General features: G+C 40.8%; 1 protein-coding gene across 1 annotated transcript; it reads left to right on the plus strand.

Moving 5' to 3' along the window:
* The first annotated feature begins 57,896 nt into the window (after positions 1 to 57,896).
* On the plus strand, positions 57,897 to 121,272 carry hs6st1a (heparan sulfate 6-O-sulfotransferase 1a). The gene is made up of 4 exons (XM_004082491.5): positions 57,897 to 58,766; positions 111,602 to 111,824; positions 113,786 to 114,034; positions 117,747 to 121,272. The coding sequence occupies exons 1-4, from the start codon at positions 58,267 to 58,269 to the stop codon at positions 118,065 to 118,067; spliced, it is 1,293 nt and encodes a 430-aa protein (XP_004082539.1). The 5' UTR covers positions 57,897 to 58,266; the 3' UTR covers positions 118,068 to 121,272.
* The last annotated feature ends 624 nt before the right edge of the window (positions 121,273 to 121,896 follow it).

A 121,896-nucleotide genomic window follows, 5' to 3' on the forward strand; every position in this document is an offset into this window, starting at 1 on the left:
ACTGGTTAATATTTATTTCTTTTGTAAGTGACCATGGTAAAACATTATGTTAAAGACCTTCGAAGTGTGCATTATCACTTTTTAACGTGTGTGCAGTATCACTTTTTAACCTGAACCATCCGACGTGACGGCGTGATAATGCACAGTTCTTCAGCCATTAACCCTTCCATATATCATAATAGAGCTAAGAACGAAAAAGCCTGGAGGAAGATTCGCAGGTTTGCACCACTTTGACATTTCGCAGCAAGCCTTTTCCAACTGTACAAACATGCGCTAGAATTGGGTAGTGACAGTTAAGGGTGGCAACATGTTAAAAGTGTGTTCAAGATGGACATGCTTAGTCATTTTGACTAAGATCTACATCTGACACTAATAAAAATAATAAACCCCCAGCGACTTGTTGCTTTGTATTTAAAGCCCCTCCTACTTCTTAATCATCCTCCAACTTCTTCAGCCTCTTTTTTCCTCCTTTCTTTTGCACTTCAGTACTCTTTTCTAGCATCTTCTCTCTTCTCTTCTTGTTTCTGTCCTGTTCTATAAGAAATGTTTACAAAAACTAATGATATGAATAAGGTTTAGTCTCAAATACAAAAGGGGTTTACACAAAAATACACCTCGTGTGTCAGAAGATTCATAACCCCCTATTGTAACAGTAAAATCTGTCCAACGCCAGAGGCCTTCAGCTCTTATTTGTTAGCTTAGCAGCTGTACAGGACAAGAACATTCAGCGTGTTCTTGAACTCACATCACATGCCGGGTGTGTGCGTAGCATCAGAGCCTCCATGAGCATGTCCACAAATTCCAGCACATGCCCAATCCCAGCTTGTGCTTTGTGTGGATGAGACATGATCTGCAGGAGCCGTGTGTACATTGCTAATGTAATTTCAATTCGCCAGATGGCATGTATTTTTTTAACTTTCCTTTTTACCCTTTTCCTCTACTTTATCCTTCTTTTCACATGCTTCTGTCCACCTTTGCATTTATACACTCCTCCTTTCTCTTTTTCTCATTTTGATCAGAAACTCATTATCATCAATCAATGGCTAAAGTTCTTACACAGCAGCTCCACTCCAACACACCGCATTGCTGATCTGTTAAGTCACACAGTCAGAAACACAAGCGGAGGTCCTGACTCGGTGTTGTCATCTCTCCAGCTGTTTGATAACTCTTAAGGAGTATGTATCACATTTGGATTTCTCTTAAATATTGGGAGCTTTATTCCAGAGAAATGAGTTTAAAAAAACACTCCCGTCTGATTGAACTGATGCTTAAAGCTGAGAGATGGCTTGTCTTATTAAAATGGATTGTCACATGTGTGTGTCACACATGTGTTGGCAGCACGTTGGGATACCCTCCCTGCTCCCCTTTACTCAATGCCTTTGTGCAAGCAGCCGCGCCAGAACTCATCATTGGAAAAACAGGAGATTTAACTGCTCTGCTTTATTTCTCTTCTTTCTGGGCTTGCCATCAAAAAGGGCCATTAGGGTTGCTGTTTGAAGGGTACAGTAAAGGAGTTTTTTTTACTTTGTACCTCAGCCAGGCAGCAGAGTATTGAGGGAATCCGGGGATTTGGATTGTTTTCAATTAGAAAGCACAGCAAGGCAGGTAATAAACCCTGAGTTTCTTGTTTTTCTGTCTTTTCTCATTTTCTCTGCATGAACATTATGGTTCAAAATGTGTTTTTGTGTCATTAAATTAAAAAGAACAATTGTAAAAAAATAAAAAATAGATTCAAGTTTTACAGCTCAAACAAAGGCAAGGCTTGAACAAAAATACATTTATACAGCTCTTTTCCTCAACGATTTCCTCACTTGACAATAAAAAACAATGATACTCCTGCTAGGGGTTAGTTGTAATCATTCCAAAAGATAAAAGTTAGAGAAGAAATTCAGTCCTGTTTTTTTCAGAGGCTTTTGTCTTGTTTTTATAAAAAACTACAAGCATTTTTTTCAAAAAAAATTTGGATTAGGAGCTTCAACCTTTTGAACATTTTTTAGTTTTCAGAGCTTTCACAATTATTTATTAATCTAAATTAATGAGATGTTAATTTTAAAAAATGACATCCGTACATAAACTATATATAGTAATGTCACCAAATTGTTTAATTTTGGCCATTTGAAGCAAGTATTTTGTCATAATGTTAATATTATGATTTTGCTTCATTTTGGTAGGACATGACATCATCAAAATTGGCATATCTAAACAAAACCCCATCCTCATTTAAATAAAAGTTGGGTCTTAAATGTATCATTTAGATTTCACAGCCAATCACAGAAAGACTTCCATCCATCTGCTTCTGCTTAACCATGGCTTGGTCAAAGAGGCAGCAGAGGTGCACAGACTTTTTTTTATTTGCACCGAAACTTCTTCCAGCTCTGCTGGGGGGGATCCAAGGCACTTCCGGGCCAGCTGAGGGACTTAGCCCCTCCAGTCCATCCTGGGTTTTCCCTGAGGCCTCTTCCTGGAGGGACATGCTCAAAATTGTCCTCAGGAAGATGTTTGGGAGGCATCCAAAACAGATGTTTGAGCTACCCAAACTGGCCTCTCAAGATGTAGAGGAGCAGCTTTGAGAGCTCCATTTTCACAACTTATTGATAAAACAATCACATTTCTGCAGCTGTGTTCCCTATTCACCTGTCAATCTTCCCTCATGAACAAGACCCAGATATACTTGAACTCTTGTACTCTCTACTCTCGACGCTCTCAGCCTACCATGGCCTCCAATGTGAAGGAGCTAATTTTCATTTCAGCCATTTCACACTTGGGTGTGAATCACCTTAGTTTACTCTAAAAATCTTGCTTCGATGAAGCTACCGGAATGTCATCCACAAAAAGCACAGACACAATCCTGCTCATGATGAATTATGAGCAAATGAACAGAAGTCCAAATGCACAGAGAAAATGTTTGACTTACCACTGGGAATACAAACCAGTGTATGCTTTTGTTGTAAAAAGACCAGATGGCCCTTGGTAGGGGCCTTGGAACTGACATTTCCACTGTACCTCCCAGAGAACAATGCAAGGAACAAGATCTCATACCCCATCCAGAGACTTTAAGAAGGTCAGGTACTCTGTGCTGCTAACACATGTCAACCATTCATGAAGAATGATCATTCTGGCGTACATGTTTTTTTCTCTCTAATTCTTCTTCCATTTACAATCTCTACTGGACCTCAAGATTTTAGCAATCACATGTGCTTTTCACTCAGCCCTAAAGCTACACACAAAACTTTAACATTCCAAACTGCTTGAACACCAATATTTCTGCACTTTACAGTCGTAAATCACATTAGATCACATATGTCATAGAAACTTTGTATATAAATGTTAACCTCAAGTCCCAGAAAATGCTTTGAATTGTAATAAATATGGACAAAATGTGACATAAGAGATGTTTAAATGTAGTACAAATGTAACATTTTTTATGAGTTAATTTTTGTATTTAGAACCGCGTACATTCAACATTAATATAGACAAGTGTCCAGTGAGAGCTGAACTCCACCAGAATTGTTTTTGTCACAGATTCATCTACAACTTTTATGTGCAGAATTTCTCAGTACGATCATGTGGCAAAGGGGTTTTGGCCTCAAGAGCCTCCAAATCCCGTCTGTGTTTTTGGCCAATGACATGGTTCTTTCTGCTTCCTCAGGTTCGGGCTGCAGCTCTCACCGTAGCAGTTGGACTTGTGATAACATATAAGTAATCTTTATTCATTACTCTAAAAAATAAACTGTGGAAAAACCATGGCAATCAAAAACTATGTTTAGTGCTCTCTCTGCGGGGGGGGGTTCACATTACACCTGAGCCGGGGGTGTCCGTGTCCCTGGGGGGTGGGTTCGGGTCCTTGCCCCTGGGTGCTGGGCCCCGCCAAGTCTCCAACTGTGGCCGAGCCTGGTCGGGCCAAGTTAACAACACCCCTGGTGGGCCCCCTTTCTCCCCGGGGCGCTCCCCTCCTGGGGCGGCTGGCCCCTGCTCCTCCCTGGACCAACCGTGGGCCGGGTGGGTGGCTGCCTGGAGTGTGGGGCGGGTCTCACTTGGGGGGTCCTGGCTCGTACCTGGGGTTGGGGCGGGGGGATGCCCGGAACTCCTGGGAGGTGGTGGGCTGCTCGTCTGGGGCTGTGGGCGCCCTTCTCGGGTGGGGCCCTGCGTTGGGCTCTCCCGACGCGGCGGGGGGCTGCCCTCCTGGCTGGGCTGGGGTGGCGCTCCCTTTCCCTCTGTGCCTCCCTGCTCTCTGGCTCTGGGGGCCTCGCGGCGGTCCTGCTTGCCCTGGCCTGGGTGGCGGGCTGGGTCCCCCGGGGGGCGGTTGTTCCCTGCCTGCTGCCGTGTGGCGTTGGGGGTTCCGGCTGCCGCTGCTGATGCGGCGGGGGTCTTGGTGTGGGGATGGCTGGGCACTCTCCCTCCTTCTTTTCACATTCCACCGTCCATTTTAGAAAAAATAAACACTCACCTGAGCACAGGTGTTAGCTCACCTTTGCACTAACAGTTTGCATGATTGAATGACTGAAATATTTCACACTAGTTGGTTTAAAGGCATAGGTATGCGTGTGTGAACACTATCTGTTTTGTGTACATGTTGACATGTGGACGTTTTTTTTTTCTTTCAGCCAGCAGGTGTGTTGATAACATTTGAGTGTGTGTGTGTGGACAGGCCCCGCCCTTTTTGTACTACATTTGAACCTTACCATAATGATAAACAACCAGTAAACTTGTTGTTTTATACTGTTTCATGGTCTTATCCCCCCCCCCTCCTCCTATTATCACCCTCTTACCCCCCCTCTCTCTCTCTAACATCCCTCCCTTTTCTTCCCTTCTTTCCTTTTCTGTCCGGTCCAACACTAAAGATTTTCAAACCTGATTGAAATTAATAAAGTTTGGCCTCAATTACAAAAGGGGTTTATTCAGACATACCTTCGGTTTGTTTGAAGATTAATAACCCCTCTTGTTAAGGTAAAATATGTCCAACACAAGAAGTCGTCAGCTCTCATCTGCCTGCCCAGCTGTTGGACAGGACAAGTTAAAAAAGAAAAAAAAACTATGTTTAGTTATGTGTAGCTTTAATTAACAAGAAAAAAACAAAAGTTGGTCTTTAGGGGAATCAAAGGCATTTATAAAACCAACTGTTGCTAACAGTAATGTTTTTCAAACTTAAGAGAAAGTGATAGTTAACATATTTATTAATATGATTTCTTATTTTATATTTGAACTAAAAAAGCTTGTCAACGAAGTTTGCCGATTAAACTGTTAATTCAATTTTTTGTAACCCATTTATTTTTATTCATTTTCTACCGTTTTATCTCTTTCGGGGTTGCCGGAGCCCATCCCGGCCACTTGCGGGCGAAGGCAGGGAACACCCTGGACTGTTTGCCAGTCTGTCGCAGGGCCACAATCACACACCCATTTACTCTCACACTCACACCTAAGCACAATTTAGAGTTGCCAGTTGACCTATAAAGCATGTCTTTGGATGGTGGGAGGAAGCTGGGGACCCCTGAGAGAACCCACGCATGCACGGGAGAACATGCAAGCTCCACACAGAAACGTCCCCCATTGATGTTCTGTTTCAGGTCCCCCCGGGACTTGAACCAGGGGCTTTCTTGCTGTGGGGCGAGGGCGGTAACTACTGCCCCACCGTGCAGCCCCCATTTATTTTCAATTACTGAAATCTCAATACAGAAGTAATAATTTAAAATAAATTGTGATTTTTTTCCCCCCTATTAAATTTTCTTCTGACATTAATACTGTGTCTCTCTCCTAATGTGAAATCAGGAGACACAGGACCTCTTACTTGTATTACTATCAGTTTCTTCATATCTCTAGTGGAAAAATCAAATCATTACTGGTATATAAAATGTGCTGAAGATATGAAGCAGAAAATCCCAAGAAATGTATGGTTTAGTTTCAGAAATAATTGTAAAATAGCGTTTTGACCTGAATGGAAATGTGCCCTCCAAGTGATTTCATATTTAAGAACTGTACTACTCACATCAAACCACTTTATGCCATAGTTTCAGCTTCTGAGTCCAGAATGGTCTGCACTGCACCCTCGTCATACTGAGAAGAGATCTGCTATTTTACTACTACGGTGGCCCAGAAGGGTCACAACACAACACATTAACTTTACACACAACACATTAACTTTACACACAACACATTAACTTTACACACAACACATTAACTTTACACACAACACATTAACTCACAACACAACACATTAACTCACAACACAACACATTAACTCACAACACAACACAATAACTCACAACACAACGCATTAACTCCCAACACAACACATTAACTCACAACACAACACAATAAGTCACAACACAACACAATAACTCACAACACAACACATTAACTCACAACACAACACATCAACTCATAACGGAAGTAAAGGAGCAATGAAAGTGCTTTTATTCTGAAATTTCCACTGGGCTTAGTGGCTAACTGCCTAACAGAAAGTAACGTCACAGTGAGCTGTGGAGGGGAGCATGTTTCTTCTACAAGAGAAGCTACACAATGTTAACGCACACTCCTCCTGGCTGCACTCACACCCCTCTCTGTCGCTGCACGTGCTCCGCTCCTCTCCATTCTTCAGCCCCCTCCTCTCAAACTCACTCGGTCCCCAACACCCCCCACCCACCCACACACCCTCCCAGTCCCTGCACGCGCTCCTATCCTTTCTTCCCCTCCCTCTTCCTCTCACACACGCACGCGGTCCCCAACACTTGACACAACAAATGTGGAGAGATCGCACTTTAATGAACACAATTTCTAAGAGGCGGGGCGTTGCACTCCCCCAACAACAGGTTAGATGACGGAGCCCGGTCCATTAAGCTCTGCCGTTCACGGAGCTTCAGTAGAACTCCAAAAGCCACACGGCCTAACGTAGGCCGCTATTATATATTCATGAGTGGGAAAAAACCCGCTGAACCGACCTTAAAACCGCCCAAATTATGCATTTTTGACCGCAAATTTACACCCAAAACCGCCCAATCTGGCAACGCTGCTGCTAGCTTCTCTTGTAGAAAATTATTATTATTTTTTTTTTTGCTCAATTTTTATTTGTTCTTCATGTTTTATCAAAACAAACAACCAAAAAGAAAATGTCGATGTAATAGTTTTTTTTTTTTTTTTTTAATTGAACAATTGCAACATACAAAACAGCTCACTGTGACGTTACTTTCTTTTAGGCAGTTAGCCACTCAGCCCAGTGGAAATTTCAGAATAAAAGCACTTCCATTGCAGCTTTACTTCCGTTGTGAGTTGATGTGTTGTGTTGTGAGTTAATGTGTTGTGAGTTAATGTGTTGTGTTGTGAGTCATTGTGTTGTGTTGTGAGTTAATGTGTTGTGTTGTGAGTTAATGTGTTGTGTTGTGAGTTAATGTGTTGTGTTGTGAGTTAATGTGTTGTGTTGTGAGTTAATGTGTTGTGTTGTGAGTTATTGTGTTGTGTTGTGAGTTAATGTGTTGTGTTGTGAGTTAATGTGTTGTGTGTAAAGTTAATGTGTTGTGTGTAAAGTTAATGTGTTGTGTGTAAAGTTAATGTGTTGTGTTGTGACCCTTCTGGGCCACCGTATTACGGATTATCATTGTTCTGGTGCATTCTGACCGTGTTCTGGCACACACATCACAGCTTTGAAGAATCTGTCCCAGCATGTTTAGCAATTGATCCCAGATTTGTTCTTTGTGATGGTCTATCAAACAGTTTGACCTTAAGATCAAAACAGAGTGGAGATCTGGAAACTGGAGTGTTGAAGTCCATTTTGATTAAATGCAGAAATAGCTTGACAATGTTTTTTTTTCTCCAAGTATTCTGCAATAAAATTTAAAGAAATCAACAAGTCACCAGAAGAAGTGGCTTCCTTAAAAATTTTTATTGGACTGTCAAAATGAAATGTATCAGGCTCGTCTTTCTTAGTTTAGTATTTCAGGTTTTATTTTGTTGAAGCAGCTTGAAGACTTATATAAAATAAACAAAATAATAATCATACAGGTAGTTCCTTTTGATATATGCAAAAAAAAACAATTATTTTAAAGAACCGGTACCTATCTTTTCCGGTTTCCACTTTTGTTTAATTGTTATACATTTCATTTTGATTTTACTTTTGTTTTTAGTTTCTGAACTTTTGTTTTGATTTTTTTAATTGTGGTGGTCTTTAATATGTTTTTGCATCGAGTTATTTCTTTGGTGTGATTTGCACTTCAAGGCCTCTATAGTTTTTTGTTTTCTTTTTAAAATTCAGGATCTTGTCATGAAATGTTGTTGACTAAAGACAATTTTTGTGTTAAATAGATGTATTCAAGATTGGTTAAGAGGTTTAAATTACTTTTCTAATAATGCAAAAATATTTAAAATAATTCTCCTATAATTAATAGATTAAAGTCATCAACTGCAGAAAAAATAAGTCTCAGACAGTTCTGCATATCCAGTAGCTTATGTTATTTACTCTTTTAGGAGACAGCAGTTCTGTCACCCAAAACATGTAAAGCAGCACACATCAAAGTCAGATTTACACTACATATGCATCACCTGTGAGCGTGTGCGCACCTGTGCATGCAGAGAGACGGAGCGGAGTCTGTCACAGCTGACAGTAACACAGAGAGCAAGTCACAGCTCTCCTTGAGGCTAGATAAAAATATATGAGATGCACACTGAGTTTGAAAACCTGAAGCCCCCCTTTCTCACTGTCACTCAGCATGACTCATGGCATCTCTCTTTCCTCTCAGAAACACCTTCATATGAAAAACATATTGTCGCACACACAAAAACACACAAAACCCCGCTCATGGCAACTCAACTCATTTCATTCTATTTTGTTCATAAATATTTAATATTTAACTGTTTCTATACATATTGTACTTTTTTTTTTTAGAGATGTGACTTACAGTATTTTTTATTTTATTTTATTCATCTTCACCACTCCAAGGCTGCTGCAATTTCATTGTATCAGTATGTACAATGACAATAAAAGGATGCTGATTCTGTGTTGGGATTTCTAAGCGGACGAAAAGAAATCCACTTTATTTCCTAATGCAGTGGATTTCTCTTTGTCCACTTAGAAATCTTCTAATTGGAGAATCTCTTTTTTTCAAGATTTTTTATCGCATTTTCTACATTTTCCAGAGAAAAAGTCCCACTGGAATATATGCCACACGTGCAAAAACAATACGTACTAAAGAAAAAATAAAGAAACATATATATAAGTCGCTCCAAAAGTCACACTTTTGGGATAAAAATGCTACGCTTCTGAACAAATCCACTAAACCTCACTTAATGCGGCGCTCACACCAAACGCCATTCTCGTGTCAAATTTGCATCTGCTGCCTTTTTTGACACGCGTCAAAGTCGATGCTCAGTGCTTGTCTAAAAATGTGTTCATAAACTAGACGCCCCCGTCGCATTTAGGAGAATATCCCGTCAAGATTTTAGCCTTATCCCTGCACGCAAGCATTGACTGTATATTTCGTTTTACAATGCACGGAAATAACGGATGATGTTGAGAGATCAGGTTTATTAATTTTAAAGAGCTTTACTAAAGTATTTGTCTAACACGCTCTACCACTAGCTTACAGCCCCTCACAATTCGAAGCTAACATTAGCGGTGCAACAAAAATGGCGACCAATATCAGAGCTATCCAACCGTAAAGTTTTGAGACAGATACTAGTTTAGACGAGGAAGACAAAGACATACATGGATTTTTTTGTCTGCAAGTGGATGCATCAGAATGGAGCAGAGCAGGGAGCTTGTGACCCGCCGATAGTAGTTTGTACCTCACAGTTACAAGCTTTTACAAATGTTTTTTTTTTTTTTGGTCTGCTCCTGATTCACCACTATTCGAATAAAGAAGTACTTAGAAATGCAATTTTAATATTAATGTTCTTCATATATGTCCATTGTGAAAAAAATGCTGCAGGAACATGTTAAAAACACAATTGTCATTGCAGTGGGTCTTTAAAAAGTGTAAGTCGAACCCCTGGCCAAACTTTTTGAAAAAAACTGCAACTTATGTTCCAAAAAGATTTGGTATACACTTCCCTTTCTTTCCATCTCCTCTCTCCCACAGCCTCTCTTCATCGGCTTTATTTCATCTAATATAATGGGATAATTGTGTCAGTGACCCTGACTGCACAAAGCCCTGGAGTGGTAATGAAGATGAAACATGGTGGTTAACATAATTCTGTTGACGTGTCAACTTGTGCGTGAGAAAGTGTTCGTGTGTGGCATACACATGCTCCTATTTGCTTTTAAACAGCTTGTAATATGTGACCTGGTGTCAAGGTTTCATCAACATGCCCCTGTTTAAGCCAACATACCTGAAAAGAACAACAATAAACAAGCAGGTTTGCTGAACGTGCACACAAATTTCTGCTCCGTTTTCCATCTGTGGGACTTTTTTCTTCATAGTGTGGGAAAATTAGCAAGCCTCTTTTTTTTTTTCAAGGCAGTATAGTTTCAGGTTATTATAGAAGCAATGTGACCCAAGGGACGGAGGCATTATGAGTGTTAGAACAGCTAAGAGGCAAAAAAACAGATGAGTTTTCTCCTAGCTGTGTCTCTATCCGTGGTACAGACGGGTCCTGTGGGCATTCAGCGTCCATAAATATACATGCTGCGTAAGGATATGCTGAGATTTACTCTCCCCAACCCCTTCACTCACCCCCGCACCGCCAAGATAAATGCAGTTCATTAATTCAGCTGCTGGCTCGTACATGTGCCTGTTTTAAAACACTTTTGACTGAGATTAGCATTGTTTTTATAATTTTATCAGCTTGTTTTTCCTTAACTCAATTTGGGAGGTCTAATGGTTTTAGTCTGAGAGGCTTGTCTTGAGGTAAAACACCAGGAGAGGCAGTAAATGGATTTCTTTTTTTAGCTTGTGCCGCTACTTAAACATGTAACTTATTTTAGCTGAAAGGTGATCAAACAAGTACTTTTATCTCAGCATTTTACCAAACATTTGTACTTTAAACCTTGTGTTAACAGTCTGAGATGCATTTTTTTTTACTTTTAACTTGTCCAACAGCTGAGCAAACAGATGAGAGCTGAAGGCCTCTTGTGTTTAGACATATTTTACTTTTACAACATGGGGTTGTGACATTTTTTTCTGACGATGAAGGACATTCATTAAGAATATTAAGCTCAAAAAAGCATTTTTAAGTTTATTTTATTAAAAATGTTGTAAATCAAGAGCAGACAAATAAATGCTATTTGAAAAAAAAAGTGTATTTGAGAATCTGTCTAAACATTATGGGAAACCTCCTGAATGTCAATTTGTAGACAAGTCTCAGTCCAATGGGGTGAACTCATTATTGTCAATAATTGTGCAACACCTACTGGTAATTTGTAACAAAAAATCACAAAAAAAAAGGAACGGTAAAGTGTATTATATTTAAAAACGAAATACTGCTCGAGGTAAGTAACCTCATGTTGCAATAGTGAGTGTTTTTTAAGACTAGAGTGGCTTTATTTCAAGGTTTAATTCACATGTTAATTACAAGGACACATTTAACTGTCACATCAATTCACAGAGTAGTTTGCCCCACAGTTTACCACCCTCAGCTGAACATATCATGCAGGGGTAACCACGTAATGCATGAACACCCTCTTGCTTTACCATATTTTGTCACATTTCATTTGGTGGTTCTTCACACCAAATACAAATGACAGCAGCTGTAAACAACTGGCTCTCCTTCTCCTTCCACCTACTCCCCATCCTTACCTCTTCCCATCCAGTTTCTGCAGGCTATGAACTGGAGAGGCTGTAATTTTTCACGAACATGACAAATTACCTTTGGTGGCATTGAGAACTGGATTGGCCAGCCCTGTGTACTTGTGGATGTAAGCATGTTTGAGAAAAACAGGAAAGAGGTTTGAGGAGAGGACAGAGCGTGTAAAGTGGTCAAGAGCAAGTCAAATGATAAAATGTGCTCTGGTTTTTAGACAGCCTTCTAGCACACTCTGCTTTTACACATATTATACATACCAAGGAATTGTTGTTTTTTATTACATTATTAAACATTCCTCTATAAAGCTACAGATATGCTCTGGACATGTGACACACATTCAAGAACACACTAACCACAGGTTCTTTAATGTGCATCTAGCCGATGGTGTTCACACTGAACAAGTAGGCAGGGGCGTCTTCTTCTTTTTCATTTTCTTGCCTCTTCCACCCACAGTTGGAGGAGGCTTGAGTAAAATGTCGAAGTGGTGCAAACCTCATGAATCTTGCACCAGGCTTTTCCTTTCACTATTCTGACTATTCTGACATATGAAAAGCTTGGTGTCATTTAATTTCAGATGGGCACCAACAGCAATTATAAATTTCTCCTGAGTCCCTGATTGGTCAAAGTTTGACCTGGCTTAACTTTTACCGCATTCAATGGACATGCATTTTGCACATAGAGCATGAAAACTGTCATAAAACATAAATAGCTACAAATTAATGTGAGAGTTTTGAATGAAGAAGCCTTAAACGTGCACTTATGCATGTTTACATATACCTGTCATTGGAAGGGGTCACTTCAACGCCCATTGCAGAGGGCGGTGTGAACATAGCTTAAGGTTGCAAAAAATACTGGAAGGTTTGATTCATTGAGCAACTATGAAAGCTAACCCGAATTTACAGATCCATCCATCCATCTTCAGAGCCCATCATATCCCTTTCAGGGTCCAGAGGGCACTGGAGCCAACTCAGCTATGCCGAAAGCAGGGAGTGGGTGACATCAGTGCTGTCAATTACAAGTACAAAGCCGAAAATAAAATGAAATAAAACCCTCTGCATGAATTTGAAAAAGCAAAACATTAAAAAAAAATTAAAAAATATATCTGTTAACCAGGATTTCTTTTGTGCTTCTTTCAATTTCCTTGTCAGAGCTTGTTCACCACCAAGTGAGCTGCTGTTGGAACAAACCTAATGAAAGTGTGATGATTATTTGCATTTTCTGCCCATTCACATTAAATCTACATGATAATCTTAGTGTAAAAGTGTGTCTGACTAAAACTTTAATCTACATAAATCTGCATGTTAAATCAAAGATATCTAAGGGTGCTTTTGCATTGAGCTGTGCAGTTAGGTTTCTTGGACAGTCTTTTTTGTTTAACAGGTTTAAAAGATCCCATGGAGTCTGGCTTGCAGCAAAAAGGTGCACTGGGAAATAGGAGCCTTGGTTTAATTATAATAAAGTCTGGTGTGGTTTACAATACTGTGACTACTGGCTAAAAACAATAAAGTTCAAGTGATGTGAACATTATTTATTTAAGGTGGACATTTTTTTTAAAGCAGTCCATCGAGCGCTCAGGCTAATTTTTAGTTTATATCATCATCTAAGAACTAGAATTACTAACTGAGGTTACTTCCACTTCCTTTTTTTTCTTCCTGGTTAAAACATCCATTTAAGCAAATGAGAAGTTGTAGCCTTTTCACATTTCCAAGTAGTTTAAAAGCTAGTGTGGGAGCAAATCAAACTGAATAAAGGTGTGAAATCTGTATTTGAAACCACTGAAACTGTGTCCTCCATATTTAACTGTCAAGGCACTCAAAATTATGAAGCAAGTCTGTCAAACAAACCAAACAAACCATGCAGCACTTCTGAACTGCAATTGGTTAGTGATGCTCTTAAACTGCATGTTTTCATTGTAAACTGCATGTTTACATATTAAACTGCATATGTTTTTGTCATAAATGCATGTTTTGTTTGGATCCTACTGTGAAGGCTCTAAAAATTATGAAGTAAGTGGATGTTTTGTTCGTAAACCGCATATTGTAGTCATAACTGCATGTTTTCCAGTAACCTACATGTTTTGTTCCTGTACTGCATGCTTTGTTTGTAAACTGTGTTTTTTGTTTGGGAACTGTATGTCTTGGTCATAAATGCATGCTTTGTTCAGATCTTACTGTGAAGGCTCTAAAACTTATAAAGTAACTGCATGTTTTGTTCCAAGACTATGTTTTCTTCATAAACTGTTAAAAATGAGTCTTTTTAAGTTTTACATTTTGTGACAAATGAGTATTACTAACTTCTTCTCCAAGTCCTTTTGCATTCATAAGTAAATGTTTTTTTGTTTAGGTTTTTATAATAACATTAATACTACTAAACAATTAGTTCCAGATAGTTTCAAATACTTTTTTTTTCCATTTTTGGTTTATTTCTTTAGAATTATTTGTGCATGTGTTGTGTTTTAAAATCTATTTGTTGTGGTATATACAAGATTTGTGTGCGGGTGTGTGGGTTGTGGTGGGAGGGGATCCTCTGCAAGATCTTATTTTTTCTCATCAGTTGTGTGCTGAAATATGCTTACCGCACTCGTTCTTTTGTTTTGCAAACATTTCCTATCATACAGGAGGATTCATTTCAAGGACAACCATCAGTCACTAAGAGACAGAGCCTCTCAAGTCCCAAAGTAAGCAGATCAGATCAGCTGCAGCGTGATCATCACTTGTGAAGTCAACAGAAGTGCTTGTTTGCAAAAGCAGGGTCAATGCTTCCCGTCTGCCAGTCACGCTTCAAGTGGACGTAACGAGCCACGTTTTATTCTTTCAGAAAAAAATCCACCAATCAATACTAAATACTAACTTCAGTGATGTTGTTTCAAATGTCGAATAAGAGCTGTGAGACTCAAATATGGACAGAAGACATAAACTGGACCTATTGAAATATTACTGAGCAATTATTAGTGTTGCTAGTTTTAATACATTCTTATTTTAAATTTGTAAAAAATATGGTGTCGTATAAATAGTATTTGTAAAATATTGCATGTATCAAATTGTGAAATTTAGCCGGATAAATCATCATTAAGGATTATTTAATCATGTCTGTAAAGATTCTCATTCCGCCAGCTTGTTATCACAGGATTCTGTTCTTCAGGGCGTCTGGAGTTTAAGGTTAAACCATTAAAGTCCAATTGTTCTCTGATAATATTTCAATAATTGTGTCTCCCACGATGAAGAGACGGTTTTTAAGGCGCTCTAATGTGGTCACTTTGGATGACAGATAAGAGACCATTTATCATGACAAATTCACAGGTGCTGCAGTAATGGAAGTGCTCAGCGCCTCAGCAAATGTAGGCAGAAGCTCTTTTCAGTGTTTTATGATCGGGGTGAAATATCTGTCATCAACACTGTGTGAAAGTGGCACATTCTTCGTATCAAAATAAAACTCCTATTTTTTATGCTACTTTCACCTGTTATGTCTTTTTAAAAGCAGGGAATAATTGGCTACGTTCACACTGCAGGGCTTAATGCTCAATTCGGATTTTTTGAAAAAATCCGAATTGTTTGCTAGACCGTTCACATTTCCAAGTAAATCCGAACTTTTGTGATCTCCAGTGTGACCGTGACACGACCCAAACGAGACCCGCATGCGCAGAAGCCAGAAGAATACTCAACGGTGAACGACGTCACTTGTTTGCAGATGTCAACAACAGTGTTGTCAAAAGCGGAGCTCTTTTTGTAATATTAAATTTATTTTCACGAAGGAGCAGCACAATTACAATCTTCTCATTTTAAGAAGGCAATGGAGTCGGGATCGTCTGGACCAACTGTAGTGGAATGGAAATGTGTATGTGTTGGGCCCGCGCGCCCCGTGTGTGTGTGCAAGCGCGTGCCGCGATAGAGAATAGGGGGGGGGGGGGGGGGGCAGTGTGGGCGCGCATTCATGTTGTGTGTTACGGAGGACGGTAAGAAAAGAAGGTTTCCCCCAAAATAAATGCTATGGACTCTTTATTAACCCATTCCGGAGAATCTAAGGATCAGAACAGGGAGGAGGAGGAGGATCCGCCTGGGTCCCCCGCGCTTCTGAGCACGGTGACGGTCGGAAGGGGAGAAAGAAAAAAGAGTTATAGCTGTAAAGGTTCAACACCACGCTCTGCCATTTATCTGGAAAATTTTTCAAAAACCGCCCAGTTGCAATAAGAGCCCTGGAGTTTGGTCTGAAAAGAGCGATCACCCCAAAATATGAATCCAATCCGTGACCTCCCTTCTCTTCCACTGACTGATCTCAGCAGCATCGTCCACCATGGTTGATGTTTACGTTCTCGTTCCCGCCTACTTTAACGCAAAATGATGACGTTTGTTGCGTGTCGATGACGTACAGTTCGGAATCAAGTCGCCTGGCCGGTCAGACGGCGGTCGCAATTGAAAAGATCGGCTACAATTCGGAATCAGGCCGGCAAACCCACGGGGCCTGGGTCGCAATTGAAAAGATCGGATCTGTGTCATTCAGACTGTCATGAAAAGATCGGAATTGGGCCGCTTAGGTGCAAAAAATTCGGAATTGGGTCGTTTCAGCCTGCAGTGTGAACGTAGCCATTGTTTTGCAAGGCAAAAGCAGAGATGTCTGAATGTGTGCAGTCAAGCTGTGATGCAAATGCACTGAAAGGAACATGCAGAGTGGTAACAAGCAAAAGCTGGAGCCCAGTGATGCTTCAGCAGGTAAAAACCTTGGACAAAAATGAGATAAACTTAGAAGACCAGAAAAAGAAAATAATAATCGTTTTAAAAAGTAACACGATCAGCTAGCATTAGAAAAAAAATTGAATGTCCGCAGGAAGTAGCTTTCTACGGATTTAGTGATTTGAACATTTTTATAAAATGTGAACTGTTTAATAAATGTGGTAGAAAAATGCAATTGTAACAGTAATATTAAAGAATGTGGGGAATCTTGAGGCAAACCCCAAACATGAACATTCTTTCACCACAACAAAAGCCCCCCTACTTCAATATAGCCATTCACAAGCATAAAAAAAGGTGTAAAAAACCATCTGTGGAGCCATAACCCATGAGCAGCAGTCACTTTATCACACAGGCAGGGGTAAAAAAAAAAAAAAGAGAGTCAGAGTGGAGGAGGATCAATATTCCAATACTGTCTGCTTCACTGGCCTCCAACGTTATCCCACATCATTGCAGTGGACACAGAGAAGACAAATGACTCCCATGTAGGAAACATGGGACTGGTAGACAGGGGGGGCAGTGAGAGCCGGAGTTCTGAAAAGGTAGGCGTGGGCTGATGGGACACAAGATGTACTGCACCTCCCTAACATCTATGCTGACAGAGACAAAGTCTTTGCAGACTTGACAGCACAAGAGTGCCACAAAAATCAAAGTGACAGACGACAGCATGGGCCTGCTGGAATAATAAGGAAGAAGATTGCCTGGGAGCTGCACCTACAGTAAATGCAAGCAAGTCAAAAAAAAGAAATATGGACAAACAGAATATGCTGCTTACTGCAGAGGTTTTGGTTTTTAGGATCATCTTCTGTCAAACCAGCTCCCTTATTTTAGATGACATTTTCGACTAACCACCTTGAACTAAAGTGAGATTAATTTGAATCTGAGTGAGCAGCTTTTTCTATTTGTTTGTTTAGACTTACATTTGTTTTTATATAATTTTTTTTTAAGTATTGATTTTGTAAAGTTTGTTACGTTAGTTAGAAGGTTGGCGTTACTTTGAAATGAACTGAAATTCAGTAAATGGAAAAGTGAAACTCGATGATGTTGCACAACAAACATTTATTTGGACCACATATGTTCAATCAGTGAAGAAAATGCAGGACCAATGTAAGTCTCTAGAAATATCACAAATAAATCAGCAAGAAAGCCAGTGCAAACTAGGAACTAGGAAGACCCAGTAGGATGGGCAGTATGCTCCGCCCATGTTAGGACAATCTGAAAAAAGATGACAGAGTGCTTCAAGGTAAAAGCTTTTTCAAGTGCCTCAACCTGTTCATCCAAAAGACACGAACCCATAAAATAAAACTACCTTTTGTTCAAATAAAATCAAGATGATTAAAAAGAAAATTCTGCCTTTGGTTTTTACTTAGCTGCAACTACAGCAGATTTCAGTTTCAAATTGAAGACCCACTCCAATGAAAATCCTGTTTTAGGGTGTTTTTAACATGTTCCTCTGGCATTTTTCTCACAATGGAGGACATATACAATGAAAATTAAGCTTAAAACTGCATTTCTGAGTGTTCCTTTATTAAAATTATTGGGAATAGGGACCAGGCGAAAAAAATGCATTTAAAAAAGATCGCATTTGTCACATAAAGTATGATTGACGGGCCACAAGCTCCCTGCTTCATTCTGATGAATCCACTTGTAGACAACTAGATCCACGTACATCTTTATTTTGCTTGTCTAAGCTGGCATCTGCCTCAAAACTCTATGGGTGGATAGCTCCAATATTGCTTGTCATTTTTGTTTAAGTTAGGTTTGGGTATTGAGGGGCTGTGGAGCGAGCAAACAGAGTCTCCTAGTTATGGGTGATGGGAAGTGGGGGCAGAGTTGTTCCATGTCAACAATCCAGTCCACAAATCAGAGGCAAATTTCTAATCAACTACTGCCACGCTGCATAAACTATGTCCTAAAAATCAATTTTCTTTTTTTTTTGCCTAAAAAAGACATTATCATAATAAAAAGAAATTGTTTAAAAGACGATTGTAATGGGACTTTGATCGTTCTTTGTTGAAGTCCGTGGTTATCAAGCTCTTTGATTTACTACCTTTTTGCATCCCTTAATTCAAGTAAATTTTTTATATCTATTTTTGAATATTTCGAGTAACTGCTACTTCTCTCTTTGGCATTTGGGTCTTTTTGAGCCATAGTTCTTGAAAGTGGGGGATGGAAGGCTTTTAAAATTAGTTGTATATTTTACTAGAATTATGCATAAATCAACACAAACTGGTGCTCTGTCACGATTTTCTACTATTTTGTTTTTACTGGATCACATAATTAATTTAGATTCTTTAGGATCTTTTACACAAGTACTATAAAACTATTTTGTGTAAAAATATGTTATTAGCTGTTATTTTTCTTCTTCCTTTCTTTCAATTTACATTAGAGAGTTTGTTACTGAGGGTAGGCGTGGCAGCTGGGGGCCTGTTAACTGTGCGACAGCTCAGAATGACAGGTAGATTGCCCTGAAAAGGTGCAGAAATGAGCTGGGATGGATAAAGGGAGAGTGCTGCCTTTGTACCACAAAGAGTCTTCTGTTGTTTTTGATCTGCTTCAGCTTCAAAGTGCAAAAGTCTGTTTTTATTCCCGCCAGTGCCCCCTCTGTAGCCTTATCGCACATCTCATTTGTGGGGCTCCAAACAGACAGCGGCATGAGGTTGAGGGCCCCGCTATACTGAGGTTTGACATATTAGATTTTGCAGTGATTGATGCTAAATCAACAGCTGCAGCAAAGTGGGAAAACACAAGCGCAGAGCTGAAGCAGAAAAAGAAGCTGGAGAGAGAAAGAAAATGGGGCATAAATTAGAGAAACAAAGTCTGAAAGCAAACAAAAGAAATGGATCAAGAAAGTGTTTCACAGCGTCAGAGTACTCTGCTCCCTTCCAGACAATCCAGTCAGGCATAATGGCGCCCATATCCATTGACATTGTCAGATTGTTGTTGTAATTTGTGGGCCAGGACTCAGGGCTGTAATAAGCGGAGCTTGCAATTAGATTTACTAAGTTTTGTGAGCTTGTGAGTCTGCACATGCGTGTGTGTAATTAGAAGTTATTGAAATGTGGGATTCCTGACGCCCAACTATCAGAGCTGAATCAATATCAATCAAAAACCCAACTGAAGGAGTGATGCATAAAAATTTGAACAAATTAAAGGAATTAAAGGGCAAAGTGGAGAAACAGATTGTGATTAAGAAAAATGGCAAACGGCATCAATTAGTCGAGACAGAAAATGCAGCACAGATTTGGAAAAAGGACTAAAGCAAGAAGAAAGTTTTGTTTTCACACAACTACTACTGGTTCCATTTTTTTTCTCTCATTTGATCCTTTCAGTGAGTTTTATTATGAATTTGATGTATAATTTGCCTGTTTTAGCTCATTAACATTCATAAAAGAGGGCACATGCAGAGCAAGGAAAGCAAAGCGGCCTTTAATTCCATTAACACAGCATGCACTCAAACACTCTTTGCTTCTTTTAATAAGATACAAAAAAAAAATCCTTGAACAACATAATTTGTGTTTCTTTTTTAATTAAGTGAATACACTGTTTGTGCTGTATCTTAACATTGACTTGAAATAGCTCTGGAAAAGGTTAGTGCACATTTCTAGAAGTATATTATCCCTTGTGATTGTCTGTGCAAGTGATTATTTGTCTATAAAATAATTTCCTCCATACTTGCCAACACCGAGCCATGTAAACTCAAATGCATATTGGATTTGAGTATTTTTTTAGCAAGGGAGGGCGTGGCCCGAGGAGGTCAACATCCTGTAGAGGGGCTGCAATTATGTCATCAGTAATCGCCCACCCACCATTTTGGAGGGTGTCGCTACCTGATCTGTAACAACTACTCTCGATCTGTAGCGGCTACCCAATTAGTCCCTGCATGCCTGAAAATGCATCTACTTCAGCAAAAGTGTATTACTGTCAGAGTATGTCTTTGGGTGTTGTTGATACCAAATTTCTTAACTGTCACAATCTTGGCCACAAAGAGGAGTGACGTAATGTTCAAGCATGCAGGGACAAATCGGGTAGCTGCTACAGATCGGGTAACGACAGAGGTCAATGCTGGAGGACAATGGTGGAACTAAGAGCAAATGAACGTGAAATTGGGGAATATCAAAGGTATTTAACACCCCAAAATCTCGTCATCTATCAGCAAAAATTGCGACATTGACAGGAAAGATCCTTACTGTTTAAATAAAAGACAATTTTACGGTGGAACTGGTTGCTTTGCCAGAAATAACGTATCTTGACTTAGAGGTGAATTATTTGAAAGGAACGCACACATGTGGAGGCACAAAATTATTTCACATCAGGATGGGTTTGTGATGTTATTGCCGCGTTTCCCAAACCGGATATTGCAGTAATCACAGCCCAGGTGAGTTGTCTTCACATATTTGTACACACAAGTGATACAAAAAATGTGCACTGCTGTTCAGCTTACAGTTGCTCATATAACAGAAAAATTAAAATGAACCTGCTTTATAAATTGAGTTACTTTACTAAATAATATCCCAGTTCAGGAGTTATCTCAATAAAGAACCGACTGCAATCAAATTCATCCAGATCCAGTGTTGCTTTGGTTGTGCATGTTTGCATTGTATAGATGGTGAAGTGAATTTAGCACTGTGTGTAGGCATCGCTATCGACTGCATTTCACCTGCAGCTTTTTAAGTGCATAAAGCTAGTGTTTATTTAGATAACATATGCAAATTGTGACTCACCTTTGACAAAATGATTTGAGGAAAGATTGGCTGGAGTGATATCAAATCTAAGTCCTCTATATCAAGGTGTGCAGAATTAGATTATTCTCCTCTGGGAAAATTGGTCAAAAATAAAAGAGTTTAGTGACTCTGAAAAATCAAAAATTGTACAAAGTCTTTATCTTTATCCCTTTATCCCTCTAAAAGTCTGAAAGGGGTGCGATCACAGAGCCATCAAACGTTTTGTTGCAAATTGTCAACAAGGTTGCAAGAAACGCGCCAAGATACAAATTAGCAAATTAACTGTCAAAGACTTGAGAAGAAGCAAACTTGAAGCTACTAAGAACCTACTGTCCTCCGGGGCTGCCATATTCCACAACTGCAACCTACCTGGAGGGTCAAGAAGCACGAGGTCTTCAGTTTTCAGAGACACGGCCGAAGTCAAATTAAAACTCAACCACCTCTTAGCAAGATACATAAGTTAAGACCGACTCTAGATAGACCAGATTAATGGGCCTGTGGTTGGATCAGTAAGAGCTCCACTTCGACTGATACGCTTGCAAGGTGGAGGTGGGATGCTGGTATGGGCAGGTATTATTAAAGATGAGCTAGTTGATAGAACTGTGGGGGGAAAAAAAAGTCTGGAGGAAGATTCGGCAGATTTGCACTGCTTCAACATTTCACATCAAGCCTCTTTCAGTAGGTGCTGGGCATGCGCTTGTATTCCAGAGTGGACTTGTAGCGCGTTCTTGAAAGTGCGTCACATGCCTGGTGCGAACGTAGCTTCACAGTCTACCTCCATGTGCTCAGATTAAAGGTAAAACAGGTATGTGTGTCCAACACCAAAGTAAAAATGATGGAATTAATAACGGAAAGGAAGCAACGATTCCATCTGTTTACAGAAAACATGCCCAAACCAATTTTCCCTTCCCAGAAATTCTTGGCTTTTGTACTTCCGAAAACAGGTTTAAAGTCAAAGTCACTGTGAGACCAAAGCTTAACTTGCTCCAGGTGGATTTGCCTTCAACAGTTACATACAGTTTTCCCATTTTTGATCTGTTTTCACCCAGTGTTCAGTACGTGCAAAGTGGAGAGGTTCAGTGTTCAAAAGCACACGCATTTCCAGTCTACTGATGTTTGACAAATAATGACAGAAAACTTCTGGTCAAAATGTTTTAAGAAAAAAAAATATCTTCTCTTTTGTGGCATTTCACTTCACCCATTTTTAAATATTAATTGTAAACACACACTGCTAATCAGGGAGACTATTTTTCTTGATCTAAACTATGTTTGTTTTAGTTTATTTTTGCTTCTAGAAGCCGTTTCTTTTCTTATTTTTTTATTTTTTTCAAGTGGCTTGATTTTGGTATTTTGTGCATTTCTTCTTCCATCTAACCTCCTTTCCCACGTTTTCCTACCTCTTCCATTTTCTTACACACACTTGGAACGTTTCCTCAGTGTGTGTGAGGGTGCGTGCATGTGTACAACTTGCTTTATGGGGCTGCAAGCACAGTCTCTTGGCCAAGGTCGGGCTGACAAAATGCATTATGGGTAAGTAATTCATGAGTTTACAATAGAGTGCATTTACAAACTCACTGAATGGAGGCTGGTTTCACATCACACCTAGGATTTTCTTCGAATCTGAGAATGCCTGCTCTGTGTGTTTGTGTGTGTGTGTGTGTGTGTGTGTGTGTGTCGATGTGGATGAATAATTATCTCATAAACCTTCCCACATTCTGACGGGTGTTTGCTGTTTCTTTGAAATTAGGCAGGTGAGAAAGAAAGGCAAAAAAAAAAAGAGAAATGGTGAATGAGGGAGGGTGCAGACAGGGATGCAGATGAATGTGATCAAAAGCATGACATTGAAATTAAACACCAAGTGTACAAGCATGTGCATGTGTGTGATGAAAAACACCCTGCACACACGCACCTTGTTTGGAGCAATTATCCCTCTGCCATTACCCTGTTTCCTGAGTATGATCATGTGCAAACAGACCTTGTTTAATGAGAGAGACAAACACACAAACACACAAGCAAGTTATCAGTGTCTTCAGGGGTCTACAGCTCTCTTCTTGTGTTTAACAATGAAAAAAGACAAGAAAACACAAAAAAGCAACTCCAAGGTTAATCATTCCTATTGTAAATACAAAGATTTTTTTTTTTACTGAACAATTCAAGGGAAAAATAAAAATTATGGAAAGCAGCAGTTTTTTGTGGATTTTATCAGTGTTCAATTTATTATTCTTGTCGTTTAAATTTTGCCTTTTCAAGTCAATTCCTTGAAAGCAATATTGCACTGCATGAACTACACACTTTTTTGTTTTAATACCAGTTTTAATGATATAATTGTATTTTTGATGTACCATTGACAAACAAAACATGTATTTGATATAGTTTCAAAGCAAAAAAATAATTTTAGGATGTATTATAGTTTTATTCAGGTATAAAAGTTGAATCAAAAATGTGACGTTCCGGATCGAAGTTTCGTTGCATGCGCTGAGTAGAGGAGGAGGCGTTTCCTGGATGTGCGTATCGTGACTTACTTCCTATAGGGAAAGAGTTGAAAGTGCTGACATCTGAAGCCTTGCTGGCCAAGTCTACAACCTGACTGATTTGGGAAGTGGTTCAGATTCTGCAGCGAATTTTGACAGTTGATGTGAATTCCTCAGGCTCCATTCATAATGTTGGTGTTTGGTGGAGAGATTGGAAACAGAGATCATTTAGAGAGACTTTTGATATTTAGGGGAAACTTTTTACACACATATATATATATATATACATATACATATAAATATATATATATATATATATATATATATATATATATACATATACATATATATATATATATATATATATATATACATATACATATATATATATATATATATATATATACATATACATATATATACATATATATATACATATATATATACATATACACATATATATATATATATATATACACATACATATATACACATATATATATACACATATATATATACACATATATATACACATATATATACACATATACATACACATATATATACACATATACATATATATATATATATATATATATATATATATATATATATATATATATATATATATATATATATATATATATATATATATATATATATATATATATATATATATATATATATATATAGCCGCCATTGACCATAGCACAACCAACCTCACCTTACTGTAAATGATCATTTTTTTCCCACTTATTGGTCTCCATACTGCCAGTAACATGCACAGAATACTAGAATAAACATGTTTGCATATTTGTTTTTTTTACATACACAATTGTTTATAGGCTTTCTGCATAATGCCATCCACCCATTTTCCTGACCCACTATATCCCTTTCAGTGTCACAAGGTTGCCGGAGTCTCTCCCGGTTCTTCTTTCTCTTTCGGCTTTTCCCATCAGGGGTCGCCACAGCGAATCATCCTTTTCCACCTCACTCTATCATGAACATCTTCTACCCTAACATTAGCCAACTTCATGTCCTCTGTTAAGACATCCATGTATCTCCTCTTTGGCCGTCCTCTTGCCCTCCTGCCAGGCAGCTCCATCTCCAACATCCTTCTACCAATATATCCTTTATCCCTCCTCTGAACATGTCCAAACCATCTCAGTCTGGCTTCTCTGACTTTGTCGCTAACACAGGCAACATGAGCCGTCCCTCTGATGTACTCGTTCCTTATCCTGTCTAACCTGGTCACTCCCAAGGAGAACCTCAACATCTTCATCTCCGCTACCTCCATCTCAGCCTCTTGTCTCTGTCTGACTGCTACCGTCTCTAACCCATAGAGCAGAGCTGGTCTCACCACTGTCTTGTACACCTTTCCTTTGAGTCTTGCTGACACTCTTCTGTCACACAACACTCCTGACACTTTCCTCCACCCGCTCCAACCTGCCTGCACTCGCCTCTTCACCTCTTTTCCACACTCCCCATCACACTGAACTGTTGACCCCAAGTACTTAAACTCCTGCACCTTCTTCACCTCAGCCCCCTGTAACCTAACGCTTCTACCTTGATCCCTCTCGTTCAGACACATGTATTCTGTCTTACTACGACTGACCTTCATGCCTCTTCTTTCCAGAGCAAACCTCCACCTCTCTAGCTGTTCCTCCACCTGCTCTCTACTCTCACTGCAAATTACAATGTCATCCGCAAACATCATTGTCCAGGGAGATTCCTGTCTTACCTCGTCTGTCAGCCTGTCCATCAGCATAGCAAACAAAAAAGGACTCAAAGCTGATCCTTGGTGTAGTCCCACCTCCACCTTGAACTCCTCTGTCTGACCTACAGCACATCTCACCACCGTCATACTTCTCTCATACATGTCCTGAACTACTCTGACATACTTCTCTGCCACTCCAGACGACCTCATACAGTACCACAGCTCCTCCCTCGGCACCCTGTCATACGCCTTCTCTAAATCTACGAACACACAATGCAGCTCCTTCTGACCTTCTCTGTACTTTTCCATCAACATTCTCAAAGCAAAAATGGCATCAGTGGTGCTCTTACGGGGCATGAAACCATACTGCTGCTCACAGATCTCCACCTTCTTCCTAAGCCTGGCTTCCACTACTCTTTCCCACAGCTTCATTGTGTGGCTCATCAACTTTATTCCTCTATAGTTGCTGCAGTTCTGCGTGTCACCCTTGTTCTTAAAGATCGGAACCAGAACGCTTCTCCTCCATTCCTCAGGCATCTTCTCACTCTCTAGAATCCTATTGAACAACCTCGTTAGAAATTCCACTGCTGTCTCTCCTAAGCACTTCCATACCTCCACAGGTACGTCATCAGGACCAACGGCCTTTCCGCTCTTCATCCTTTTCAGAGCCTTCCTAACCTCCTCCTTTCCAATCTCTGCTACTTCCTGCTCCACAACAACCACATCTTCCTCCCTTCTTTCCCTGTCATTTTCCACGTTCATCAGCTCCTCAAAATACTCCTTCCATCTTTTCTGTACACTCTCCTGGGTTGTTAGCACCTTTCCATCTCTGTCCTTAATCACCCTTATCTGTTGCACGTCCTTCCCATCTCTGTCTCTCTGTCTGGCTAGCCTGAACAAGTCCTTTTCTCCTTCCTTTGTGTCTAACCTGTCATATAGCTCATCGTAAGCTTTCTGTTTGGCCTTTGCCACCTCTCTCTTCACTCTACGCTGCGCTTCCTTGTACTCCTGTCTACCTTCCTCAGTCCTTTCTACATCCCACTTCATTTTAGCCAACCTCTTCCTCTGGACGCATTCCTGTACTTCCTCATTCCACCACCAAGTGTCTTTACCGTCTTTCCTCTTTCCAGATGACACACCTAGCACCTTTCTACCTGTTTCCCTGATAATCTCTGCTGTAGTTTCCCAGTCAGCTGGAAGCTCATCCTGACCACTCAGAACCTGTCTCAACTTCTGCCTAAATTCCTCACAAGTTTCTTCATTCTGTAGCTTCCACCACTTGGTCTTCTTTTCTGTTTTCCCTCTCTTCTTCTTCCTGACCTCCAGAGTCATCTTACACACCACCATGCGGTGCTGTCTGGCTACACTCTCTCCTACCACCACTTTGCAGTCATTAACCTCTCTCAAATAACCTCGTCTACATAGGATGTAGTCCACCTGAGTACTCCTACCTCCACTTCTGTATGTCACTCTATGTTCCTCTCTCTTCTGGAAGTAAGTGTTGACTACAGCCATTTCCATCCTCTTCGCAAAGTCCACCACCATCTGTCCCTCCAGATTCCTTTCCTTCACACCAAACCTGCCCATCACCTCCTCATCACCTCTATTGCCCTCACCAACATGGCCGTTAAAGTCTGCTCCAATAACAACTCTCTCTCCTCTGGGAAAACTCTCTATGACCTCATCCAACTCACTCCAGAATCTCTCCTTCACTTCTAACTCACAGCCAACCTGTGGCGCATACCCACTGACTACATTCACCATCACCCCTTCAATTTCTAACTTTAGGCTCATCATCCTGTCTGAGACTCTTTTCACCTCTAGAACACTGTTTACAAACTCCCCCTTCAGAATCACACCTACCCCGTTTCTCTTCCTATCAACACCATGATAGAACAGTTTGTATCCTCCTCCAATACTACGTGCCTTGCTGCCCTTCCACCTTGTCTCCTGCACACACAGTACATCTACCTTCCTTCTCTCCATCATGTCTGCCAGTTCTCTGCCTTTCCCTGTCATTGTGCCAACGTTAAGAGTCCCTATTCTCAAACCTATGTTCCTGCCTTTTCCCTTCTCTCTCTGGCCACGGACCCTTCTGCCTCCCCTCTTCCTTCGACCAACAGTAGTCAAATTTCCACCGACACCCTGTAGGTTAACAGCATCGGTGGCGGTCGTTGTTAACCCGGGCCTCGACCGATCCGGTATGTCTAAAGTGTTGTGGATGATTCGCATGGTTATTTTGGCAATTTTTACGCCGAATGCCCTTCCTGACGCAACCCTCTCTATTTATCCGGGCTTGGGACCGGCACAGAGGCAACTGGCTTGCAACCCCTGTGGCTAGATTACCGGAGTCTCTCCCGGTTACTGTTGAGCAAAGGCGGGGTACACCCGCCTGACAGCAGGGCTGCAGAATGCCACACACTTCATATTCGTACCAACTGATATTTCTTGTCTCCATAGATGTCCTATGAGAGCAAATGAAGCTCTAAGATTCTTTGAGCTGGAGTAAACCAACTGGATGAAAGGCTTCGATGCTTCATAAAGCTTCATGTGACCATCAAAACCTTAACCATGTCTTTTGTTTTGTTAAGAGTGTGGGCAGGTGTCTTTTAGGCAGATAACCAGTTCAAACAGGTGACAATATTACAGGTAATGAGCAGAGAATATAACTTAAAAAGGAAGAAGTAACAGGTCTGTGAGGGATAGAATTCTTGTGTTTGCACGAACTAAATATGTATTTCCTTTACCGTTATACTTCTCAATTCTTTGATATACTGAGCGTTATAAACCTCTTTAAACATTTTAATTGGTAAAACTTGCAGAATCTGTGAATACTAAATACTATTTGGTCCCATTGTACAAGGTTTTTGTGTGAGGAATGGACCAAAGTGTGGAATGATGACATTTTTGAGTTACTTTGATTTTCTTGCAATTGAAAACATTTAACCGAATAACAAAATAGCAAAGTGACATAGCATTGCTGCTGCATCCAGTGCTGCTTCCAACTGAACTTTACTTTTATAGTGTCATAAAGCGATATTTTTTAAAATTGTCACCCATCTTGTAGAATGTAGAAAATAATAAAATAATAATAAAATCGTACAATGTTAGATTTCTGCATGCAACTCTTTGAAACCCTCCATATTATAACTTTAGATTGTCAAAGGTCAGCATCACAGATGTAAAAATGAGCAAATTCACAAACCGTATGCATTCTGGAATGGGATCTTGGACAGATGGCCTCAAACTTTTTTTTGACTGGGCTTGTTCTACAGCGAGGCTCACTTCAGACCATTTTAGTGGAAGTGTGAAAAATTACCAACAGACAGACATCACACCATCTGTGAAAGCTGAGAAAAAGGAATGGATGGCTTTTACGACAGCATAGCAGTCTTGAACATGTCTCAAAATGTCTAAGTTAAAGCTGTATCCGTGCTCCGCTGTGCCTCACTTAAATATCAGAAACTTTTAATGAACCTCCAATTCTGAGGCTCAAGAAGAAAACAAATTTCCTTTAACTTGAATGTTAAAACAACACATTTAAACTCTACATGCTCTTGTGGCATTTATCTGATAATGGAGGACATATTTAAAGAAAGTTGAGCTTAAATTGCGTTTCTGAGGACTTCTTTATTTGAGTAGTAGTGAATCAGGAGGAGACAAACAAATCCAGGTGGGAAAAAAAGTCATTTGTGAGGTAGAAAATATAGTGGGCGGGTGACAAGCTTCTTGCTCCGCTCCATTCTGATGAATCCACTTGTAGATAAATAAATCCATGTACGTCTTTGTTTTCCCCTTTAGAGCTGTCATCTGGCTAAAAACTGTACAGCAGGATATAGCTCCGATATTGTTCGCCATTTTTGTTGCACTGTTAATGTTAGACTGGGATTGTGAAAGGCTGTTGGCTGGCAGGACAGAGTGTAAACAGATAAATAAAAAGGAAATGGGGGCAGGTTTACACCGCGCCAACAGTTCCGCCCACAACTCAGAAGTGAATTTCTTTTTTTTTTAACTTGCTCTGTCCAACAACTACGCAAACAGCTGAGACCCGAAGGATTTTTCCCATTAGTGCATTTCTAATGAACTACTGCTGCTCTGCAGAAACTACGTCCTAGAAAATGACAGTTTTTTTTATTTCAGCTAAAAAAAAGCATGATCATTATTGAAAGACCACTGGGAACATTTTAAAATAGATAGAAAGAATGGGGACTGTCAACAAAAACTAAAATCTTTCAGTCTGGTTTCAAGAACCTTTTTGACATTTTTGCTTTCTCTCCTCTTTATGAGAACTGTGTGTGTGTGTGAGAGTGGATGGGGGGGTTAAATAAATTGTTTTGATTTTATAAGAGCTCTGGTTGGTTTCTCCCACTTCAGGCTTTGTTTTAAATGTGCAGAATCCATTGGATGATGTCAGAGATTACCAATCTAAATTTGCTTGTTTGTGAAAAAAAGTCCATTTAATTTAAAGTCAGATTTTGTCAAATCCGCCTTTTTTATTGAGTTTTTCTCATAAAGTTATCCTTAGTAAATAAGAGGGAACAAACAAAACTTTCGCAGCAGAATATCTGTTTGTGTCCACTGCTGCCTGCGACTTCGGGGTTGCTGGAGCCTATCCAGCTACTGTTGGGCAAAGGTGAGGTTCACCCCGGACAGTCCACCATTCCAGGAGCACACAGTGACAAACAACTACCGGTATACTCACTTTCACACTGAAGGGACAATTCAGAAACACCTGTTAACCCATGACGCATGTTTTTAGACTGTAGGAAGAAGCCGGCGTACCAGAGGGAAACCCATTCATGCAAACGAGGAACATGCAAACTCCACACAGAAAAGACCCAACCGCCATTTAAACTACGCCCTTTTCACAGTGCAGTCCAGTTTAAATGGCTTTTGTGGAAGAATAATAACCCTTGTAAATACACTTCTTGAGCATCCTCGTGAATCCTGAAAGCTGTGTTTTGTTGTGTTGAGCAGATCACCAGAAACTATCATCTTTTAAACCTTTTACACTGGGGCTAACTTCCATAAGTTACTATAGCTCTTCACCCATTTATGCATTTAACGCAAGTCCAGTGGATTCTGAAGCGGAGGAAAGCAGCCTTGATATGCATCATTTTACATCAATAGAGTACTGCATATCGGTGCAAAGCTGCTTAACTCCACATCAAAATCAGTGATGATCGCATAAATTTACAAAAAGTTACTGTCTCTCAAAGGGCATGTGTCATTTTGGTGTCGCCGGTGACATTAAGGTTAAAATGAAAAAACAATTAACTCAGCTGTGTGCTTTACTGCCCCCTGTGGCCTAATTGGTCATAACATTTCTGAATTGACCATGTCTTTTGGTTCTTATGGATTATATTAGATTATAGAGCACATAAAAAAAAAAATCAAAACCTTGTAATTCCACTGACTACAGAAGCAGTAATGCTTTAGTAGTGTATCAAGCGGTGCAGTTTCATAGCTTAGCAATGTTCTACACAAACATTTTGACAGATCTTCAAGCACAGTGTTTCGCAGAAAATCAGTTCAAGGTCAGTTAGCAAAAATATATGATTATGAGATGCACTGTCAACTAAAAAAAATAAACAACGAATTCTCTGTGCGCCTTATAGTCAGAAAAACGATACTCTAAGAGAAAAGTGCCAAATTGAAACAAATTCATTTAATTAGAAAGATGCAAACTCAACATATTTCAAAAAGAATTATGCTTAAAAGCAAAAATAATGATAGGTCTCTTCAGCTTTTACATTGGAAGACATATTGGTTTTCCTGATATTTTAAAATTAAAGTTCAATACTGCATGACTAAATCTCTAAGCTGTGAGATTTAATTTTTTTCTGCATGTCTGACACCAATAAGAGTCACTGCCAACCATCAATGATTTTTTACTAACATATCTGTCGTAATGATGAAAAATCATCATTTTGGAAGAGAATCAGTTGGGTGACGCATTTTTCACCTGTTTAGAATGCAGCGTTATTGACTGGAAACCACCCACCTCCATGCAGCTTCCTCCTCCTTTTCCTCTCAGCTCTTCGCTCTATCTTTAGACAAGACTGCTGCTTCAAGCTCTCTCCTCAGTGACAATTCCAACCCCCCCCCCCATCTTTTTCTCTTTTGCTTTCCAGACACTTTGATACTTTCCCAATAAACTCTTTCAAAAGATTTCAGCTGTTTTTGTCTTTCATTTTTATTTATTTTTTTGGTCCACCAAATAATCATGACATGAAAGTTTAGTTTTAGTTCTGCATAGGTATTTCATTTCCACTGAGGATGGCTGCATGCATTTGTGTGTGGGGGTTGATGGAGAGGGATGAATTTAGTGTTGACAGCCAGAACACAACGCCTCCATTACAGTAGCACCCGGATAATTAATGCATTTGTAACATCCGAACATTAATGTTTTTACACCTTCAGCAGGCATTTGTCAGATTTTCTCCTAAGTGTCCAAACAGGTGCAGATATTGGTGAGTGCCGATGATTTGGTGTGCACAGCTGTGTGGACGCGTTTGTGTGGAGCAGCAGCAGCGTGTAACAGTATTGGCTCAGACTGAGCTTCCAGGCACAGAAACTCATTTAGACTGAAGCGTCGATGCAGAGGGGGCCTGAGGCAGCGGTTCGTCCAGGCCGACGCCGTGGAAGGCTCACAAATTTTACCCCGTTATCAGAGCTCCTCTCTGGGCTGAGCCTAGCGGGAGGCCTAGCTGCCTGTTCGTTCCTCCAGGCAAGACAGATAGGAACCAATCACTGGCACCAAAGCCACTTCCCCACGGCGCTCTCTGCAGACTCACATTTGCATGTAAAGGTGCACGCGTTTGTGTGCGTGCTTGTGTGTGCTCATCAAAATCCAGCGGAGCTGTTTAGTGTGCAGAGTGTGTGGGCTTAATTCCTGGTCAAACTGCAGGGTTTGATCACATTCTGTTTACTTCTGCACCCTCCTATCATCTTAAAACTACAAACATCCTGTCACACACACACACTGGCAAAGCTTAATCACAGTTGCCATGTCTGAACTGTATTCACTGGAGCTTCCCTTCTATCTCATAACACATGATTTATGTGAAAATTATTTGCTGCTGCAAACACCCACACACTGCCACACACCCACAAACACATACAGTCCGTCATCATATTTATGACAGCAAGATTGCCGCGCCAAGAGGATATTGGACTTTCTCTTCAGTTATCAATGTTTCGGTTTTGATTGATGACCTTTGTTGTAATTATTTATTGAAAAGCAGGAACGGGATAATTAGAAAAGGTCTGTAGGGGAGGAAAGTGCTGATCCAGTGGGAATTCTGAGGAGGAAACCGGAACGTTGAAGGTGATAAAGTTCACGGATGTCCTCAGAATTCCGTGTCAGCGCGGGGGCGAGGAGGGAGATGTGCGGGAGGAATCAATGATCAGAGCTAATGGCATACTAATGATGTAACTACTCACCCATACAAAGCCGATGGAGGGAGGTGGAAGGACGGAATGAAAGAGAGAAAAAGTGTTATTGCAAACATCAGTGACAAAAAGTTCATTAAGACATCATAAAAACAGAGAAATCTATGAAAAAAACAAGGATGTAAAAGGGACATTGTGGAACATGCCATTTTCCCCGTTTTTCCAATTTGCTGAAATAAAGTTATCAAGTAGACATTTTGAAAGTAATGTGCCAGTTATTTACCTGCGTTATTTATTGGTAAAAAATGTATCATTTCATGTTGAGAATTCAGATGTCATTACATTATTGTTAGATGTTGTGTTTTCCTTCATTACCGCCTAACATGATTAGAAATTGTGGAAAGAGAAAAACAATTTAGTAGTTTTTGTCGACACAACTGCTCTGACAACGTCTTTTGTTTTAGACAATCCGATGGGTAGGGCTGCACGGTGGTGCAGTGGCTAGCGCTCTTGTTTTGCAGCAAAAATTCCCTGGTTTGAATCCTGGCTTGGTCAGGCACTACAGTTCCTCTCACAGTCCAAAATCATGCTTCATGGGTTAATTTGGGTCTCCAAATTGCTTAATGTGAGTCTGAGTGTGTGGCACTAAAAACAAAACTGGCGACCTGTTCAGGGTGTACTCTGCTTTGCCCAACAGTAGCTGGGTTGGCCCCAGCAGCCAGTGAACCCGACTGAAAGGGATTCAGCGGGTTCTGAAGATGTATGGATGGATGGACAAGCAAGCACTTCTCGATAAAAATATAAAACTCAATTAAATTATTATTAATCTTGACTGTTTTGTGAAGAAATCACAAAATTATAGATGTGTATCAAAATTTTGGCACAAGAGAAACAAGATTAGCTGAATTTATTTCTAAGAGCAAAATAAAATACACAAATAGGAAATTTCTTCACAAAAAATTGGTTTTAGCTACAGTATTTACCAGAAAAAAAGAAAAAAAATAACCTTGTGAAAAAAATGACTTGAATTATTACATTTGAGTGTATAGATTCTGAGGGATTTTGTGATGTTGGGAGTTGTCAACACTTAAAATACAACACCAGAAACCTGAATGGACATACACAACAAATTCATACTATCACTTTGAATTTAGCAATCAATCTAACTGTCGGAATATAAACAAATTCAAATTAAAAATAGGTTTGTTCATAGAGTGATGATAATCCAGTGTTGATCAACGAGCTTCCAGTCTGGTTGTTCTGTAGCAACAAGCTGAACTAACAGCATTTACACACACACAGCCAATAAATAAAACTTTAAAGGAACAACACAACAATAGGGTTATGGTAGTGAAAAAATATTTCTCAAGTAAGTAAAATATGTGTTGATGTGAAGTTATCCTTCATTGTTAATCATCAACGGAGCATGCGTTGCATTTTGGGTCTTAATGCGATGGGCTCCAATTTAATGTCAATTTGCTTCAAGGATGCTCCTTAATCCTTTCTTTTTCTTTTGTATAGCTCTCTGTATGATGCTAACTTGTTAAAACTTGTTTTCACACAAGTCTTTTAATTGCAAATGTGTCATTGAAATGCCTGTTTTGCATCAAAATGTATTCTTATTTACAGTTTTAGCACCAATGCAGGACCATCTAGCATACAGGATCCATGTAAGATTCCAAGCTGCACCAACAACTCAAGACAATGATGATGATTAGTACTTTCGGCTTTTCACAGTCCGAAATACATCAATTCAAATTCCAGCTGAGACTCAACAAAATGTTGAAATTAGTGTTATAAACTGTTGAGTGTCTGTGTTAGTTAATTTCTCAGCCGAGCAGTTGGCTTTATTGAACCCATCTGCACAGCAAACATTTTACAGAGCATCCTCTAACCGACTCCGGAGAATCCGTTCTAATTCATTGATCTCTTTCATTCTAGAAAAAAAGGATGGGTGTGATGGTGGTGGTGGCGGTGGGGTGGGGTGGTGTCGATAAGTGGCTCCAAAATTGCAGTAAGGTTATGGTTTTATGCAGGATTTTAAGTGGTGAGCAATGGGCTCATGGATCCAGAATATCACCGGTGCGCGTATTGAAACCAAAAGTCCACATGTGTGAGGGAGATAAAGGATGGAGTTTAATTTAAAACCAGGAACCAGAACAACATCCACAGGATGCCAGGTGGAGCAGTCTAGCCCAGGGCAGGGCCACAGACAGTTCCCAAACAGCTGAAATGGATGACTGGACTGGATCTTGTGTATTCTAGTAAAGCCGCTTCTGCAATGCTCAAAGCAAAAACTGTGACTCATCCTACTCTTTCTACAATGACTATTCTCTGGGATTTAAAGTTCTTTCATATCCGTGTGTGCCATGGCTTGTTTTAACCCAAAACCAATTCAGCTTAGTGAGTCTTACCAACACAAATACCTTGTTTCCCTTTTGGCTTTTCCCATCAGGGGTCGCCACAGCGAACGAGTCGCATGGTAAACTTGGCAATGTTTTACGCCGGATGCCCTTCCTGACGCAACCCTCTCAAGGCAACCGGGCTTGGGACCGGCACGGAGGTAGAGAGGGGAACAGGGAGCAGCCCGGATTTGAACCTGGGTTTCACGGACGGAAGGCGCCGCAAACCAGCATGAGCTAAACCGGCTCCTGCACAACACAAATACCTTATTAGTTGATTTTTTTTTTAAATTGCAGGTTATTTGACATTTACAGGACTCTACATATTTTCTCTGCAACAGCAGTAAAAGAATCTCAATGGCATTTTAATGAGTTTTACTCCATGTCTATGAACACTTCATTATTTTGTCTGCAGGCTATCAGCAGCTGTAATGATTTCTTTAACGCTTTTAGGAGGAAAAGTGTAGGTTGCTGTTTTATTATTAGGCAAAAGATGTTACTGCTTAGGAACGTGAGGATTGCATGCATCTGAATCATAAAATTCTGAAAAACATCCGCTTTGTATAGGAAACCCATGTTGCACAAATGTTCATTAGTTTAGTCTCATAGTGGAAGTTAGGATTTTATACCCATAATATAAACAGAACATTTTTCAAAAATGTACTTTATCCATTTCTAGGGAAATATTGCAATACACATCACAATAAATGGTTTACAAATCAATACAAAAAAAATTAAACTAACTTTGTTGGCAGTTTCCATAGCTGTCTTGATATGTGTTACCGGTAATTATCCTCAGTGACTGGTTCCTCAGTTTTTCATTGTTGAGTCATCTGCTTTGTCATCTTTTCTTTCTGCATGGGTTTAGTCCTGTTCAATTATTTTATGAGGCGTTAATGTTTCTGCAACCCAGCCTGTTCTCCTGCATATTAAGTCCTACACTTCCAGTTCCTGGTACTCTGGCTAATTATGGGATATTCAAACAAGTGTTGATTGGTTTGCATTGTCCTAAATATTGAACCTGCCCCTTTCTACCTTCCTCCGTTAAGTTAACTGTTTATCTAAACAACTGCCAAGGCCATTTACATTCATAATTTAAGAGGATGTGAAGATGACATTTTCATAGACAACTATAAAAATGTTGGCAATGATTGTTTACTTACTCTATTTAGAATGCATTCATCCATTCATTCATTCATTCATCCATCCATCCAGCCATCTGTCCATCCATTTTCTTTACCAGCTAAATCACTTTCAGGCTCACAGGGTTGCCAAAGCCTTTTACTGTACCTACTGTAGCTCAACAAAAATGTCACATTACAAATATTATATAAATAAATATTAAAACATTTTTGCTTTGAGCTGGAAAAATGTTGTCAGTCTTTGAATTAGCCATTTTGAAAAAACACAAATACATAATATAATTGGTATTTAACTATATTTTTTGGCAAGTTTTCATTTTTGTGACTGTGTATGTTTTTTGCCACAGTTTTGGCACAGTTTATTGACCAAAAATATTATTCAGTTACAATGATATTAATTGAAATAGGTCTTAACTGTGTACCTGCTTTTTTTGTGTGGGTTTTAATTTTTTCTCAGTTTTTTTCCCCTTTTCATTTTTAGAAAAATAAATCTTGTGGTTCCATTTTGGTCTTCCACTCTTATTCCAAGAGGCTTTGACCAACACGGCAAATAAACGAGAAAGTAGTCGCGTCTAAAGTCCCTTGTGATGGTAAAGCGTTCATCTCTGACTTGTCAATGTTTACAAATATTTTGTCTTTCTTTTTTTTTCTTTTATAAAACTTAACTTTTTTGGCTGGCTGTTAAAGAACAGAGGATTTCTCAGTAATGCGACATTTTGACAAATTCTCCCGACGCATCCACCAGTGGGACTCTGCTGCCACTGTGAATAAATGCGTGTAAAATGCAGCGTGCATGGCTCTGTGAGAGTCAGGGTTGGGGTTTTTTTTGCTAATATATGCATACGCTCGTGTTTAAAATTGGGTTGACAATCTGCCTGACAGTGAAAGGTGCAGGCTCAGCTGCAGGTACATACACACGCCGTTTTGGCATTTGGCTGACAAGCTTCAACCCCTCTGATGTTGGTGTTCTTTGTGGTTGCTCCGAAAGGGAATGTAGCTCTTTAAAAAAAAAAAAAAAAAAAAAAAATACAGGATCCAACTGTGTTTGTGCATCTTTATACCTCTGCTACAATATGAGCATTGTGTTTCTGGCTTTGCATCTGTGTGTCATGGTCATGCTTTATTTTCTTTTTTAGTGGGATGTTAAAAGAATGTGCAGTGCATGTTAATGCCGCTCTGTTTTTCTTTGTTTGCAAAATTACTACAGAAATAGCACACAGCGAAATTAAATCAAGGAAGGAGAAAGGAAAGATGATGGATGAAAATTGGGATTGAAAGACGACTAAAGGGGAAACCTTAAGACAGAGTGGGAGTGAAAGAAACTTGAGGGAAAATTGCAAGAGAGGAGAGTGTGAGCTTGTGTGTGAGAAGCAACCAAATGTGCAAAATCACAGAGCTTGCCCCTCAATCAGTGAGAGTTCACGAGGAGGGTGACAGAGAGAGGAGCAGAGGGGATGATAAAGGAAGGAGTTGCTGTTTTCTTCTTTCAAAGGAGGAGAGAAATTAAATGAATCAATGGCGGCTTCTCTCAGGTTATTTTTCATCTTTTGGGGTCAATTTTATTCCATTACTTGTGGGCTGTTTTGTCTTGAATCCTACAGTGTTTTGAATCATGTCAAACCACAGGGGCTGGGGAAACAACTCCTGGGGGTGAATTTAATTTCTCAATCTCCAAATTGATTTAGTGGAACCTACCAGGGGCTACAAACTGACCTCTAAATATAGCTTATTGTGCTCCTGCTGTGTGCCGTCAAACAGATGGGATTTCAGATCAGTGCAGAGTTATGACCGGACCACGCTAAGATGATAAGATGATTAAATATCTAATTCACTTTAGATCATTAACTTTAATCTGCTTATACTTAGGAGGCAGAGGGGGAGGCGGCAGTGGAGAAGGATATAGGAGGGGGCGGGAGGGGGTGAAGCTCATCTCTTTCATATTTTAAAATCCATCATGGGCTTAGTTTTATCTTTCTTGTTCATCTGATTAAAGACATTTGCAATTTCACTTAAAATATATGTATCACAGGTAAAATGAATGTTGTTTGGATTTTTAGAAATACTGTCAGTCACAGGTCAAACAACAACAAGTCTTAAATAATGTTCAGATTTATGACAATAGTAGTCTAATTGGCAATTTCACCTATGAGATAACACCATGTACAGCTATTACTGTCTGGAAATATTGCAAACATGCACATGGACTGCTCAGTCCATAGAGTCAGCTGTTTAAGCAGATTGTGTATCTGGAAAAAGGAAGAAAACTCGTATTGCAAACAAGCTGGTGATGGATGAAATAAATCATGAAAGGTTCAGAGGCAATGCTTTGTGGATATTTATGTGGTGCATGGAGAAGGTTAACAGTGTGTCATCTGTCAAACTTTTGTCATTTATGCCCATGATAAAAAAAAAAATCTATTCATTTATAAAAGAGAAACAAATATTTACCAGAGCAAGGAATTTTTCCCCACAAATTTCTGCTCGTCTTTCTTTACCGGATTACTGTTAGTATTTTTATTTTTTACCAATTAGCCAAACAAATCAAGCAGATGCTTTTCCATGAGGGTGGGGGAGTGGGGGCTTATGAACACAAAGTTTTCACAAAGGACGTGTTGCAGCGATGTTCAGCTTGCAGATTTTGTGTTGTTTCTTTTTTTTTTTGTGTTACTTATAAAAAAAAGTAAGATTCTGTCGTTTTTGGGGGTTAAAAGTGAAACCCACAAAAGAGCTTAACATTTATTTTGAAGGGTTCTATAAAAGCGCCAGTAACCATCTCTCCTTGTCTTTTTACAGCAATCTTTACCTTCTATTGCAGGAGACAAGTCTAAATAATGACACTTTCAAAACAATCAAATAAAACAATCCTTTCGTTTGATTGTTTAGGATGGCGCTTCTTCCGTGTTGCTTAAAGTTGTAAATGAGGATACACATACAGTGCCTTTTAGCAGTTGTTAGCATGCTAAAAGGCAACTTGTTCATATCACCACCCAAACAAAAGAAAAAAAAGGCAACTGATTGTTAGTGGAAAAATAACAAGCATATGAACCTATTTGTGCTTTACAAAATCACATAAGTTACACATCTGGTCAGAGATTTAAAAAAAATGCAACTTACATGCCAAATAATTACGTTATTTCTATATTCAAATAATTTTAAATCAGCGGCAGACAAAAAAATGTGACGTGTTTTTTTTTATTTTGACTAAAAACACCATAATCCTAATTCAAAGAGCACAGGGAGTACTGTTACAATAGATCAAAAGATCATTGGAGTAGGATCGGAACAGCAAGTTGTAGTAATTAATGAGAAAAATAGGTCTTCAATTTGACAGAAGCATTATGACAAAAATCTGAAAGGCAGTTCAGAACAGAGAGAGGCAGGTTCAGAGGCAGAAGCAAGGTCGAAAACCGGAAACTTGGTTTGGATGTGGTCACAGGCAGAAACAAAGTCATGAACAAAAAAAAAAGAAGTATAGGTAAAGATTTAAGGGACCTGCAACAAACTGGCAGGGGTGTAAACAATGATTTGTGAGGTGTTGAGGAGCATGAGCTTAATTGTAGTGAATGAATGGAAGTAAATGCAAGATGACCCGAAGGCATAGAATCTGATAGAGAATGAAGGAGGAAAATATTTTGATGGTTCTGCATTTCCTTTAATGCTGCCATTTCGTTTACAATTTTTTATGATAATCAAGCATTTTTAATTTAAAAATGTGCATTGGCCTCCAGACTACACTCCATACTCAAGACAATTAGGTTAAAGAAGATAAATAGACAAAAAGCCACAATAAAAGAAATATACTCGATACTTTCCAGCCCCTTTATCAAGCACACCTGTCCAACTGCTCCTTAACGCAATTTTTAAATAAGCCAATCACATGGCAGCAACTCAATGGATTTAGGCATGACATGGTCAAGATAATCTGCTGTAGTTCAAACCGAGCATCAAAATAGAGAAGAAAGGTGAAGTAAGTGACTTTGATGGTTGTTTGTGCCAGACGGGCTGGTCTGAGTAGTACAGAAATTGCTGATCTACTGATATTTTTACCCACAACCATCTCTGGGGTTTACAGAGAACGGTCCAAAAGAGTGAAAGTATCCATTGAGTAGCAGTTCTGTAGGTAGAAATGCCTTTTTGATGCCAGAGGTCAGAGGAGAATGGCCAGAGTGGTTCTAGCTGATAGTAGGGCAACAGTAACTCAAATAACGACTGGTTACAACCGAAGTCTTCAGTAGAGCATCTCTGAGCGTACAACACGTACAACCTCAAGGCCGATGGACTACAGCAGCAGAAGACCACACCAGGCACCACCCCTGTCAGCTAAGAACAGGAAACTGAGGCTAAAATTCACACAGACTCACCAGAACTGGACAATAGAAGATTAGAAAAGCGCTGTCTGGTCTGATGAGTCTCTATTTATGCTGCAACATTCAGATGGTAGGGTTTAGAATTTGGCGTGAACAACATGAAATCATAGATCCATTCTGCGTTGTATCAACAGTTCAGGCTGGTGGTGTAAAGGTGTGGGGAATATTTTCTTGGCGTACTTTGGGCTCCTAAGTACCAACTGAGAATGGTTACAATGCTACGGCCTACCTGAGTATTGTTGCTGACCATGTCCGTCCCTTTCTGACCACAGTGTACCATCTTCTGATGGCTACTTCCAGCAGGATAAGGTGCCATGTCATAAAGCTGGAATCATCTCAGACTGGTTTCTTGAACATGACAATGAGTTCACTGGACTCAAATGCCCTCCACAGTCACCAGATCTCAACCCAATAGAGCACTTTAGGGATGTAGTGGAACAGAAGATTGGGATCATGAATGTGCAGCCGACAAATCTCCAATAACTGCATGATGTTATCATGTCAATATGGATCAAACTCTCTGAGGAAAATTTACAGTACCTTGCTGAATCTAATCCATAAGGGATTAAAGCAGTTCTGAAGGGAAAAGGGGGTCCAACCCGGTACTGGCAAAGTGTACCTGTTAGTGGCCAGTGTGTGTAATTTCTGATGATGACCTGACATCTTGAAAAACACAAACATTTCATTTGAATAATTCTCTGTTAACCTCTTCTACTAAAAGTAATATCTACCACTATTAGGATGAAATTTGAAGAAAAAAAATTGTTGCTCTTGTCCAGACTTTTTTCTGGAGCAAAAAAATGGTATCTTGTCAGCCATCACTAATGAACCTTCATGTCCCAAGATGATTTCTTGGAGTGGTTATTTCATGATCCGACTGAGCTTCAGTCACCGTCTACAACCTGCTTTAGCCACAGAGACAACACCCTGAGGCCAAACCTAGGCAGCTATCTTTGGAACTATCTCCCTTATGCCAGTCAGCCTCGCCAATCATTTTTCTAACGGTCACAGACCGGATGTTGAGTCACAGGGAAGGAGAGAATGTGAAACTCAGATTAACCACGCCAGAGGAGTAAACTTGGGAGAAGAGAAATCCTCAAACAGCACAGCAATTATTGCCCAGCTAAGCATTTCAAACGAGATAAGGGATGGGACCTGGGTAGGGGAGGGTCTCAGTGCTGGTGCCAGGTGGTTTGCAGAGACAGGAGGGATGGGCGTGGTCAGGGTCAGATAAACGGTGAGAAAACAGAGGGGGAAAAAAAGAGAAATATGCATAGGAGAGTAAGGACAAAGCCGAGTGAGAGCGGGTAAGGTTACGTGGCCACCATTAGTTGTTAGGAGTCTTCCAAGAACTGGAACTGCAGCTGGATCAGATTCCCGTCCACTCAAACAAAAAGCTTTGGTTATTTGAGTCTCCCACCATTACACCGGCTACATTTCTCGAAGCAAATGTTGACGGAGATAATTGATATTGACTGCAATGTTATTCCTCACCGATCACCAGACATTTCCATCAAAAAAGAACATTTTTGTAAAAACTGGCTAAGTATTAAAAGTAATGTTGCACAAAACTCAATTCCTAGCTAAATACAACCCGTAAAAGTGTTAACGGTTGCTGATAACTATTAATTTATTTTAAAAGGACAAAGCATTAAGTAATAAAATGTGCACATAAGCTATTTACACCATGGCAAATAAAGACTCATTCCGATCATCTTTTGATTATTTTAAAAGCGTTCTCAGTGATCTTTTGATCATAATTAGGCCGTTTTAGCCAAAATAAAAAAAAAATCTGCAGAGCAGCAGTACTTAATCAGAAATTATCCTCTGAGTTGTGGGCGTGGTGTATTGGCATGGAGCAACCCCACCCCCCTTTCCCGTTGCTGAGGGCTCTCTGGTTACGTGCTCTCCCACTAGCTTATAGACATCATCCTCCAAACAATGTTACATTCCCACCGGGCATATGACGCGTGTTCAGGATCGTGCTTTTAGTACATGGTCTTAACATTGGACTGTCGTTACCCTGTACAAGCGCATCTCCACCACCTACAGTTAGAAGAGTGTCGTTGCAAAATGTCAAAGTGGCGCAAACTTCACAAATGTCGCTCCAGGCTTTCACAGCTCTACTCCGATATGAAAGACTCTGTGTCATAAAATTCTGTCTGAACACACAAACTGCAATTATTGATTTATCATTCCTGATCAATTTTTAAACAATTGGCATTTCCATGAACTGAAATTCACTCCATCAAAATGTCACTACCAAGTCTAAGTCCCTGACTGGTCAAAGTTCAACCTGGTTTAATTTTTCCCTGAATGTTCAGTGGATGCGTGTTTTGCATGGAGCCCAAAAACGGTCTTAAGGAACGCAATCATTTTTTGAATGTGGAAGCTGAAACACACATTTACCTCGTCTACATAGCCTTTTCATTGAAAGTGGTAACTTCAGCGCACATTGCCATGGGCAGTGTGATTGTAGCTTGGCATTAGTGATGCAACAAAAATGTGTGCAATATTGGAGCTGGACACAGATTCCAGCTGAGACAAGGAAAATGAAGACGTTCATGAGGCACAGAGCTTGTGGCCCCCCAAGTGTATTTTCTACGTCAAAAATACACTCTTTTTCAAACATTTTTTTTTTAGCTGCTCCTGATTCACAATGATTTGAATGAAGAAATACTCAAAAATGCAATTTTGAGCTCAATTGTCTATACCCATGTCCTCCATCATCAGAAAAGTGCTACAAGAACATGTTAAAAACACCAGAAACACAATTGGGTCTTTAATGATTGGCAACTATCTCCCAGCAGAATGAGGATTTTCAGCCCCCTTCCACCCCCACCCCTCTTCAGTCTGTGGATTTTGATCTTTTGTGTTGGCAAGAGTGTTCAGTTTGCTGTAATCTTGGAAAACATATATCCCCCAGCAGAATTCAGGGGTCAACATGTCAAGGGAAAATAACAGCCCTGCCGAGAGAAAAGTACAGCACACTTGCAGGCTTTCAAAAATGCAGACACCGAGGAATGTTTGTACCCAAGCTGACATAAGGGTTAACTGAAATAAAAAGTCGTTTTGTGTTTTTCTGATTTTTTTTACTACAGTTTTATTCTTGCATTTTAAAATTTTTTGAGCAAACAACAATTTGGCAATTAAATATTTACTCATCGAAGACCGATCACGATCAAAAAGATTTTTCTAATGAAGTCTATGAATGTTTTTTATCTGCTTAAGTTACCATGTTACCACCTGCTTTCTTTGGTTTATTAGGGTCCTTACACACTAAAATGTCAGCAAACTAAGCTTGAACAAATTGAGAAAGCACATAAATTTAACACCTATGATAGGTTTTGTTGGCCAAGAATGAACCCAACTCCCTGGAAACATCCCAGTTACAACAGCTGCTCGTTTGTGAGCCATATTGCGTCACGTGAAAACTGACCAGCAAGCCAAAAACAACCCTATCAACAAGTCCTTTCATTCAAGTAAATTCATTTATCAGTTTTGTTTTTAGTTTCTAACTACACAACATTTAATAAAACGATATTTTTCAAGCCTTTATGATTTCTGCAGCTTTAAATGTACAGTGAAGGCTGATTTTCTTTCTGCATACTCCAAGTACTTTTTGCTACTCTGAATTGTTAGTCTGCATTTCTAGTGTTGCTGAATCCTACTAAAGTTCACTTCCAAGCCACACGATACTCGCATGTTCAGGCAAACCAAGGTACTTCTCTGAGCTCAGATGAGCTTCACCCCTGCTGTTTATCAGGAAACAAACTGAAGTGTTGAAACATTCTTAAATGATTCTGTAACGGTGGAAAGAGTGTGTTCATGCTTTAACTGCCCTCAGTCCTTTGAGCAATCTTCCTTAGGGATTACATCTACCGACTTGTGAAACTCAAAAATTCCTCACACGTGTGTCTAAAACTTGCCTTTGCCTTAACGTGCATCATTCTGGAGCTAAATTTCAATCAAATGTTTGAAAGAAAACAGCTGGGTGATAGTTTTTACATTTAAAAATGAGAGGTTTTATGCGCACAGTAAGGGAATCTGCATTTGTGGTTCAGGATGAAGGATCACACATTATACACCATGTACCAATGTGAACACTTGAGGACAAGACAGAAACAAGATAAATAAATCAGTTTGGGAATTAGTGAAACCGTTTTTGTACAGTATGTGGTGCTTATTTCAAATAAAGTTTGATAGGCTGATGTGACAGAGTTTAATGATTTATGAAGGATTGTATGTAAACTATTTGATGTTTGCATAGATTTAAAACTTCGTTTTTAAACATTCAAGATATTTTACCAGATTTTACGTTTTTTTTAACTTCTCTTTGCTCAACACTTTTCCAAACTTTTCTCAAAAGTCGAGAATTGTTTGTCTCATTAAGAGTTAGGATTTAGAAATGGTAAAAATGGTAAAATGGCGTATACTTATATAGCGCTTTCTACCTTCTTACGAAGGCCCAAAGCGCTTTACAGTCACAGTCCCATTCACCCATGCACACACACATTCACACACTGATGGCGGCTCCGCTGCCAAACACTGGTGCCAACCTCCCACCAGAGGCAAGGTGGGGTTCAGTGTCTTGCCCAAGGACACTTCGGCAAGGCGGGAATTGAACCTGCAATCTTACGATCATGGGTCGACCGCCCTACCGCTGCACCACGGCAATAAGGAATAAGGAAATTATTATTAAATAGTCATTTTGCTCCATACTCTTGACAATAGGAAAAGTTGATTTATGACTCAAAAAACAATTGTATGCTATAAAAACTACAAAAATGCAAACTCTTTGTTTTAACTAAAAGTTAGCTTTTTAAGATTATTTTTCCCTTTGTGGGAACTCCTAATTTCTAGATTTTGATATTTTATAGGATTTCTTGTTTATGTAAAAATTACAAAACAATTACTTTCGAGTGATTTTCTTTTCAAGATTAGCCTTCTATTCCTATTTTTGGGCTACCTCTTTTTGCAGTGTAGTATTTCAATATTAAATCAACTCTAAAGGAGTTATTGGTGGGATTATATACAATACTGTTTGAAGTGTTGATATAATTTAAATGTTTAAAAAAATACCCTACATCTTTTAAACTCAATAGTGTTAAAAAAAAGACACTGTTAGAATTCAATTACAAAAAAAAGTGTTGTTCCAGCTCTGGCCTGGTGTAAAAAGTTTAATACTTTTAAGCATACTTTTTAAAAGTCTTGTTTAAATTCAATCTAGGGTGGATCTGTTGAGGTGTAGAGTTTAACTCCATGGGAAATGAATTGACTCTTCTGATTTTGTGATGTACTTTACCAGAAGAGTTTGAGAAGTTTGATATGTTTCTTTACAACTTTTTTAACCCCTGAAATTTTAGATCTTTTATTTAATTATTGAAAATATCAACTTAATTCTTAATAATTACTATGATGTCAAAGGTTTGTGATTAAGAAAAAGATTATAAGCATAAAATTTCAATGAACATAGCTATTTAATTCCACTCTGTCATTCAATCAAAGCTTTAATTCACAATCAAGGTTGTGTCAAAGCTATGCACAAAGAATTCTAAGAAATACATGAATATTTGCACCAATATAATAAATTTCTCCTATGGATCAGCATTAGAAATGACCATTACACTGAGGTGCTGAAAAACTGAAAAAGAGGTTGTCAGAAAACCTTAAAGGTTTGTGGACAACGTTTACAGATGAACAAAGAAACTCGTAAAAGAAAAGTCACACAAGCCTTGAAACAGAAAAACATGCCGCACATGTCCTCATCCATCATTTTACTTGCATTACTGACAGAAGATAAAGGTAGGCAATCTTCCCGGGGCAGAGCCACACACACATTCAAAAGCACAGCTGAGTAAAAATGTAATTTCTGAGTCTCTTTGTTGCCACCTTGAGCATACGATCTCCCTGGACACAAAACAAATATTAATATTAATGTGTGTAAGATGAAAGCTTTTCATCCCACCTAACCTAGAGAAATTACTGATCAGGCTTTACTACTCACTGGAAAGTTAGATAAACAACCCAGAGAATAAAAAGAAAGATTAAATCCACACAATTTTACTTGAAATCAAAAAAAAATTCACGATTGGTGCAACACCAAAATACAAAAATAAGAGTGATGTCAGCAAACAACAGAATAAAAGTAAAGTAAGGAAAGTAAAACAAAATGATAAAGTTTCAAAAGAAAGCACAGAATTGAGAAAGGAGCTTTCAACCACAGACATCGATATAGTAAAATGTATCAGAGGAAACTTTCTCCCATTCTTTCTGAGAACACATATGCATGAGGGTTTCAGCTGTCTGACAACCTAAAATCTATTGGTCATATCTCAGAAGCTGGCTTTTTTGCATTTGTGTTTTGTATATTCTTTCCAGTGGCATCATGTGAAGGCTGCAGACCCACATCAGACCTTCTCCTTTGAAAGACATTTATTTACAACGACCTAATAAGAAAAAAGCTTAGCTTTCCTGTGAAAGTGAGTTAAATTTGCTTTTCTGCATTTGTGGAACCACAGATATTACACTCATGGAGCACAGAACATCTTGTTCTTTCGTTAAGATATGATGTAGCTGACCTGGTTGCAGGTTTACACATTAGGTGTTCAATCCCAGAAGCCTCAGGGCTAAGAGAATCAAGGTTAATTCTTAGAATCCAAAGGGAACTTTCGCTTCTCATAAATTCATGTGAATAATGCTTTTGTAGCACAACATTGTGGCAGTATTTTGTTACGTTGACAACATGTTTGTGAAGCAACAAATGACTGTTTTCAGTGTTAGTGTTACAAAGGTCTCTACAGCAGAGAGGCAGATCATGGGGCTTCACTTGGGGCATCAGATGTCAACCTTCCTTCACTGACTATTTGATGACAGGCTAGAGGGAGCACTGGCAACAGCTGGCTTTTAAAATCTAACCCCCTCTACCCTTACTTCCTCTGCTGCTTAGAGGCCCATGTAGGTCTGAATCGGAGAAAGCTCTAATGGCTTGGTAGCTGTAGGACTTAACCTTGAATGCCCAAGTCTTTCAGCTGCCTGGTGGTCAACCAACAAAACCCCTGCAGCCGACCTTGAATGGGTGGACTTTGACTTTCCAGTTTTTTGTTCTGGATCAGCTCCTCACTCAGTGTACCTGAAGCTCTTTTGTTAGTGGGCCGCCTCCATAGAGTTCTTCAAGGGTGCAGTTCACTCATACATATGAATATTGAACAAAGAGAGGAGGAGAAATGTATTAGATTGGATCTAAAGCTTAGACTTCGACTCGCCTTAGACTTCGACTCACCTGCAATCCTGGTTTAAAACCTGATTTAGAACAAAAGTAGCAAAATAAATGGCCACTATGGCAGGAGTCTGCAAGGTTTGACACTAAAAGATCCATTTGGTTCAGTTTCTTACTGACCAAAACCCAGGAAGAGCCACAAAGTCCAACTTACCTTTCAGAAAAATACTTATGTTTGTGTGGCCATTAACCATTCATTTATAAAATATAGCTTTAAATATTACAATACTTGAAATATAACAGTTTATATTGTGTTTAAATTACAGGAAACGTCTTTTACTTTTGACAGGGGCACACAAGTTCCTCTCAAAACATAAGGCACCCTGTGTCAATTAAGATTTTTTTGCTGAAGCAGATTACTTGCAATTAAAATCCTATTGCGATTATTACCTACTATCTGGGCATTGTCCATGGATGAAATTTCAGTCTTCCATGATACAAGCGTAATCTAAACTGTTTATAAGTGTTGCTTGTGTTCGTCTTTGTGTGCGCAGTGATTCTCAACCGACCAAACATTTTGAACAGCTCAAAACCGAATTCATGTATGGACACATCAGCGAGACCCTTGACGGACATCTGCACACATCAACAAATGATGAACACAAGAAACTAGGAATTAGGAATTACGCATATAATGTGTGTATAACGAAAGACCGAAATTGTACACGTGGAAAGGAAGATTGTGGGTAGTGACAGTGTGACACGGCCTAGACTTAAACCTGGCGCTGACCACGGGAATCCAACTGTTTAATTAAATAAAACAAAGCATTGCTAGGGCCCGCACCGGGCGCTGACCATGGTGCTAATGCGATATGATTTCTGTCCAGTGCTCTGAATGTCAAAATAAAGAAATGCAATAGTTTGCATGTTTTAACTTCCAAGGTTTTAATGTGGATCATTAGTGATACATCTGTCAAAATTTCAAGTGAATAACTTTTCTCACTTTTCTATGCATATTCTCGTGTGACCAGTTTTCATCCGTGTACAATGCGCAAATTGTATGTAGCAACAGGGTGACACGGTCTTTAAGAATTTTGCCTCTGAACAACCTCTATATGCTGTTCAGAGAAAAAATCATCTGCTTTATGCTGATTCTAATAATGAATCACTCTGAGCTCACTTATCCGACATGTACTGTGCATTTTGGAGGAAAGGTAAAGCACACAAGGCATCTTGGTTAAAAAAAAAAGTTTATTTTATTATCATAAGATTACCTCAGTTTGAAAATATAAACAGATAACTAAACTTAACAATTAAGCTTGTTTCTTTAACCCTTGTGCTATCCTAGGCACTTTTACTGGGAGTTGGGTCATCTAGACCCCACTAGACAGTGCGCTATATCTTTTTTCTTCAATGATTTGTTTCCATGAATTTCATGAAATCCTCTCCACCTTTATCCACCTTTGTCATGGTAGGGATAACATCAATGTAAGGATCGGGTCATCTGGACCCCATAGGATAGCACAAGGGTTAAGTCGTTAGTATTTTCCTACAAAAATCTAAAAAGTGGAGGAATAAAAGAGCCCTGTGTAGCTCCAAAGTCTCAGGTTGCACTAGGGGCTTGTTAAAATAGCAACTTTAACCCAAATTCACTGTAAAATAGTTCAAAAAAAAAAATAGTTCACTTTTAACGCACAAATAAATATGTTTGCAACCTTTCATCTAAAACGTTTTATTTCTGTGGATTAATTTAATATTTTTTATATTTTTGTGCAACTTTAGATAAGAGTTATCATTTTACCTTGAAATTATCCCGAAAATTGAGCTCTCCATTGATTGACAGTTGACTATCGAATATCTCAGCTGTTTAGATTAAATTGTGGGTTCAGTTACAGCCTATTCGACACAAATTGAAACAGTGAGCTTAAAAACTAACTCCACATCAGCAAAGTACCAAACTATGAGTCATGTAACCACATCTGCAATTCAGCTTTTCTGCAGTGATTCCTCAGGCGCTACCTAAAATACCAAATTTGACCCAAAAAAGAAGGGAGGAATAGCCAGAATAGCTTTACTATAAATGTCAGATATTATTGTTACCATTGTGAAATGACACTTGTGCAATGTAGACACAAACATTATGTAGAGTTTTTGATACTTTGCATATTTTCCGTTTACTGGTGACCGTGAAGATATTTCTTACCTTCAGATCCCATATTGTTAGGAGCAACACAATTGTGTTTGAGCATCAGCCTCTGTGATAATTGACTAACAAAACTCATCAAGATTTATAAGAAAAGCTAAAAAAGGTCATAAATGGTCAGCAACTTTACCAGCGGTTTTCTTGTGCTTTTATCTTGTTTGAGTGCACACACTCAGACGCAGGAATGCAGCTAATACACAACTCCCTTTTTTTGTTTTCTTTCTGCAGCATCCGCTTCCCCACAGCAAATCCAAGAAAAATATTTGTGTCTGCAACACGCTGAAGAAGCAGAGAAAAACTCGTTTCAGGGCTCCACAATCCTAACTCGTTTGACTTAATGTTTCTAGCTTCTGAACTAAAAACAAAAGCGTTGTAAATGCTTCTGTGTGTGCACGAAAAAGTGTTTTAATACCTCCCTGCTCTTGTTCGTGCATCTTTGGCTCTCAGTGGCATTTGGCCGTGGCTTTCTGAAAAATATGGCATGAACGAGCAGGGCATGTTTGAACGCCGTCTGCATGTGAGCGGGCCAACATTAGTGCCTCCAAGCAAATTCCCTTAAGTCATGACAACGTCAGGATAAACACTTTAGCACACAGCTCAGGCTGTCAACACAAGACCTGCAATCAACCAATCAGCTTGATAAACTTTTTCTTTTTTTTTTTTAATTGGAAGCATTGATTTCTCACACCCAAAATTCTGTCTGAGTGTGTCACTGTGATTATTGTGTTACTATTAGCATGTGTAACTCTTATTTCATTATCATAAGCTCATTGCCAGTGAAATAGAGATGGAATGTAAGCATGAAAAACACTGAAGCAAGACATAAAACATGACTCAGAGCCTCTGGAAAGACTGGGGAAATATCCATCTAAACGGGATTATTATGCAAAAGGAAACAATAAACTGGTTCCAATGATAAACAGACTGTCACATCTCTATACTCCAGCCAGAGGGCAGCTCACTGTGTGACATCCATCTTCTTAAAGTAACACTTCTCTGAATGGAAGCATGCACGGTGCGAGTAAAACACACAAGAAAGCATCCAATCATAACCATCCACAACTTAACGTTTGCCAGCAGATATTATTTTCTTTCTGCCACACACATCCCAAAAATTCTCCCCACATCTCGTACAGCTGAGAGGCGCCGGGGGCAAAGCACAAGTCATAAACACGACTGCGCTTGGCAGCGGAGTGACAGGTGGATGCAGCTTCAGTGAAGACAAAGCTGGAGTGTGGAGAGTAATAATTGTAGGCTGGCGCACATGTGGTGACTGCCCGCATGCTGAGATAATCGCAGCAAAAATAAAAGTGTTTTCCATCAAGGTGCAAACACAACAAATCATCCAGGAGTGTTATTTTCCGACAAATCTAGTTACCATATTAAAAGGTGAGATGTTTATTTGTCTTAGATGTGCTGCACATAATAATTCAGAGAAAATAGCATCTTAGCAAGTGTGTGAGAACTCTCTGTAAAAGCCATTTCATTGTGAATCTCACTGAAAGCACACAACAAATAAATCATTTGTTCCAAACTTGCATAATGTCCCACATTTTAATATCTATTTCTCAAACCTCCTCTCTGCAGGAAAGAGTACAGTTTCTTTCACATGAGAATGGTCCCATAGACTCAGTTCAAACAGGCAGAGAATGCTAACACTTTTTGGCAGTTTTTATTTGCCCATTGTAATATGAAGTGCTTTAGTTATCTAATCTTCTTTCCTTCACTTTGGTTGACCCTCGAGTGAACAGAGACCTCGTTCTTAAATGGATCAAGCTCCATTTGGGTCATACCAGAGTTCTAGTGAGCTTTTACAATTCACCCCAAAAAAAGCAGAAAATCCAAACCAATTGACCAACGCTGAGGATCAAACTGTCCAACTACATGTGCATCAAAAAAAACTTCCTGTTCTGAATTTTTTTAATACATTTTTTAAATACCTAATCTAATTGCTTGCAAATATATTTTCAAATTTATCCCAAAAAATTTTAAAAAAACTATTTTGATGTAGAAAATAATAATTGCTGAGTTTTTGAAAAAGGATTATAGACATAAGACATGTTAAATTTGATCATGGTAAACAAGTTGAACTTTGACCAATCAGGGACTCAGTTTTGGTTGTGATGTATGGATGGCGTCCCTTTTAATTCTTGGAAGTGTCATCTGTCTATAAACTGATCATGGAGGAGAAATTAATTATCGCAGTTTGTGCCCAGCTGGAATCATGACACCAAGTCTTTCATATATCGGAATAGAGCTGTGAAAGAAAAAGCAAGATTCACGAGATATGCACCGTTTGGACATTTCCCATCAAGCTTCTTCCAACTGTAGGTACATGTGCTAGTATCAGGTAGTGACAGTCCAGTATGAACACCCCATGCTAAACGCACATTCAGTATCTAGCCCAAGGACACTTCGACACATGGTTAGGCTGGGCGGGAACCGAATCCTACAGCATTATGATCAGAGGTCTACCACATTGTATCTACACACATTAAAAATAAATTTGGGCCTTTGCCCAAATCTAAGATTCTAATGAAAAGAGGATTTTTTTTTTCATTCTTACAAGAAAAACAAGAAAAAGGTGATTTCTCAACACATCTCAGGAAGATCTTTTTTATGATAGGAATTTATGAGGCTGTTAAAATAAAAGCTTCCTTTAGTAGAAGTCTATAAATATATGAGTGTAAAGTTACAGTCCTGTAAGGGCTATTCTTCTAAAATTGTATCGTCGAGTTATTTTTTTTCTCATTTTCCATGCCTGCCTAACTCGCCCAGGCTCAGGAGACAACGGACAACGCTGGACAACTCCACTCATTTAACTTCATTTATTTTTCCACCAAGAACAGATGAGCGCTTGATCGCCTTTAGGGCTGCACGATATGAGGAAAACTTGCGATATGCGATATTAGTGATCAATATTGCGATAAATTTGCGGTAAATAAACAAATAGAAAAATAAACAAAAACATCATTCCCATTTCATTGCAACAGTTTAAAAATTATACTCCAAATGACCCTCATCGACATGGGGGACAAACGTCAGGGTGGCTAACCCTGGTCCTCAAGAGCCTCAACCCTGTCTGTTTTCCAATTCTCCCTAGACTGCTCGATAATGATAACCAAATCAGGTGTGTTCAGTCAATCAGGATGTGAAATCACTTGAGTCAGCCAATCAACAGCAAGCTGGTTAAGGAGAGCTGGAAAACAGGCAGGGTTGAGGCTCTTCAGGACCAGGGTTAACATAATAGGCCTCCATCTGATTGGTCAACAATGGGAAGGCGTCCATCTGATTGGTCAAAGCATAAAGGGATTTATTTGATTCGTTAAATGCTTCAAGCTGCTAGAAGATTGTTTTAACACATTTTGGGTTTGCGATTTATTGCGATATTCGCCGTCTTTTGCGATATGCATATTGCAGAGCTGGATATTGCGATAATGATAAATTTGCGGTATATTGTGCAGGCCTAATCGCCTTAAAATAATCAGAAATGTATGGTAAGAGAATACTGTTATTTTAAACGTTTGCAAATATGGTGCCATTGAACTATTTTACTTGTTGAATGCTGTTCCCACAAATATCAGAACATAAAAATATGAAATTGAACTGAACATACCAATGGCATCACCGAGGTCATCCAAGCATTGAAATGTTTGTTTCTCAGGAGCTCACCATGACTGCCAGACAAAACTCTCACCTGCACACCGTCACCTAATTTAATACTTCTTCCTACCTCCACCTGCCTGGTAGGGTAGGACTAACGTTCTCTTAACGTTAATCACTGCCCCCTGCAGCTGCAGAGTTGATCCTACCTTGGAACACACGTGCAACTCAATGTCAGGAGCAAAATGAAGAAAATAAAAAAAAGAGATTAGATAAATCTTAACATGTAGAATTGATTAGACACCCCATAATCATCTCCCGTGATGGGGTATCCTGCAAAGATGACAGGAAAATGTCTTGTGTATGATTTTCAATTTGATAAGTGAAAATCGTTGGCACAACAAAAGTTTATTTTCATGGATTCAAATCTCACAGGTAAATTTAGTCAGAAAGATCTGAGAAAGAAACAGATGTGCATATTTGACATTTTGACATCCCAACAAACCATACATTTTAGTTTGTCTTGTCTTTTAAAAACTCGTCTTTTTTTATATTTATTAATTGCAGAAAAGGCAAAGTTACCGTTGTGAATTTATCAACAAGAACTCTGCAGTGAGAACCGAAATCCAAGTCTTTGTGCAAACTGCAAATATGAGGACTTAACCTTTCACTGCTGGTTGCAAACATTTAGGTCAATCTTAGCATTAATGAAGAGGACAAAGGTCTAAACAGAATTTTAAAAACCAAGAGATACATTTGCTTTAGAAGTAGTTAGAAAAGAGCATCCAAAATACCTTTTTAAGAGTTTTTTGTAAGGTTAAGAGTTTTCAACAACCAGAAAGCCTAAAAAATGTTTGGTATTGGTGCATATAAACCGTGTCCAAAATCATTCACCTTCAATAACTATAATATTTACAGCCTTTTAAAGAGAGCTGAATTTAATGGGGAAGAAAAGCATGCAGCCAATTACAGCCTGAATAAAAACACATCCCTTCAAAGACACACAAAGACTCACAAAGTGAGACTACAGTAAACCTTGATACTTGATCTGCAATCAACTGCATTCAAATGCTGTTTTCTCCTCAGAAGCTGCTGAATTAGCCGATCTGCTGATTTGAGTTGCTAGGAAAAGGTCTGACGCCTGAGAAATGTTTCAGTTTGTTTTCAGGGGGAGAAAATGTGCATTGAGACATATCTGAGAAAATGCAGTTAAACCTCAGAGGCACCGATGGAACCCAGAATGACATAAAAACGCCTCATCTGAGCCGCACCCAGCAGTTTAAACATGGTGTTTCTCTCCTTGGCTTACAGGATGTGATCAGTTCAAACTTGTTCACAAGTGGTCGCCCCTGGGATTCATGTTAATATGCGCGCTGGCTGGAGAGAAGGAGGAGAGGAGAGGAGCAGCTGTGCTCTTTGCTGACCACCAGCGGGAGCAAGGCGAGCGACAGGCAGTGGTTGATCTCATGGTGGTGAGGTGTTTGTAACTTTTTGTGAAATGGGCCTGTCAAGACAAAAATGCCTGTTTATTTTCTTGTTGATGTGTGAGAAAAGTGAAGACTTGAGGGGATATTTTCTCTGTAATTGTCATTTGTGGATGTGGGTTGGTTTCTTTTACAAATTCACAACAACCAACGTCTATGAACTTCCCTTTTCTTTTTACTTTAGGTATATGTGGGTTTATGTTTTTTATTTTTATTTTTTAAATCAAATTGTAGGCTATTATTTATATTTGGGTTCTGTAAAAACTGATAAGTTTAAGCATCCAAAGCTTCATTTGTCTTTTTTTGTCTTAGACAAACCTTTATATATTTACCAACTAAATGTGAGTTGTAATTATTTTGTTTTAATAATTTCCTCGCTAAAAAAAATAATCTGCCAAGTCCAAAGTGGGAAAAGTGATGTGACCCTTTAAACAAACTTGCTTTTCTTCTTAGTTGCAGTCAGTTTTATGCATGAGTCTTAACACATTTGTCATCTACTTTAATTTGAAATCTACATTTAATTTGTTATATTTCATAGTTTGAGAGCAACAACGTCTTGTTTAGTGTCATTTCATCTCATTTAGATTGGTCTGAAATTTTAATGGTGCTTCCCAAACATTAAAAAAACAAGTGTATGTGGTGGGAAGTTTTAGATCTTAATCCTTTAACATAAATTAAGATGTGCTTGATCACATGGCACAAAACTTAGTCTATTAATTGTGGTGTGTCACTTAAGTGTGTCTACCACCGCCATCATGTTTAAAAGTTTTTTCTCTGTCTTGTCAGTTCACACAATATTTTCTTTTAGATGTTGTACATTCTTGACACAAAATTTCTCATTGTTAAATCTTGAACTCTGATCTACAATAAGTGAATTGAGCCTTGTAGTTCTTTAGATGCTGTTCTGATTCCTTAATGAGCTCCAGAATGAATTTTTGTTGAGCTTTTATTAATGTTTTCAATCCTGGAAAAGTTTATCATAACTGTTCCAGGTTTTCTTACTTTAAGGAAAATATACATTTTAGCCTTTAAACTGTCAAAATAAAAACATGTTTCAGCTCAATAGCCAACTTAACCAACATGAGATGGTAAGACAAAGATGTGAACTTCAACTGCTATAAGATATTTATTGTGCTTTTCTATGGAGCCCTGGACATGACAAGAATTGTTTCCCACAAATGAATAAATTGTAGCCATGGATTTGTATTTTGTGTGCACAAATTAGCATTTGGTGGCCACAATATAGTGTTTTTTGTGCACAAATTATTTTTTGTGAACACAAATTAGCTCTTTTAAGGCAACATTTTAGCTTTTTGTGTGCCAAAATTAAATTTTTTTGGGCACGAATTACTAATTTATGTGCACACATTACAAAATACTAATTTGAAAACTCGAAATGTTGATTTGTGCCCACAAAAAAACTAATTTGTGCCATCCAAATGTTAATAAAAATACCAATTTGTGCCTACAAATACTAATTTGTTTGGACAAAATGCAATAAAATGTCATTTTTTTTACACAAAATACTAATTTTTGTGCAGAAAATGCAAATATAATACTAATTTGAGGCCAATAAATACTAAATTGTGCCCTCAAAATACATATAAGATACTAATTTGTGCTCACAGAATGGCTATAAGATGCTAATTTGTGCCCTCAAATACTAATTTGTGTTCACAAAATGCTAATTTGTGCATACAAAATATTCGTTTGTGCCCACAAACTACTAATTTGTGTGCACATAATGCTTACAAAAGATTTGTGTGCCTAAAAAATACTAATTTGTGCCCACAAAATGTTAATACAATGCTAATTTTGTGGCTGCAAAATACTAATGTGTGCCCAAAATGCAATTAAACTTCTAATTCAAGCTATGAAATACAAAATAGTGGCCACAAACTCGCTAATTTGGGCACACAAAATCCGTAAGGGGTTATGGCAGACGAAGTGTGCATTATCAGAAATTAATGCCTCTGCAAAGTGCTTTAATTTTTTGATAATGAACGTTTTGAAGGCCAGTATGCAAGTTAAACCATGGTCACCTACAAAATAAAATATTCAATGAGTTTTCAGTAATTTAATCTTGTTATTTTTTCGGTTAAGATTGCCTATTTCCCAAAAAGTGGAGTATTTGTCACGGGGTGCAGCGTGTTGTCATGTTTCCGTTACAACAGGCCGTTTAGCCATCTGACCTCGACTGCAGCTGCAAAGGGAAGTGATATATGCTGATTGTCACGATAGGTTAAATAAAGCATCAGTTCAGAGATAAAGTTCACCTCTGCCTGCTTGTTTTTTTCCCAGATGATGTGATGTAGAACATTTAAACTATGTGACCGGAACTTCTTTTTTAGGTGTGCATTATCACTTTGGATTATAACTTTTTAATGCACAGCCAGAAATTAAACCGAATCAAGTATTCACCCGGACCATGGCATATAAACTATTAAATTGATTGAAACAAGTCTTTTTTTAATTCATCTCCAGGGCTCCGTATTTTTCAGTCCAACCTAAATTTGGCAAATAGAATTTTTTTTCATAAACATGAAAAAACTGTTGTGATACGTAAGAGTTTAAAAAGTATGAGGGGAAAAGTGATTTGAAACGGTACATTACAAGCTTCTCATTATCTGAGGTTCATCTACGCCTTCCCCTGATTGGCTGGAAGCAAATGACGCGTCGCTGCGCGTTAACCAATAAATTAAAGCGACTTTTCGCCGGTTTTCGATGGGGAGCGAGAGAGGTTGAAAAGGTGGGTTTCGCGCTGCATCCTGGGTACATAGCTGCGCTGTGATGCAGTGAGTCTGTTGTTGTGTTGACTGGAAACCAAAGTAGACGGGGGAGGGTCCGCTGCGCTCCGGGGAGGCGTCCAGCGAGTTACAATGCGTCTTTCAGGGTGTTGAGCGCTCCGCCACAGCCATGGTGCAACTTCGCCGGTCGTCCCGAAGCGAAATGAGTCTCTGCTGAGCGCCGAAACCGAGTCCCTCTTGACGGGGGGAGAGCGAACATGAAGAAGTCGAGCGCCGTGCTCTCCGTTGTCGGCTTGACTGGGAAATGGTAGCGAGCTGTGGGAACCGCACTGGGAAGGACCATGGTCGAGAGGAGCAGCAAATTCTTGTTGATCGTCGTCGGATCTGTGTGCTTTATGCTGATTCTCTATCAGTACGTGGCTCCCGGGGTGATCAATTTCGGCTCCCCGCATGGTTATTTCACGGAGGAGGACGAGGTGGACATCTTCCCCACTCCGGACCCCCACTACGTTAAGAAATACTACTTCCCCGTCAGGGACCTGGAGAGGACGATCGATTTCCAAATCAAAGGGGAGGACGTGATCGTGTTTCTGCACATCCAGAAGACCGGCGGGACTACCTTCGGCCGGCACCTGGTGCAGAATGTGCGCTTGGAGGTGCCGTGCGACTGCAGACCGGGGCAGAAGAAGTGTACCTGCTACCGGCCGAACCGCAAGGAGACCTGGCTCTTCTCCCGCTTCTCCACCGGCTGGAGCTGCGGCTTGCACGCCGACTGGACCGAGCTCACCAACTGTGTTCCGGGGGTCCTCAACAAGAAGGAAAGCAAGCAGAAAAGTCTGAGGTGAAGCACCTAAACTTCCAGATAACTTATTATAGCCTTACACTTTCACTTTAGAAAAAGGGTTTCTGATCATTTTTTGAGCTCTTTTAGGTCTTTAATCTCAAGGATTTATGTTTCTCTTGGATAAAATTGTTTTAACCCTTATATTGGGTTTGGATCAAAATTGACCCGTCAATTTTGACCCAAACCCAATTTAAGGGTTAATTTAGTTTCCTTTTCACCTTTGTAAGCTCTTGATCAACTTTTAATAGTTTAAAATCAGAGTTTTCACTCCCTCCCACCTGAGCAAACTTGAATAAAAGTACATTTCCCATCATTTCTGAGGAAAGATTAGAATAGAAAACTCTTTTGATCGTGTTCTTTTTATTGGGGGGGTGAGCCTGCATGTGTGTTATCATAAGACAAAGGTCTTTACACAGGGCTTCTAGATAAAGGAAGAACGGCAAAAAGATTGTGTGCACCCCTCCTGGAAGAGTGGGCTGATAATGGATGCAGAGAGAACTGTTGATTGACGTGTCGGCGCCGCACCATCACGAATGCCACCACGGCTCAACGGTGCCTCTGACATTTGTTGATGAGTGTCAGTGGCAGTATAGGTTCCCCTCCCACTGAATCACAGCTCCCCAGAATTTGGCTGCATTTCCAGCCGGAGAGGGTAATGCCGGCCGTGCAAACGTTCCCACTCTGTTCTAATCCTTTGTTTTGACTGCAAACTACCCCCCCCAGACATGATGCAGACTCTTATTAAGGTGTAAGCCCCCCCCTTTCCCCATTGTTGTAGCCCACATATTGCGTCCCTCACACAGAAATATTGACGGCTGTGTCAACTTCCATTTCGCTGCCCCTTTTGCGGTTAAAAGGCTACCTTTGTTGGATGGTATGTGTGTCTTTGTGTTGCCTTGTCTTGGTCGATGCTTTATTTTTTGCCATGCAGGATCAATAATGCGATGATGGCAGGGGGGGAGGGGGGGCGCGTGGAAGTTTGTCTGTCTGGCAGCCAGGCTCAGTGGGGATAACACGACGGCTGCTCTGCTTCCCATGGCAGCTGAGGCTGGGGATCGGGGCTGCAGGCCGGCATGGGCAGGGCAGAGGTTATGGGGAGAAGGGGGGGCTGGAGGGGGGGTGGATCCTGCAGGGGTTTGGCTCCACTCTAATCCGGGTGATTATTACCACTGGGACACACACACACACACACATCCACACTGCCTTTGGTATTTGCTGCTGGCGTCAGTCCTGACTCCTGTGGTTTTTCCCGGTCAGAGGTGATAACGTGCTCGGCCGTTTCTGCTTGGCGAGCTGAGATATCGCAGCGGATGCAGGATAAATAGCCTTTCATCACTTTGCGAGCGCAGTGTCAAAGCGTAAACTTGTTTGGGTGTGCACTTGTGCGCCTTGTTTAGATTGTGTGCACCTGAAGAGGCCCTGGCAACACAAAGAGACAGGGAAGGGAGTTTGTGTGTCTGTGGGTGAGGCACAATTTCTTGCCTCAGGTTTAATCAAGCATCTGATTGGTCCTGACAGCAGAAACAAGGACCTATAAGCTTAATAACACCCTGAAGAAAAACCGTGGCACTGCAGATTACATGGAACCACAGAAACTTGAAGCACTTTTTCTCTTGTTTTCCTCTTCGCTGTCACATCTGCGTTTTGTTTCTTTCGCCACTCAGTGCCTCTTTATTGTTCGGTGTTGTAATGTCTTTGTGTTTCAGCGAGCGACTTTTGTTTGGGAAGTGTGTAGAAGCAGGCAGCAGAAGTTCAAAAACAAAAGGTTAGGAGTTTCCAGATCCACATTGCAGTGGGGCCGTTTTATGTCGGAAGCCCTCGAATCAGCTCAACAGTTCGTGGGAAAACAGTGTTGGACATGCAGACTTTTAGTTTTTTATTTTTCTAAAGGAAGTGATTTGAAGTCATATATGACAACAAAACCAGAAAGCACTCATCTAGAAGTGTTGGAGCATGTCTGCAGTGGCGGGAGTAGCAGAAGTCCTTGTGGTAAAATCCATCTTCTCTCTTCGCAGCTGCATTCTCATCCAGCTGTCAAGGGAATTTTACACAAACCGCTCAAATGTGGCAAAAAAAAAAAGAAGTGTGAATTAGAATGATTTCCATCATATGAACCAGGAGGTATAAATACGCCTCCTGTCTGTCCAAAATAAAACATGAACATTCATCTACAAAAAGAAGAAAACCTGCCAAGAATATCAAATTATTGATCATGTGTAGACAGGCTGTTCTGACATTACCAGTAATTTATCTTCAGTTAGGTACTGAAGCAAGAGAGTAAACCAGTCCTTAGGCTGTAATATTGATTTAGCTCGGGTGAAATGCCAAAAATCTGAGGTTTAAAGCAGAAAATGTCACCAGTGTTTACAGATTTGTGGCATGCTCTGTTTAAACATTGGTACAGAAAAATACAAAAAATGGTCACCTATGGTCATTTTGAGAGCAAACTTTTATAAATTGTGTTATTAATGGGGCTGGGTGTAACAATTAATCAACTTTATTGATTTATATTCCAACAATCCAACCGGTTTAATCTGTCTGATGCAAGTTGTCGATCAAATCGATTATACCATTAAAAAAAAATCATTCCAAAATCAAATAAATGGATTATATCAATATTGGTGGAGGTTTATTTAGTAAAAAAAAGACTAAGTTCCATCACAACTGAGACATAATGGCAGCAAAAAATGATCAAGCCATCATTTCAGTCCAATGTGTGGTAGAATGTTCTAAAAATGTTCCCTTTGCATTTTTTATGTGGAAAGACAACAGCGGGCTGAACTTTGACTATAATGTGAAGGGTTTTGCCATTAATTCTTGTTTACACATCCTAAGCTTACATTTGATTATCTTGCAAGAAATACAAGGAATCTGGAAAACTTATCAGCAACTACAAATTCTGATATGAATGGAGTCGTGGTTAAAATAAATTGTTACTCCCCGAATTGATACATTAATTGTGTGTAGGTGATTATACTTTCTATTATTGTTTAGATTAAATTGTTACATAATTGTTTGAGAAACTGGACTTGATTAGAACAGAAATCAACTTTGATCCAAAACTGTGATGTTCAACCCTATTTATTGTAAAATACATACATTTTTCTGTGGATTTATATTTGCTACCCCAAAGTTTCCGTCACAGGTTGCTCTTTAAATTGACCACAGCATCTTCTGAGTGGAATCTTTTTTTTTTTTTTTTTTTTTATGCTGGTGCATCTTAAACTCTGAGATAAATGCGGCGTCGCATTAGGCACGGGAGATGGTGATAAATGTGCCGCTTCAGGAGAAAGGTGCATTAGAAGGGAGCGAGCAGCGGCGAGATGAATGGTGCCCTAATAGGAGAGACAGGTCTGTCTTTGATCTGTGATTAGATGAGATTTCAGATGAACGCTGGCGTCACGGGAGAAGTGGGAGCAGCACACTCAGCAGAATGCCACTCTGAGTGGATTTTCAGTGTCTTGCATCAGTTTGAATGTTGATTGCTGATCCCGTGGGACGTGTTAATTCTTACAGACATGCACTAATGAGAGCATGATGCAAACAGACCCTAATGCAAGCTCTGAGATATTTAACTTATAATTGCTTAAGGAGGTTCCTATCACGTTACTCAAATTGGAGCCACACTTTCGGATGAGGGTTGCCATCTGTCCTGTGTGAGTGTGCGTGCACCCCCCCTCCTTTGTGTGTGTGTGTGTGTGTGCTCCTGCTTTTAATCCTAGTGTGTCATACAGCGCCTTAGTAAGCAAAGTGATGGGGCTAATTTTATAGCCTCTATCTCTGTCCTCCTCTCGTCTCCCTTCATCTCTCTCCCGCCTCCTCTTCATCCCCTCTGCTTGCCTCCAAAATCGAAAACTCTCTCCCTCCATCCTTCCCACCATCCGTCCGTCCACGATGGTGTCACTCTATAATCAAACAGCAGGCTTGCTTTCCGCTTGGTGGCTTTATGGCCAGAGGGTTGTCTCTCTCTCTGTGTCTCGCTGCTTCACTTTTCTTTCCCCCCACTCTTCTCTTTTTCTCCCACTCTCCCTCCATCTCTGCCCCCTCCTGCCTTTCTTTCCCCTCCTTTCCCATCCTTCTCTTCCTCTGAGCGTGACTGCAGCATTAGAGGAAATGTCTTTTCATGGAAGATTTGCTGCAATTTCCAAAATGGCTGCTTTGCCTAATGGACAACTGCCTTGGTTCTAATGAATGATTACATGTATGAGTATGGCGTGGGGGGGGCGAGCAGGGGGAGGGACTGAGTGGGAGATGGAGGCGATGAAGAGGAAGGGAATGGGATGAGTGTGGGACAGGAGGGGAGCTGTCAGGGACTGATGGAAAAACTAAAAGATGCAGGGATGCAAACATTTAGCTTCATTGCTGGGGAGTGGGTGAGTCAATTAGCACGGTTGTCAAGCACTGGGCTTTCCTTTTCTTTCAGCTGGTCTGTTTCAGATTCACAGCACAAATCAGTGCGCTCTGAGATGCCTCTGTGAGTAAGTGCATGGGGTGAAGGGGGCTTTGGGAGCGGATGCATGCAGATAGCCAGCAGGATGCCATCAGCCAGCCAGCACAACCTGGAATCCAGATGAACCTTCAGGAAGCTGCAGAGGCTGCCCCGGCTAGGTGGCACGGATTGCACATGTAAGCGCGCGAGCATGCTCGTGCCTGTGTCAGTGCACGTCCGTAGACATCCGCATGCTTTCGGGCAGGTCGCTGTTAATCCAATCAGATTAGCCGGGTTTAAGCTGTGGCGACCATGCACTCCAAAGCCGGTTATGTCCGCTCATCCTGCATTCCAGCATTCCCAACAAACGCTCCCGTCCTTCCAGCCTGTGATTCCATTCATGTTTGCTGAGCTCCAGGCTCCCTCTGTTTGGAGACCACTCTTAAGGGAAACCAGAATAATTGGGTCTAATATGGGTTTAACATTGTGTCTTAATACTAGTAGCTGACTTAATTAACCTCCTTTTTGTGAGCCTTCAAGCTATAGTTTACTATTTGAAATGTATTGTGTCCTGCTAGCTACATAGCCAGATTATTGCATTTCTTAAAATTAACAAAAATAAGGAGAGTTCTTCTGATCTATAAAGTTTTGTAGTACAGCGGTCCGTCACTATATTGCAGTTCACCTTTTGCAGATTTGCCGATTTGTCTTTTTTTGTGCAATTATGTTTTTTTTGTTTTGTTTTGTTTTTTACTTCACACTGTTCTCCATCTTGATTAGCTGTTGACCTTGTCAATTAATTTTCTCTGTGCCATGTCTCCTAAAATGCATTCAGTTAGTGTCACTTTCATTAACCTTTGATTGTGAGCAGATCTATGTTTTCATTCTATAATACTGAACTTAGTTTTCTATGAAAGTTTGAACTTTGAGACTTTAAACAAGAAAGAAAATCGTGAAAATGTCAAATTCTGTTTGAGAAAAGTGTATAAAAAGTTTAGTGAGGGGGTTTACAGCCTTAAAATCCTACTCCAGTCATTGTTTGATTTACTGTAAAAGCATTCTTTGTGGTCAAAAAACCTGTCATTTTCTTGGGAATATTTTCTGGAGAGCGGCAGGAGTTCATTAGAAATTTCTTTCTGAGTTTTGAGTGGAACTGTTGGTATGGAGTAAGCCCGCCCCCATTTCCCATCAACCATTGGAGTGGGTCTCTAAAACACCTTGAATTCTATTTAGCAGATTCTTCCTATTGCAGGTTATTTTGAGAAAGTAACTCCCGCCAGAAATGAATAAACACTGTACTGATACTCTAAAAGAGCTAAAAACGCTTGATATCTGTTTCCTAATTTACCAAGTTTTTCTGTCTTTTACAAGTTATTGATGTGCGCAACTTGTCCAATTCTTCAAATACAAGATTTGATGAGCTGGTAACCAGCACGGAGCAAGTGGCTCTTCGGGCTTTATGCCCTGCCCTTGACAATACCGTGAAAGGATAGTTGACTCACCCACAATCTAGCACATAAAAGGGTGAGATATAGCCCCTATGTGTTTTCTTCTTCAGTCGGTCGAGGTGAGTGTTGACGGGTCTTTTTCAGCCACACCACTGCTGCCTCGTAGCCACAAGAGTTCATCTTAAGTTCATCTTTGGGTCTGAGTAACATATATCCCAACCTCTATTCAAAGTCTGGACCTGAACTCCAGAGATTAGACGGGTTCATGTGTTGGGCCCCCCGGTTTCCCTTCAAAGCCCCCATTGGACTTTGCAGCAGTTTTTCAGTTTGATTGTGTTTGATGTGGGATGCTGAATTAACCGATTAGGTTAAACGTTTTGTTTTATAAATGCAAAACTAATTATGTCGAATCAACAGTAAGTTGAGATTGTCAACGGGTGGGGTCCAGTCTAGCGGGAGATGCTGACATTGATTTGTCTCAGCTGTTTCACCTCAGTGAATCTTAAAGAGAGATTAAGGAGGGGGATCGGTCTCTAAAGGGTTATTGCCACCCCCTCTGCAAGCCTTTAATATTGATTAGCTGCTATGGGTCAAGGAGTTTTTTTTATCAGCAGTTGATAAAATTTGAACGACACAAATTTAGAGGAGAGCCCCACTTGACGGATTTGGATGTTTCCTTAACGCTGAATCAAGCCGGAGTGATGTGTCTTGATGGCTGAGCGGCCTCTGTGTCACTCTTTTCGTTCAACTCTCTGCAGCTGACTGTTGAATGTCAACCCGCCGCCACCACTGAGTCGACTCAGCGGCCCCGTGGACAAATAGGCATGCTGTGAATGATTAGCCCACATTGCTGTGGCTGGTAATTAGGGCCGCTACGCTGCAGCAGCTCCGCCAACAGGATTACAGCCTATCGATTATCCTAGCCTAGCTTTAGCTTCGCTAGCTAAAAGCAACTAAGTGATTAGTGGGCATCTCTACAGTGGTTAATGAGTGGTGCTGTGAAATGCTTTAGTATGCCGTCCATGACAATGGGATTAGTCTATTATCAGACAAAAGGCCTCACTGAAGGAATCATTTGGTTTTAAGGCAGAGCGGCTTGTACGGGATCTCTAAATTTTGCTCGGCTGGGCGTCTGTTGCGTGGTCTTGTTGCTGCACTCTGACCCAGTGTGTCTGTCTTTCCTCAAACACAGTCATCAGACCTTCCTTCACCCGCTTCATTCCTTTTTTTTAGAGAAAGTAAAGGACAGAGAGGGACATCCACAGGGGCTGCTCTCCAGATCCATTAAGGCCACTGTCTTTTCTTGTTCCTGGCTCTGACAAGTCCAGACAGGATGTGACCCAGGAGCTCCTCTGTGTCTTTCCATCTGAACTCCTCTTGTCAAAAGCATCAGTGTTTTCTATAATGTCTATTTTTGAAGAAACCTCCATGCAGCTGATCCACGTGAGTGAGGGATGGTCAAAGGGAGATTGTCAGCGGCTGACAAGCGTTTTAATTGACCTGTGGGAAAAATGCAAATCTGGGACCGCCTTTTTTGAAAGGAAGAGTCTCAACTCTTTAGGATGGTCGCCTTTTTGGACAAATACAAACTTAAACAGAGGACTTTCATTCAGAAACCCTACAGAGAAAATGAACAACAGTATTGTCGCCATATGAGCAGAACTCTGTCTTTTTCTCACCATTTCCATACGTGTAGTTTATCCTTTTGTCCATGTGCATGTGTGTGCTCTTACATCTGGATTTAGTTGCTGTTCTTGGAAAGCCTGAATGTTGGTAGAGAAGGAGCACTTCCTCGTTCAGGAAAGAACGAGGAAGGAAAAAATTTGGTAGTTTTGCTCAAGGGCAAAACTGTAGTGCACCAGAGTTTTTCCTCATTCTAGAGTGTCCTTCATTTGTGCATTCAGACTCAGCCTCCATGTGTGGGTTTGTCCTGTGAATGTTTGGTCTGTGGGATCTGTGTTTACAGAAATGGCCTTTTTGGATTTGTGACACTTGCACGCAGGCCATTCGACAGTTGTGTAGGGCGGATTCTTGGGATGAAGTGATAAATGTTTAGCATTGTCTTTCACAATAACCCATTCAGTCTGTGTACTGTTGGAAATTCGGCCCACCCCTCTCTTTCAACGCGGTTTCCTAATCCTTGCAAGGAGCATGTAGTGTGGAGCAAAACAACAATTCTAATGAGAACAAAAAGGGTGATGATGTAGCTTAACTGTGTAAAAGAATTTCAATCTGCAAGTTGTTCCAGCGACATGTTCAGACCACAAAGCCAGTTTTTTTAGTAGTCGGTTCTCTCTTTGAGTCACTAATACCTATAAAGGTGCAATCTCTACTGCAAACATTTAGAAGATGTGCTTACTTCATTGCAAACATTGAGAGACCCGAGACCACTTGCTTTGTCCTATAAAGCCTATTTGTCTGCAGGCTGAGAATAGGCAAATCTGTACGGGGTGTGCAGGTGGCCCGCACAAAATAGCAAGATCGTTGACCGCTCGGTGGGCTGCTGTGCGTGATGGGTCATATCGCGAACACTGATATAAGTATGACATATGTCTTAAGTGCATGCAACTTCAATTAGCCTTACAAGGACTTCATGATACCATATGTAGGACAATGGTACGTTCCATTTTCATGAAGTCTCTAGACGTGGCTGTGTAAGTCTTGAGGTAACTGCAAGACACACTGGTGATCTCCTTACAATGCAGCCACTCCTCTATGACCCTCCATGGCTTCGGACAACCCAGAAGCCCACAGCACCTATACGGGTTAACTCCCATACGTGTTCTTGTCAATAAGGCTTTAGCAGATGCCCCCCTGTTACATTTCAGTCTAGGCTTTTCCCTTCCTAGTTTGAAAATTTGAATTCTGCAAAGGGAAAACATCAGTTTCCCTTTGAATTTGATCACATGTCCTGTTATTTTATTCTTCAACTATCCATCCATTTTCTTATCTCACTGAATTCCTTTCGGGATCATTGGCTTGCCGAAGTCTGTCCTGCCTACTGTTGGGCGAATACGGGGTAGACCCTGGACAAGTTGCCTGTTTGTCGTAGGGCCACACAATCTCTCAGTCACACCTGGGGCAATTTAGAGTAATCAATAAATGTAGAACATTAAAATTCTTATTCTTTAAAAACTCACTAAGTGGAGTTTTTTCTTATCTTTTTCTTGCCATTTTCCCAAATAATTGTTGTATGGTTTTTGCTTTAGTAGAGGGGCATTGCTGAGCGGAGAAGTGAATTTCAAAGTAAGGTAGACTTGTAAAGGCAATAAAGAACAAATGAGACTGAGCGAGTGAGTGCCACCCTCCTGAATAATAAAGGTCAGTGTTGAAGCTAATCCAGTTTTACTATTCTTTCTGACTCTTCACCTCCATGTTTCTAGCCGACCTGCCCCCACCCCTCCCCAAATCTGGAGATTAGAAACGGAGATGCAGAGGTGTCACCTTTCTCGCTGTCAATATTTTTTCTCTCCTCATTGATGTTTACCCTTCTTCCCTTTCTCTCGGTTTGCTCTTATCTTCTGCTCTGTCAAAAACTTTACTTCTTCATCGCCCCTGCCTGCACACTGTCACTTCAGGTCCCCGGCGCGTGTCAGTTTCCTCCAGAGGGAGGAAGTGATGTGTCAGGATGTGCCTTTATCTGCCAGTGATCTGATCTGATGTGGAGTTGCGATAAACACGGGAGGGGTGTAGTCTTCTTGCTCAGGGGACTTTGATGAAGGAGAAACAAACTGGTAGCTTTATTTCTTCTTGCCATGAGTACATAGACAGAAACATTTGGTGGTCTTGGGGTTGATTACTGAACAACAAAGTTTAATCTAGGGTGTCTCGAACCTTTTCAGCCAGTCAATCCCATACAAAAGATCTGCTTTGATACCTTGTTTGAGAAATTTACAGAGTAGTCTTGTAAGGTTGAAATCATCCCCTTTGATCCCTCAAGCTGTGTGAGATGTCTGCTGGCAGCCTTGTGCTGTCTGTCAAGAGTGTCTTTAAAAAGGAAACGAAGCTGTTCTTGCTGAGTTTTATGTCTTTTTGCTCTACTGTTGAATGTTCGAGGGAAGAAAAAAACCTTTTAATGGAGCTCATGTTTGTGCAAAGCTGTGACTTTTGTAAGACTTTATATGGAAAGAAAAAAACAAGTATATCAATATTTCAGATTTAGCCCGGGGTTGTTTTAATAAGCACATCGATTGGCTGTTTAGACTTTAATAGAAACGGAAAACCCAAGCCCGCTGAGGCTAGATAATTTTCACAAGTCGTTGTAGAGTCTTTAATTTATAAATCCTCCTGTGTTTTGTAGCAGATAAACACAGAGAAGCAAGTTAATCCAAATGTTTTAACTGGTCATAATTCAAAAGCAGATCGTTTTTGATGGCATGTTTTTTATATTTATTCTAACATTTTATGAACGTGATGAAAAAGAACAAGCAACAAATCCTCTGGAGCAATCTAGTTTGTAATCTGAGCTCTGGAAATGGACTGTTTGGTTGGCTGAACCCGATTTTTGCATCCCTCTAATGCTCACTGTAAGGTTAAATAGACAAACTAAGATTTTAACCAAAATCGTAATAATGATGCTACATTAAAACAAAAAAGGATGTTTGTATGGAAATTTTGTACCATTTTAAAATCTATTCAAATTCTCCCTTTTGTTCATTGACTTCTCTATCAAGCCCATAGCGAGACTTCAGGTGGAACTGGCCTCTTTGAATGGCCCGACCAAAGGAGCCACTGGACCAGTTTTTCAGCTATTTTCTGCACTGTAAAAATGTTTAAAGCATCTTAGTAAAGTTTACCAGCAATGTTAACCCAGAAGAAGACAAAATAAAAAATACAAACCACTAAAGCAAATATTTAAAAGGCAAGGTTTTGGATTTTAATGTTGGCCATCACAGCAAGGTTAAAGCTTTGACAAATTGCAAGTCCAATCGTTCCACATTCCTCAGGGAAACAAATGCAAAAAGAACATTTTTAACATTTAGGCTGATTTACACTTCAGCTTTACCTCCTATTAGTCCTTGAGGAGAAAGGCTAAAGGGCAGGGCTGGAAAAGTAATAAATGGGACAGCATCTGCAGAACAAACAGGCTGAGTTATACCGTACACATATCTAAAGCAAAAGATCAGTACAACTATAAATTTGCAACAAATGAACAACTAAAAAAAAAAATATGTTAACATTTCTTTGTGTGCATATTCATAGACTTTATCCAACACTAAAATGTCTATTGTTAAATGATTTAAGTCTTTCTAAATGCTGAAACAGTAATATTTTCAAGCTAATGGACTGAACACCATTCAGATTTAGGTTCTGGGTCAAAGGGTGCAATGGGAACTCACCCACTCTTGTTTAAAGACCCACTCTGATCATGTTTTGATCTATTACATAATGATCATTATGCAGTTTTTGGCTAAAATGTTGGACATAATTTCTGCAGAGCGGCAGTAGTTAATTGGAATTCGTCTCTGAGTTATGGGCAGGACTGTTTGCTGCTTAGACATCTGTCAAACTCCCACTGCAGGAAAGCCCCCGTCGAATTTCAATCAGTCAACTGATGCAGAAACGCCAGCAACAGGGCTGCTTGTAGAAGCAAACGAAAGAAACCAATATTATATTTCTTCTAACCTTCCTATTCTGTGATCTATGTTCTTCTATATATAGCCATGATATATGCACCAGGTTGTGTTTAACCTACTTTAGTTTTGTCAGACAGGAGTGGCGCACTTGAAACCAACAACAGGTTAACCCGTGTTTGCTTATAATGGAATGTGTTGTTAGTCACTTTGGTTTCATCTCAGCAAACAAGCTTTGCCTGTAAAAGGAGGAAAGATGCATATAGTCGCATTTCTGTGTGACGCGACAGTCACAACCGCTTTGGCTTTGGCTTTTAGGCGACTATCCATAGCGATGCAGGAAAGCGGAGGACCGGTGTTTGATTCTCACACAAACCCAGAAAGCCTCCAGAGAGATGTCACTCCATCCCGTGTTTGCTTTTATCTCGCTTTTGTTTTGAGGAAACATAATGCTCAGATTCACTCATGCAAAAATGCAGATCACTGCTCTCACCCAAACTTTGTGTTTACGCCTCACACAGCCCTCTCCTGTTCTCCACAGTCTTTATGGATGTTCACAGTTTGACATTTTCTCTTATTGAAAGCACCCCCCGCTGCATGTTTTCCCCCCTTTCTCCTTTCCTTCCTTTCCTGCCTTCGCTCTCGGCCGTCTTTTGTCCACCATCTCTTTACGCTTGACCAGCCTTGCTGTGACTCTTGACTTCAAAGAGCTACTACATTCATCAGTCACTCATCGGGGAGGGAGGGGGGGCGTTCGCTGTTGTGCTAAAAGAGGAGGGAATGGAGAGCGAGTGTATAAAAAAGAGGGGGAACGACTCTATGAAAAGAGAGAAAGAAGATCCGCTCTTGACCGCGGGGGACCCAGAAGTCACAAAAGCAAAGAGGGGCCACGCTCACACATCCACACACTTGTACCACAAAGTTGAGATTCTATCCCACACTCTTTTTTTTTTTTTTTTTTTTTTTTTTTTTTTTTTTTTAGGGAGTTTTTTTCCCCCGTTGGGCTGGTGCTGATGCCTCTTATTGTACTTTCATCTCTTTTTTTGGGTGTGCTTTTTCTTTCCCTAGTTCATTCTTCTCCCCCTAAGCGGGCAGCATTGGGCCTGTTCCTTCTTGCAGCACCTCACTGCACCTGGTATTTGTATATATGAGTGCGTGTGTGTATAGATACATAGATCATTGCTTCTTTCCATTATTTCTAACTCTCACCTTCTGTACTTTCTCCTCTCTTGTGTTCAGTGACATTCTCAGTCTTTTTTTTTCTTTTTTCTTTTTCCTCCTGCGTATTTTGAGGTGACTGGCTCGCTGGTTTTCAGGTCAGTGGGAATTGCTACCGCCTCAGCTCTCAGCTGGAGTCTGGCTCACACTCAACTGCACACAAACACGCAGACATGCACACTTATTGTTCATCCCGCAGGGTTTATATGCATGTTTAGCTGTGCATACGCAACTGCCGAACTTGTAAAGAGACTTTCCTTGCAGGTGTGCTGCATTTATTGTCTTTTAGTCCTAGTCCGTCTTTTTAACTCATAGTCAAACTTCCGTCGTGTTTAGTCACTTGACTTATTGTTCAGTTTTGCCTTGAAAGGGATGTGATTTTGATGACTCGGCTGCTTTGTGCGCGGACACATGATGCGCGTGTAACCATCTGAGAGTTTCCCTCTAAAGCATTGTTGGAAAATCTGCTTTAATGTAGTTAAACTTCTTACAGGGAGTCAAATACTTGCATCTGAGGCAATAGAGTCTGTTTACATTTTGAATTAGGTGGACACACCAGCATATGAGGACTTGCAAAAAAGAAGACGTTTGCATTTCAAAAGTCATTCATGCTCGAAATGCATTACATTTGGACAGGTTGATCTTTTTAATCTGGGGGAAAATAGATTTACTGGTTAGATTTAAATAACCAGGGTTTACTCTTTGCTGAGAAATTATTGTTTAAACAAAGTTTACCAGGAAGAACATTCATAAAGTTACCACATTACTGATTATTCTGCAGCACTTTTGCATTTTGGAAAACTTGGCTTCGGCTCTTTTGTTAGCCACCAGTTTGGCATTTGACTGAATATAATTTAGCAGTTTGGGGTGACTCAAAGCTTTTAAATCGGAAGGAAATGAAAACTGAAAACAAAAATTAAGGCCTCCGTCGACTTTGGTTACAAGAGCTGACATTTTTATAAACCACAGTGTTTGCATATCGGGACTGAAATAATATCTCCAAGTGCTCGGTCTTAATTGGGTGAAACTGTCATTGCATAGCAGCAGCCTGTAAAAGCTCCGAGCGCAGGTGTGGGAACGCGTGAGTCACGGGTCTTAATAAAGCAGAGGAGGTGTGGAATGGTTAATGGAACACCTAGTCACTTTTCCTTTTGTATTACTCAAGAAAACATCTGCACATGTTTATGCAGCTCCAAATGTCAATAAATAAATGAGTTTGCTCTGCGTTTATCATAATACACCCTAGTGTTGGGAAGCTAATGCTTTTCAGCCTTGAGAATGCTCTAACAATCCTGCCTGCTCTTCCCAGAACATGGTAAATGGATGTGAAGGTGGAGAGACGGCGAACGAGTGTAATGAAAGGGCTGCAGTGGATGAAACTGGGTGGAGACCATAACTGCTTTTAAGCTGACCAGCAGAAACAAAGAGAGGGGGGAAAAAAAGACAGAAAGTGATGGCGTGAAAGAAAGAGAGGAGGGAAACTACAATGGACAAGGTGAGCGAAAGTATCTCCGTGTCTCTCCCTCCTCCACTAATGGAATGTTAATTGGCGTGGAGGGGTCAGCTCTTTTGGCGTCTCAGAGAGTGTGTCTGTGTGACGGGGTGAAAAGGTCGGACATGGCGTTTGCGGCCTCCACTGAAGGGGAAAGAAAAACTGCACACAAAGAGAGATCTGTAGGCATTCCTTAATGTGCTCCACACCACAACATATGATGAATGTTTCTTCAAGCTGTCACGTTCTCGTAATCTTCCGTGAATTAGCCAACTCTATAGAGAGTGTGTGTCTTAAACAACTCCCAACTGTTTTCCTCCACTCAACTATAAAAGTTCTTATAAAAAAAAGTTTTTACTTTTGGCAAGTTGACACTTTTATTTTGAAAATCAAAGTCCTGAAGGAACCTTACATAAAGCAGATACTACATTTTATACTTTTAATTTAAATATCACTTTCTAGACGATAAATTGTCTCTGTAATATTAATGAGATTCTGAAACTAAAAAAGGAGCTTAAAAAACTATGAAAATTAAAAATATAAAAGCAGCAAAATATTATTCTTTTGTTGTTTTCTCCATTAATTAACAGAAAAAATGTGTTATTCCTCCAAAATAGGATCAATACAGAAAGTTTGCAAAGAGAAAAATTGAATTGGGAATTTGCTATGGTAACTGTTAGTGCTACATTTTTACCTTACTGAAGTCCCACCGCCCACTCCCACTCTCCTGCTAGCTTGCAGTCCCTCAAACCCCCAACCTAACATTAACGATGCAACAGAAATGGGGAGCAATATTGGAGCTATCCAGTCGTACAGTTTTGATCCAGATGTCAGCTCAGACGAGGCAATCAAAGATATTCACGGATCTATTTGTCGACAAGCGAATGCATCAGAATGGAGCTTGTGGCCGATCCGCCATATTTTCTACATCACAAATAAACTCCTTTTCAAGCAGCATTTTATGGTCCACTCCTGATTTACAATGATTTAATTAAAAAAATGATTCACAAAACACAATTTCGACCTTAATTGTCTTTATAAATGTCCTTCAGCATGACAAAAAAAGCCACAAAAAACATGTTAAAAACACAATTTTTATTGGAGTGAGTTTTTAAGGCCTAAATGAAACAAACAGCTGTAAAGAATACATGTATTTATTGTTGCCTGTCCATTTAAGTTATAATTACAAAAAAAGGAAAACCTTGTTAACTTTTTTCCCTTCATTTAACTCTGTACTCTTTTTACTCAGCCTATTTAGTCTGTATTGCTGTGAGGTTTTATCAGTTGTGCAGCAACATCTTTCTTCTCCCTGAAGCGGGTTATCCAGTGTGAAGCCCTGGTCTCAGCGCTTCCTCTCTTCTGGGCTGCCTTTATAGTATAATCAGCTGGAGCAGCTTTTTCAGACTAAAAGTGTTTTTCAGCTTATTGGGCCGCGTTTAAAAAAAAAAAAAAAAAAAAGGCAAAAAAACGGGGTGTGTAATTTCACTCGGGACCAAAACAACTGTAGTTGGACCTTGTGGAGGAAGGAATGGAGTGAGAAGCATTTGAACCAAGACTCAGATCTTATTTCTATCTGCCTCTGAGGCTTATGGGTGAAGCTGAAGACTTTCTTTTATCAGTGATGTTTCAATTGGTGTTTGAACCATTTTTTTTATTATAAAAAAAAAAATGGTGAACAAGTTTGTCTCCTTGGATTTTTTTGGTGCATATAGTTTATGCCAGGCTGGGTTTTGATGTTTACAGCTTTCCAATGTAATGATAAAAGAAATTCAAAAATCTATATCTTAAATAATCGATACCAGAAATTGTAAAGCTGCATAAAAAGAGTGCTTTTAAGGTTTGTACTGGCAACGGAAAATTCTTGGTAACTTTTAAGTAATTGCAAATAATCCACTGTTTATAGGTTCACAAAATTAGTCATGCGTCTTTGTGGAAATTCTAGTTTTATAGTGTAAAACCTTTTTTTTTTTTCAATCTGTCATTTCCTTCTTAAATCGCTCATCAGAGGTTATTGATCGCTCTTTTTCCTGTCAATAAAAAAAGAGATGAACAGCAAATTTGGTTCCATTTCGTCTGGATCGTCAGGTAAACCAGTTTTCATGTTTGAGGCTTTGATTTTTGTCAATCTGAGAATCAAAACTTGGTTTTTCTCAGTGCTGCGTCATCAAAACGGAATAATACGCTTGAAACTATGAGCTTCTGTTGAGGAAAGAGAAACGTTTTTTTTCCCCAGACTCTCATTCATCGATCATTGTGTATGATTCTGTTAGCACAATCGTAACCGTAGCATCTTAATGTCTTAATGCGTATGTATGAGCGTACACGTTAGGCGTCGACTCCGCCACATCCTGTTTTGACTAATTTCACCTTGAAGGTTGAAGTGACTGCTGCTGTTGTAAGCGGGCTCTCTGCTGTGTGGTTTCTGGCGGCGCCGACTCCTGTGGGAGGTGGTAGCCGTGGTGCAAGTGCCGCCATCTCTGCAACCTCTTCTGTGTCTGTCCTTCTGTCGCCCCGTTGCTCAGCATCTCGTATCAACTCCCCTTTCCTTACCTGTTCTCACTCTGTCATCTCGGCATCTCTTTCCCTGCTCTTCCATCAGATGGATGCTGACAGCTGCCAGCAGGTTTATTTCAGGCGCTGGCACACACACATGTGCCCGGTTCCACCAGCTCACTCTTCCCATTTCACACTTTTCCTCTCTTTGTCACCATCTATCATAGTTTTTCCATCCGTCTGTTTGACTCTCTCTAAACGTAGCTGCCTGGCGGTGGGTGGCCATCCGTGTTGGATCTCCTTCTTAGAGCTTTGGTTCCCCTCCCGCAGAAGGCCTGGAGGAGAACCAAAACACACCGAGATTCATTGCTGTGCATTTTCTTCCTTCTACCTGTCCATCTGCTTTGGGGAGGGGATTTCTTACTGCGCTTGTGTCTTTCCCCTGGGCGTCCATCTCTTTGAATGTGCATCGCTCATTCATTCATAATGAGGTGTCAGGCCTTCCTGTCCCCCTGGCTGCACAAATTCCCTGCTTTTGGCACGCTGTTTCTGTCACTTCCAACAAGACCTCGTGTCTGCCTGTCCATCTTTTTATTGTCTCCCCAGTTTATACGTCTTTCAGCATGTCTGCTTGCTGTCCTGCCTGCCAGTCTTTCAAATAGATAGACCATCCACCTCTCCCTTTTATTCTGTCCATCTTTGCAGATGATCTTGCCTCCCTTGTTAATCACATTAAAGCACCACAAAAATGACACAAAAAAAGTAAAATTTTAAACCGCTGATCTCAGATTATACAAATACTTTGGTCTGAGTCATAACTGCCCCCATGGGTGGATACAGGCTGTCTGCGGGGGGAAAATAGGCAAAGTTGTACGGGGCATGCAGGTGGCCCACAGGAAATGTCAAGGTCATGGAACAGTTGTTGAGCCCACAGAGAAAAAAATGTTCATACACTTTTTTCTACGGACATGCTGCAAACGACAGGTCGTAGTGAACGATTTAACAACACGTAAGGATAAGTAAGGGGGAAGTAGAGGAGACGAAGGCACGGCTTTTTTTTAACTCTTCCTGTTGGTGCTGTTCACATAAGTGTGAAGTCCTTCCATGCCTCTTTGGCCCTCCTTGCTTGAAGCCTGACTCCTAAAAATCAGAAAGGTAGACGGCGTTGAATGTGTGGGCATCCAACCGGTACTTGCGTATCGTGGTCACTAAGGAGCCAGTATGCTACCTTACTAACACCTAAAGTGCGGCTTAGGGGCACCATACGACAGCATAACTTGTACGTCAAATGTTTATGAAACTTGCATTACCCTAACAAACACTTTGCTGTATGTTTACCACACGGACGACAATGGTACGTTCCATTTTCATGATGTCGCTTAAGGTTTGCAATGAGAGCCTCAAGGGGACGACACGCCTGCACTCCCCTAAAGATGCGGCCACTTCTCTCTACAGGCGCGGACAACCCAAAAACCTACAAGTCAACCCCTCGTATGGGTGCATTTAGGGATATGATGTTGGTGAGAATTGTTAATAACTGTCTTTATTCCTTTTTTTTTTCTCTTTTTCATGGGGAAAACCTTCATCTCTTGCCAATGTGGCCTCTCGTGGTGCAGGTAAGCCTTTTTTTGTGTTCACACGAATAGTTCAGTTGGCAGAAATGTTTCTGTGGATTTGGTAATCAAACGACTTTGCCGCTCTTTTGTGGCATTCCACACACAGGGACGGTCTTGTTTGTTCAGCATGCACTCGCAATCCAACTCTCTGCTTGTTTAGATTCACTCAGCGAAGTTATTGTTAACGGAACAAAGTTCCAAAGGTCTTCAGGTTTTTACCGCCGTTTGTTTGCATAGCAATCAAATGTGTGAGTTTCAGCAAACCCACACAGGACCAGCCTGTTCCGTCCTCCCACTCCAGCAGTGTTTGGGAGCAGCTCATATTCATGTGGTTTCTTTATAAGTGTGAACACTGCTCGGTCTGAGTGTCTCATCACCTGCAGGATGTTTTCTTATTTTTTTTTTTTTCAGAGTTATCTCTTGTGGGCGCTCTGCTTCTAAGCCACTTCTCTCATTTCCCATCATTCTGCATTCTTTGCATGCCTTCTTGTTCTGCATTTTTGGACCATTCTCTCCCTGCAGTCTCTTATCTCTTCTCTCCAGCAGGGCCAAGCCAAGAAACAGCACCTTTTTTCACATCTGCTCTTATGTTTGTGTGAGTTTTTTTTCTTTCTTTTCTGCGGAAGACGAGAAAAGTGTCTCTCCACGATCCAATGCATACTCATCTCAGCCTTTCCTTTTTCTTCCAATACTCCTCCGTGTTACAGTCTGTTAAAATCTGTCTCCAGCTTTGTATCCCCCCCAACACATTTGAATGGGTGTGTATTTCTCTGTGAGGATGCTGCGTAGATGTGCATCTGTCATTTAGCCAATGGGACATTAGGGACAACTCCACCGTTTTTTATGGTCGGTCTATTTATGTTAACTTGAATTTTAGATGATTTTTACCATTTTAGTTGCACCATAGCATCAAAACTGAGCACTGAGAGCATAATTCTATGCTGCCTCACACCTTATGTTAAACATTAACTGTTCACAGACGACTGTGGGGGTTTGAATCTCCGTTTCAGAATTGCTGCATCTCAACTGTTCACCACAATGATTATAACAGTTTGGATTGCTCTTTTTTTTTTTTTTTTTTTTTTTTTTTTTTTCTTTTTTAACTTGTCCTGTCCAACAGCTAGGCAGACAGATGAGAGCTGAGGGCCTCTTGGGTTGGACATATTTTACTTTAACAAGAGGGGTTATTAATCTTCAGACAAACCAAAGGTATGTCTGAATAAACCCCTTTTGTAATTGAGGCCAAACTTTATTAATTTCAAACATGTCTGAAAATCTTTGGTGTTGGACCGGACGGAAAAGGAAAGAGGGGAAGAAGAGAGAGGGACGTTAGAGAGAGGGGGGGTAGGGGGTGATAATAGGAGGGGAAGGGGGATAAGACCATGAAGCAGCATAAAGCAGCAAGTTTACTGGTTGTTAATCATTATGGTAAGGTTCAAATGAAAAAAAAAAAAACGAAAAAAAAAGGGCGGAGCCTGTCCACACACACACTCAAATGTTATAAACACACCTGTTAGTTGCAAAAATGTCCACCTGTCGACATGTACACAAAACAGATAGTGTTCACACGCATACTTATGCCTTAAAACCAACTAGTGTGAAATATTTCAGTCATTCAGTCTGTTGAGCTAACACCTGTGCTCAGGTGAGTGTTTATGTTCTTCTAAAATGGATGGTGGAACGTGAAAAGAAGGAGGGAGAGTGCCCAGCCATCCCCACCCCAAGACCCCCACCGCACCAGCAGCGGCAGCCGGAATCCCCCCAACGCCACACGGGAACCGGCAGGGAACAACCGCCGCCCGGGCGACCAAGCCCGCCACCCAGGCCAGGGCCAGCAGGGCCGCCGCAAGGCCCCCAGAGCCAGAGAGCAGGGAGGCACGGAGGGAAAGAGGGCGCCGCCCCAGCCCAACCAGGAGAGCAGCCCCCCCGCCGCGCCGGGAGAACCCAACGCAGGGCCCCACCGGAGAAGGACGCCCACAGCCCCAGACGAGCACCCCACCACCACCCAGGAGTTCCGGGCATCCCCCCGCCCCAACCCCAGGTACGAGCCAGGACCCCCCAAGGGAGACCCACTCCGCACTCCAGGCAGCCATCCGCCCGGCCCACGGTTGGTCCAGGGAGGAGCGAGGCAGGGGCCCGCCGCCCCCGCCCAGAAGGGGGGAACCCCGGGGAAAAAAGAGGGCCCACAAGGGGTGTTGTAAATATGGCCCGACCAGGCTCGGCCACAGTTGGAAATTTGGCGGGGCCCAGCACTCAGGAGCAAGGACCAGAACCCACCCCCCAGGGACACGAACACCCCCGGCTCAGATGTAATGTGAACCCCCCCACCGCGCGGAGAGAGCACCGCCGGGCCCAGGAAGCCGGCACCCCGGGGACACAGCCGCCGTTGCAAAGGGGCCCGTACCCCCCACCAGGGAAGAGGCAGGGGACAGATGGTCCTAGGTCCCACCTTCCTTGCAAAATGTGTGTGCGTGTATGTGTGTTTGAGAGAGTGTATGTGTGCATGTGTGTGTGTTTATGTTGGGATGTATATATTGAGGGGGGAGGGGTGTGTGTACTAAGGGGGGTGCTCTTTATGCCCCCCCCCCCCCCCCCCAAGCATTTGAACACTACAATCTATGTGAACGTAATGCTGATAAGATTAAAAAGCAGATTATAGTCTAATTTGGTCACTCCTACTTTTACATTTTTTGTATTAAATACTTTTATTTCCCCCTGCATGACGTGCTGTTCAAGGATTTACCCCAGTAATTCATTTTTTAAGTTACCGTGACAACCATTACATCGGTTTCTTTCGGGGGGGTTTTGTGTCAAGGTCTGCTTTTTTTCTTGACAAAAATCACAAGACGCATCACCACCAAGTATGCAAGAAAAAAAAAATGTTGTTGGTAAAACCTTTGTACCGGTGACTACCAGTTACACATTTTAAGCCTTAGTCATCAGTGTGGTAAAAAACTATTTAATGATCCTTTTGAAAGGGTTAAAGTTATTAACATTTTCCCTCCATTTATATTCTGAACAATTTGCTTTAAATATAATTTTAGAATGTGCTGTATTTAAGTGGAACAGGATAAAGCAAAACCAAATCGCGCCACAAGCTTGATGAGTCTTCTAGAGATTAAAGCAGCATCTCTGTGTAAAAGTGTGCAACTTCTGCTTTCTTATCTCCTTTTTGTGGCTGTTTTATTATTTTATGATTCGTACATTTGTACGTTTGTTGCTACATACACACTGAGCATGCATGGCGTGTTCAGGAACACGCTGCATATGGGTTTTTGAGCCTGCTTTTAGCATACCGAGTCCACATTGGACTGTTGCTACCCGATATTAGTACATGTACCGGTACTGTCGGTATGTTGAGGCTGTCATTGTGGTGCAAATCTCATGAATCTTGCTCCAGGCTTTTTTCTTTCACAGCTCAGTTCCGATTTATGAAAGGCTTGGTGTCATATAATTCCAGCCGGGCACAAACTGCAATTGTTTCTCCATGATCCCTTTTCAAACGGTTGGTACTTCCATGTTTTAAAAAGGACATCATCCATACATCACTACCAAATCTGAGGCCCTGATTGGGCAAAGTTCCACTGGACATTTTGTATGTAGCGCCCAAAAACGGACTTAAAAACTTGCATAGTAACGTGTACATGCAAGAGTTTTGAGCACTTCTTAAAATCTTGTGGAAAGGCCACATCACAATGCTTGACCATTTTGTTTCTTCTTCCACTTTCGGCTTCTCCCATCAGGGGTCGCCACAGCGAACAAGTCGCATGGTAAATTTGGCAATGTTTTACGCCGGATGCCCTTCCTGACGCAACCTTCTCAAACCGGGCTTGGAACCGGCAGAGGTAGAGAAGGGAACAGGGAGCAGCCCGGAGTCGAACTCGGGTTTCACGGATGGAAGGCGCCGCAAACCAGCATGAGCTAAACTGGCTCACTTGACCATTTTGTTTGATGCACTTAAATGCATGCGCAGCATTCAATCGGGAAAAAACAAAAACTTCTGCTTCCGCCTAAAGTTGTGTAATTTCCGCTTCCTGGTGATAATGTCAAGTGCCAGCTTGTTGTGTTCAGCCAGATCTCTTCTCCTTTTTTTTTTCTTTCTTTTTTTATCATTTGCCCAAAATGTCGGGGATAAAGAAGAAGAATCCAATCCAGAAAAACTGAAGAGGTGACATCAAGGACAAAGCACAGGACCAAAATGAAGAGTAGTTTCAATGATTTCTGCCATTGATTTCCATGAGGAATGTGAGATCTTTAACTACTATGGCGACACTTGGGTGTAGACTCCTGACTCCTAACAAGTTTTTCTATAGCTGCAGATGCAAATTCGTTTTTTTTCCCCCAAGTCTGCAGATCATTTTTTAAATTTTCTTTAGTATAGATTCAAACATGTGCTATAAGCTACCAGCTCAGATGCCTGTCAGTGCCAAGGAATGGAGAAAACAGGACAACTGATGCTATTGAAAGTGTTGTCAATGCCAATCTACTGCAGTCTGTTCATTTGTGGCCCTTTTTCAGTTTAGTTCTATAAATAACCAGGAGGTCAATAGAAGCCGCCAAAATAATCAGGCTTCTGTTTGAACCACACAAGTGGGGAACCATAGCAGGAGCACGGCGATGTTTAGCTGTCTGAACTCACAGAGCAGAAGAACAGTCGGACCTGGAGGGCACTGAGACTTGGAAGGGCTGGACTCTCTTCTGCAGAAATTTTGTTAAAAGCTCGTCTTTTTTTTACCCTTCCTCCATCTCGTCGTCTTTATCATTTTTTTTTCCCCTCTCGCCTTTTTTCTATACCTGTAGGGAAATGGAAGAAAGGATGACCCAGATAGGGTGAGAATGAATGAGACGGATCAGAGAAGGTGCCAAAGTAAAAGGGAGAGGAAGAAGGAGGAGGAGGGATGACAGTTGAGAAATTTACAGCAGACACCTGCTTCATGTCAACGCTCCAAAAACACATTCCCTCGTGTCGCTCCTCTATCTTCCTTTTTCAATGCTTCCCCCTTCTTTTTCCTGCCACCCATAAGGACGAGGGAACAGAAGGGGAAAGAAAGGAACGTGTCATGCAGAAAAGGAATGAGCCAGACCCCCATGTGTGCTTTTTAGCCTTTGTGTGTGTGTGTGTGTGTGTGTGTGTGTGTGTTTGCAAACAGGCGCTTGTCTGTATGAGAGTATGTGTGAGTGTTTTGAAGAGGGATTCTCAAACAGCATTATTAACTCATCTGGATTTTTAGATGGGTTGCCTCCTATTTCCAGGCACAAACACACACACACACACACACACACCCCCACACACACACACACACACACTCAGCCTCTGAAAACCAGGCTCTGCATCTTGACAGGTCCCAAGGCTCCTATCCTGGAAAGGCGAGACAGTAGCGGACCCGGACGTTCATCTCTGAGCCCCCCAGCTCAGTTAATACTTAATGTTGTCCCAGAGCACGCACTCACATACACCCGCATAAACAAGCAGTCACGGAGGAGGCACACACACACACACACACACACACAAAGAAACACTCATACAGACAAAGGCAGAGCAAATGAAATATGCAGGAATACATTAAATAGTGATGAACATTGATGGAATGAAACTTGCTCATCTAACTGGGAGCTTCTCTTTCCTTTGTCGGAGAATGACGACACAGTCTCGTGAGGCTCCGACGCGCACGCCTTCAATCGCGGCAGGCGAGCGGAAGTGACAGCTGATGCGTACCGGCGGGACGGACTAAAATGCGTGTGCCTCTGTCCCCCGAGACCTGACCCACTCAGACCCAAGGCAACACATGTGTACTCTTACCTTTAAACATTTTTTAGACTTTCAAAAAGTCAAAAAAATGATTTGATGCTCTGACAAACCAAACCAAGCTCTATTCAGACTTTTGCAGCGATTTCATTGTGGGGGCATAAGTAGGAGGCATGTCCTCCGTCCTTCAGTGCAACAGCTTCAGCACAGTGTGGGAAGTGCAGCAGTATTTCTATAAATATTAATAATGCTGACTGCCATTTGTAGAATTGAGATAGAAGTTTAGTAATCAGTTAATTAAATCAGCTAATTAAATCAGTGTTTGGAGGCGTACGTGTTTTCCACATTTTGCTTTTCTGAATGGCTGCAAACAGTGAAAGGGGGACGAAGAGGAGGATGGGGGGTTGTAAGGAACAAACAGAGCGAATATAAGGGCCTGTTGAAAGATGGATGTCTTAAATGATAAGGGCACTTTGTTTTTTTTTTGTTTTGTTTTTTTCATGCTCTCCAAGTGTGTGTGTGGTCATAAATATTTGCGTTCTGCACATGTGTATCATTTCAGAGGGCTCATCTGGATTCAGTTCTCCTCTGTGTGTTTAATTTAAGCACTTTCCAACAACAACAACCTCACATTCCCCGAGTGGCAAACTGCAAGTGTATATAATGCAGCTTTTCCACTGATGTCAGCGTTTGGATGTAGTATCACCTTGTAGTGAAAGTTGTTGTGCCAGAGCTTTTTTTTTTTCAATTTTAACAACCGGCATTAATGCAGCATTATCCGGCAGTAATTGTGCTCTTTGCTGTGCCAAGCTGTCAGATAGCAGCAGAGGTGAAATAAAATGTTTCCTCTTGTATTCATGAGTTCTAGTCTAGAAAATTGAATTACTGTAAACCTCCATTTCTGCTGCAGTTTATACGGTTAACACCCCAAAAAACAAGAGGAGAAAGAAACCCAAAACGTATGGATGGAGTGGAGTGGAGTAAGCCATTAAAAATTAACAGAGGAAACTGCTTGGCGTGTCTTAAAAGCAGAACTAGCAGGAAATTAATATGCAAGAACACAGCTGGAATGGTACCAAACCTGACTAATGTGAAAGCTTGTATGTGAAAGTACAATTTAACAAGTGAATCCAAAGGTGGCACTAATTTCCTTAGCCTAAGCTCCTCAGGCAGCGTGCATAAAAACCTCTGAGCCCAGACACCAGGGCTTATTACTCGCTGCAGTGCCTTCAGACTGGAGCACATTACAGCTAAAATAGAGTTTGTATCTGTGTATCTTGGTGTTCTGTTCATGGTAGAAGCTGGATTGGGAATTACACAAAAGGCAAAGGGCAGCTTGACTGTGAGAGGAACAGTGAGGCGTTTGTCTGAGCATTCACGTGGGTTTTGGGAGCCTGACTTTTGAGGTGGATTTGTGTGCGCGAGCTTGTGCGAACGACACCGGTCTCATCCCGCAGAGATTTATTTATTTATGTATTTTAACAGTGTGGGATCCACGCTGCTCAGCAGATTGGCACTCCAGATCTCTGTTTGTTTCAACCTTTAATCTTTACCACCCTCCCTCCTACGCCTCGTTATAATCCCTCCCCCCGCTGACCTGTTCTGGCAGGTGGATGTTACACTGGGGTGCCCTTGACCTCCGCCGCATGGCGGGTTAGCGTCGGTGGGTCGGACTGGATCAGACCTGACTCATTCTGCCTGTGAGCTGGCCTAAGCTACAGGTATCAAAAAAGCTTTATTTTTCAGCAGATATATTGATTCAATTCAGCTACATCTAGCATGAAAAGTTTTTTTTTTAAATTCTTTTGTATTGTTAACTACCAGAATAACGTTATAATTCGACCATCTGCTCAAAGATCCAATCGTGTTTTTGCAGGACTGTTTCCTGGCGAAGCGCTCGCTCTTCCTGTCATTGTCTTCAATTGACAGAAAGCAGGAGAACATAAAGCTGTAGTGATGTGAATGAACTCATCCCTGCAGCGCAGACTAAATCAAATGAAGACTTATGTGTGCTCTCACAGACCATCCCACTCTGTCTGTAGAAGGTGTTCTTCATGACTTCTGAAAAATAAATTGCAGCTGATGGTTCCTCCTGAAGCTCGGGAAGTTTGCCCAGATTGGCTCATTTCTTCTAACTGCGTGGTGAAACCAGCAGAGCAGTACAAAGGAGAACGGGAACACGATTGGGATTGGCTAAACGTCTGTGTATCCTTCGATCGAGCACCCTGCAGGTTGAAACGGATAAATCAGTTTGTCTGAGGTTTTATTTATGTAGCCAGGCTCAATTATATTGAGCGTTCCTTTTGATTGCAAACAAAAACAGAAAAGACTGGAAAGGGAGGGAAAAAAATAAAACGGTAAAACAAATAAATCAGTTATATAAAACTATTTTACTCTTGAATGTTGCCCAACATAAAAATCTGATTAACTTTTCCTGCTGTGAAGAACAGCAGAACTCAGAAAGAATGTCCTAAATTAGTTTTTTATGCATGACGTAGTGTAACTTGAGGGTGGGAAGCAGCCAGAATAACAAACATGGCTGAGTTACACCATAATGGGCTTATCTGTCTGTTAAATGGACAAAAAGAGCAGCTCTACAAACCCCTCAGCCTTGAAAATCCATTGTTTATTTACACACGGTCACAAGTTCATGGTGAAGGAGATTTGAAAACACGCCACACCCGATGCACACGCCCCCCCCCCCCCCCCCACACACACACACACACACTTTTACAGGTAAAACTGAGACAAAACTAGTCAAAATTAAGATATGAAAGGTGCAACATCAAAACTAAATAATGAAATTATTTTAAATTAAAACGTGTTGTTTTTTATCACAAAAAACAGAATTCAGATGATCAATGGTCGGGTTCAGCTGCTTTTGTGTAACGCCAGATTCCATGTTTGAATGCGTCCTCCAAGCCAGGTGGTTATTCTGCGTGACCTAAAGCTCAGTTTTTGAAACCGGTGAGAACGCGTTCTTGATGATCCCGACTGCGGTCCAGATCTGCTGTAAATATTTGGTGCATCATCAAAGGAGTAAAAGACAACCACCCACTGTTCAGCAAGTGAAATCATGTATCTGGCAAGCATGGACTCATATTTTTCCTGCAGAACGGCAGTAATTAGTCTCCTCAGATCCCAAATGAACACTATGTGGAATTATAAGGCAGACTGATGTAATTCTACAACAGTAAACACGCCCAACCCAGTTTTTTTTTTTTTTCCTTTTTGTTTTCCTTCATTAGTAAAGCAAACACGCAAGAAACATGGCATTTGAAAAGAAGTGCAGACAAGACGATCCAATACTGAGTTGTTAGAAAAGATACATCAAACTATTCTCAGGTCTAATGAACATCAGAAGTTTTGAATAATTGACAAAGAAATAATGGTATGACCAAGGATAACAACAAAAGCACACCTTTCATGTAAATTGAAAAAACTACTGGGTAATATGGATGCTATGATTCACTTTCCCCACGATTCCGTTAGATATATCATTTGTGTTTTACAAAGTAATAAATAAAAAACAAAATCTTTCTTTAAGTTTGCTAATAAGCAAAGAACAAGGAAGAGAAAAAAATCAGTTTTCTTTTGCTAACCCTGGGGTAAATAATGTATCCTGGGGGTTACGGTTTAAGAAAACAGCTGAACTTTAAGAGTGACATCAGTTACATCTTGTATGTCACTGATGGAACTTTACATGGTTGGAAATGATCAATAAGAACAAACGAGCAAGTGTCTTTTTTTGCATAGGTGTCATACAGAGGGTAAATTCAATGTTTTGGGGGAAAAAAACCTGTAAATGGATAGAAAGTTTTGTAAAAAGGGGTGGTTAAAAAAAACATGATTTTTCTTCTACCCACTCCTTTTTGTGCGCATTGTTTTGTTTTATTTTTCTATTTTTAACTCTTGTGTTTATTTTCATTTTGTGTTTGAGTCTGAGATTTAAAAAAATAAATAAATAAATCTAACATAAACTTGTGCAGAAGGTATGCAACAATTAAATTTTTCCCACAAAAAATATAACCACTATCTACAAATGTTGTAGTTTTTGTTGTATATCCCGCCCGAGGTCGCCAAAGCATTCGCACTGGTGGTTTGGCAGGGATTTTTACGCCGGATACCCTTCCTGACACAACCCTGCAGATTGTCCAGGCTAGGGACCAGTGTAGATACCGTAACCATACGGCCTGCAATAACCGTTCAGGGTCTTTTCGACTGAGGATAACGTCACGCTACGGTAGCCCTACTTGGACAGACTAGCGTGGAGATCTGCTCGGGTTCTACATATTTTCATCTCACGTTTCCTTTTCCTTCATAAGTTGTGTCTGACATTATTCTTTGTAATGTTAATAGAGAGATTTTGCCACAACCCACACCGGCACAGGAAGACCCACACTTCTGCACGCTTGTGGGTACATAGTTAGGCAGTAAGGACTCACACTGGATAAAGCTCATCGCACCCCCTGGGAAACAAACCCTGGTTTTCCTGACATCCAGCCGCTGTCTACAAAATTTGTAGTCTTGGGAAAAATTTTTTTATCAATTCTTTGATCTTGCAGAAAAATGCATTAAGTTGTAATTTCATTTTTCTTTAAATTGCTGGACTTTTTTATCATTACATAATGTATTATATATAAGTTGATAAGGTTTTGTGAACTTTAAGCCCTTTATGTGACAGGAAATTCAAAGCTTTTCAATATATAAAAAGTATTTATATGAGTTGGTGGCTACTTTAGACGCTGAATGTTTACAACTTTCCGCAAATACAAAAGCAGTTATGTGACTAGTTGTCATTGAACCAAGATTATTTCTGACCCCTTATACCAGTATTGCACGCCTTACAAAGTTTTAAAGCTTTGGATCATACCTGGCTGCCTCTAAGGCAGGCCAACCGTCACCCCTGAGAACCCACGGATGCTCTAATACGTGATAACTGATGGCTCAAAGGGTTTAGACTGTATAATAGTTTAGAGCTTCATAAAACCTTCTTCTGGGAAGGTTACCATTTCTGTCATTGAGTGCAGACAAGTGAGCCTGGATTCTCAGACGAAATGTCTGCTGTGATAGCTTAGGTGTCCTTGCAGCTCAGGGATCAATTGAAATTAGAGTTATATTGTCTCTCTGTCCCCTAACTAAGGCCCAGCTCATCTCATCAATGCAACATTAGAGAAGCAAAAAGCATTTCGGAAAATGGGATCTTCCAATGTCATTTAATATTTGAGATGGTTTCAGATTCATCCCAATTAGGACTTCCTTTTTCCATTGATATTACTGCACACACACTGTTTTATTTGGACGTCCAAGAGCTCAGGTAAGAAATATGGAGTCAGTCTGGCACAGACGGTGTTATCTCAGCCCTCTTTGTCTCGGCCCTATCATTTATTATGTCGGTCGGTTTTTATTGTCTCAGTTCTCGTGGTGGGTTCTTTACTCACACACCCCATTGTGATTTCTTCTTTCCCATACACAATACCCTAAAACCTTCCGTAAGAACGACTGCGACTTCTGTCTGGGTCTCCTCAGTAAATGCAGGTAGCTCTGTTAAAGGCATTACAGTCATCATGGCCAAAGCTCCTGAGAGCCCAGAAGATGCTTTACTTTACTGTCTCCCGTCTGGATTTTTTAGTTGACCCTTTTCCCTAAAGACTCGTTCCAGCCGGATGGCTATGGATTTGTCGTCAGTAGCATCCTGTGGTCTTGTGTATGTGGTCAATCGCTTTTTCGATGCTGTTGTTGAAATGCCTACAATGTAGACCTCTCACTATCGGAGTATCGATGAATCCCATGTTGGGGACACTTTTTCTGTTTGTGTGCAATAGTTAATGGGAATACCAAAAATGTGACACATGGCCGGTTGTGCTTCACCACATTGTGTTCATATGATTTATCTTCCCAAAACAAAATAATTGTATCTAGTTTTGTACCGTAAATACCTTTTTAGTTCAGCTTCGGTTCATTATCATCATTTTTTAATCAAAATCTGTCTGCAGGGAAAGTTTAGGTAATTTTTGGATAACTTTTTGACTCATGGTATAACAAAGTCAAAAGCTAAGAGACCACCAGGCCAAAAATTTCAAAAAGTCCCCTTTGGATGACCTTGATTTGGCAACAGCTGGTTCTTCAATCTATAATATCAGCCAAAATAAAACTCTAAATAATACTTAGCGCTTTGATGTTGAATTGTTTGATATTTGATACAGCGTTCTGCGTGTGAACAGGCGGATGTTGCGCTGATGTGTCTGTCTATAACTTCTTAGGAGAGCCTGCGTCGTTTCTTTACTCTGCTGCCAAGTGCTGATTGGACATGGGAATAGAAAGGGATAGAACAGACAGGAAACTACAGTAAAATTGTAATTCTGTTCATCTAATAGCCTGCAGTAGAGTCTAGGTAATGTGAAAAGGATTATAGCCATGATGAATGCACAATAGAAGGGGGAGGCCCCAGTGATTACAATCAGAGCTTTGTTTCTTCTTCTATCCAGCAAAGGTTTCTGCAAAAACCCATTATTTTTGCTTTGATGCTGCTGTCTCAATGAAAAACAGTTGGAAAAGATGCATTGTTTCATCTGCAAGACGAGATATGACTGCCATACTCTTTGGCATAATTTAGCGTACACCGCCTTCATTCCAGCACACACCTCAAACTCATTCTGTTTCTAACTTGGCTATGAAACTACCTGCAGTGCTAAATCACAGTTTGGCACCAGCAGCTAAATATGGAGATCATGCACATCCTCGCCTTATCAAACTTTTAGTGGTCTGCCTTGCAGAAACATCTCCAAATAGGGTGGAAGTCCACGAATAACGTTCTGGTTACCCACGGCGACGGTGGTGGAGGGCACAGTTTGTCATTTATACGAGCGAGCTGGTTGTCAAGGAGCAGCTTGTCAGGGACCAGAAAAAGTCTTGGACAATTAGACGCTGGTTGATTTAAGGTCCATGATAAAAAGAGCCGTGCCTTTGCGGTGTTTGGCGAGCATTTCCGTGTCTTCGCAATCCTCAGCTGTGCGTGCCTATGTGTGCATGCAGTTGGGCGCGTTGATGTGTCGGCGTATGACAGATATCCCAGTCTGCGTTCCTGCAACATCATTTCCCATGGATGCATGCAGCACAGATGTTCGTCCGTGCGCGGTGAGTAGTACACCTCGCCGCACACATAAAGTGCAGCGCTCTGCATGCATCCAAACTCCAGCTGTTTCCGTGGTTAGTGGGACATGGTAGATGCCTCTATTAGAGAGCTCCAAATCCCTGCTGAGGCAAAGAAAAGAGATGAAGTGAAAGTTGGAATTGGAATGAACAATGACCACAGAGCCACGGGGAGGGCAGGAGGGATCATGCTTTGGCACTAGCAAGTCTCACAGCAGACATTCTGGACATTTCTGCACTCGGCTTCAGAGGTCTTAGTGGAAACAAGTTGGGAGAGGTACAAACAGCGGGGGCGTGTGTGTTTAAAAAGAGGTGGGTTGGGGGGAGAGGGGTTGTACAGAGTGATGGATGCCCCTGGAATTCTCCAGGAATGTCAGACTTTTTAAGGGGGTGGCCTGCTCAATGAGGGCAGTTGTGGCCCCGGGGGAAATCACAGGATCATCATTCCACCAATGCTTAACCTTTTTCCTGTCAGCACACACCCCAAACATCTGTGCAAAAGTCTGAAGGAAGAGCCCCCATCAAAGGGGAAAGTTTAAAAGGGGATTTAACCCCCAACTTGTCAGTCGACCTTTCTAGATGACTTTATTTCCTTTTTAGAAGGATTTATGGTGGCAAGTATAAAACTAAAAACTTCCCTGAATCTGTAGACCGCAGATTAATGTCCATCTACAATCTTTCTTTAAAAGGGCTCCCAGTGATCTTTTAGTTATGAATATGCCGTTTTTAGGCTAATTTTTTTTTTAAAAACTGTCATTTTCTAGGACATAAATTCTGCAGAAATTAGCCTCCGACTTGTGGGCGGGGTGTTGGTTGGGACTAGGCCTGCTCTCATTTCCCATCATCCCTTTGTTAATACTCTTTCTCGCTAGCTTACAGCCCCTCACAACCCCAAGCTAACAGTGGCAGTGCAACAAAAATGGTAAGCAAAATTGGAGCTATCCAGTCGTACAGTTTTGAGCCAAATGTCCGCTCAGATGAGGAAAATGAAGACGTAGAAGAATCTATTTGTCTGCAAGTGGATGCACCGGAATGGACCGGAGAAAGGAGCTTGTGGCCTGCCGATTGTAGTTTGTATGTAACGACTACAAGCTTTTTGAAACTGCCTTTTTTTGTTGTTGAAAGCCCTAGAATGGGTCTTTAAGTACTAAATAAAGTCAAGATTGCTCCAATATGGGCAGCTCAATGTGAGAAAAAATTAGGTTTGTGCAATATTAGTTAAAAAAATTGATGATGACGACATGACGTGTGATACATGAAGAAAAAGCAAAGCAAAAAACAAGTAGTGCATCATTTCCATTTCACTGCATTAGTTTTATCTAAATAAAAGTCACCATAAATTATACAGCAAGTTATCTCAATAGGGGACTGGTAAGAACTTGTATGCGAGTGAAAACACACCAGAGACCAATTATCTACCTTTCTGGTAGTACTCACCAAAACTTATATGGAAAACAGTTGAGAAAAATGTAGGTGGTGAGCATTTGGGCCTTTATAAAAGCACAATGGTTTCTCTGTCTATCCATGTATGTAAATATTTAAGGTAACCATTTATCACGGTTAACGCCATCTTTTGGGATATGCCTATTGCACAATTTGATATTCCAATGTCGATAAATGTTTTGATTTATTGTGCAGGCCTAGCTTACAATCCTGTTATGGCCCAACTATGTTCTCTGTAGAAGACTTTTGACCCTTTGTTTCTTCTTGACCTCTCTGTCCTATCAGCACTCTTCCAGAGAGGGATTGCAAAATCCCAGGTCCACAGTCCAAATCATTAAGTAGGAAGAGGGGCGGTGTTGTCAGGCGAGACGGCGTGGTGCAGGCCAGATAAAACAGACTTATCCTGAAGGTTTTTGGAACCACTAGCTTTCCCTTTGCGTCTTAAGGTGAATGTTTTTTCAGCTAGTAATATGTCTTGTTACACTGGGATGAACCGACGTGGGTGGATTAGCAGATAATAGGCAGTGGGAAGACACTGTAAAAAGACACAGCTTTCAGTATGATGACCCAGTGTGGGAGGTTTGCAGGCATGCTCTGATAAGGGCCAGGCTTTAAACTATTTTCTCCAGATCCAAGTAAATGCTAATCGGGACGAGCAGAAGCAAGATTGCCTGGTTTCTTCAGTTTTTTTTCTTCTTTCCGGTACTGAGCATCCTTCAGTTCTCACTCTATCCATCTTTTGTCATTCTCTGTAATTCTATTTTGCTTTTGCCTCGTCCCTTTTTCTTCCACGCAGACTGAGCAGAGCTGGCCTCTACAAGGCTTTGTAGATTTAGCATGAAAATGATGGAATGTGCTTGGCTCCTCGCTGGAGATCCATGTATGTGTGTTGAATGCTCTGTTGAGTCACCATATGGAGGAACCTGATTTACATAGTGTATTGTTCCCCTGGCACATGGTCTACTGTGAGTTGATCCCTTTGAAACTCTCGTAACCAGAGCATGAACAAATGAACTCTATCTGTGACCTCGCCGCTCATTCCAGCCTCATTTTCCCCAGTTGCAGCCCCCTGCTGCAACATTTGATCCAAGGATTTGTTCGGGATTCTCTCAGATTCACCCTGATTCTCCCCTTTCATCATTGTGCTTGTCGCTGTGCGCCTCCACTGGCAGGGTGCATGAATATAATTACATTTCCCCCACCTCCACCCACACAGACTGTGATGTCTTCCAAAGATGCTAAATGTTGTATTTTTACTTTTGGAGTGGGCAAGATGTGCCGCCGCACATTCGTACAAACTGATACTACTCCATTAAAGTAGTTTCTATTGATAAAGATCTGCCACAAATCACACGACACTTTACAAAGTAAACCAAGCTCTAGAAAATATACAGAAGCTTAGTTTGAATATTTTTAGTGTCTGCTTCTATTTTGGTTTTAAAGGAACTGTTGAAGCTTTTTCTATATCAGTTTTTTTTTTACCTTAAATCTTCTTATCCCCAATTGCAATAAAATCCCATCATGGGAACCAAAGCAGCTATAAAGTTCAAACACTGAAAAAAATGGATTTTGTGGCTTCACAACTCTTTTCAACTTCATTTTTTATTGACTTTTTTATTTCTTCAAAAAATGAATTTTTCAGATCATAATTATTAATGTATGTGAACAAAACTGCTGAAAGACCCACTGCGATTATCATATGATCTATGGTAAAAACGTTCCCAGTGGTCGTTTTCTTGTGTAGAGAGGCACTAGTTCGTTAGAAGTTCGTCTGAGTTGTGGGCAGGACTGTTGGCACAGGGCAACCCAGCCCCCTTCCCCTCCCTATTGCTGAGAGTTCTCTGTTTACACACTCTACCATTAGCCCACAGACTACAAACTCCCAACCTAACATTACAGGTACAACAAAAATGGTGAGCAATATCCAGCCGTACAGATTTGAGCCAGATACCAGCTTAGACAATGAAAACAAAGATGAACATGGTTCTATTTGTCTACTAGTGGATGCATCAGAATGGGCCCGCCCTTCATATATTCTACGTAACAAATATAATCTTTTTAGACTGCATTTTTTTTGTCTGCGGCTGATTCACAACGATTTGATTAAAGAAACACTCAGAAATGAAATTTGAAGTTGAATTTTCTTTATAAATGTCCTCCATCATGAGAAAAATGCACATTAAAAGCACCAAAAAATACAATTTCATTGGAGTGGGTCTTTAAATAACTTAAAATGGAATAGTAAACGACTTTCTTTTTTATTTTGTTGTTCTTTGACCCTTTGGTTTGTGTTTAACTTTGAATCATAGAATAAACCAGTCCCCAGTGATTTATATTTACCTCCTCCAATTTTTCTTTTGTTTTTTTTTTCCATTTCATTGATCAAAACAAACCAAAAAAAGCTCAAGTTCTGGAAGAAAAACTGCCTCTTGCCACTTTAGTGTTTTAAGGCAAATGAGGGGGATTTGTAGCCAAATCCAACCAGGTGGCACAATAGTGGCTGCCAAGCTCCAAATTGATTTAGCACTGCCTTATTAGCGTTGAAATGTTCGTGATATGTTTTTCAAATCAAGCAAAGGGATTACATGTGCAGCTGAAGTCATTTATTAATAGGAAAAAACAAAAGCCATAACTGAGAAAAATGGGAAAAACAAAATCTTAGTTAATGTGAAATTAAATCCAAGCTCAATGAATAATAAACAAGCAGCTTCTACATCAAAAATATGCCCGTTTCTGGAGGAAAAAGTAGTTTATCATTCTCTCCATCAAAGGGAATAAAAGCACAAAACACATATGGGCTGCACTCAGCAAGCAGGGCGGGCAGCCAGACGGCTCTAAATATCAGCATTTGCATTTGTCATGTTTCTGAGTTCCTGCCAATCGTTTTAGGGCGTGGTCCTCAGCAGAGTGCATGAATTCTTGGTGAAGCTGAAACTCACACTCTGTGTGTCTTCAGCTGCGTTAAATGTCAGGGTGTTGATGCTGGTAAATGTCTATCCCGCTTGGCTCATGAGATGCGTTGCCGGGCCGACAGCTGCCTCGGCTCCGCATTCCCCTTTACTTGGGACCCGAGATTGGAAACTCAGGGGAGTGTCAGCTCCTGACCGATGCTCACACACACACACACACACACACACATGATGACAAACTCCCAGCTGCACATACACTCGCTTTCAGCGACATAGACATGTATGCAGGCTAAGCAGAAGAGCTAGAGAGGCTAGATGTCACAGGCCTTATAATAGAGGGGTGGCCTCTTAAGCTGCTTCACACCAAAACCCTGAAAATCAAGCTGTCATATCAATGAGAAGCTCAGCCCATGAAATAAAATCCATCTCGTCTTCCTTACTTCTTCTTTTCAGACTCTCCTCTGTCTGTCTGTCTCTTTTTTTTCTCCACATCTTTTTGGGAAAAGCAGGTTTGGAGTTTGGAAGCAGACAGAGCCGGCTTTTCAATTATTTTCAGTGTCATTCCTAAAAGCGACAGAACAAGAGGCAAAAGGGAACGCAGGCCTGAGAGTGTTGAGGAACTTGTGCACTTGCAGTGGATGGCTGTTTGTGGCAGGCTAAAAGGAAATCTAATTCAATTTAGCTATGACCAAAGGCCAGGTTCCTCTACTAAAAGCCTGCGTGCATCAAATGCAAACACATCTGTTTTATTTTTGTTTTTTTCAAATCTCTTTCCGCTTTTTCTTTCCAGCGCAGGAGCTTTAAAAGGTCAGCGACTGTGATCCCTCTTCTTCTTTTTCCAATATCTCTTTAGAGATTACTTGATAGCGGGTCTTTTCTTGTGTCCACGCCGTTGTTGGCTTTTTTCCAGAATTAACAGCCTTTTGAATCTCTGAATTCACAGTCAAAATGCACACCCAACAGATGGTGCGTGGCTCTGCTGCTTTTTCACTTCCTCTTTTTCTTCCCACACACACACCTCCTCTTGTTTTGTTTTTTTCCTCTCCAGTAGTCAGTAACAATTTGCTTCTCAGTGTATGCTCGCTGCATGTTGCTCTCAGTTTGTTTGTTCTGCTCCCTCTTCTCTCTCCTTGTCGCAGATGTAGCCTGAAATCACGTCTGTCACACTGACCCTAATCTCGGGGTTAGCAGCTGCTGCGTGATTGTGCGTTTGCTGGGATCGCAAGCGTGTGTGCATTTTACATGATCTCATATGAAGAGTCCCGTAAACAATTAAAAAACTCCCAAAACATTTTGCTCACTCCGTGTGCATATGATTGTTCAAAGCCACTGGTCTGTTAATAATGAAATGATAATCGGGTTTGTTGGGAGTTGCTTCATGCTTTGTATCTTTCTTAACGTCTTCTGGCCAACCTAAAGGGATCAACTGTCATTATTTCAGTAAAACACATTATAATCCGATTGTTGGGTAAGTTTTTTTAAAAGACTAAACAGCAAAGTGGGATAAATAAAAAGCAGAGGTTACATGAGGGTTAACTTTTTGAATATTTGTGACACCGGACTTGTAAATCTCTCTGGGAAAACATCAAAGTGACCACTAAACCGAAACTGAAACTAGTTAGTCAGTTATAACCGACAGCAGTTAAACCTAAACTACCGGTTGTGGGGCCTAAGGCAAATGTTGGTTTCTCTGATCTGTGCAAATCTTTATTCATACTTTTTACATTAACAAACTTTAAAAGTTGATTTTTTTTTTTTTTACTATTAAAATTTCTCAGTATCCTTTGTGACTTTTTGTTTTTTAAAGCAATATTACCCTTTTCTGTACTTTTATAGCTCAACTTGCATTTAGCTATATCTTTAAATATTCACCTGGTGGGCTTCATTTTAAGTAGGATCAGATTCCACCTTTTAATTAGCATATCTTACACCGAGGAGTGGGTTTCCTTTTGACTACTGGCAAATTCTTTATCTTTGCTCTCCCTTTTTTACATCTCTCTGTCTCTTCCCACATCCGCCAGATTAGACTTTTGTTAATATAATCAACTTTTTTTTTCTGTGAAAGTGAACAAGACCCCCCACAGAACAGGGGTGAAGGAGCTGGTACCTGCAGGATGCCCTTAAAGAACTGCACTTCCTGACTTACAATGCAGCACTTTGGCTGTGTTGGAATTCTTTTTAATGGCAAATGTGACATTTGCTGAAGTAAAAACCTACCAATAAGAACATTTTACAAAGACTATTGATGAATCCACTTTGTCCTGATGATGAAACTTGGATCATTTATAAAAAAGTATACATTTAAAGACATTTATTCACAATAAAAATCATTCAAATGCAACTGGAAGAGTTTAGTAAGCATCGGTCCACGCTAGTTTTTCACAGAGACTTCTGGGAAATTTCCAAAACTTTGGATTTTGGAATTGTAGATTCAGTTGCCCGTACAAAATGATGAACACACTGTGTAGCACTAAATAGACGGACATTTTTTTAGATGTCAAACAAGCTATTATTCCATTTCCTCATTGAATTGTGGTAGATTTTAGAAGGACGGGATGAGAAAACTTATGAGAAATCTCATAATATGGAACATAAGTTGGATTTTTTTAAAATAATGAGCAAGAGAAGAGTTTAACTTTTTGCTAAATTTCTGTTTCTTAATTGAAAGGATAAAATACAGTTTTTTTTCATGGCATGAATTGGTCATTTTTTAATGACTTGAATAAATAATAAATAAAACTTCAATAAAATAAATTTGCAACTTTATTAAGAAAGCATGGCCTTTTAGGTTTTTGTTTTAATATACAGGAAAAGACAATGTTCTTCGAACTGTAAGTTACATTTTTACACCATTTACGGAACACCTATACATCCATCTTCCAAAGTGAGGTTGCTGGAGCCAATCCCAGCCTCTGTTGGGAAAAGGCAGGGCACACTCTGGACAGGTCAGCAGACCGTCCACATAACCGCACACACACACTGACACACAGGGACAGTTTAGAAACACAAATGAACCTGTGAAGCCTGTTTTAGGACTGTGGGAGAAAGGTGGAGGAGAAACTCGCGCAGAGATCATTCAAACTCCACATGAAAAGGACCCAGAAAGAATTTGAACCAGGGCCTTCTCACAGTGACGTAAGAGAGCTAACCACTGCACCACTGTGCAGCCCTCCTCTAACAAACAGTGGCTTAAAAATCTGATTTTGTCAAATATTGTAAACCACATTAGCCTTTATGTGTAAAGGAGCAATTTGCTGTCTTAACCCCATAATGTAAAACGTCTCCGTGGACAAAAGCTTCAGTCAGTCTGGGCGGATTAAAAGCAGGACAGAGGAAAGGAGGAGAGGAAGGATGCCTCAGCCTCGCAGCTCATGAAGCAAATCTGGAGCTGTGAGCTTGAGTTACACTGCCAGACAATGGGCTTCTTTCACCCGCCATCTCAAACGCTCTCTCACAGATCCATGCACACACTCTTAACACAGAGCCATTCTGTCTCCAAAACTGTTGTCTCTCTTGTTGCTAAATATTTTGCTCCTATTATTTCATTAGAGCCCCCTTTTCCCGTCTTTCCTGCGTCTCTCGGCTTCTAGATTTCCTTTTTCCGTGCTTGTTTTCGTCAGCCTGATAGGTGCGTGCGTGCCCTTTCGCATAGATCTTACCGGTGATTGGCGATGATAAGAAAGGCGGTGCTTATCTGTGAAATCCTGCTGGCATTGTGTCAAAATTACCCGTCTCAAATTCCCCTGGAATTTTTTTTTTTTTTTTTCATTTTTTGGTTTCTCTTTTTGGCTTGTTACTTCCTCCCTCCATGCAGTGCTTGTGAGCCCCCAGGCCCCCTCTAAACAGGTGCGGTATGCTTGGCACAGACTTTGAGCATTCAGTAATTGGGCTTTGAGGACCCCGTGTCTTCACAGTATTTGCCTATACCATGTCTAACTATGTCTTGTGTTGCATCCACTTAAATCCAGCTTCATCTCCTGTCATCTTGGCTCCTGAATCCCCTCCCTTTTCCTTCCCCATCTCTGAGAAGATAATGACAGCCACTATCAATAGGAGTTCCTCAGATATGCAGATATCCCCATCAAGTCCTCAGGCTGTTATATTATCAGCAGCTTGTCCATCAACCCCCCTTCCCCTCTTTCCTGACTGGATTCCTCGGCTGCCAGATAGTTTTCTTTTAATTTCTTAGTTTGTTTGTTTTTAGTTTTCAGGGAGGCAGAGATAGGAATCCTCACGTGGCTCCTCCTGTTATTTTTGTGTTTGTTTGCACGAACACGTCGTGTCACCTCCACCTATATGTCTGCATAATTAAAGGCATTTCTTTCCTCGAGTGTTTTGATCCAGGAGAGGGAGATCACCTGTCTGCTGCTGGGTTTTTCTTCTCTCTGTAGACTTTCAGCGGCTCTATTCATTGAATAGTGGATTCATGCACAAACACACACACACACACACACACACACATGTGCCATTTAAGAGTAGAAAGGTGTTTGTTGTACAAGGCAGGTGGCAAGGATCCAATCCTAAACCCCCTCATCTGTACAATTTCACGGCCTCACCTTAAATCGTACACAATGCCGACTTGCAGACGCCCTGTTGCCTCCAGTCTTATGTGATGACTGATGAACAGAGAAACTGATGGTTGGGGTTGGGGTGGGGGTGGGGGGGTCACATGCACACAAACACACAGTCAGGAAAGCACTAATCCCAGCCAGAGGGAAGGTTTTGTGTGCTTGAGTGTGTTAATGAGTGCGCTTCCGTAATGGGGCCACCTGTCTGCTCATTAGCCTCGTTACCCAGCCTTTTAAATGCCCCCAGACTCCACATCGCGTCTCCTCCTCCACCTCCTCCTTCACCTCCTCCTTCCCCCCTCGCTCCTTTCGATTTTTCGTCACCGGAGAGGCTGAGCTGTTGTGACATGACGGTAATCTGACATCACCTCGCACAGCCTGGATTATGTCATGACATGCCGGGGTGGTGACGTGGGTTTCGGGCGTGGCGGAGAGCGCAGCACATCCAAACACGTTGCGGGGATGCAAAAGCCGAGGGATTGTTTTGAACTCGCATGAACCACCTGAACATGATGATGGGTGGAGGGGGCTTTCTGCCGACAGACTGATGTTACCGTAAAGTCCCACAGCTGCACCTCCACCCCTCCAACTCTGGCTCCTTCCTCCTAAATAGCAGCGTGATTATGAGGGATGACCATGTTTTTATTAATGCCGTGTGCACACTTGCGTTTTTGATTATTGGGCCGAGGCTTTGTTTTTTTGTTGTTTTTTTTAGCTTGGCATGCACTTCTTCTTTTTTTTCTCTTTTTAATAGTTCAGTGGTTCTGAAAGTTGCTGAGTCTATTTTTCTCACTCAGTTTTTAATACTTTCGGTAGAGTTTCTTTGCCACCAAATTCAGTTAAAAATCTGCTTTTTTATTACTTCAGGGCGCAGCAACGATCTCCATGCAAACTTGGCAGAGAAAACTGTCATTTTTTATCTGCTGCTTTAAAAAAAAAACAAAGACAAGCAGCACTTCCTTGGTTCTGGGAGTTTTCTGAAAAAATGCTAACACAAACTTTGTCAGATGGTTTCTTACATTTTTTTTACTTTTTTACAAATATTTTGATCAGAATAATCTCTCTTTGAAAGGTTTTCTCCTCTGTAAAGCTGGGTGAATTGTTATATCTATTTGATAAAATGTTGTACAATATTTCAATACCTGATGATCCCATGTCTCATTATTAAAGACCCAACCCAATTAAAATGGTGTTTTTGGCATGTTCTTTTGGAATTTTCCCATGATGGAGGAGATGTGTAAAGAAAATTGAGATTAAAACTGCCTTACTGAGTATTTCTTTATTCAAGTTGTTGTGAATCTGGAGCAGACGTAAAATGAAGGTCATAAAAAGCTACCAGTTGTGACCTAAAAATCTAGTCGGTGGGCCACAAGCATCCACTTGCAGACAAATAGATCCATTAACGTCTTTGTTTTCCTCGTCTGAGCTGGCATCTGTCTCAAAACTGTATGGATGGATGGCTCCAATATAGTTAGCCATTTTTGTTGCAACTCTAATGTTAGCTTGTGGTTGTGAGGGGCTGTAAGCTAGCAGGAGAGTATAAACAAAGGAATGATGGGAAATGAGAATTGGTTTACTCCTCGCCAACAGTCCCGCCCACAACTCAAAGGGTGAATTTTTTATGAACTTCTGCTGCTTTGCAGAAACTATGTCCTAGAAAACAACACAGGTTTTTTTATTATTTTGGCTAAAAACGGCATAATCACAAATTAAAAAACACATAATTTAATGAGAACAATCTCTTTTTGGACATTTTCACCTCTGTAAAGCTTTTCTGAACTGTTGTAACTATTTTGTAAAATTTGATAGAATCTTTCAACACCTTCTGATTCCATGTTTGATTATTAAAAATCTCTCTCTGTAGCTATCAAAAGGCTTTCTTGCAAAAAAAATGGAATGGCAAATTCCCTGACAGCTGAGAAATGCTTGTCCAGTGGTGATCCATCCCATGTCAAAACATTTTCCAGCTCCTTTCAGCAAACTCAATTCCAAAGCATCAATTCATATAAAATGATGGCGGTTTCTCGCGCAACCCTTCCCCGTCCTCGCCGTTCAGCCCTTATCTTCCCGCCTTCTCTCAGTCTGTGTGTCAGACAGTTGTCTGGGATGTTGCCAGTGAAGTTACATGAGACAACAGGCGGCTGTACATTCCTTCTGAACATAACTTTGCACTCAGGGGGATTCCTTCCTCCTTCTCCGTCTCTTCTACTCTCCATTAGTTTTCTTCTCTCCCTGAGCTGTAGCTTTTTTCTCTGAGAGCTGTGGTTTCCATTAGACGCATTCTTCCTTTTTGTCTTGTGATATAGAGAACATGCTGTTTGCGCTAAACCGCACTAAAGAAATTAGTCTTTAGTGATCCAAATTCTAGCTTTTACTGTCAACTTCAAGTATGTTTTTTGAAGGTCTTGTACATCAGGACATCAGTACTTTTTTATACTTTAATTGCTACATTTTGTTGCTTCCAGATTAATTGGCTTTAGGGCACTTTCACACTAGACTGTTTGGTCCCCACTAGTCTTTCTTTTTTTCCTCTGATCGTCTGTTTAGCAAACGTAGAAGCTCCTGTTTGGTCTGAACTACGGCTCAGACTAAACCTTGTAGTCCATTTGTTGTCAGAAATATCATCTCCATAAAAGCAGCTATCATAACAATGTGCGATTCTCTGTAGTGTAGCTACCCTAACCACTGTGCAAAAGCACACTAAACTAAATATAGGTATGATTTTTGTGTAATTCTCGCTTATTTAAAAAAAGTATGTTGGGCTATCTCTATATAAACAAAACCATTTGACTTCATTTTACCAAGAAAATGTTCGAATAGCTGTTTTAACTTAAACACTGTGGCGATAGGTTTATTTAAAGGTAATATTTCAGTCATTTTTCCTATTAAGTACTTTATTTTACGCATATTTTCCTAATCTTTTATAAATGTGTAATTTTTAGAACTTAAAAAGCCTCTATTAGGCACTTGACCTGATAAAACTTGATAATTTATTAATGCTGTCATTTAATCTAGTCAATTTTAGCTAAATAACAATGTTTATGCTACAGTATATCTCCTGACATGAGCAAAAATTCTGTCTCTAGATGGTGTTTCCCAATTGTAGAACAGCAGTTGATGTTTTCATTATTAGTAAATGTGGTAATTTTTTCTTTTTCTTTTTTTCTTCTTCATCAAAGCAGCCAGATGAGGTCTAGAATTCTCTGGTTTTGTCCAGCCACCAACACCTACTTGTGAAAATGACTAAATTCACTGTAAAATCCTTGATTGATCCAATTTTAGAGATTGCATGCAGTACACCAATCAGCTGCAACAAGAAAGCCACAGAGCGACATTGATTACTCCATTCCACAGGCGTCTGTCAAGAGGTGCACATTTGGCAGTAAATAGTCAGTTTTGAAAGTAGATTTTGGAATTGGGAATGCACGAGGATCTGTTGGCAAATCTGTGGTGGCATAATGACAGGGGGGGAAAGCCTTGTGGTGATCAGCGCCCAAATATGGAGGAAAAAGAAACAAAAGTCGGGGAGCTGCTTAAATATTAAGGCTTGCCACGGAAAACCTTTTTTCCCCCCAGCTTTCTGTGTAACCACAGGACACTGCAGAAAAGGCCTCCTGGGTAAATGAACATGGTATTCAGATTGGTCACTTTTTTTTCTTTTTTTCTTGTTTCATGTGGATTTTTGGGAACACTTCCAAACTAATGAGCCGGGAAACTGCTTCAATCCTCCTGTAGGAATTTAGGAAGTGCTAGAACATTCCACAGAACCTACTGAGGAATGGGTTCAGACAAAAACACAATGTAACAGCAATTTCATTTGAAAGGAAAATCCAACTTGGCATTGTGATAAATTCTTGTATAGCGCTTTTCTACCTTTATTCACACACTGATGGTGGCCGAGCTGTCACACAAGGTAGGAAACAATGTAGGATTCAGTGTCTTGCCCAAGGTCCCATGGGCAACCTACTGATCAGAGGTTGCCCGCTCCACCAGGGACATTCAAATGCGGACATTACTACCGCTTTATGATGTCATCATTAGTCCCCGGACATCTTGGTTAGCGCATAGCTTCTGGCGCTTGGGAAATAACAAAACAAAATAGATTTTATAACTTCAAAAAGTCATGCAAAAACAAAAGCGTAATACTTTTATTTAAGTGTAAACTTCTTAGCTTTAGAGCACACCCAAGTAAAAAAAATGCGTTTCTCTTCCCCGCCAGAAGACGTGGATCACCGTCCCCAGCAGAGGGATAGCCAAACCTAAGTTGCCATGCCCCCTCCTTAAAAAAAGAAAAAACACTTTCGGACAGCACTGAAGCTCCAAATACCTGGACGAATAAGGAGGAGCCATAGGGGTAGGGAAGAGATTCAGATTCGGCCATAGAGTCAATCTCTGATCGTGTGATTGCGGGTTTAGTCCCTGCACTAATCGCCCATTTGTCAAAGTTTCCTTGAGTAAGACACTGAACACGACATTGATCCTAGTGGCTATGGGGTGGGGTCATTGAAAGGCTGTTTGGTATAAGACGACTGTGACTGTAAAGCGCCTTAGGACCTTAATGAAGGTTAAAAAAGAAAAAGCAGCATAAGTGTACACCACTCTCAGACTACTGTAACTTTTAACAGTTTAGGCTATTAATGTAGATCCAGCAGATTCTGAAGTAGAGAAAAGCAGCATGGCGCTGTTATGCAACACTGCGTTAGTAATAGATGTACATATGTCTTTATTGTCACTGTTCTTCACGTCAGAATAAGCTGATTGACGTTGATCGGGGAAACGGTCAATGGGTTCCTGTGCGTCAAAGAGCGTGTGTTATTTAGGCGTCGCCAGCGACATCTCCGCCGTTTAAGGGGTTAAAGCAACGTACAAAAACGCCATTTACCTCTGCCTCACAAGATGTGTCAGTGCACATCTTTTTGCATTCAATCCTTGGATCATTTTTAATTTAACTTTATTCATAACTTTTGAAATGCATCATGGGGAGTTGCCCAAAGGACTGTACAAAACAAGCCTTTTAATCAAATGGAGTGGAAGTTTGACAGTAAACAAACCAGCATAAAACATCAACAGGACGGTCGAATTCAGTCCACCGCCCACTCAAGCTCAAAAATAAAAATGTGTGTCTTTGGTAAAGTTTCAAAAGGGGAGAATGGGGAGTCCTGTCTGATGTAAAGAGGGAGCTTGTGCAACGTCTAGGACCAATGGAAACAAATTCTCCACATTTTTTTGAGGTAATCCCAACATGAGCTTCACTCTTTCAAATCTGTTTTCTGATGCATGTCTTATCTTCAGGTTCTAAATTAGTTTGTCTGGATGTCTGAGTCCAGAGGCACTTATTGATCAGTTTAAAGGGAGTGAGGAAAGGTGCACCAAAGCAGCCAGACACGAACCCTTTCAGAGCTTCTCTGAAACAGAACCGTCTATTTCTGTCTGTCTCAGTGCGTCACCAGGATACACTGTAAGAAACGGCAGCCATGGTATGACGATCGAAGGAGGAGGAAGAGGAGGAAGGCCGGGTGAGGGAGGCAAGATGGGTCAGATTCTCAGGGAAGCTGAGATGAAAGAAGGCACATGTTCAGTGGGGCTCGGTTGTCCATACCCTGAAGCCTTAGAAAATACCTGGCGTGTTTTTGTCACGCACAACTGGATGATTAATTGCTTTCAGTATGCCTGAATGTAGGTGGGTTCCTCTTTTTGTTTGGCAGTAGGGGAACAGGAAGGACTCTGAGGCAGTCAAGTTCTGGCATGTTGCTTGGCTCTCGGAGTGCTCGCAGGGTTGGAGACAAACACACAGTGATGGTTGATTTCCTCTGCTTTTTCAGGCAGCACATTCCACGAGTCTTTTCCGTGCCTCAGCATACACAGCAGAGATGCTTGCCAGCTCCAGCAGAGCATTCCCCGATAGAGCAAACTCCCAGCCTCCGTGCAAAAACTTTCTTAGCAGAACAGAGTTGAGGCTTTGTCAGAATCTGACTAACTTTTCTGTCACTTTAGGAGGAAATCTTTGTTTTTGGCTTTTTTGAGAGGTAAATAAACACACATTTATTAGACACGTATGTAAATATAGCACCAATCACCTCTTACCTGTAATTTTCACAGTCATAGATATTTTTTTAAATAAAGTAGCTAAATTACTGGAAATACTATTAGTGAAGCATAAACATTTGATATAAACCTAGACGTTTATTTATTTCTGTTATGTGTAAGTCATATGGAGCCTGCAGGCTTTTCTATGTAAAAAAAAAAAAAAAAAAGTGTTTTTCTTGTTGCAGATACATCAGTTTTCTCTTCTTGTTTTTGCTTTTTTATTTTGGATCTGCACTTTCCATGCTGCGTCTGAACACCCAAGGAAATAAAACCCCCGCGAGGGAGGTCTGGCCGCCTGTAAAAGGATCCGATGTAACCAATTTAATTTCCGATTGTTTTTCTTCTCTTTCTGACCGAGCGCCTCGCTCAGGCCGTGTGACGGATGGTTGCCAATTCATGGGGTCGAGCAGTGAAGCAGGAAGCACAAAATGCACAATGACATCCTGTCAAGTGTCTGCTTTCAGCTGATCAAGTTTTTCTTTGAAACGATGAGCAGGAATAACAGGCTGCTTTGCATCATCCCTGTCCTGGGAGGAGAATCAGCGCCGCTCTCTCTCTCTCTGATGGGAAAGGTTTTGGTCAGTGCGTCTCCAGAGGAGCAGACCCGTCCCTGTCCCTCTGAGGGGAGGCTGTTTGGGACATGAACCTGACACGATCTCTTTCTAGGGAGGCTTCAGTGTGGAAAAACAAGAGTAGTCTTTACGTCATTTCTTGCTATCTAACCCTTTGAACCCACACGTTCTTCCAAAGCTGTTTACTTTAAACCAGCTGTGCCAGGTCAGAACCCGATCGAGTGCAGAATTTATTATTTCATTCTTGAGTCCTGGGGATTTACGTTGAAGAACATTGTGCGATGTTTCTTACAAAGCCGTGTTTGTTCGGGTTTTTCCTTCCAAACTACACATGCATCCATGGCGGTTAAGTTGATTTCCTGCATTATGCACGGAATTTTGTTTGGCCTTTGTCTCACCCTCTAATTTTGTAATAAAATTTAGTCCAGAAAGTTCGGCCAAAAGTGAGAAAAAAAGAAGGAAACTGGGTAAATGATCAAGCTCCGACTTCACAGAAGCCTGCAGAACGCCGCAGTGACTTATTTTAAGATGTGGGTGGCACGGCAAAGCAAAAAAGATTATCTCAAAGATTTCTTCAAATGGTTTCTTCTTACAATCGAATGATGTGTTTTTTTTTAATGTCTTAGCTTCCTCAAATGCAATGTTTCATGCAAATGGATGAATGCAGCTTCAGATAGTGAGTGGATTAGGGTTGTGCCGATGGACGATATCATCGTCCATCGTGATGGGTGACTGACATCCCGATGGAGAGACCACCATCGTGATGCCACGCCCCCGCCACGTTGCGCGTCGACACCATAAGCCGCGGTTACATGTACAAAATATCTTGATGGGATCAATGGTCAGATTAGAATCCAACCGTGTACATGGCACAGAAAAATGTTTTCAGAATATAAAAACGTTCACTAAGGTCACACTTTCGGTCGGAATAAATCATTCGCACATGCGCAGTAGGGTTTGAAAAACGGAAGGATATAAACTCCGCCGAGCGGCTTTTTTTTTTTTTCAAACTTTATTGTATGTAACAATTCAATACAAAACATTGTTAAACAGCGCCGAGCGGCTATATACATTGACATGCCAGCTCGGTAATATACGAGACGATCTTCTAAACCTGCTTTTAATAATGTTACGGTTATTATGAAACACCTGTTCGCTCATCATTTGAATTTTAATCCGTGTGGTCAGTGTTTTTTCTGAACGAAGCCAGGATTAGCAGTATGCTAACACGGGCTAACAACATTAGCTTTGGGTGGCGCTGCATGCTGGCTGCACGTAAACATGTAAGAATAACATCAGCCTTTATTTAGTCGGGACACGACTGGAAACACAAATCCACGTGATTGTTTGAATGTTTTCTAAGGACTGAGCGACATTTCTGCTTTGAAGCTCAAACCGCTGTGTGTGCTGACGATCCGAACTGTGCACAGACACACACTTTTAGACCCGGTTCTGAGTTCGGATGCTTGTACCCCTAGAGCTGCGGGACGGATCGCAGTCTTAAATCTCCCACACATACCGCTCATGTACCCCCCCCCCCTTCCCCTAAAACACAAAGCTGTAAATCCGCGCTCCGCCGGTCCACTTCACTAGTGAAGTGCGGGAGCGGACTACTTCTTTTCTATTTTGTTTGTTACTTTTTTGTTAAAGTCACTTCCCTCAGTTTATACTGGATCATCGCGGATTAGTCATTAGTTGGGAAATAAAATGAAAAAAGCAAAAAAACGAATAGCACTTATATAAGAACGAAAAATGTAAAAATACCCCCCCCCCCCCCCCCCCCGACGATGTCATCGTCCATCCCGATGGTTGACAGCAAACATCGTCAACGGCCAATTTAAGGGACATCGCCCAACCCTAGAGTGGATATCTGTCGGTTGATATTCAAATATCTAAAAACCCTGAAAAAGGCAGAAACACTTGGGTTACTTCTTGGGACAGTGTTTTTTGGCCTTTAAACATGTTGCTCCAAACATGTTTAACCCTAAAGTTTGGGGCCTTTTCGAATGTTATTACTACTTTACGATTTACCTTTTAAAACCATTTTTTGTGGCAATACTTGATACCCATCATTATACAACGCCAGCTTTTTTCCTTGTATGACACAATAGTTCAACAGTAAACCTGAAACTTCAACTCTGTTTGGTCAAATCTTTTGCTGGAAAAATGACAAAAATCTAGATCAAATTGTTTTTATGTTTTATAACCAAGATCTAAAGTTTATGGATGCAAGAAAAATGTATAAATCCTTAACTAAAGCAAAGACCAGGTCAAACTAACGGCAAAATGTTAATAGCTGAACATCCAATAAACTGTCCCAATGATTTATTCCAAGAGGAATCACAATTACAGTGTATGCCATAACTTTTATGATTGTTGTAAACCTAAAAATTCAAAGCTAAGATCTTTTTTTTTAGGCCTTTATGTTGAATTTTGAATGAAAACTTTACTAGTGACCATTCCCACATCATTGGAAGCAAATGCAGTGGTGTTTGCACAGACTACTTATGATTAAAAAAATACAATAAAACCCTCTGAGAGAATCTTTTTGGACACAAAGTACATAGTTTTTTTCTGATGCAGCTTAAAATATATATGCATATATACATTTTAAGCTGTGAAAATAAAAAGTTTAGATATATAGACCCTCAGAGATGATTAGTGAGTGATGGCTGCCGTGCACAGCCTGGGGCTGTGGCTATTATCGCATATGTGGAGAACATTTTGCAGACTTGCAACTTTCTAAAAGGGTAATATAGTGTTTTGCTGCACTGTAGTTACCATCTCTTTTATGTTACAGCACATTAACTAAAATGTTTCAAATAAAATTCTGAAGGTTTTGCTTTTTCATTTCTCCAAACTTGAATCTCACTTCAAATTTCTAGTTTAGATTTTGACCAAACGAAGGACATGCAGGGAGACCAGAGCAGGAGGAGGGCAAAGACAGGACCAGAGAGGCGAAGATTTAGAGAAGGGAAGTGAGGGTTAAAGAGAAAGTCAAACAGGATGATTTGTGGCTCACAGGAAACAGGCTCTTCAGAGAGCGTAACCGGACCAGGCATAAAGTGTTTCCTCTTGATAAGACCTACCAAGCTCTCATGAATGCAGAGCTGCATCGCATTTTCCTGACGGTATTTGTAGTAATGCAGCTTGTGTTTACACAAGTATCCCAAAAAAGTAAAGATTTTTAAGTATTTATAGTTCGACAAGGCATAAAAAATGCTGTCATGCATAGTATTTTCTCTTCACCTTGAAACAAATAGATGCATTATGAGAGAGAAAGGGGAAAGGAGGGTGTAACATCTTTGAAAAGGAAGGATGGAAGAAAGATTTCCTTCTCACCCTGGCGGCGTCATGCTGCACGCTCAGCCTTCCGTTTTAGATTTGGTTACAAGAGCCAGGATAGAAAGATGGCAACAAAAAAAAGACAAAACTTGTTCACCTGCAGTGTTTCAGTCTCTCCGTTGTGCCCTGCAGTCAGTCGAGCTGAATAAATCAAAAAGGCGAACGAGACCGAGACATTTCTGAACTTATTAATGCAAATTTTTTCCCGGCATCTGTTAAGTACGCCTTTTCCATTTCTTGGAGGTTTAGTTATAATTTTACAGCAGGTAGATGGAGTCTCTGAGAGCACCCCCCCCCCCCCCCCCCCCCCTTAGGGCACCACTTTTTTAACTCTATGCTCTCGGCCAGAGGACGACAATCTTAAATCTGTGCAGTGACGGACTGACTGACATTAACATTAGCTTTGAAGTGAATTTTACAAGCGCTCCAGCTATAAGCAGTATCACCTGCGCCTGCCTGAGCTGCTGGGTGTCTGCTGCACTGCTCAGAGTGGAGAGGGAAGGAGGAAGGGGCTCGCCGGCGAGGCGGCAAATGTGTGCAGGTTGGAACATCATTACCTGGGGATCTGAGTCTGCAGCCAGACTAAATGTCTGCCTGACCTGGAGGTCGCGACAGGCAAGGAACGCCGCTTGAGAGCGTTTGTTAGGGTTTACGCTGAGGCCCGTGTGTGTGGTTTAAAACACATCCTGTGAGTTTGTGTGCTTGTTTTGCTGTTGTTGATGTTTTTTGTTTTTTCTTCACCAAGTAATATGCTTGAGCCTTCATTATAGCTGGAGCCATAACTTTGATAAATCACTTGGGCTTGGGGCCCTCACTGCTTTCACAGTATTAGAAAACTAATTGAAATTCTCCTCCTCCTCTTCTCAGTCCTTCCTTTTTTCTGTTTCCTTGTTGTCTTTCTCCTTTCCAGTCTGTGCAGTGGAGGCCCAAAAGTCTGCCTGCTTTTCTCTCTCTTTTTCTTTTATTTTTTAGTTTTATTTATTTATTTATTTTCTGTGGGGAAACTAGGAGGGGAAATGTCATCACTGATTTAATAGCCATATTTTTGCTCAGACACACAGCAGGAGCACACACACACACACACACACACCCACACACACACACACACACACACACACATCACACTTCTGGGAGTGTTCCTGTTAATGTCATCAGAGGAATCTCCATAATGCACCTCGGTCCCCTGCAGACTTCACATCGACCCGCTTTTCATAAGATAGGGGCAAGATTGGAGGTGAAGGGAGAGATTTTGGGTTAACACCGATGGGATTTGGAGTTTAGGAACTCGTATTTATGGCTGTGATCCCCCTGCTGTCGCTGGGATTGAAGAAGCGTTTGGTTTGTTGCCTGGGACCACCCAGCTGCCGCTGGATTGAAGGTTTATCCTCCTGATTGTCCACGATTCCCCTGCTGCTTCTTGATTCGTTTCATCTTCTCGGATCTGTGTGTTTGCTTCACCCATTGATGAATTTCTGCTTTTACTGTACAGCATCTGCTCAGCACTGCTAGGTTTAGGATTTAGCACTTGTGTTTGTCCAGGATCTGCTTGACTAATGCTGGATTTGGTTGGACTTTGGCTTTTTTTTTTTTTTTATTATCCAGACGGTGCCACTGTTTGCTTGACACTTTGGGCTTTACATCCTCCCAGCAACCGCTCTGCTCTCGCCGGGCGCTTTGTCACGTGAAGCCAAAGATTTAGCGATGAAAGCGGAGAGACAGTGTGTGAATTTGAGGCCGGCTTGTGCGAACCAGGCGGTTTTGTGGAGTCCTGTCAGCAGCGCACAAAAACTCCCTCTGCAAACATTCCTGTGACATGTTGCAAACAGCAGAGCGTGTTTGCCCGTGTGTGTGTGTGTGTGCTTTCCCTCTTTAACCGGCGTGTGTCTGCTGCACCGACGAGTCCGTGCGCGGCTTTCAGGTGGGCTGGCATCACATAGTCACACGTGCACGTGTAAGTGTGGCGTTAATGAGGGTGTGTTGATTGATTAGACTTCATTAATTAGTTGTAGTGTGAAGGCCTGAAAAGGTTTTCTGCTCAAGCGGGAGTGTCCCCACTAAAACACTGAGCTATGCAATGCAGCAGGACCGGTACTTAACAGCCAAAGCCAGTGGTAAAGTCAGCGACAGGCCTCATACGCGGAGTGTAAAGCGTGAGGAAAGATGTTTACTGTGAGCGGGAGACGTAAGGATGTTTGCAGTGTGGAGTTGCGTGTCGCAGAGGCAGATGTGCTTGTGCCAGCAGTTTCTCTTCCGGCAGATTGTGTCCTGAACTTTGTTCCCTCTCCTCCTCCTCCTCATGTTTCTTTTCTCATTTGCGCATCACAGATCTGCTTTTCATAAACCAATATAACATCGCTCAGAGGAGTACCTTTGTCTTTTGCTCTGACATGTAAGGATGTAGATCTGACTCTGTAAAGCATTGCAGATACTGCCACCCCATGGTTGTGATTGGAATTACATGTGGTTAAGAGATTTGTTTTTTTTTTCTCTGCTACAATTTTTGACTTGCATTTCTCATCTCTATGGAGCAACTTGATCTGTGCAGACTTATTGATTTTGCGAAACTGCAATGTAATTAACCCTGAGCTTAAGTCTTTCGATTGGATTGAGTTAGCATGTATTACTCCTCTTACTGAAATGTTAAATATACATCACTTGAACTTTTCATTTTAATCAGCGTCATTTTTAATCTTTGCTCTCTTCCCTTCTGTCTCTCTTGTCCTCCCTTTGCCCCCAAACAGGAAGTTTTACTACATCACTCTCCTAAGGGACCCCGTGTCCCGCTACCTCAGCGAGTGGAGGCACGTGCAGCGAGGGGCCACGTGGAAAACGTCACTGCACATGTGCGATGGACGGACCCCGACCCTAGAAGAGCTGCCCTCCTGTTACGAGGGCTCCGATTGGTCGGGGTGCACTCTGCAGCAGTTCATGGACTGTCCGTACAACCTGGCCAACAACCGGCAGGTATAATTTCACCTGCAGTCCGGTCTGGTTTATGCCGATGTGCTCACTTTAAACAGTATTTTTGGAAGTATATCCGGCTTCAGTGTCATACCTTATTCTCAATAATGAATTTAAAGAATGCATTCTTTTTCCCGGGTGCTCATAAAAACTCGTTTTGAACTTAACTTAAGTAAGAAAAAGGAACATTAAAAAGATGCACACTTGTCCAGATAACACTCTCACACAGGTAGAAGTTTGCCTGCTGGCCATAAATCCAGCCTGACTCGCATCTTTTTTATTTCTTCCTCACCATCTCCTAGTTTCTCACCTCACTGTGTCCACCAGCTTATCTTCATCTGAGCCTGAAGCTCCAATTATTGAGAGTCCCTGACTTATATATGACACCAGCACTCGAAACTTAATGCATCCTGAAGGACCAGCAAGTTCAACGTGTTCTCTTGGGAATTTAAATCAGCTGTTTCTGTTCCTGTTTCTTCACTGTTCTTTGAGAAAAGTCCGTCATGACAAAATTTGTTGTTTTCAAAGCAGCATTAACAGAAAACTAGGTTGTTTTTGTGCACTTTGGGGATTGGGGATGTAAAGAGTCCTCACATAATGTGATAATGATGATTAGATGGTGGGAAGACAGTTTTTTTTACATTCAATTCAATATTTTTGGATCACATTTCTGAATTTCTTGCTAGAAAATGCAACTCTTAAAGCTGAGGTGCTCATTGTTTAATCGTCATAATTACTGTAGAAAAGTTGCAGGTTAAATGAGATTTTCAGTGTTTTTCCATTTTGGTGAGTTATTTGTCAAAACCTATTTGACATTATTTGATGTCCACTGAATATCTTGAATTTCTTGCGCAGCCTTGCATAAGTTTATTCATCTTTTGATATATTGCTAAAGCGTTCCCAGTGGTCTTTGAATTATGATTGTGCCATTTTGAGCCAAAATTTAAAAAAAATCAGTTGTTTTCTAGGACATAGTTTTTGCAGAGCAGCATTAGTTTATTAGAAAGTTGCCTCTGAGTTGAGGGCGGGACCATTGGTACAGAGCAACCCCGCCCCCTTTCCCTTTCTGTTGCTGGGTGGAGCAGAGCAGGAAGCTTGTTGCCCACTCAGCATATTTTTTACATCTCAAATACGCTCTTTTTTTAAATAGAATTTTTTTCATCTGCTCCTGAATCACAACGATTTTGGGTTATACATTTTTAACCCAAAATTTTCTTTATGTATGTCCTCCATTATCAGAAAAATGTCACAAGAACATGACAAACACCAAAAACATTTTCATCCCAGTAGGTCTTTAAGCTTTGATGAATTTAGAACTTTTGTTTGTTGATGGACACTGTGCTCAGTGGGCGTGTCGTCTGTGTGGCGTGACTGACGCTAGTGTTTAAGAGCGTTTATTTTTTTCCTGAGAGCCAGTCTTTTGACCGTTCAATGTCTTTAGTTTCTCCACCAACGCAGTATATAAAGGAATACAAATACTAATTAACCCTAACCAAGGAAGTGATTTGGTTTCATAGGGTCTTAATAATAATAATAAGTCAACAATTCTCAAAATGTGAAAATTTTCTTCAAATAAAAAAAAAAAGTGTCAAACATTCTTATAAGAAAAAATCCAATTCACTTAGACAAGTTCTCTCAAACTAAGATCATTTTGCTACTGAAAAACTTTTTGTCAAGATTAATCTGCTTGCAGAACAGAAAATAAGACCTTTTTTTTGCTGGAGGGGTTCTGTGTGCAGAAGCAGAGGGGTTTGCTCATATACCAGGATTTGTTGCAACTAAGGCAATTAATTAGAGAAATTAGGATATGAATTGTTCATGTGACCTAGTGACAACTTGACACTTTTTACATCAATGTATCTATGTTTAGTTTTTATCTTCATATTTAAGGTAATTACATTTTGTTTGTTACATGTGTTAAACCTCTAGAACCTCTTTTGCTTCATTTTTTCCACGTTTCTCAGGTTCGTATGTTGGCAGACTTGAGTCTCGTCGGCTGCTACAACATGTCCACCGTCCCGGAGAAGAAGAGGTCCCAGCTCCTGCTGGAGTCGGCCAAGAAGAACCTGCGTGACATGGCCTTCTTCGGTCTGACGGAGTACCAGAGGAAAACCCAGTTTCTGTTTGAGCGCACCTTCAGGTTGCGCTTCATCAGGCCGTTCATGCAGTACAACAGCACCCGGGCTGCAGGCGTGGACCTGGATAACACCACGGTCAGTGCAATCAGGACCTGATTGCAGAGAGCTTGCATTTTATGTCCAGTTTCAGCTGCACTCCATTTATTTTACTTGTCCGAGAGAAATATGCTTTTTATTCAGTTGTTTAACAGTACCAATAACTCTACATAATTAGTTTCCATGAAGCCATTAGAGTCTGCAGAAGAATGGACTTTCTCCTCTTTTGTGAACTTCAGCGGCTGGTTGTTCCGGCAAAGAGCAGAGGGAGGCGTTCAAGTACTCCTCTGCAGCCACGTAAAGTTCGCCCTCTTTATCTAAACACACCAACTGAGTGGCTTTAATGTCGGGGCACGCATTTAAACTGAACGAATCCGTCACAGAATCACTGCTTTCCTCTGCTGGGAATAAATCAAAGCTTCACAGACCGTTACTCAAGCAACTTAAATAACTTCAGACGCACAAACTCAATTATAAACACTCTGTACCCAAGCAGTTAAATGGGTAGCCAACCACATCACAGCAGATCCCACTTATCTCCTGCAGATTCTCTTCCCACCAATTACCAGCATTTTCTGCAAAGTCAGATTCAAGCCAAGTTTGCATAAAATCCCCTTCCCTTATTTTCCAGCTGCAGCCTGTTGTTTTCACATCAACTCATCCTGTAGTTGGTTTTTTTCTGCAACACCTTAGAAGGCACACAACAGATCTCGTTTCTGGATTTTATTCCAAATTTTAAGAGAAATTGACATGTTGAAGGGAAAATCAATGTCCGCCCCCCTAAAAAAATGAAATCATTTTTGAAGAAAAGCTTCTAAATTCAAAACAGGAAGATATACCAAGAGTGTGCAGTGCTTTTAAAAAAAAATAAGCTTCAAACAGGTTTTTCACACTTTGATTTGTTCAGTGTAGAAGTTCTTAAGCTCAGTTTCCTGCAAAAAAGGAAAAAAAAACCAGCAGTGCACAGCATCTTCTGATTTACACACCAAAACCATTCACTCTGAGAGGAGATGAAATGTGGGCAGAGGTATTATTACAAAAAAAAGGGTCCTTTCCTAAAGTCTTAGAGACTTATTTAAAAAAATGTAAATGAATCTTTTTTTTTAAAAAAAGCTTGATATTGTGCCATTGAATATCATCTTTAATCTATTTTAAATTGGTTCCCAGTGGCAGTTTTCCGTGAACATAGTTTCTGCAGAGCGGCAGGAGTTCATTAGAACGAAGCAAGCCGCACCCTTTTCCTGTCACCCATCTGTTTAGCTCCTAGCACCTCCAAGCTACTACTGGCGTTCAACAAAAATGGCGAGCAATGTCGGAGCTATCCAGCTGAACAGGTTTATAGCCAGATGCCAGGTCAGACGAGGAAAACCAAGACGTCCATGGATGCATCAGTGGATGCATCAGAAAGGAGCTTGAGGCCCACCCATCTTATTTTCTACATCACAGATACGATCTTTTTCTGTGTAATTTTTTTGTCTGCTCCTGATTCACAATGATTTTAAACGAAGAAATTATCTTAATTTTTTTTAAATATATATATATGTCCTTCATCATCAGAGAAAAACCACAAGAACATGTTAAAAACACAGTTTTCATCGTAGTGGGACTTTAAGATAAAAAAAAAACTTTCCAGTTTCAGTTTTTTTGATTTTCACTGCTCCTCCAGGCTCAAAGATCCAGTGAGTTTTTTTCTGATTGAAACTGGCCTCTGAGAGACCTGATGGGCGCTCTTTGATAGTCGAAGCCTTTGAGCTGTCTGGCTTCTTGCTGTCCTTCCTGCTGCTGATCACAATCTCTTATTAGCCTCCACACATCATGTCTCTTCCTTCTGTTGTCGCGTGCAAATGCTATCCAGCACTCGGCGGCCGATTTCAAAGGGATTCTCCTAATTAAACACATTTCCCTCATCCTGCTGGATTCCCTTACTGCAGCTCTGCACTCCAATAAAGCCAGCTGCGTCGCACTAGCAAATGTGAAACGCTTTTCTGTTGTCTCTACCGCTCTAATCTCTCCGTTCCATCTCTTTTCATGCATTTCTGTGCCTCTGCTCTGCCAGGAGTCTGCAGCATTGTGGTTTTGTTTTGTCCACAGTCAAGGACAGCCAACCTCGTGTTCTTTATAAAACCAAAAGGTTTTTTTTTTTTGTTTTTCTTTTACGGTTGCTTCGGAGTATTTTTTCTATATTTTTTTGAAGCTCAGATGGCTTTTGGGAAAAAATCTTGGGTTCAGTATTCCTAACGTTACCTATTTTAGGATCGTGCTGAAGTGATGAGCGTCTTTCCAGGGAAAATCATCTCAGGCTTTGTAGCGTGACCGCAGCAGCTGTTGTTTCCACATAAACGCTTAAGAGGGAATCAATTTATCAAGCAAATTATATTTAACCATTGTGATATCTGATAATGTCCCCCATGTCATTGTCTAATCATCCGCCCAATTTTTTTTTGCAGCAGATTGCTGTTAGGCTGCAGTTTGGGCAGACTTTCAGCTCATTTAGTTTTTACAGGCTTTTTGCTTTTATAGGATAATAGCTCATGTAAAACAGCTTTTTATGTCATAAAGTTTATTTAAAAACACATAGCTTTTGTTTCTTTTCCACAGAAACATCATATATTGAATAAAACGTGTAAGGAACTGGTGGTGAGGACGCAAAATGCAGGAGACGGGCTCGGTGGCAGAAACTCAAACATTTAATCAATAAACTTGAACAAGCAAAACCCGTGGCAAACCAAAGCGATGACAGTAGATGACCCGACAATGACAAACTAAAAACTAGAGACTTACATACACACAGGATAATTAACTCAAATCAAGACAGCTGTGGATAGTTACCAACCTAAACCTCACACCTTTAAATTGTATTAAATTGGCATTGTGTTGATCATGATTCATTTTTTAAACGGACCTTTTTGACGTGAAACTGTCTGATAGTAAATGTCACCCAAGCTGTAAAAGGAAACATAACCCACACGATGCAGGAGGTAAGAACTGGTTAATCCATCCTCACCTGTGTCTGATGCAAACAAGCAAACTCAGTAAGACTTTCTTTGTCAAAACTGCATTAGTTGTATAAAGCGTCGCACTGAAGGGGGATGAAACTGATCTGACATGGTTACTTTAGATTCATCTGAGAGTCAACAGTTTGTTTTGGAGACTTTGCTGCTTTGAAATGTGGCATCAGGGCCTTTACCCTTAAAGTTCCACTCCCATCATCTTTTGATTTATTGTAAAAACATTCCTATTGGTCCTTTTTAGGACTAATCAGAGAACCTGTCTCGTTTTCTAGGACATAGTTTCTGCAGAGCGGCGGGGGTTGATTAGAAATTTCTCCTCCGAGTTGTGGGCGGAACTGTTGATGTGTCACCAATCGTTCCCTGTTGCTGAGAGCTCTTTGTTTACAATTTTTCCTGCTAGCTTACAGCCCCATAAACCCCTACTCCAACATTACAGATGCAACAAAAATGAATACACAGATTTAGTCGTCTGAGTGGATGCGTCAAAATGGAGCGGAGACATTTTAAGCTTCATTTTCTTAATATACGTCTTTCATCGTGAGAAAAATGCCACAAGAACATGTTAGAACCACGATTTTCATTGGAGTGGCTCCAAAGATTGACTTAAAGGCTTTTCTCTCCAGTTGTTTTTGTCAATTGTGCTAATTGTTTTATTTTTAGTGGGTTTAATCTGTCTCATTTATTAATCCCTCCTTTTGTTTACACCCCATTCAACATGTCTTCTGCCACACCTTCGACAGATCCAGCGTATCGAGGAGCTGAACGAGCTGGACATGGAGCTCTACGACTACGCCAGAGACCTTTTCCAGCAGCGCTACCAGTTCACCCGGCAGCAGGAGAGGCGGCAGCAGCGCTTCAAGAGCCACATGCAGCAGAGCCACCAGGGCCTGGGCGTCAGCCTGTGGCCCTCCCGCAGCCAGCAGAACCTGGTGCTGACGTCGGAGGACAGTGAAGGGGGGAAGGAGGAGCGGGAGGAAGGCGAAGAGGGAGGAAGAACAGAGGAGGCGGGCAGCAGACTCCCCACCGAGGACTACATGAGCCAGATCATCAATCGCTGGTAGCAACAGAGAGAGGAGAAACAACAGACTTGCGTCTGTCGTGTGAATACAAGTACATGCAAGCGTCTGCATACAAGACCCAAAGGAATGATGGACGAATAAACGGACTTTCCAGAGAGTCCAGCTGTGGAAATCCAAGTGGGTTGCCATAGAAACCGAAGCCTGGTCAATTGCGTCAGCTCTCATTACCGAGGTTTGACCAGTTGTTGCGAGACCCATTTGCCCTTACCCCCCCTCTCTTTGCATTTCTCTGTCCATCATTACATCACTATTTTTGGGGGGGGGGGTCATTTTTAGACGATCCTGACAAACCAGGTCTCTTGCCTTCTCCTGAGTTCCTTCTCTGTGGCCCGATGTGGAACCTGAGAGACACTGAGAACAAGTCTGTGAATTCCCCAGTAATCCTCGCGCCGCAGCACAAAACAAAAAAAACCTGGGAAAGCCATGAAAGTGAGCTGATAGCTTTGAACAAATCGAAGGGTGGGAGAACACGAGAGACTCCGCCGGGAAAAGTTGGACTCAGTTGTTTAAGAGAAGCTTTTTGCTTTCATAAATCAGCCATTTCATCCCAGAAAATGCTTTGGCCCTGAAATAATCTCGTTTTTAAGGAGGATTTTAGTTTGTGCTTTGTTAAAAGCAGAATTGTAAAAACTCTAAAGACCAACGTTGCTGCCTAAATATTCCTTTTATTTCTGCTTTTTTTTTTAATTTGTTTTATAAGTCAAAAGGATTGGACGGATGAACAAATGAACGGACCATAGCCATTACTGAAGCCTTGCTTAGTGCGGCGGAGCTCGCCTGTGTTTCTGTTAAAGGTTTCCCAAAGCTACTGTTGCTTAACAAGTTCATCATTTCTCCTTTTTTTTTAAGGGGGTGGTCTTGATCCTGCAGAGAATGGCATCCAATTACAGTGCTGAGTCTCACATAGGTGCAGAGACATTAAAGGCAATGGGGGGGGTTCTGCAGTGGGTTGTTGCCAGGAACTGTGCAGCGAGAGCAGCAAGCGCTTTGGAAGCCTTAACTCAGACAAAAAGCTGGAGATTGGAGCTGCGGAACTACCGGTCACCATGGCAATGTGAGCTCTTAATGTAGTGGGTGGCCTTTTTAGCCCTTTTTTTTTCTTTTTTCTTAAACTGCATTTTAGAAGCTGCAGTCTCATAAAGTCTCCTCCCGACCTACAGAAAGGGCAAACACAGAAGCACTGGTGGCCTGTAGTTCATTAATGTGATCTGTCTTTTAGCTGGTTTCACTCTGACGAGCGAGGCAGCAGAGTGCCTCTTTGTTCTGGGATCATAGTCAAACGTAATTATTGCCAGATACTATGTCTGCATTATACTACAAGTAATTTCTCTTGACTACTTGTGAGTCCGTGTGTGAGTGTGTAAATAATCTGTACAGTATGCCTGTTGGGCATAAGTGTATGCCTTTGTAAATAGTGTGCCTGACTGACAGAGGATGTCTGCTGAGAGCGGCTGGTTTCATGACCAATTATCTTTTTCCTTTGGTTCTGTTTGCTGGTGGAGGCTGCACAACAAAGTTCCTCCAAAAGCAGCGATGCAAGCTAATAATTACCTCCCCTGTTTGTTCATTATTTTCTTATTTCTTCCAAAACCTCATCCATAACTTTGATTTATTTTTTTTATTTTTTATTTTTCCAGAAGTTTGCAGGTCTAAATTGACTCAGTTTTGATTTGGTCAAGCAGTTCTCCTTATGCAAACCTTCCAGGGAATTCCAGAACATCATTTTCTTTTTTGAATTTGTTACCCAGCTGCTCGTCTTATCTTCAAAAGTATTTATATTATCCCACAGGGGTCAACCTGTTTACTCAGACTGATAAATGTTTGCTCCGGGCAAAGCCAAAGTAAAGCTGTAGACCGTGCCAGGTGTTGGCAAAGATTGGCTAGCCGGTTTAGCCCGGGGTGAACATTTCCCTCACTTTTGCTGCAAATAGATCCCTATGATAACTGAGTAATCTGGTAACGCAACCTGTTTATTAGGAGACAAATCCAAAAAATAAAAGTAAAATTTTAGCGAATCGCAGAATGTGCAAAGTGATGAGATAAAAAAATTGTTTATCTTTGGCAGTTGGTCGGCATATAAGCTACAATAAAACAAAAAAAGTGACTTTTTTATTATAATTGCTTCAGACAAAGCCATTCATGCTACTGATGACCCATGATAGAGTATAAATTTAAGAGCTTCATTGTTGATTACATTTTTTTTTAACATTTACATTTTATGAGTCGCTGGAAAAGAGGCTGAATTAGATGCAACGAGGGAAACGATTCAGATTCAAAAGTGGATTTGAGTTGGATTCATTTCCCTCGATGCTTTTTAGCAACGGAGAGCAATAAAAAAAAAGTCAGCAAGCAAAGAAGGTAAAAGTGGGACAAGAAGAAGACAAAAAGGATCTAATTTAAACTGAATGTAGCCCAGGTCAGTGTCATCAGATGATGCATGCAACCTACTTCCTTTTTTCAGTCTTTTTTTTAAATGTATTTTTGCATCCTGTTGTCAAACTGCATATTCCTCAAAAAAAACAGCTATTGTATTTGAAACCCTCCAATCAACTTCTTTTTAAATCATTTAAAAGGGAGAAAAAAGATGGATGATGAGGGCTCATCCAGTTCTATGTCTCTAAAATAAATGAAACATTTTATAAGAACAGAGATACTCTCGTATTTAGACTGCATCAGTCCCACCCTCAATGTGTTTAGTTGAACTGAAGGCTTGAAACACCTCAATAACTTTAGTTTTTTAGAGTTAGGCTTACAGACGGTTGTGCTTAGACCCCAGAAACTTTAAATTATGGCGTTTTTACAAATCTGCTGTTCATGGCTATGATGTTTTCTTTTCAGCATTCCAGTTTCAGGTGATATAAAGATGCTAAATCCTGCTCCCGATCAGTGTTTGAAAGTAATAACACTCTCTGACTGATGCAGTAATGACACATTTAATGATTTAAAGTCATCACTGTGTGTATCTGGTGTCTTAAGCAATTCTTTTTGTGACAGTGAAGCCTTGCAGGTGTCACCAACTTCCTCCCTTTTTAATGATCTGTGAAGAGAGTGCGATAAAGATTTATGTTTTTGGATTTGTGTCGGGTCTGTCCCTGCTTTCTGCTGTATGAATCTCTCTGGGTTTGTTTCCTATGATTGCAAAAATGAAACCTAAAAACCACCAATTAAAATATTTCATTTTTACAGACTCGGCTGTGTCGTGCTTGTTTAATGCCTGGAGTTTTATGATGTCTCCTTGTTTTTTCCTCTGCCGGATGGAAAGCGCTTAGAAACGCTGAACTGTAGGAACCAGGAACATTTCATGGAGACGCTCTGTGATTGTTTTGACAACACGCGCAAAAGCTTTGCCCTTCAGGTTTCCACACTTCCATTAGCGGACCAGTCTGATACTCGGGGACATTTCTACCATCCACCCACGCCAATCGCAGGATTGTGACCCCATAAGGCAGCGGCTTCCTAATGACAGCCTCGCTCTCGTCAACTATAATGCAGTCTAATTCAATCTAGACATGCAGAATGCAACACAAAGCATGCATGTTTATTTATTACTCCCTGAACTTTATTGCAGGGGAAGGGGAACTGGTGCCTTTAACTTTGACCCCTTCAGCGAAGGTGGGAAAATAATTGACTTTGAAGGGATTTGGTTGGAGGCTGATGAAAAGAGGAAGGCGAGGCTGACGGGAGCAGCAGATGAAAAATCAAAGCGAAAAGAGTGTCTACTAATGTGAGAGAGAAGAGCTGTGCAGAGATGCAGTCCTCTCTTAGCTCAGGGTCGCTGTCATTTCAAGCACAAATGACAAAAAAAAAAAAA

The sequence above is a fragment of the Oryzias latipes genome, chromosome 22 (genome assembly GCF_053564925.1).
Source record: "Oryzias latipes strain Hd-rR chromosome 22, Olatipes_Hd-rR_3.1".
Lineage (NCBI taxonomy): Eukaryota > Metazoa > Chordata > Actinopteri > Beloniformes > Adrianichthyidae > Oryzias > Oryzias latipes.

What these genes read in the sequence shown, in the direction of transcription:
- hs6st1a (XM_004082491.5), top strand. Translation starts at nt 58,267, where the DNA reads ATGGTCGAGAGGAGCAGCAAATTCTTGTTGATCGTCGTCGGATCTGTG. An exon ending in ACCTGGCCAACAACCGGCAG is followed by an intron (nt 111,825 to 113,785) that starts GTATAATTTCAC and finishes CACGTTTCTCAG; the next exon opens with GTTCGTATGTTGGCAGACTT. An exon ending in TGGACCTGGATAACACCACG is followed by an intron (nt 114,035 to 117,746) that starts GTCAGTGCAATC and finishes CACCTTCGACAG; the next exon opens with ATCCAGCGTATCGAGGAGCT.